Raw genomic sequence first — 144,179 nt, forward strand, 5'->3', positions numbered from 1 at the left:
GTGAGATGTCTGTGCGTTTGCCTTTATGCACATTACAAGAAGAAGCCTGTGCGTATGTGTATTTCTTCCTCATTATGGGGAGATTTTGTGATTGTGTGGTTTAATGTGCTCTGCCTCGCTCTCATCTCAGCATTTCATGTATCAAAAAATGTGCAAAAACACATTTACAAGTGTGTGTGTGCGTGTGTTGGGGTGTGTGTTTCCTTGAGGATGCTAACTAGTGGATGCTAAATAATGCAGCACTCTGCCGAATGCCTCTCCTCCCCAACAACATCCCCATTAGTGATTCGGGGTTTGAAAATGTTAATGCTTTTAACACAGTCAGTCCTCATTCACATCAAACTGGAGGAAAAGGACTGGAGTGGCTCGCACAGACAGTACACACAATCATGGACTGAGGTAAAACCAGAGAGACAGACTTGTACCAAGCACAGTACATGTATGGAGAGAGACTCAAACATGCAAAGACACTCAGTGAAACACAGACACTGACACATACATGCTTATATATATATATGAGACAGACGTACAGCAGGCCAAGGAAGGTCTTAAGGAGGTCGGCTTTTGACCTTTCTTCATTATTTAAAAGGCTTTACACTCTGTAAGACACTTTCCTGTCAAAGATGTCAGAAGAGCTGTGCATTAAATCTGAAATGTCTACAAATTGAGGCTCCAGCAGCAGGTTGTCCGTTTCCTTAAGCGTTATCACTCCACTGTTGGCCAGTCCAGGAAGGAGACAAGCATGTGCTTCCTCTGATACAGCCGCCTCTCTTCACCTGCCACTGTCCAGGCATAATGTCCGACCTGCAGTAGGCCATAGAGGACTTACAAGGAAGTGACCCCTCACTGGTTTCCCACCCTCAGCTACTGCAAACAAATTAAAGTGGCGACGACACCAAAACAAGGAGAGGGGAATGTTCGTCTGGTGCAAATTGAGAGAAGAACATGGATGTAAAAATGGGAAAGTGTTTCAAACTTATCCGTCTCTTTTCAAGTTAAGCTGGAGATATACTCATGATGGCTGCCCCGCATCCCCTGTGTCTGTTTGGAGCGTTGGCTGTGCACATTCTCAAAAATGTACGCTATATGCACATGAACGGTAGGGGCAGTGTAGAGGCAGAGGGGATGTGACAGGGTCAACACAGCAGCAGGGGCGACAATGGCAGAAAGTTCTGAAGACGAGTTGATAGACCAAGTCCGCAATCATTCACATCTGGACGACGTGTCATTGCCACTGCACAGCGACAAACATGCCTGTCAAAACAGCTGGTTACAGATAAGTTCCACTTTAGAGGTCGACTAGGAAACTAAATGGAAACAAGTCCGGGGCCGTTACGTCCGTGCACGGAGGAAGACGTTGGAGAAACAGAGTGTGGACGGTGCAGACTGTGTGTTCTGTCCAACGAACACACAAAAGCTGTCACTTTTTCTTACGTTATCCAGGAATTAACAAAATAGTAACCTCCTCAAGTTTCGCCATGTCTCTTGTTTACATCCCGCACATGCAGTAGTTGCGTACGGCCTGAGCTCTCTGGTGTGCCCTCTAGAGGTATCCTCCAGTAACACGTAGTGCATACTGTTGTGTTGTGTAATCCGAGATTGGGCCAAGGCTGTGGCTCCTCGGCTGCAATGCATCCTGGTACATGTAGGCAATGCCTGCCTGGCTTCACGAGCAGGAGCACTCTGCTTTCTAGGCCAGTATAGTGCACACTGAGGAATTTATTGCTTACATTTCCACCATCGTTCAACAAACGTTGATTGAAAATTAGAGAGATAAATTTGTGTGTCAGAGTTTTTGTCCCAGTGGTCGACTATGGTACTGCAACATTCCTGTTGTCCTTCATCTGTTAAACTGTTAACAAGACACTTTGAATGACAAACAAGGAACTCAAAGAGTTCATCTTTGTCTAATGAAGGTGGTTTTATATGAGAGTCCTCTCATCATTAAGTCACTGGGCCGAGCAGGCAGGGTCAGCGACACTAATCCACACGTAAGGTCTGCTTTTGGCTTCATTTCCAGCAGGCCACACCTGTCAGAAGAAAGCTAGCAGGGGAAATTAGCTTTCTGGCAAACGCACTGTATGAGTAATATTCCCTGGAATGGAAGGTTGCCTCCTTAGATTTCAGTATCAACTCCCATAAATCATCCAGTGCCTTTTTATACGTTTTTCCAATTAAAATCTGTAACGTTAAACCAAAGGGTTTGAGCAATGCTGTCATACTTTCTGAAATCACAAGCACTAACAATGTGCTCCATATCGATCATCACCATTTGTTTACAGTGATTCCATCAATGTGTCGTTTAAATCCAATGTACAGATGTTTAAAAATTCTTGCAGCATGTTACAGCTGCAGCAGCAGCGAGCGGAGCGGCTCCACACTTTGTTTACAGGCAAAGGGAGTGATGCTCGACTTCTAAAATGAGGCAATAGAAAACCAACTCACATTGCAGCATGAAGCATTAAAATTCAGAGCCGTGAAACTGGCATGCGTTTTATTCCCCCTTGTTTGAATTTTTTGGGCAGCGTTCAGAAAACAAGGTGAAAAGAATGAGCTCCCCATTTTAAATTTTAAAGGAAAGTGACAGAGAAAGACTTTATCTTTTCAAATGACTGAATTCAAATGAACTCACAGCGCAACAGAAAATGTGTTCAGTTTAAAGTGCCTGAGGCAGAACGGGAGAAATAAACATGCTCTGCACGCTGCCTTTTGTTATTCCTCCTCTTTTGGTTGGAAAATGGAGCATCTTTAGAGGAATTCTTCATTCTGTGTGACATTTCACATTTATACAGAAAACAATACACTGATGGTGCCTTACATTGTTTCAAATATGGTGCTTTTATTAAACACCCACCCTATATTTTTGAGCATTATAATTCTCTCTTTAATCATGTGTCTACAGGCGCAAGGACGCTGCAGCTGCAGCCATCTAGGAACCTCTGTGTGCTTCCTGGATCACCTCTGGATAACAAAGGTAAAAATATAAATTACTTCACTTTCAAGGTCACCATACTGTAAGATTTTCTTTGACACAGAGTCATGCAGCTGTGATACAGAGAGCATCAAGGTTAAACTGTTTTGATGTTTTCAGTAGGTGATCTCCCTCTCTCCCTCTCTCTGATGATGCAACCTCTCCTCACTCCTTGCCAAATGGTGCTAACTAGTGCCCAGACTCCACGACCGTCTCCCGCGTGCCTTTTCTTGCTTTTTCTTCCCTTTTATTGGAGCTTTTTTTTCTCCCCCCCCTCCTCCCTGCATGCGTTTCCAATGCCTTCCATAGAGCGCCGAGCGGGCCAAAACAAATCTGACTGAGTTGTTTATCACAAGCGCTCGAATGTCAACTTGGCAAAACCTGCAGCTATAGCTGTTGTGTGGAGAGGAATGAGAGTAATTACACAGACTGACAGACATAAACACACACACAGAGCTTGCGAGAGATGCAACAGTGCAATCAGAGACGCAAACACACACACACACACACACACACACACACACACACACACACAATGTTTTTTCTATAATAAATAGACTGAGGCGATGCTTTCATGTTGTCTCTTAGTTTACTGTATGATGAAGCCATTAATTGTCTTCCTCTCTCCACCTTTCTCTCTCTTTGATTCATCTTTCTTTCTCATCTATCTCTCCATCTTCCCACCTATTCCTCCTCTTCCACCCGTCTCCCTTCCCCCCCCTGTTTCCCCCTCTTTTTCTCACTCTCTGCTTCAATGATTGGAGACTTCAAATTGCCACTGAATTTCATCATAAAACCCCACTCTGCTCTTACTGCCCTTGTTGCCTCCTGACAAACACACAACGCTATGCAAGCGCACACACGCAACGCTCATGCTAACATGCCACCAGAACCTATTATTCAGGCTAACCATCAACAAATCCATGTCAAAAGCAATTAGAGAAAAAGGGGGCCTCGGAAAGAAAAAGCAACAGAAAGAAAATTGGAAGTTTCTTGTTTGCAAAGAGGGGGGAAATATTTATTGAAGCGTCTGATGCACACAAATCAACAGAAGCACACAGAGCAGAGGAGGGAGATAAGAATGGCTGGAACATAACATGCAAATAGGCAGGCAATGTGTTTGGAGCTCAGCGCTCTCCCCGCGGCAGCAACTAACCACTTTTCACATAAATATGCATATACAAAACCAAATTGACATGCAGGTACAGTCGCTAAATGCTCTAATTTCACAATAGTATTGCAAAATATCAGACCCAGCGGTTCCTACTCTACCAGCCTGATACAAAAATGCATGTTATTTTAACACGGATCTGTATTTGCCTAATTCTAACTGAACTTTGGTTCATCCATTTGCCAGATCTGATCAACTGGAAGGTCTTTCTAGGGAAAATAAAACCTCTAGGACACAGGAAGTGATGAGTGCTATGCCTTTAAATGTAGGCTGTAGATGATCTGGGTTACATGAGCAGTAAATCTGCTTCAAGTTTCTGTTCAAAAACGACTGAAATAATCTGAATGTCTGACAAATCATAGTTGGGGATAACAGGGGACAGTGTGAACCCTGCAGCATGAATATTTGATAACTCAAAGGATGAAATGCAGAAAGAGAGAGACTATTGTTTATCCTTCCATAATATGCACTGCAAGCCTTTCTCGAATACTGCACAGTGACTATAATTCAATTGTTTAGTTTTAGAAAGAAGTAGTAAATATGTACATTATTATTGGGGGCAATTTTAGAAGATGATTAAGAAGATTATATCAGATAAAACTTTACTCAAATAACAGTGGCTGAATTGTGTGTAGCAATTTTTATGGCAATTTACACTTCCTCCTAAGATGCTCATTCAAGTATGTTTTGACCAGAACAGGAAGCTAAGTCCAAAATGTAAAGGTGTCATCCTCCAGGGCAGTGCTTCTCAACTGGTGGGTCAGGACCCAAAAGTGGGTCGCGGAGTTGTTTTCATAGGGTCGCGGATGTGTGCTTGAAAACAAAAATGGTGGCAAAAAGTCTGTGCTGCGCTTTTATTTTGAAGGACAAGGGTTTCCTTTGATGTGTATAGAAGCAGCGTAGTTTATTCACACTCCATGTGTCCACTGATTGGGTAATCCCCGCTGCAGGCACATTTATATCTTGAAACTTGATGAGCCCAACAATAGTTGCATTTATACACATACACAGGTGTTTTTCAAAACGTAGCTTTTTCTCTGTGTTTTGGCCTTTTGTCCACACAAACAATGAGGAACAAAGGTGTTGGAATAGATTTTTTCAGACATTTGATTGGCTGCTATTCTTCTTTGCATGACCGGGTTATATCAGCGTTTCTGTTGTGTTTTTGCGTTTTTATTTGGACAGGGATTTTTTATAACCATGCTCGTGTGGCCGTTTTTTTTTTGGTAACGAAGGAGTTTTCAATAATACCCATGTATGTGTAGACATGGCCTCATACTGTTATTTTTTGTGATGTTGACATACTTTGATGTTTTGTCCATCTCAGGTCCAAACTGCACCATTTTTCAGTAAATACATTTGAGAATTTGAAAATGTTCTGATATTTGGATCGTGATTTGTCATTAAGGAGGTGGTGGGTGCTGAGGTGAGACCAGTTGAGAACCACTGCTCTAGGGAGCGTAAATATGCTCTGTAGTTTCAAGCCAATCTTACCCTTAAGTCATATTTTTGGGTAAAACATGTGAAGTCAAATAATGTTCAAAAATGCGTCCTGATTGGACGGTTTAGCTTGCTCTGATTGGATGGTCAGTGGTCAACGTGGAGCAAGCTGACTGGCAGGTTAGCTGAGGCGTCAAGAAACGGTCAGAATGTGTGCTTGTAGCTCGTAGCTTGCGACGTCAGGTTCACACATGCAGGTAGGACATTTGAGTGTCTAACTCAGTTTGTGAAATCTCAAAGTTGAAAATTTTGTGCGACAGAAACTTTGTACACATTTGCAAATCTTATCTATGTGCACAAAATGGGTGAGGACAACTTAGTTTCACGCATTCAGAAATTTAGATCCTTGCATGCACATTTCTTGCACATGCACACGAAACGTGAAATATGACTGCTGGCTGTGAAATTATTTGTGACCATTATCTTGCGTGCAACATGGTCAGTTTGGGAACCTGGATGCAAGAGCATATCTTCTTTAAAACATCTGGAGCGATCCTGTGGGAACTCTGAATAGCCACAACAGATTTCATGAAATGTGGTCACACTGACATCGACAGACCTGCATCTCCGTCCCTGCCGATAACTGACAAGAAATGACTCATCCGAACGCTTTGGTTGTTCAAATGCCGCTTTGATGTCACACGTGGGGTCACTTCATTGTTGCTCTGTGTAGAAGGGAAATTGGTCACAGCGCTGACGCAGACCTGAAGGCTTTGTAGTGTTGTAACGTCGTGGCGTTTACTGTCACACACTGGTCAGCTGGCCATGTGCTATCTTTAACACATGACGTTAGGTTTCCATTTAGGCGAACATTAAAAGTCAATTCCATAAAAGGATTTCCTGCCCGCTCACATCTGGAAAACCAGTGCGATAGAGTAGTGTGTGTGCGTGTGTGTGAGAGAGACAGAGAGAGCGAGAGCCAAGGGAAACAGAGAAGAGGACTTAATCTCATCTAGCCAATCCTTAATCAGTCCTCTCCAGTCCTTCCTCTGGTTTCTCCAGCAACAGCCCATCACTTCCTCCACAAGTATCCTCGAATCTGCCACTGCAGTGCAGACGTGCGTTTGTGTGCACGTGTTTGCATTGCCATTGTCAGTCTCTCAATTTTTATGTTTGTGTTGTGAAGTAAGGTCTTTAGTAGTTTTATTGCTGCAGAGCTTCCACAGTGAAGTTTGAATAACTGTCGCTCAGCTGTGGACCGGTCACAAGTTTCCATCAGCTCAACAGGAAGGCAGAGGTTACAAGGTTTCACAGCGCTCTGTGTTTGTGTGTCCGATACTGCTGCTACTGTTTCAATAGGAGGAAGTCAGCGTGACCCGGCACAGCAGACAAATTCCTCGGTCCACAGCTGCAAAAAAAAAAAAAAGAATTGTCTCTGGTGTCCATTTTTTTTCTCATTTCACCCTGCTTACGACACTTTGTTTACTTACGCCAACAGTGACCGACAGGACACTGAGGGTGATTCATGAGAGAAGAATGAGCGAGTGATTCATTCATTGGAAATGAAGCCACCTTTGATCACAAACCAGTCGAGCACAGGTATGAGTATACGGCCTATTCTTCCTCGGTCGGGTGAGTAAGCCGGTATGGAACTATTTGTTAAGCGACACATATTTACATTAATTCAGCGATGTCTAATGACCTTAGTATCTATAAAGGAAGACAAGGAGGAAGTCACTGGAGTATAATGTGCTTCAGGCACAACATGTGAGGGGATGATGGATTGATGGCTTTATCTTCCCCTCCAGTTCTGCTCTGGTTCTGCTAACACCTTTAGCTTACAGCACGCCTGACCCACAGTTAGAGTAGCCCAGGTAGGAACCTGAAGGATCTGCCCTGCTCATGTTTTATTTGCGTATAAGTCTAGCAAGTGTTGAAGCTAAAATGTGTTAGACCAAAAGTGTGTTAGACCAAAAGTGAAAGAGATATTTTAACTCATAAGTTTGGTCATGTGATCTCATTTCCTTCTTTTATAGTAACCTTGACATTCTGCATTTTAACCTAAACCACAACCTTTTTTCTAGCCAAGTAGTTTTGGTGCCAGAAACAGAGGCAAACTACAACATGCATATTACTGTTACCATGGTGATAAAGTAGAGGGAACACCCTACCTGTCAAAAGTTGATGATAATAGGCCTACTGGCAGGTGACGTTGGGGATGTCTAAAGCGTTGTACTTGTAGTGAAAAAGACTGATAACTTATCATTTAATGGCCTGATAACATCAAAAGTGTTTGCATACTTTTCATACACTGAGATTAATTGTCAATTATCTCATTGCTTGTCACACATTTGTCAGCTATGCCAACCACGTTGTCCCAGCTGACAGTGCAGGTGAAGCTTGTTTAGTAGCATTGCGGTGAATGACTGAAATATGTCAGTGATTGATGGATGTGTACAGTGTTTCAAGAGATAAACATCTGTGCTGTAAACAGCCCGTAAAGGCTGCTGCTAGTTTGCATTAGTGTGTGACTTGAATCTACAGTGTGATCCAGCAGTCTTATAATGAAAGATTAAACAAAATTTCCATAAAAGTTTGAGGGATAAAATGTAAGTTAAAAATGCTGCCTGAATAAAAAACGAATCTCTTATCTCTTTTTTTCTCGCTTGTCCTTCAATGCACTTTTGACATGCAGTACCCCTCCTGTTACTCTCTCTCTCTCGCTCTCTCCACATGCCGGTTTCCCATCGCTTGCAGTTTTTCTTCTTTGTTCTGTGAACTTGATGAATATAACCAGAAACGCTGAGTTTTGCCTTCCAGTCATTGAATTCCCACACGCAAATCACCTGATAAAACTGAACAAAAAAAGACTTGAGTTCAACAGAATACAATACATGGAGAAGACTTTAATGGATAAGACCAAAATCCATTAGTTAGATGGCATTTTTCTAATAAAATCTCCTCAATATCATTTGGTTATCCCTTAATGTGATTCAGTTTCTTGCATGAAAGCAAGAGGAGCAGAGACAGGATCCAGTCATGCACAGCTGACAGGTGGACCAACAGGATTACACAGACAGTAGAAGCTCCTTTCAGTTTCACTGCAAAATCTCTAGAGAACACCTCTAATCCGTCTGGTGTGAGATGCATATTTCTCTCTTAATCCCGGCTTTTTCTTTTCTTCTTTTGTTAAACTCTCCATCTAATGTTTATTTTTGGCTGCACGATCATGGGTCTGTTGTTCCTCGACCGCTGTGGTCCTGACTGAAGCCAGCTGTCAGGTTGATGCCTTTACATTTATAGTTTTCAGCAACTCAACTCAACTAGCCTATTGGAAGGGATGTCATGAAAGTTCCCCTCAGGAGGATAGTTCCATAGCTAGGTGATAGGCGGTCTTTGTGTAAACTTGTTGTGAAATGTGAGCATGCTAACTAAGATGAGAAACATGGTAAACATTACACTCGCTAGATATTTTTATGTTAGCATTGCTACTGTGGGCTTGTTAGCATGCAACTGTTTAACTCAAGCAAGCATTAAACTCAAAGCTCTGTGTGGCTAAGCGCTAAGCTAAGCTGTGTCTCAATTCAGGGGCTGCAGCCTTTCGAAGGAGGCGGTCTATGGAGGATGCGCTATCCATAGCCTGCGTAGACCGTTAAAGACGAACTGAAATGAGACCGTCTGGTCTGCAGAGGATTTCCTGTTTGCTTCACCAACTGTTCCCGGCCTTACCCTTGCGTCACCAAACGCCGCTCCTGTCATCTAGCAACAGGTAGCTAGCGGGCTAATTAGCTAGCATAACTAACGTCACGTAACTGAAACTATTATTTTAAAGATAATTTGCTTCAAGGACCCTTTTGTTTTGTTTTTAAACATGCAACGCTAGTTGAAAATTTTACATTTAAAAGTGTATTCCTCTGCCACTTAAGAGTCCGCCATCTCGTTTGAAGCAATGAATCTGACATGAATGGGATATGTTGGGCCGTGAAGGATGCACCCGATGGATCCTTTATGGCCGGGGAAAAGGACGACATCTGAAGGAGCCTTCAAAATGGGACAGCCTTCAAAGTGCCGCTGAGGCACATTCGGCCTTAAAATATATCCTTCGAAGGATGCAGCCAGTGTTGCCAGCTTGGGCGGGCTTCTTCTGATTACCTTGGGCTGGGGAAAATAGTGTTGGGCTGGTAGATTCATTTTGCTTCTGTCGACATTTGGCAGGTTTTGGAAGACCAAACAAGCTGTCATTTTATAGTCAAAAACAAAGATTTCGTGGTTTCCACTCACTCATTGTTTACAGATTTGGTTGACATAAGCTGTATTCAATCCTAGGAGGACCTACTGTATTTACTTTGATGTCATTATCATTGACAATGTGACTTTTTCTTTTTACATTTCTAAAATCAGAAATATCAGTTTAAGTCACATTTTATTACTAAGCAATGCCTAAATGATGCCTTATTGTTTTATTTTTTTTGGTGCATTTAATGTCATATTCATTTATTTATATATCTGATTTTGGCAGGTTCATTTCTCCATAATCCTATAGTTTTTAAATAGGTTGGCCACAATGCCAATTTGTCTAACTGCACTCTTTTTGGATTGCCATAGCATATTTATCTAACATTTTATCTTTGGTTATTTGATGCAGATATGAAGCTTTTTATGCTTATGATCTTTTTTCTATTGCATATGTAATGGTTCATTGGTTTGACACAGGTTTCTGGAAAGGTTATGATCCGGGCTGTTTTTTATTGAAGTGTAACATTGGGTAGAGCCCCTGAATTGGGACACAGCTATAGAGAGCTGCTAGCAAGGCCAAGACTTGCTCTGTTTCAATACATGATCATCTCTACAGTATTTCTTTACATTATATATAATTAATAATTTATTTGATGCATCGCTACTTTCAAAGTAAAAACACAAGCATTAGCAGACAATGACTTGTCAAACATGGCTAGCGAACACCTTTAGTGGCTCATTACATTTACTGGCTCACTGGCAAAGCTTCCTGGCACATTTAAATGGAACAGAATCAACATTAATGTTTTCAGTAACACCTGCGTTACACCATTTCCTGCCATGACAAAGAGAGGTGAACCATATTTTCCTGATTAATCCTTTTTGGAACACTTAATTTTCTATACACTGTTTCAGTGTTTGTGGTGAATAACTGCTTTTTAATTCCAACTCTTTTTCTATTCACACTCTTCCTTTTCCCTCTCACTTTCTTTATCTATTTGCTCAGCTCAAATAGCTGCAGGGGTATCAGTGAATCATTTTATTGCAAAAGTATCAAACTAATAAAGAAATAGCGGACACAGCCCACACACATATTCTGGGTGTGTTTGCGAGACTCCTCCGCTCTCTTTCCTCTCCTGATATTCAGCAGCGAGACTCTATTACTGAGAATTTCTGTCCCAGAACAGATTCTCTGACAGCTGAGGAGTGGTACAGCTTTCAAGCCTAACTTTTACATGCTGCAAATCCTCTTTCTCTCCCTCCCCATTTACACAAATCCTCACCTCCATCTCCTTTTTCTCTCTCCCGACAGTTAATGCTTTCTACTTTTTAAAGGCTTTTCTGTTATGCCATCATGACAATCCGCTGAGGAACAAAAACTATGTTAATATAAAACAAACAATCCAGAAAAGTAGAGACAGTAAAGCTGTCTGAGTATTTGCTGCGGTTGGGGTCAGTTCAGTTCACTTCTTGTGTTTTTCGTTAGATAAGTAGCTACAGGCAAGTGTTCAGGCTGTAATCTAAAGTGGTTCAAGAGTCTTGTGCAATGATAAAATACTCAACTGTCTCACTCTTGCACAACAGGGACCATTTGATTCTCAAAAATATCTTGTGAAATAGCTAGGTTGTACAAAGTTCAAAGGAAGTCAAAAAAGCTTCAGTGAGAGTGAGCAATCCTTCCTCCTCCTCCTCATAACATCTGTGTGTGTAAAAACAGCAGCACAGCCACCCGAGAGTCCAATCACCAACAGAAGAGGTCTGTTATGACGACTACGCACTCTGGCCGCGGCGCAGGCACGACTCAATCTGTGTCCAAAGGGTGGAGGTGTTACAGGTCAGAGGTCGTCCTGTGTTCATGTGTGCTTGTCATGATTTGCAGGATTCCAAAAGTTAAAAATGAAAAGCTTTGATTTCACGAAGGCATAAAATGCTGTCATTTCAATTATAATCTGAACATTATTTTTTTTACCCCTCCACACTCTAGTCATGATTCATCTAATTATATTATAATATAATTAAATGTTCCTTCTAACAAAAATGGCTTGGCGAAAGTAACATTGTGTATTATTGTATTTATTTCATTTCATTTTTTTTGATGTGTTTGAAAACATTTAAGAACATTTTATACTGCATTAATATAATTAATAAATGTTTTCATTGTATTTGTATAAAAGCTTCTTTTCTTACTTTCCTTCACCATTATTTTCATTCAAATATTTTCTCTTTCCTTTACGGGCTTGTTTTGACGTTGGGGAGCTTAGTGGGTCCCAGAGGGTATTTAGCAAGTGATTGGCACAGGTCAGAGGTCACCTCTGAACCACCCTACCCACTATAGTGTTTCACTTTCATAAAGCAAAAAGAAACATTGAGAGAACTAGCAGAGAATCAAATGTGTTGGCTAAGTAAAAGTTGATGTTTTAAACATAATCAAGAGAATTATTTTAGGTGATAAAGCTCGTCACTCTGTCCTTTTCCTACAAACTATATTTAAACACATCTAATTTGCTTTTTAAAATTTGATTTAGACAAAACATACTTGCTGTGTGGATGTCATCTGCACTTTGCAGACACCTTTAACATGGAATAGGCTTCATACATCTTTTCAGTTGAAATGTAATCTCGGCGGCATAACGTTGTTTTTGATGCTGAAAATTTGTGGTCACGTTTGTGGGTTAATGTGAAATGTTTAAACACCTTTTGGAAAACAAAAAAAGGAAATTTAGTTCAAGCCCCCTTCAGGATAAAGATAAGTAACTTTGGTGATCCCTTCACTGTTCAGTCATCACGTTAAAATTTAAATCTTTAGTGGTTTATGATAAAACACTCTTTATATTTAACACTAATAATCAAATGTTATAATGACAACATGATAAACTAAGATTGTTATAAAAAATTACACCTACTAAACATAACCACGTTAGCATTGTTGTGTAGCATGCTTAGCATTTTAAATACTTCCTCAGAAGAGCACAACGTTTACAACGTTAGAATTTCATTTAGCAGACGCTTCTGAGAGTTAATACAACACAAGCAACGATCAAGGCTGGAGGGAACAAAATCAGTAAGTGCCAACAAACAGCTTCAAGTGCGATCGGACACTGGTGCCAACAGGAAGTGCACAGGGCATTTCTTTTTTTTTATGCATGGCTGTAGACTTTTCAGTCTGTAATCAAACATCATCAAAGCTTTGTAGACATGTTCACATCTTATGCCGGTCTTTATGTTTAGTGCTAATTACTAAATATTGAAATGCTAACATGATGCAAATATTGTATGTTACCAAACATTAGATTTGCTAAATATAAACGTGTTTTTGTCGCTGTTTGCATGTTAGCAAGCTGATGCTACTTCTCACAAAGCTGCTAGCATGGCTGTAGACTTTGCTTCGGTTTAATGTCTATAGTTTTCCCACATCTTTCATATACTCCACTATTTGCTTTGGACAAAACTTAATTGCTGCCCTGGTGTCATACCCCTTCTACCCTTTGTAGACATGTTCACACTCTTTATGTTTAGTGCTAATTAACAATAACTGTAATGCTAAGATGATAAACTAAGACTGTAAAAACATAGTACTTTCAAAACACTGCCACATTAGCATTTTCATTGTGCGCATGTTAGCATTCTGATGTTAGCATTTACCTGATTAAGTACTCGCTCACAGAGCTGCTGGCACAGAGCATGGCAGACCTGTTTTTGTTTCATGTCATCACACTTCTTGGCCTTCAGGTGACTTAATACATCCCCTGAAGTCTCTAGCTGTTGTCATGCTTCCCAAAATGTGCTTAAAAGCCTGCTTTTGTTATCCATGTCCCTGCATTATCCTGTGCAGTGTCACTGTCCTCCCGTCACCACAGTCATGAAAAGGTCAGAAAAGGCCTGCAGGTAGCAGACGATGACGTCCAGTCATAAACAAAAGAGACGGTGGGGGGTCTGACATGGGCTTTACCCCAGGCGACAACAGCATCTGGAGTATGTGTGTGTGTGTGTGTGTGTGTGTGTGTTAATCTGAGTAGAGTGTGTGTTTAAAGCGCAGTGGGATGATCTGCACTCATATCCAACCAAACGGGGAGAGGAGGAGGAGGAGGAGGAGGGGTGTTAAGCTTGTTATTAGGAACACCAGCCAGATTCTGTGGAAAGGGATGGGAAATCCCTCCTGTCTCAGTGATTGTCTCTCTACATCTCCCTCTGGATTTGGAAGCCCCATCTATCTTCCTCCGTCCCCCAACAATTTGAGCATAAGCAGCGTTTCCCAGAAAGCAACAGAAAATTGATTGTGATAGGGTTAAGCCAGTGCTAATGTCCACGACATACCAAAAAAAAAAACCTCCCCATACGAAGGAATGGGATTATTATAAAGTGCTACACGGGCCTTAAGACCTGCTCTCTGTTTTTCATCATCTATAGACAAGGGATTCATAGATGAGTGAGTGGATTGTAAGGTTAAAGGACATCTATGGCTCTTATTTTTGTTTAAGCCTGCATAATGTATGGTAGGACGTCAAATGTGTTTCAGGTTGTTGAGCCATCAGAGGAACTAGACCTCCAGACTTTAGTTTTGTGCTTAGATTTTTAAAACTGGAAAAAGCTAATTGAACATTACTCTGTCAAGTGATTCGCAGCCATTTCTCATCCCAATTAGCTTTCCTGAAGTCTCTTTCTTGGCACTCATGGCTGTATTATTGAAACTTCCTAACTTAATAAGAACATTTATATTTTAAGATAAAAGGTTAAGATAAAAGTCACAAAGTTAAGTTAAACTGGGAAAAGTGTATTACACAAGCATCCAAACTTCCCAAAATGTAACCCACTTTATCTTTTATCACTCTCGTAAATATCAGTGTAAATTTACCCAAAAGAACATCTTTAGATGTTACCAACAATTAATCTATCTTGAACTTAAATGCTGTTCGTTATTTTTTTGTACATATCACAAAAAACAACAACAGCATCCTTTGCTAGCTAACAAACACTGATGAGATGTTGGATTTTTATCCCCTTTTTTTGGAGGCCTTTCTTGAAAGAGAGAGGACAGTGGATAGTGTCGGAAACATGGGGAAGAGAGGGTGGGGATTACACGCGGCAGGGGGCCAATGGTGGGGGTCGAACCTGGGGTCGCCACAGCAAGGACTGTAGCCTCTGTATGAGATAGGCAATTTAACCGCTGAGCTAAAATCGGCGCCCCAATTGCTTCTTTAAAACCCAATTTTAGAAAACTCCTAGACTTGTCTTATTATTATTTGAGGATTTTAACAAGGTAATTAGGGGCTGTAATATAGAAAACTTTCTATCTAATAATAATAATAATAATTTTTAATATCTATAATAAAAGTTAATTTGACACTGATAGATAACTTTTCTTTGAGAAGACAGGATTGCACCTAAATGTTTAACATTTCAGTTTCACCCGGGGACTTTTGTCTCATGTCATAAGTCTTCCCTCTTGGTTCCTGTCTGCCTGCCTGTCATCAAACAAACGACGCCTAACGCTGCCTGAGAGGATAAGAAAACATTAAAACAGACTTAAATAGAAAACACTTTGATTATTATATAACAGCCTCCCACTCAATCCCCTATAGGTAGACTGTAAACTGTTTTTTTGCTACTTTTCATCAAAAGTTTTTTTTACTGTTTTGACACAATAGAAGTTTACAGATACAAATTAAGGTCATTATTTAGCATCAGCAGCTCAACGGACACACATAGAAGGAAAGAGGATGCTGGTCTTGAATGAAACACAAAAGAGGGCCTGCGTGCTTCTCGGTCAAATACATAAAAGGTCAAATAAAAGCAGCAAATAAATCTAAGCTACCAGAGCGAGGAGAAGCACCCAGGCCAAAAGGCAATGAGGAGTTCACCTGGTTTCTATTTCTGTCGAAAGCGGCTCACATCGGAGGCGGAAGGATTGGATTTCAGCGCCGAGGCCGGGTGGCTCGGGGCTAGTGGCTCTAAAGCTAAAGGCTAATCGGACACGGGAGATGATCAGTCGGGCATGATGAGAAGGTAGAGAGAAAAAAAAAAACAGGAGCAGGAGTTAGGGAGCGCTAGCAGTAAAACATACACACACACAAACAGCCGCAGGGATAAGAGTTTAGTCAGTGGCCGGGGGCAGCAGTCACATTTGATGCGTGATTAACAAATTAATCTGCAGTCCTACTCAATATGGATTAATGAGCTATAAATAGTTCTCATTAATCTTCCATAGAAATAATGACATTAGCATCATTAAGAGGATCTGGATAGTTAGCATTAGAGACCACTACCCACTTTGCGTGTGTGTGCGTGCGCGTGTTAATGTGTGTTTATGAGTGAGAGAGAAGTTTGGCGGATTAAAAATAAAGCATTGGCAAGAAGAATAGTTGAGTGGTACAAGTCAATTAAAAGTAAAGAGTGTCAGGGTTGAGGGTTTGATTCAGGCAACGCTTAGATAGAGAGAAGCACTGTCAGTGTCATAAACTACAGTGTATGTATTATGCATCGAAATGATTGAAGTTCATCCTATATTTTTCAATTACAATTTTAAAGAGATTTGCATGCATCATTTCAAACCCAAATTAATCTTTTTAACGCCTTGTTTAAAATAAATTAACAATTTAAATTTGCTTTAACAAGATATTTCGAGAGAGTAATCAAAGGTCAACTACTGTTTGTGTTCTTTGTGAGGACTTACTGTATAAGACTTGTTTTCTACTTGGCACAAGAAGGACATAAACTCGACTAAAACTCGTTTCATAGACTCGCCTAAAAGGTTGTTTGGGGTTTAAGATTCAGTTATAAGTTTGACTTTAGAATTAGGTTCAGCTTAACGTTAGTGTAAGGGCCTGCCGAATGCATTATGTTGATAGAAATCCTCTTAAAATTGTGGTGTATGTGTGTGTAATCAAACTGGTTGACAAATCTCCATAAAGTCATGTGGCGACAGTTGGGATGGTGTGGACATTATCGCTCTTATCTGGCCCATATTGCCACATACGGACAAAATTGTAGGTGGCGAGAGTATTAATACAATATTTTGGGGTTTAGACCCCCCAGTAAAAGATTAAAAATACTTAGGTAGGGGCGCTGTAACGTAATGATCAAGGGGCGTGTCAGTCGTAGACACAGCGGCCCCAGACTTGACTCCAACCCTCGGCCTATTGCTGGAGGTCATCCCCACTCTCTCTTCCTACATATCCAACTCTATCCACTGTCCTATCAAATAAAGGCAAAAGGCCCCCCAAAAAAACATCTTTCTGAAGAAAAGAAAGATGTCGGGAAAAGTTATGACACAATGCCCATTTTTGCATCCTTTATGCTATTAACATGCCTGCCTACTCTAACATTTCCTGTCACTCCCTCACCATCTTGTCCGCAGTTCTTCCCATCAATTACCGGTCACTGGATCATCACCTTCATCTCATCCGTCATATTGTTTATTGTGCTTCTCACCCTTTACACCAGCCCTAGTTTTTCCCTGTCTGCCTGCTAATAACCCAGTCTTAATGCTGGTTTTGATGACCTGACTGCTTCATTATTAGACTTGTTGGCTTTAACTGAGTGCCTACCTGTTACCGTTACCTTGACTGTTCTGTCTCTGTGTGTCGTCCCTTAAGGACCTATACGACACCGACTAGATTTATTATAAGTTAAAGCGAGTTGTGAAGCATCTCTGTTTAGTTTCAGTTCAGGTTACCAACAAGTTCTCCTTATGATGTCTGTGTGAACGTCTGATGCCCAGCCCAGTGGGTGTAACCCGTGTCAAACAAGTATTTGCACATGAGTTATTCCAGACCTCGGGAGCGTGAGGCGATGGACGTCTGGCTATGTGGGATTCGTGACTGTCCAATGAAAACCGTAGATCTAAAGCCTGCTGGTTTTCTAACGAAAGATCCTTACATACCACCTTTTAGGAGATGAACACTGATCTTCCTTTCATACACATCGATGTATGACCACAGAATAAAAGCCTTCTTGAAGTCTTTACTCTCGACTGCATTTCTCTTCAGCATCTCATCAGTGACAAACGGCCGCTCTAGAAAAGGACTGTGCTCTTTGATGTTGCCTGAGTGACACTTACATCTGACATTTGTCACCTTTTTTTTTAGATGTCTGAATAAAGCAAACCATGAATCTCCAGCATAGCAGCACTGCATCTTTCTTACACATTTATCTGCGGGTTATATGTTGGGATAATAAATGCACGGCAACATAAATTGCAAAATGGAGCCAGTAATGCAAAGCACATCGCTGACTGCAGATGTGTTTTTGCATGAACAGTGAGATAGACGAGAGAGAGAGAGAACTAAGAAGTGAAACAGAGGAGCACTTAGACGCACACACGCAAACACACACGGATGTCAGTGTGCTGTACAATATATGGACATGACAAGTACATGAGAAACACATTCTTCCACAGCCAAGCACACACACATTCTGCCTCATGTTTCCAGTAAACATCTCGCTCACTCGCTCCCACACACACACACACACACACACACACACACTGTTGTTCCAGCTGTGCTGACACAACCAGTCGAACTATAACATAAGGAATAAACACACACAAACCATTGAAAAACAATGAAGGCAGAGAATCCCATTTACTCTACTCTGTAGGGCATTAACAGTATTATATGTGTGCTTGTGTGTTATCCAAAAATCAGCCCGCAAAAACAAGAGAAGACAGATAAAGTGTGTGATGTTATCCGGGTGTAAAACAAACACATCAGAACACATAAAACAGACAAATCTTCAAACGGCTTTTTTGAGATGCACAGCGGAGTACGTTTTAGTCGGCTTGTCCCTGAACTCTTCGCTGTGAACTTCCTGAACTTAATGCAGGATGTTTTGTGTGTGTGTGTCTCACAAATAGACAAGCAAACAAAATAACGCTTACAGAGAGTATAAGTGAATAAAAAGCTCTTACCTTTCTTTAAAACACTGCAACAACAGCAGAAGGAGTGTGTGTTCTGCCCTGTGCAGACTGGATCGAAGGTATGGCCCTCTGAGGTGTGTGTGTGTGTCTACATGCATGTGTGTTTAAGGCCTGATGTTAATAGGCCTCATTAGGAAGAACCTCTAATCAGTAAAAATAGCAATGTAGGTCAGTGTTTAGTCTGCACACACATGCATGTTGTATGACACACACACACGGTCTCGGTGTTTCACATGATCATTAAATTTCAAGCCATGTGTGTGTGTGATTACACGGTGCAGGGGTCTCTGAGGCCACCTAAGCCCCATGGTCATGGAGGGGCCTCCACACACACACGGAGTGAGGTCATTGTCGAGAGAGTGACAGCTTCAGGAAATGAAACACACCTCAGATTACGCTCAAACAACATTCACTAACATTTAAAACATGTGGCTTCGCACGACTCGCCGTTTCAATCACAGCCGCGTGTTTCTTGATTGAAACCTTTCCGCCTCCCATCGCTCGCTTTTAACACAAACACAGAAAGAGAGAGTGTGAAAATGTCACTCGGAGAACACCCAGGACTTTCTCTGAATTCGTTCGGCTCTATTTTCTTGTACTTTTCTCCCCCTCCTTCATCGTCTTCCTGTGGGTGTCTGCGCACACTCTGCATAGAAGCAGATATCAAGGCTTATTTTTTCCTCCCTTCATAAGAAGCCATCTGCTGCTGTTTAATATTAAAATGGAGTTTCAGAGTAAAGTAAACCATCACAGTAAACACACACATGCATCTCGTAGCTCTGTGCTCGCTGTCACTCAGCAGACATCACAGGAGCCGTTCTCCACCAGGAAATCATCTTTAAAAAATGTTGTGTTGCCTCGCAAACTTTACTGTTACATCCATGCTCTGCTTGAACTGAGAGATAAAAGAAGAGCTCGTTTGAAAGCAGCGACTGCAGCCTGTATGAGTGAGAGCGAATGACTTAAAGGTGGGACTGTGTTACAGTCAGTATCTCCTCATACACAAACATAAAGCTATGATATGTCTGATGTTGACTCCATCTTTTTCATTTCATTTCTATTTTCATGTATGCAGCATTAATCTCAATGTCTTAAAGCCTGACTGGAGAGAGTTAGGGGTGTATCAACACGCGTTTCTTTAAATGTTATTATCACTAAGCATTTGGAGAGCGCAAAGAAATGCTAACGAAATGTCTTCAAGCCTGACGGAAGAAAAGGTCAACTGTCATCGACTCCAAAAGTGATACATATACAACCATTGGACTCTACCAGCAAGAGGTGTACTAAACCAAGGCCTCCAAGGTTGCAAGATAGCTCTCCTCAAAGCCACCAGACTCCATTAACAAAACAATCATTTTACCTCGCAGAACACGGGACTTGCTGGTCTACCGCTGCCTCATTTCATGTCATAACACACGTTAGTTTGGAACCAAACTAACCCTTTAAAACACCACACAATAACACTAATTTGATGGCAGCGGTAGACCAACAGCTACTCCTGTGTTCTGCGAGGTAAAATTACTGTTTTTGTCAATGAAGTCTGGTGGCTATGAAGAGGGCTTTACAACTGCTGTTTCTGGTTAAACAAAGGATTTTGACAAAAGGTCCATCTCTTGTCATTTTGACACCAAACACATGTAAACGTAGGGCCCAAGTTTGAAAATAACAAAAGCTGTGTCCCAATCCAGGGGCTGAAGGCTGGATTTGAAGGCCGATTGCGTCAGTGCCGGTCGAAGGCTGTCCCAATTCGAAGACTCCTTCAGATGTCCTCCGTTTTCCCGGCTGCGAAGGATCCATCGGGTGCATCCTTCGCGGCCCACTGTATCCCGAGATGTATTGCGTGCCAATTCAAACCGCTGAGGAACACACTTTAAAATGTAAAAGTTTTTGGTTTCAACTTAATCAAATGACAAGTGTGACACATGTTTAAGAAAACGAACGGGGCCCTTGAAACACATTATCCTTAAAATATTAGGTTAACTTACTCAACGTTTTGTGACGCGGTAGACCAGACCGTCTCCTTTCAGTTCGGCTTTAACAATCCACGCAGGCTATGGAGCATCCTCCGTGGACCACCTCCTTCGAAGGCTGCAGCCCCTGGATTGAGACACAGCTAAAGTTTCATTTCATTTCATTTGCATAGAATGCATGTGGTATAAAAAAAATCAGTGGGATGGGAAATTAACTAAGTACCTTTTAGTTTGAGTACTTTTTTAAGTGAGCTACTTTTTACTTTTACTTGAGTACAATTTCAGTGAAGTAACAGGACTTCTACTTGAGTAGAATAATTCAGCACTCTTTACACCTCTGACCAAATGACAGGTAAGCAAAACAGGGAACTCACACTGTAGCGTCGTAGCCAGGGAACACCAAGCAGCCAGGGGGAAGAGGCACACAGGAACCAGGAACGCTGAGGTGATTTCCTGCATTACGACAAGGCTGGCAGGTCAGAGGCAAACAGGGTCGGCAACGGGGAATCAGGCCGAGTGTGAGTGCTGGAAAGTCTTGCATGGAAAGTGAAGAACAATCCGGCAATGAGTGTGAGCGCAGGAGAGGCTTATATACTGGCTTGATTACTGATGAGGAGCAGCTGTGTGCACAGGTGAGCTGATTGAACTAACGAGGTGGGCGTGGCCGGCAGACATGAGGAACAGAGGTGAGGTGAGTGGAAAAATACAGAGAGAGTAGAGCGTCTACAGAGGACTGGTTCGATAAAAAAACGTTTCAAAATGATTTGGCCAAACTCTCAAACTGGTCCAAAATTGTTCACTCTCCAACATCCAGTTTTTTTCTGCAGCAGTTATTCAGCTTTATAAAGTCACACATTACTCCATCTGAAGAGCTGGGACAGAAGCAGCATCTGCTTTCCTCCTTTCTGCACTCATAAGGAAGAAACGTGGGTCTGATAGAATAACAACATACTTTACAATCAGCAGTGAATTAAATAAACGGTACATAGATTTGACAGCATGAAAGAGAGTGTGAGTGCTTTTCCATTGAAATGTTATTCTTCTATAAATAGGTCTTTTTAGTACGAAACATGCGACCTCTGTAGTGCTGACAGACGCCTTTAAAGTGGGCAGTTTGCTCATTGGCTGAAACTTGACGCTCAGGTTTAGTTGACAGCGGTTACAATAGATTCCAATGGTGGCATTCATTCCTGTATCAAATCACTCACGCAGCATAATCTCCTCCAAACATGTCATATTTTTAGCAGGTTTTCTCCAAACGCACCACTTCCATCTCGGGTTACGTGCCGACCCTGCAGCACCATCCCTGATTGCGCTGTAAACCAGACGGATGTAAATGGGCCATACTGTCTCCAAGTGACACCAAGATTCCTCTTTGAAACACGGAAAAGAATCGCTGTCTCGACCACAAACCCCATCATAAATCACTGCATGGCATTTCTGACTGACTCACAAAACAGCAACGTTATAGTGTTTTAAACACTGGCACAAAATCATCAGATAACAGCTTACTTACAAATTGGATTTAAAGGATTTTGGAGCGAAGCCCCACAAGCTTCGGTGGAAGATTTCCAACACAGAGTCTGGGCTCCAATCCAACATCTTTGTATTTTTTTGTCCCTAATTTGTAGACGGACATTCATGCTCGGGTAAGTGAGAGCTGGCACGTGCCGCACAGATCGGATTACTCTCATATTATTTTGAAATGAACACTTTCACATGTAGCTCCCCGATCTCAGATATCAATGTAAACCCTTCCTACACTTGGCTGTATAGCACTGAGGTGCATTATCTTCCTTTAAAGCCACTTGCAGGCCAACAGAGAACATTTAGTATTTATTCTACACCAGGATTAAATAAAGCACAGGGGGATGTGTATGTAAAACTGTGAATTATTATAAGCAAAGAAGGAGAGTATGAGAGTCTGACTCTGAAAACGTTTAAGCTTTCAGAGTCAAAAACAACCTTCCCCGAGACGAATCACACTTGTGTTTTTTCAACATGTAAATTCTGACTTTAAAGCAAGTTTATCGGCGTAAACTGTGAAGGAGCACGGTCAATTAGAGAAGACACAAAATCATGAAGGAGGGAAGGAGTAAAATGTTAAAGATTTTGTGTATTTGTGTGTGTGTGTGTGTGTGTGTGTGTGTGTGTGTGTGTGTGTGAGCATTAAGAGGACGGCCTGTGAGAAGAGAAGAGGATTATCGACACACAGCTAATCTCTTTATTCCACTCAAATCTACATCGCCTCTAAAGAAAAACACTTCCTAACACACTTAGAGCGACGACACACGCAAACAAGTATGTATGATCGACCTGATGATGGTGGAGATGCATATTTATAGGTTTAGACTTACACACACATGCAGACCACACAGGAAAAAACGCACATACATGACGATAATCTGCAAACTTCGGCTGCGGGTTTCACATAACCAACAATATATAATATAAGAGCCGAAAAGGCTTTTTGTGCGTTGTACGCTGCTTTGTTACATCGTGCAAAATTTGTCTGCATGACGAGAAACAGACAGAATTAGTCGACTGTCTTGACTCGATTGACTCCCAAGACAAAGTACGTGGCACGTTCAAGGCCAAAAGAAGTCCAAGCTAACAATGCATAAAGATGGGGGTCGTAATAAGCTGCAAGCATGGAGGAACGTGCAGGCAAACTTTTGGGAGGTACGTCTGGTTTTGTTGACCCGACCAAAAAGTGCATTCAAGTTGAAGGTGAAGCGAAGTCTTGCATGTGTAACTGCAGATTTATTAGCTGCCGACGGCTTCTATCAGCGTACATGCCTAAGCCTCAGCTTGAGCCCCCCAAGAGTAAACACTCGTCTAATCGCTGCTATTGATTGACATAATATGTTTTTGTAAAGGATTCAGTGTCGCACTTTCAACAAGTGGGGGGACTTAAAAGAGGTGAAAAGAGACATGGTGACTTCACTGGTCTTGCAGAGTGTTGTTAACTTTGCGGGCGCGTTCCCAGAAAGTTTGCAAGTTCTGAAAGCAGTCCAAAAAACTCCCCAGCTCCACGAGCGCACTTCCTGCTGATTTCCTGAGAGTCTGCTTGAGGTGCAGACTTCACTGATTTGACCTCTCAAAATGCACTGCAATATGGTGTGACGTTGTTTTCAAATGAATAACTGACTAATTTATTACGAATATGGATGGCACAAATTAAGAACCCTGAACCCAGATGCACACTGGCAACGGGTAAGGTGTCAAAAGAGTGTTTTATACAGAAAAGCTGGTGGGGGCTGGTGAAGGGGTAGCTGGTCCCGGGCCAGAAGGAAGTTGGCAAAATGGAGGACCTGGAGACGAGTAAAGGCGGCAGGCGGCAAAGAACCATGTAAGAAATACGGGCAGGTAAAAAGGCTTAACTTGAGCTGGACTTGCAGCACATAAACAAACCATGTATGGTGCAACAATCCAGCAGGGACTGACTGGTGATTGCTTGATGGCAGGCAGGTGTGCTGATTTGAGATCGAGGGCAGGTGTGCAGAAAGGGAAGGAGACAGGGGAGCAAAGGGGGAGGGGATAACAAAAACACTCCAAGCACTCCTTACTCACACTAAAAACTCTGGCACTATAATTTCCTTCAGAATTAATAAAGTTCTATCTCATGTTATCTTATCATATTATTGTATAGTCTTTAGGCGTCTCTATCAGAGGCCTGTACAGCCATGCAGGCTCACGCCTCACATATTGGATGTGATGACATCACCTATCAGTACATGCAAGCTTAGTTGGTGAGTCCAGAGGGTCCGCCCTCATTTGGTTCAGCCTTTTAGTGCCTATTGTGGGTCAGGATTTGTTATAATGGAGATGGAAAGCATTTCATTTCCTGATGAGGTCAGCAAGTTTTATCAGAAAGCTCCCTCCACACCCAAAGTACACGTTTTTCCTCAGATGTAAAATCAGTGGTGTGAACTCATTAGCTTTACATGAGACCACTGCAAAAATATGTTTTCTCTGGTTCTACTATTCATAGATTTGTGTTTGTGTAAAATTAAATTTTGTTTCGATGTAAACAACATTTCTCCCGACTTCCAAATACAATATTCTCATTGGGGTCTTTTATTTGCAGAAAATAACAACTGGTTAAGAGAACAAAAATAGGCAAAAAAGATGTTTTTCAGAGCTCGAATAATTTAAAGTTCATGTTCATTTTTCAATAACAAAAAAATGTTAAAACTTAGGAAGAGTTCAGAAAATAACATTACGTGGAATAACCTGGTTTTTAATTACAGCTCTCATGCATCTTGGCACCAGCCTTTCACATTGGGTGACATTTTACAACTCTTGGTGCAAAAAGTCGAGCAGCTCGGCCTTACTCGATGGCTTGTAAACATCCATCTTCCTCTTGATCACATTCAGGAGGTTTTTAACGGGGTTCAGATCTGGATTGGGTCATGACATGTAGAGAGAGATGCTGATTTCAGGAACATTTGGAGTGGTCTCCTCATTTTTTCCGGAGCTGTATAAATAGAAAATACAAATTTGCTTTGTGTTCAGTCTGAACACAACTTAAGAGGATTTACAGCCATCATGCTAATTGTGGCGTTGCTAATAATGCAAGCCAGTAATTACCTTTATTGAACAAACCGCTAATGCAACCATTGTTTCACTGAGGACATCATTGTAATTAATTTGGTTTTACTTTGACAAAATAATAAACGTGTGTCATCTTTTAATAACTGCTTAAGTTGTTTTCATTTTTGATCCCTTTGTCTTCTCCTAGCTGAGTGAAGGAAGCATTCAAAACCCTTCAGTGAGATCACTCATGTGGCTTTGTTTAATCAAAAGAGCTGTTTGCAGATTGTTTTTCTTCTGGCTTCGAGTGTGTAATGTGAAGTGGAGAAGGGCAGGGTTTCCTGCAGCGTCGGGCCTTGGCAGGGCGGTGGCAAATCACGGTGGATGTGAGGGATTGTGTCATGTCGTATTTTGCAAAATCAGACGCGTAAACCTTCATTAAATTACTTTTACATTGGAGTGATTTAGTTCTGTAAAAAAGTTTGTTTATACACACACACTCACACATACAGGCCCTCAGCTCAGTCTCCTCCTTCCTGGGGTCTGTAACACGTGAGGAATCATCCTGCTCCTGTTTATGTGAATGAGATTGGAGATAAACAGGGTCACCTGAAACGACATCTTGCATTGGTTTTTATTAAATTTAAACATACACACCATACGCACAGACGCACTGTAAATACACCCACACTCCCTCTGTCACTCAGAGAGTCCAGATTATGTTTCATGACTCACTCTGATAATCAAGCTGTGTAATTATCAGCCTCCAGCCTTTTTGTTTAACCCCACACTTTACAGCACAGCTCATGTAATGTATGTACGCACATTAAAAACTCTTCTCTATGCATTTGAACCACCTTCTCTTTCACTCTCTCAGACCAGTACTGAACCAAAGCTCTCCCAGAATTCACAGCTGGACGTGTGATGTAATACTGAAGAATTGATTGTTGCACAAATCATGTTCTTACAACACATTTAATTTCACTTTATTGCAACATTTGGATGTTATCTCTTTGTTCCAACACCAGTAATGCTCATGATTAATGATCACTTTTGTTATATTCGCTACAATTTTAAAGGCTGAACTCTTAAATGCATCTGTTATCAAGCGATTGGAGAAGCTAATTTTAAGCCTGTGTCTTCTGCTGTGTGTTACATGTCACCACACAACATGCACAACAGAAGAAGTGAAATAATTATCCTCTGTGTATTCAGACTCTAAAGCTCCATCCCTCCAGTTTCCTCAAGTTATTTGTGTTTTGCTTGTTGTGCTCAGTTTTATTTTTTGCATTTTGTTGCATCATAGCCCAACATGTAGCAAGAAACAGGAGGATAACCAGTGAAACCAGCAGGGCTACATACTGGTGCACAGTGGTGGAATGGAAACAGAAACAAATATAACACACACCACCTCTCAGTGAAATGTTTCCTGTCACAGTTTCTGTATACATTCTGTCTGATTAATTTTACCCCAAACTGTAAAGCAAATAAAAAGAAGCAAATGTTATGAATGCACATGTTGTTTTGCTTCTTTTTTCAGTTTGTGAAACGTATCCTTTTACAGCTCTGCCAAAAACCAGCAGGCCACTGTACCGCTGAGCAGCAGCTGCAGAATCATTTCTGTGGTAATGCTGCCCCCTCCTGGAGAAGTCTGTCATTGCATCTGTGGGTCTAACGGTCACAGTGAGTCGGTCCTCAGTGCAGTGTTTCAGAAACAAAGGTTATTTAGGCAGTGGGAGATTCTCTTCATATTTCTCACACATGAATCCTCTTTGTGTACTTATTAGTTAGTTATAAGTTTGTAGCCCTCATTGCATGTAAAAATAATAGTGTTAACTAAGTCCTTTAAAATAGAAGACAGGGTCTTATTATTTATTAATGCTGAACTCTATCACTACTGTATCCTTCAGTTATGGTATTAAGAAAGGAATTTGCAATTGGTTGGTAATTTTACTGTAACAAAAATAGGTCTACAGGGAGAATATTTATTAATGTATCGCACCTTTAAGTACAACTTTGCCCTGTATTTTGCATTTTTTGCTACTTGTACTCCACTAGTTTTATGTGATATTTCTGCAGATTCAGATAATTATGTTAACGTCATAAAGCTAGTGGTGCGTCAGACGCAGAGGCCCAGTGCTCTTCTATCTATCTATCTATCTATCTATCTATCCATCATAAGAACATGATCATAAGAATGCCAGCAGATAAAATAGAGGAAATAAGCTCCACCTTTACCAGCCACAACATTAAAGTGATGCTTTGACATGAATACATATAAAATCATAACCCAGAGATGTGACATACATTATTCTGAAATGGCCATTTTACATACTGAGTACTTTTAGCTCTTTGACAATATTACTACGATCATGCTTTTTTTTTTTTTTTTACGTTTAAGAAAATAATTGATTGCTGGACCTTTACTTGTAACACAGTATTTCTACAAAGTGGTTTTGCTACTTAAACTTAAATAAATGATCTGCTTACCACTGAAAGCAGATGATGTGGTAGTTACATTATAAAGATAACAGAGAGGTTAAAGAACAAACAGACTGAACTGAGTAGCTTTCCGTGTACAGGCTTCCCCACTGCCTACAGTCTCTCACTATTCTTGTAAATGACTTTTCACTTCATTGTGGCAAAAATTATAGAATTTATAATTGAAATCATACGTATTTTTTCTTGTCATGAGCTGGGTTATAAGGGTTTTCTCTATCACAGGAGAGCATGTGTGAGTCTCTGCTCTGATGTTTTTCTCCTTTAGGATTGTTCCTTTAGAACATCTGAGGAAAGTGAACCTCGAGAACCTCTTTAAGGTTGTGAGGAACTAACACCAACACAAATGTGATGATAACTAAAGGAAAAACAAAAAATATACCTGAAGTGTGATGGTAGTTGCTTAAGCTGGTTACCAGTGAGTGTTTAAGGGCGTATTTTATTATTTGCGTTCCTATAGATCATGTGGTCTGAAAATCCACATGTATGTTCTTCTTCAGTCAGATGTACGTCTCTGTCGTTTTGTTTGTTTGTCTGTGTGTCCGCCTGCTGTCTGACCTCCAACTGTGCTGTGTTCGGGCCATTGCAGGTCATCACTCATGATGTCACAGCTCCAGGAAGTTCAAAGATCACACTCTGACCTCACAGGAAACCTGGAAGACAGACACTCGCTACGTCTGACACTCACACACACACAGCTCAAATGGAGTGCAATCAGAGGTGATCAGACATTATCAATGAGTTCGTCTGAGACCTGGAGGCACAAACACATGGCTGCCTGTGAACTCAACTACCCATCAGGCCTAAAAATAGATTTCAAGAGGTCTTCTCGAAGACTGAAGCTGTGCTGGTGTTTCCTGGAGATTGTTGCCTTTAATTTTGGAACATTTACAATGAAAATATTTCAAATGGTGAGAATGTTTCTGCAACATCTCATTCATGAATTGTAAAATCACTACAGCTCCAGAGTTATGAATTAAGTTATTCACAAGAGTAATCTGTCCCTTTGAAATTAGTGTGAAAATGTGTATTTGAACCCATTAACATTAAAGTAATAATGTTGAAGATTTTCATTTAAATAAATGTCTGTTAAGTCACTATCTAATGCCGAATGAGGTAACACAATGGTGATTGAGCCGATGGCCCACTGATGAAAGCCTTAGCACTTGCAGTATTACAGACTGGGTGTCTGTGGTGACTTTCACAGAAAAAATTACAAGCGGCGCCCAGTTAGTGACGTGTTTTCCATCAGCCAGCAGTGGTTGGTCTGCCAGAGAGGGTAGGCGGAGCTAAGCGGCTGCTTTTCCAGTCTCTGCAAGTGTTGCGAGTAAACAGTAATCTACTATGGCTGAACAAACAAAGAAAAGATCGATGACTACAGATACAACTTCAAAAATAAGTGAAAATCCAAAGAAAAAGAAACAAATTGGACGCTCAGATGAAGGCAAACAGTCTAAAAAGGAAAGCGACCGTCAGCGAGGAAAATCAAGTTACAACCGGAGCCAACCGTGGACGTCACACATGAGACACTGTTTGGATATCTGGGAAGCGGGCTCCCGCAATAACCACTTATCGCCATAGGTGCCGTCAAAGGGAATGAAACTAAGATCTTTGAGATTAGCACTTTGAGCTGTGATAAATAATATTTAGTAATCAACTTAAAAGCTCAAAGTTAAGCTTTATATTTGGGAGGCAAAAATAAAACACCAATTAAACACTACTTTGAATTTGATGACTTTTATTTTGTAGGCACTTTTAATTCACACAAAGAAAAAAACGGTGGAAAAGCTAAGGAAAAAGTCACATCCTTTTCATTATCATTATGTTCATGTGTTTGTGGTTTCTGTACAGAAGAAAAGCACTACTGCAGATTTCTTACAAGCCTGTGGAGTTCCTGAAGCGAGCCATTTCAATTCAAACCCAGTTCAAGTGCAGTCCTGCCTTCTGAAAGGCAGCCATGTCTCACAGTTAAATCCATACCCTACGTCTCTGAGAGTCTGTGGGTTTTAGAAAATGCACCATGATGCAAGTCGGAGTAAACAGTATTCCTGTGTAACAGATTGCAAACAGCAGAAAAATAAGAGCATGTAAAAAAGCCTAAGCCTTCTGTTCTGGGAAGCATCCACCCTGCTGAGGTGCCCTTGAATCTGATCATCCGAGAAGGGCTGCAATAATATCACCTACGCTTTTAAATAATTCCCATAATGCTGGAAAGGTAAAGGCTCCATGGTCTGTTGAAAACTCATATGATGGCTGCCAGCTCAGTAAAAACCCTTCTGCAGATCAGACAAGCACATTTGGTGTGTGTTCTTGTAAAACTCATTCAGTGTTTCACCTGTACACGCTTTTCTCAATACTCTTAATAATGATCTTTACTGTGAATTTAGGACTATCTGATGCTAGAAATGCCTGGAATTATACTACAGAATGTCTGCCCTAGTATATTTATTTATGTGCACTGGACACATCTTAATCTTTAAAAAGAACAGGCCCTATTTGACTCCTATCAGCAGCATGCAACATCGACAAGTACGAGCAAGAAGGGGGAGAAGGAAGGACAGCAAGAATCACAAAGGGACAGGCGTGGGAATTTAAGCTGTTCTTAGCTTCTCAGTGCTACAGTGAGGGAATGAGAGAATGAAGGGCAGAATGTACAGGACGAGATTATACAGACGGGGACAGAGAGGTTATTGTTTTTCAGTCCTTCACGAGCTCTTGTCTTCAAAGTAGGTCTGTTCGATGCGTCTGCAGAAAGACAGCAGGTTGCTGTAGCTCTTGATCCTCTCGGCCAGCTCACTGCTGGTGAGCCTGGTGGTCAGTATAGTGAAGAGGTGACCGAACACCAACGCGTCCAGTTCTGTAGGTCTGTAACACACACACACACACACACACACACACACACACACACACACACACACTTTGTTACTGCTGGAATCTGCTGGTAAAGTTTGTTTCGTTTTAAAAACTGTATATTTTAATTCAATTATTTTACAGAGCCTCTCCTTCCTCCTGAAATGAACAAGCCGTTTTGCCATTCAAAGGTCAGACCTAAGCCACGATTGGCTGACAGTATTTGGAGTGACTGCATAGCCCCTCCCCCAGGCGTCCAATCCCACGTGGGGGAGCGGCCGCACTGCACTGTCACTCCGGTTATTCAGCCTTATATGTACGAGCCAGAATGGGACCCTGATTGGGATGGGGGATACACCGGAGCAAGTGCAGCAACCCAGGAGTTCTCAGGAGGTATCGGACTGGTAAGTTGGCAGCCTGAGGTGAATGACGCTAAATGACAATTGGTCGATTTCAGCGAAAGCAAGGTTCTCAGTAGAAACCCGCAGCTGTTCTGAACGGCCCATTTCAGAGGCGACCTTTTTAAAAATGTCATCCTGGAAAAACATGGAATTATGTGGTTTTCACTTTTTCACTGTGAACAATAAACACCCGAAAATGTGAAACCCGAAAAATATGAGAATATCCATTCAAAAGATATGGCCCCTTTGAGATGTATTGAATACAGTCAAAACCTGCACACATCTGTGCTTATATTTAGAAGTGTCCTTTCTGCCAATCATATTATAAACTTATTTCACTTAACTTTAAATAAGTCAGAACTGAAAGGTTAAAAGAAGCCGAGAAATTAACATGCAATTCATTTCAAACATTGGCCCTTTCTCCTTACTATATGATCTAAACCACTCTTGGACTCAAAGGAGGTCATTACATTGTTAGACCACTAGGTGGTGCTGAAGAAAAAGCTGGACGTGCGACCGAACACTTCTTTCTCTTTCCACTTCAAACACTACAAGGTCAGCTTTAGAGCAAAATCTGCAGTGACTCAGCATATTGCTAAAGTGCAGCAATGTTTCACCTGATGATGCCAGACTAATGCTGTTCTGTTATTCAGCTGCTATGACTGACATACAGTCAGATGCACATACAGATACTTACTGTTTATTAAAGAAGTATGGTTGTGTTCCCAGCCTCTGAGAGAGAGCCTGGCAGCACTGACTCACATCCTCATAAACCTGAAACACATCCGAGGACAAAAAACGTTTTTGTGAATTTATGTCAACACTTTGTGAGATTAAAGAATCATAAACAGTATCTAGGATACCATGACATTGTTTATAAGGCACGCAAAACTTTATTGCCAGGTGGTCACTAACCTGCTCCAGGGTTTTCCCTCCCCAGCCGATGGCGTTCATCTTCCTGCGAACCTCCCACTGCTTCTGATAGGAGAGGATGTTACAGAGGGGCCACGAGTACGGACTGCTGTACCTGGGACGCGAGATCTACACAGAACACATTCATGTGTTTAAAAGACAATGAATACACACTGCAAGATCTTTTTATTTTATTAATGGAAAGACAATTAGACACACCTCAGCAGCTGTAGCGTCATCACACCACTGGACGTACAACTGAAGAGAAAAGAAGAGGACACATGGACGAGAAGCGTTCAGGTTAACCGAACAAAATGTTGCTTCAGCCATTTGTGTTTTATCATCTGTCAGGGAGCGTGTGTGTGAATGTGTTTGTGTGTACCTCAGCAGTAAGCAGCATGTTGTTAACCAGCTCCATGTACGCCTTCATTTCAGCTCTCTGAACATCATCCAAGCCATCGCTCAGAGAATGACCCTGAGAAACCAAACGCACACACAGATTTTCATTCATGTAAAATAAATGCTGTATTTAAACTTATGTATATAATAAGAACGTACAAGTGATTTCCTATTATGTGTCTCTGAGCATCAAGAAAGCTGAGATCAAAACGTGTAAAAACTTGGATATGCGTGTTACACACCTTAGCTTTTGTGAATTGTACTATCGGCCCCAGTTCTGACACCACCTGATTCCCTACGTGGATGAAAGGAATCTTACCTACAGAGAGACAAAAACACACAGGGGAGGGAGAACATTATGAATCAGTACTGTAACTCTTAAAAGGAGCAACCCCAGCACCTAAAACCACAAAAGTTCAGTAGTGAGAGGGACCTTCTGCTGCACTGTGTTTTCACCTGCATCTAGGCACAATCTGTATACAAAACATTAAAACAGAGCAGGCTACAAAGAGTGAGAGGTATATACAAGTCACAAATAACACTGAATTTGCAATAAAGGATTGCTGGCCTACTCATAGCACAATACCCAATGGCAGAGTAAATCTACCTATGCAGCAGAATGTATACTAACCAGAAGGTGACATGTATTCAGCATTTGCTTTGCAAACCACCAGCACCGGTAGACCGCACATCCTGAGGTAAGCCTATAAGAAATACAGGACAGGGTCCGTTTGAGCTGAAGATATGGAATCAGATATGGAAAAACATACACACACAACATTGAAAAAACTCATCTATTGAATAATGTACTCATTCAAGGAGGGATATCATGCATGCAAAAATAAGTCCGCACAGAAAAATGCAGATGCTAAGACTGCACAATTAATCTAAATGTAATTTAATACACAATTGAATTGAATCAAATCGCAATTGTGTCATCCTTCAAAACGCACACAAACAAAACCTTACCTGAACAGCAAGAGATGAGGCACAGTCTGACAGCAGAATCTGATCCTCTGTAAAATAAACAAGTAATGTAAACAAACACATTAATAGCCATATCTCAACAGTAAAAATTCATATTGTTTCTCCATTTCAGACAAGCTCTCACTTACCCTTCAGCGGTTGGTACAAGGTTGCAGTTTCAGGCCAAGGCTCAGCAGCTGTCAAAGACAAATACAAATACGACACACAAACAGACACACAGACATAAAAATTATAAATTGTCGTATCTAAATGTTATGTTGCTTGAGAATATACCATTAAACAGTCTTATATTTAATTGTGCAATACATTGATAGTTAGATTAATGCTTGCGTAATAAAAGCTAACTTTATACTAACAGACACGCCCCCATACAGGCACAAACACTATACTGCATAGAGTAATGTCTGAAATGCAAACCCATTTCAGACATTACTCAAACACGCTAATTGGACGAATGATGAAAATACAAACCCTATAAAAAGACAAGTAACTTATAAGCAACATTTCAGCAGGTTTTACATTCATGCCAGCTGTGTTTAAAGTCATAAAAACACGATGCTCCTTTTTGGAGTGTAGGTACATTCCGTTCAACTCCACACAACCCGTGTAAAAATCCAAAATGACAGATTATTTCATCTCTTCCAAAATGTAGTTCTGCTCAGTGACACTGTGCTCACCACTGTCCCTGGTGGCTTCATGTTGTATTACAACAACCCATAGCTCTGCGTTATTATTGCTGTAACATAGCTTCCAGCCACCAGTGGCAGCACTGAGCAGAACAGTGCCGAGAAACAGTCCGTGTTCAGCGAGGAAGATGTTTTCCGCCATCTTGGCTCCTGCATGGACGGTTGAATTTCATTTAACACAGATGTACTCCATGGGAGTAAGTCGTGTTTTTGGAACTCAACACAAAGCTGACATCGCCTTGAATCCGCTTGAACTATTCCCACTTGAATTTGCTGTCGTCCCCTTGGTGTGTATCATCAAAATCATCCGAGCAAACGACATGATTGGCAATTTATTCCTGCACTTGGAGCAAGACTGGTGTAGCCGTCTAGGACACGAAGTCAGTGTACCAGTCCTGTGTAAGAACTTGTCCAGACAATCTATTCTTTACTAAATAAATAGAAAGGGTAAACAAGGACAGCAATATATCCAGTTATTATGAGCAGCGCTGCTGCGCTTAATGGCACTTAACGGCAATCAACGAACGTTCAGGGAAAGCAGCTTGACTGGAAACGTTAGCTTGCTAAAGCTAGCTTAACATTCAATAACAGCAGCCGTGGGGTTAAATCTACACGTTACCTGCCATCTGCGACACGAACGCCTCTGCCGCAAGAGACATTGTTGTGTTGTAAATTCCCAATCGCTAAATAATACTTTTTTGAGAGATGAGGCCAATTCCACTGTATGCAAGTTTAAGGACAAGCGCTTGTTCTACAGTCACCGAGACCGTCCGTCCCCGATAAACGTCCGCCGAGGAGCAAATGTAACTCCGAATTTTTTGTTCCGCTTTACAACAGTCCGCTGTGAAGGTGTTTTGAACATCCAAAACCTTTCATTATATACAAGCCTGTCTATTGGTGCAGTGGTATAACGTGTACATTTCACAACAGTCTGTAGTGCGTTAACAATGTAAACAAGCGGACACGGTTGAGAAAATGGGGGAAATACTCATAATAGTACAATGTAAATGCTAAAACACTTTATCATAATAGTTAATTTGCTGTAAGTCTATTAGGGTTAATCAATCGTATTACTCGTTGTCTTAACAAATGAGACGTTTAACTTATCACAAAGAGCATATTACCATTTAATATGTTTCCCCTATGTAAGAAAAACTCTGAACTAAATCCTAATCTATTTCTCTCACAGGCTGCAGTACCCAGCAACACCAGACGGGGGTGTCCCTGCTTCACCACAGTGCTACTACAGTGATAAGGCAGGTTGGTGTGATGTAAAGTGGCCTGCATTCATAACGTCCACCAAGCACAAACCCACCTCGGACATTATATTATATGATTAAAAAATACAAAGAGTACAATGCACATTATACAATTAATGGGGCAATATATCCTATTTAGTTTCCACTAGCCTATATTATGAAGAAGCAAAACCTGTAGCAGTATGCCTGTAGCATAATGATATGTGATTAAAACGTCCATATTGTCAGTGAGCATATTCACAAATGTTTTTAATAGTTCTATAAACATTTTTATATAGACTTGATAGTAAACTTAGTATATGCACAACCTGAGATGCTAGTGATAAATTTGAGCTTTTTTGTTTGTTTTGATTTACTTAATATCCATATCAAAAGTAAAATATCCCTCAGTTTTTGAAAGTTGTCTCGAATTGCAGACCTCTGGAAGCTCTTCATTTGTCACTGAATATTTGGGTTTTGTTGGCTTGACTGCTCCGCTCTGTGGTGGATCTCCAGCATGTGATAGATATTCCGTGTCAGCCCCTTTCCTGCACATTTAACCGCGTCTCGACCGGAAGCCACCGATTATTGCCTCTCATTTCCCTTACATCCCACCGCACACACAAATACAGACACACTCAAACACAAGAAGACAGTGAAAGATGATGTCGTTCACCTTAAATAGCCCATGCAGTCCCTGCGCTGTGCGTAAACAGCGCGTAAAAAGCGCATAGAAGTAATACAATTCTCAAAGTGGCTAAGACCATTTTGGCGTTTATAGACAATATTTTATTAAAAGCCAATTTATTTGTGCAATCACAGTCATGTCACAGTCATGGCGTTTTACAATTCAGTAATTATATAAAACACACATAGTACCTTCTTTATAGAAATAACGCACCTTTTGTGCAGAATATTTTGCCACCAACACATGGTGTTCTTTGACTATCCGATATCTTGGCTAAAGACAAAAAGCTGTCTCTCTAATGATTGAACGTTAAGGATCACAGTTTATCCGGCGAATAATTCGGAGCACATTTTAAATGCCCCTCAGGGGGAAAAATCCTCACATGAACAAGCTTCGCTGTTGAGACATCACGGACTAGTTATTTGTCTTGGCTCACCTGAAGCAGGCTTACGCTGCGTTAAATTATGACTGTAACAAAGATCGTAAATGGTACTGAGAATTTAATCATATTTTCCAGGATATATGTGTGTAATTAAAGTGGGGAGATTTTTTTTTTTTAAGCATAAAAAAATATATATTATGAATTGCTATTTCTTTCATAAATCATGTTTGGAGTGTGTCTACGTCACTTCCGTTCATCCCCTCTCACCATCTCGTCACCCTCCGACTAAAACCAATCTATCCTCAGTTTAAGCACGCTCACACATATACAGATGCTGTGTGTGTGTGTGTGTGTGTGTGTGTGTGTGTGTGTGTGTGTGTGTGTGCGTGCGTGCGTGACAGCCCATGACAGAGAAACATCGCATTTTTCAACATTTTTTAATTTTTATCAAGTATCAAAACATTTCCACATATAAAAATCTTACACGAAGAGTTTTTTTTCCTTTTTCAATTATGAACACATACAAAAAAAAGAAAGGAGATGACGGTGCTACAGAGAATAAAATATGCTTCTAAATAATACAAATAGAAATAAGTACTGACGTATAGGCTATAACAGAACTCAATAGCATATTAAACTGGAATCAAAGAGAACACATTCTTTGAAAAAGCAACACTATGAAGTTTCAGAGAGGATCAAACAATAAACGTTTCAAAAAGTTCTGTATGTTAAAACCCTGTAACCCTGAGAAAATGTTGGATTTACAGTCAGCGTCGTGCATTAAAAAACTGTACCTCCAATTTGGCTGTTTTTTTATTACTTATTCCCACAATTGTACAAATGTGTGACTTTCTCTCTAAATTATTTTGTAAAAAGTTCCTTTGGAGATAAAAATTCTGCACGGTATGGCTACGTATCCTAGTAAATATGCATTGTTTTGGATGCTCGTAAAGGTACAAAATAAATGCTAGAACATTATTTATACAAGTCGGCCGCAGAGCAATTTGGTTTATTGTTTTTGCCCCTTTTTAAGCGCCAGTATGTGGAAACAACGTTTTGGTAATGTGCATATTCATAAGTTAGGCTATTTTATCTAGCTATAATAAAACCCTGTGTTATGTTTACCCTGTAGAAATAAAAACCCTGTTTTCTCCAAAAGACATAATTTCTTCTCCCTCACGGTAGATGCAACTAACCGGCATCTTTAATGTCGGCACTCAAAAAAATGAAACGCCCAAATTTCCCCGGAATGATGTCAGACCGTCTACAAGCAGGAAGTGAACGTAAATGTAAGACCCAAAGACATTCATTAGGCTAATACATTAAATATCAGTCTAAACTGAATGCACCCTCTTTAACAGAAGGGTTTAAATGAAAAATAACGTAAAATACATTAATGAATTTATAAAGCCATATGTAGGCCTGTAGACGGGTAGCCTGTAGTTTTAAAGCAGTTTAGAAGTGTTTCAGTTCACTGCAGTCACCCTGGTTCTGTTAATCAGTTTTGGAGAGTGAAGGTGCAAACATGGCGGCCAAACTCAGCTCCCACCACCCTGTGTTCACACGGTTATCACCGCCTTCACGTTCGTGTCGCTGCCGCTGCCGCTGCTGCTGCTGCTGCTGTTGTTTTTGTTGTTGTCCGTGGTTTTCTTGTTTTTGCTCCGTCCTTTGGTGTTCGGCAGCTTGTTGTCTTTCTTCCAGCGCATGCGCCGGTTCTGAAACCAAACCTTCACCTGCCGCTCGGACAGGCAGAGCGTGTGGGCCACCTCGACGCGGCGGCGGCGCGTGAGGTAGCGGCTGAAATGGAACTCCTTCTCGAGCTCCAGAACCTGCTGGCGCGTGTAGGCCGTCCGTAGCCGCTTTGGTTCCGGCCCCACGTGGTTCGGATTTACTGTAAGAAATAAAAGAGAGAGGGAGAATTAAAGCGAGGTTATTTGGTATTTTAATTTACATTTAATTTTAGCCTACCCTATGTTATGTTATTTATCATCATTATTATATTAAACATTAAAATGCTTTTATTGTTATCAGGAAATTAAGCTTAACAAAATTGAATTAGGCTGAAAGACTTATTTGAAATCTGATTTTAATCTTAATGAAAAAGTACTGCAGTTATGATCATTAAACAATTTAAATTGCTGTCCATTTGTGGCTGACTGGGAAGACGTCCAAGAAACAACTTTTACTTTTAACCTGCAGCTTTTTGTTCAGCCGCAGCGTCGGACACACCAGAGACACACAATTTCACGCGCGGACACACACGCACACACGCACACACACACACACACACACACACACACACACACACACACGCACACACACACACACACACACACACACACACACACACACACACACGCACGCTGTGGCAGGGCCATAAAACTTTATAGGGGTTGTAATTCTCCCTGACTCTCACTGAGATCATAAATAACTCGACAACAAAAAACGGTGCTCGCAAATGGACAAAACACTAGAAAGAAAGAAAGAAAGAAAGAAAGAAAGAGAAAGAAAGAAAGAAAGAAGCAAGCAAGCAAGCAGAGATGGAAAGAGAGACAGAAGACAGTGTTTGCCTGGCAGACGAGAAACGTAAACATTGAAATCAGGCAGATTTAAAATGATGGAGAGACATTGCATTAAAGATAGAAAGATTTAAATCTTCAGGCTGTCTCACCATGCGCGATGTGCACCTTCTTCATCCACGGGTAGACAACAATAGGCGGCTTCTCCTTCCCCTGGCAGGCCGTCTTCCTCTGCACCTGAGCGGGCTTTGCGCAGGTCATCCAGGCCTGGCACTGCAGGTCACCCACGGGGTACCTCTCCTTACCGGGTGCGTCTGTCTCCCTGTATCCGGGGAATGGCGCACCTTGGTGCTGCGCGTGCTCCTCTCCATCCTCTCGGTGGTGCCCCTGCAAAGAGTGTTGATAGCCGGTTTGTTGTGCTGTGTACGGAGGAGGCGGAGGGGGCTGCACGGGCTGGTATCCCCCTCCATAAGTACCACTGTCCTGAGGGTTGTTGTAATACCCCCCTTGGTCACTAAAATTACTGTAATCTTCTTCACAAGGCGGGAACTGCGGCTCAGCATATTTACAGCTCACCACGTAGGACTCCATGATTGATTTATAGCGAGGCTGGTAGGAGAATACTAATTTTTCTTTCTCTCCCCTCTCTCTGTCTCTTTTTCCCCCTCTGGCATCAAGCCATCCTGCGGCTGTCAAATAGACGGACGGCCGCGCGGGTCACGTGACCCTGCGGCTAGCCAATGAGAGGCAGCACTCTGGGTTGTTTATGTCCGACGTAATGGGATAATTTGGAGGAAAAAAATGTTCATTATGGGGCTAATGAAGTTTCGCTGGCGTGGAAAAATGGTTAAGAATAAGTGATTGTAGACTTTAGAATAACGTTTAAAATCCTCTCTGCATTTTACAAGTCTAATTATCCCTTTTATTTATTTATTTATTTATTTATTTATTTATTCATTTATTTATTTGACAGAAAATATCCTATATATCTTTCTATCTATCTATCCATCTATCTATCTATCTATCTATCTATCTAATCTTGTCTCTTCATCCCCCCTCCTCGCCCCTCCCACACAGCACCCATTGAAAACGCACCGTGGACTGTAGATTTATGACTTTTGCCTGAATGACTTTTACCCCCACACAGATGGCCGGAGCTGAAAAATTAATCTGGCCCATATTGAGCGATGGCCCGGCCATATTTGGCCTTGTGTGGCGGGTCAAAAGGATGGACAACAAAACATGGCCGGTCAGAAAGGGCCTCCAATAAAAAGAATAGGCATAAAAGGTTCCCAGACAGTGACTAGTAGTTGGCTTTGTTTGGCCCTGGGGTCAGCTCGAGGTGTCCCGTTCACCCACCATCATCAACTCGTCTTTTTAAAGGAGGAGAGAGAGAGAGAGAAATGCATCGCTTGGCTTAAAAAATGATGCTGAATTAGAGAAAGATGCGACAGGGCTGAGAAATGAAAGCGAATTATACGGAAATCGTGAAAGAGATAAGTGAGAATATGCTAAATTTGAGCCCTCACACGAAGACGTATAACTAGGGTGCTTTTATTTTGAAAGCAGCGCATGCGTGTTCTTTAAACTCGTTCTGGTCCATAATACTAAATCACAAACGCCAGAGTGGTGTGATATTTATCCTCAAGGATTTCATAAGGATTTCTTCTTTGGCTGCAGCTTCTCTCTGAGGATGCTGAAGGTCTGATGCTCAGCCAGACCTCTTTAGCAGACCCTGCGATGTTACCTCTGCCTACGCAGTGTAATAATACTCTAATAAAGGGGTAAAGAAGGTGGGGGGCTGTTTTTGCCTGGCTGCCTGCAGCGTTAAAGGACCTCATGCAGAAGGTGTGATGGGTTTGAAGATTTTTGCATGGTTAAGTTTGGATTATATGGGCTCAATCTATCTGATCTAATGAGTCATTTGTGCAGAATGGCTCGTAATAGATGACTGATAAGCTGCCAGATAGGTCATAAAGTGTCTAAATCTCACTTTTTTATGACACTTTGAACGATTTCTTCCCCCTTTGTTTCACAGGCAGTGGATGACTAGTGCCATCACAGGCGTTTAACATGACATATGGGTGGTGAGCGAGCCCCCTTCTGCAACAAATCCCACTAAGATGGCATTGAGTGAAGTGTTACTTACACAGTATTTTGCAAAGGGAATATTTGGTGGTTATATTTGTGGGAAAAGGGGGATTTTAAGCCATCTTAAATAATTTAAAGATTAAATTTCAGACCAGATAAAAAGCAACACATTTATAGGAATTGCTATGAAAAATACTCCAACCCTTGTCGAGGCAGCCACATAATTTCAGTCAAACCCTTTTGATGAAAACCCAGATCAACCTATTGTGTTGTTGTGTTTACGTTCCCTTTGTGTTTAAGCTTTGTGCTGCAACCGCATTGCTGCTTTTGATTTCTTAATCAAGCCTCAACCCAGCAGATCTTATTGCTAGCAGGAAATTAGATCCAGCGGAGTAATCACATCGAATAACTCGGCTTGTGCAAACCATCCAGCTACAATTTCAATGCAAGAAACAGATCTATATAGCAGCTGCTCGGTGCATATTAACATGAAGGTGAGATAAAGAGCAGGACGGCAGAGCAAAAGCATCAGTTTTTCCTCCTCTTGTGTTGGCTTTTTGATGGATGGTTAGTCGTCGCCCATAGACTCCCCTAGAACCCAATCTGTGACTGAGGCAGCTCCACACACATTCGGTTCTACAGGGTATGTACGGGCGAAGGTTCACTTCACGGCCGGCTGCTGATGACTTCTTCTTCTTGCTGACAGTGATTTACACTCACACTGTTGTATTTATGACTCCACCTTTAGAATAATTACAGCACAACACCTTTCAACCCATCCCTTCATATTCTTTTTTTTGACACATGCATGTTTCCCTCATTCAGCATGTCATGTATCTGTGTCACCGTGTAATTTATTGAAAGCATTAATAGTGCTGTAGCTTTGTGACATCAATAACTCATTAAGTTACACCACATTAATACTGATACATAAGTGTGATTACTGGCAGGCTTAAAAGTGCACTGTAGACAATCAGCATGAAATCTGTCTTTAGCTAAAGAGCAGGATCTCTCACTGGAGAGGGAGCGGAAAGTTTCTGATAGTGGCGCAGGGTGCAATAAAAGTAACACCAGTAAAAGTATGTATGATAAACAGCAGCATAAAAAAAACATCGCTCGATACACTTATTAAACAGAGTCGACCTCTCTTAGCCCCAGCCGCGCCCGGTGTCAGAAATCATTTGAAATCATGTATTGATTTTAAACACTCTCCATCATAAAACATCAAACGCAGCACTGCAAGAGAATTTCTAATCAGTGAGTGTGACCTTGGGAGTAAGTGAGCATCCATAGCTTCTTCAGGGAGTGCAAAGCTCATCTCTGACTTCTATATTGTTCAGAAAAAAAGTATAAATATAAAGTAATCTGTGAATTTGGTGATTTGATCCCATAGAAAATAAACCTAAATACGGTTAAAAAGTTTGATACTGAAAGCCTCATTTGGTGTAAAAAAGCTTTATACATTTTGTCACGTACACTTAGGAAGCAATCTGTTTAAAAGCAGTTGGTAAACAAGCGTCCAGCTTTTTGGACTAGCCACCATCCGCAGTGCAAACGTGCCCCGCATTGATATGGTGGCTAACGGCGATATTCGACCTCCATATTAGACTAAATTAAACACTGAATTGGTCTCTTTAAGATCCTGCCGCAACACATTCACGATGGCCCCTGTACATGTTTATAATAAAACATCTGCGAGGCACCAAAGGCTACAGACGTTTGGGTGTAAATTATAATCAGGCAATCTGCAATGACAGGCCGTTTCGGCGTCATGACTGATAGCACAGAGCTGTTGATGTTGCTGTCTCTTTGTGCACTGTTTTTGCTCGGGTACATGTTAAATAAAAGGTAAAATATATTGATTTTAATCCCACTCTATTCATCAATGTCCATGCTCCAATGAAGGCAACGTTATCCTCTTTTTCCATCCCCACACATCACGTCTTTATTCACGCGCAGTAATCTATTATGACATTTAATTGTAACATCCGCGCACATGATATAGGAGGTGTTGTGTATTTACTGTAAGCTCTGGCTGGAGGGATTTTCAGTTTCCACTTCTTGCCTCGAGGCGATTTTTTTTGCGTTCTGGCAGGGTCTCATTTGTGTTGTTTACGTTTCCCAAATTCCCATGGCCTGCCTGAATTAGGGGCTGGTGAAAATGTAGCTCTGAATCATTTGTTGCTGAAGCGAGAGAAAAAAGAAGCTCGGTTTGCACGGATGGAGGGAGAAGAACAGCAAAACTTTATGTAAAGGAAGATTGGTTTCGTATTAAACAGTGGGAAAGGTAAATACAAAGGGGTTTAAAAGCTGCAAGAAATTCAAAGGGGTTTGGTTGAGTAATGAAACGTTAAGGCATCCATGTGCAGATGTACAAATGATGAAAAATCTATTCACTTTAGGACTATTAATCCGTGCCTTAGCTAAAGAAAAAGGACTTTGACCTAAAACTTTCATTTTTCACAATTATTCCAGGCTAAACTCTCGTGCTGAATAGAAGGTTTGAAGACTGGAATCATTAGCTTACACCTCCTGAATGGGGTTCCCCAGCTCTGAACTTTGGTGGACTCTTTTTAGAGGCAACAACAACAACAGAGTGATGCTTCGCCTTTTTGAAAGAGCATTCTTCTTTAAGAATGTAGCCTAGCTGCCGTCAGGTCGCGCGAGGGTCAATCAGAATCGTTGACCGCTGGTTCACCGTTTCATTAGTCCTCGCGCTGGACAGGGCCACGCAGGGGCTCGCTCGAGCCGGGGACCATGCAGAGTTCACGCGGCCTGCGGGAGTCGCGAGCCCATTGTTTCGCGGGGTTTCTCCCTCTCTCTGCAGAGTCATTATTGTTGTGTGAAATGCGGTTTTCAAAATAAAGGCTTTAATAGCGAAAAAATGATATTTAAGCTTATTTTATTTTAATTATTTGATAGGATTCACGGTTATGAAATTGATTTTTTTTCTGCTACATTCTTCATTTAATATTCCTCTAGCTGCCGTTTAATCATCCCTCATACATCAATTTTCAGTTATTGGAAGTGCATTGATTAACGTCAGCTCTTAGTCGCCGGATATTCCTCTACTACTGTCCTTTTTTGTAGACATTCTTGAACCAAATAAGCTAAACATCTAAATATCTAAGCTGTATTTCATTTTAATTCGTAGTTTATCGTCGAATTTGTTATTTTGCATCAAGAAATCCCTTTAACTCAGCTCATAAAACAACAAGAAGCTAGCTAACACTAGCTAGCAGCTTCTCCTTTAATGCCTTTTCGACAGACTGTTGTATAAATTCGCTCTCTCTGTCATATAAAGCCATTCAGATGTGGCTTTTCTTTCGGGGGTCGTTTCACTTTTTCATCTTAGACAGGCTGACCGCCGGCTCACCCCTCCGCCCCCGGCCCTCTGCCGGGTCAAAGCCGAGCTGAGAGCAGCTTTAACCCGGTTTAGACATTAACTGCGACCTCCAGCCCTTACATGGGAACCCGCGTGCACCGTCTCGGACAGACCAGCGCGAGCGAGTAGAAGCCGAGATATTGAGACTGTAAATTAGGAATATGAGCGCTGTTTAGTGACATCAAATGCAGCACAGATACTTAGAGAAGAGTGCAGGCTTTTAACGTGTTATTAACTAAAACGGCTACAAATATTCGGTATGAATTATAGTCGTATTTGTTTACAGACGTGAGCGAACTGTGGTACAATTTGATGGCTCCGAAACTAAAAAGGAATGAGCCAAATCAAAACCCCAAATTATGGTATTTATTACGGAAACAAAGTCTTTTTTTTACGAATTAAAATAATAATCTTTGGAAAATTGAAAGCAGAGATAGAAATTGATAGGCTATGCTTATTTTTTAAATGATGCAATTTAGTTTCCATCATATTGTGAACAACAAGCTACACGTGATACACATTTAAATAGTTATATTAACATACAACAAGACTATTTTATCGGTGTTAAGTAACTTTAATGAGTATGTAGTATATTTCTATACAATATTTTACGGGTTTTTCTTAATAGAGGCTAGTAATATAATACAATTAAATTGTATTTTAATTCTAATTCTGATTTACCAAAGATTTTTTCCCCTCTCCATCACTCCGCAGGACCTTCAACTACACTTGTCAAAATGTAGACAATCTGAACAAAAATAGTCCCAAAACCTCAACATGATTTGATTAAGGTAGTTTGAAGGATTAATGTCACATATGTCGTGTATTTCCGCTCGTTACACGCGTATGGATCAGAGTCTCCAGCTGTGACTGTTATCCAAATTCCCTCCTCGTCATAAACTCGCTTCTGTTTACAGCCTGCAGAAGAGGGAGGCTCGGTGCTGGCACCAGAGATACTCGTTAAATTTAATATCATAAGAAAGTGCCATAACTCCTGATAACAGAGTTTACATGTAAACACACAACCCATCCAACCATGTACGAGCAGGACAGGAAATCATTCTGATGCGCTAAAAACACTGCAGCACTTCATCTGACGACAGCTCATTTTGGTAGCCTAAAGTTTTCCTCAAACTGAAAAAATAATATTACCTTCAGCAATTCTTAACAATTTCAGATATATTTTTGAATTATTTAGGTTGTTCTTATTTTGACCCTGCCGTCTGTAAATGGGACATTTGGATATAAGCCATCCTTAATCTGAAAATCCTCAACATACTTCAGAAATTACACGATGTATAATGTATACCCACTTGGGAACACACATTCGGCGGAAATAGTGCACACATACACACACAGACAAGCACACACAAGTACACACGTATGTTAAGGATTTCATATAACTTTAAAACACACACACACGTAGCCGGTTCCGAAAGGCCTTGAAAATCCTGGAACATTGAAAAAAAGATACTAAGGGTTTAAAAGTAGCACAAATAAATCTTTAAATATCCTTCTTTCCTGGGGAAATGTATATACATGTTTTGTTTTGTTATAGCAACAGCTTCGGACATTATAATCTGACTGTAAAGGCTCAAGATAAAATAGAAACAAAAGTAAAAACATCAGCAAAATAAACAAGTTGAACTAACGTCAAATGTCTCTGAAACAAGCCTTTAATTTCACTAAACGAGGCTTTGAAAGTTATTGAATTTAATCTCCTAATATCCAAAAGGCTTAGAGTGCCCTTTCAGCCAAAGCGCTACCCTCTGGAGAGATTTAATTAGATTATATGTTGGGGTACAGGTGGATCTCTGGGTTCCCTTTGTATAAGGGGCCCTTCGGTGCTCCCCGGACCACAGCTTTGATTCGGGGAACACCCCCCCACCACTAGCACCAGTTACCCCCCTGCCCCTTACAGTCATAACTTCATATCCGTGCCAAATATGAAATCAAGACACACTTACTTGTTCTGCTCTGATCTCGCGTTAAAACGCGCACGTTCGTTACAGTAAAATCCCGTCGGAGCGGATCGAAGCTGATTATCGGAACCTCTGTCTCTCTCTGTTTCTCTGCGCCACACAAAGAGCATTCTGTTGATTTCGGACAAATATCGGCTACCAATCCCATCTGGCCGCCTGTCGGCTATTCTCTCTGAGTTATATTTTGGGGCTTGTCAAACCGCCGGCAATAAAACACACTTTATTACCGTCACGTGCTCCGTTTTTTTTCTACTGCTCCCACGCGGGTTCATAAATTATTAGACCCAGCACCGAGAGCCACTTTATTCGATAATGGCGCCAAAGGGAAAAAAAGCCTTTAATCTTTTGGGTTTTTTGTGCTTTTGTAGTTTTAAAAGATATGTGTTAGTGGTCACTTTATTTACGTGGTGTTTGGAGGGGTTACAATGTTTTTATTTCCTCTTTTCGATTTTATTTGTAGTCTATTTTTTTCAAAAAAGAATTTTCTTTGTTTAAGATACTAAATAAAACCTTTTTGTGCGTTTTTTTTGGCTGCTGCAATAATCTAGGGAAACACATTCCTATCAGAGATTGTGTCAAACCCGTGCGTAAAAACAACATTTCTCGTGCGTAAAACCAAGTCTGCATGTTGTCTCCTTTTCTCAGACCCCCGTGTGGGTCTCACTGCAGTCCTTTCCTTCCACAACAAGCGTTTTGCATTTTTCCGGATGTTTCTGGAATGCTGTTTGGAGCATTTGTTTCCTGCTTTGATTTCCGTAAATGGGGAGCAATAAAACCATAAAGTGGCTCTGTGAAAACAAACCACGCGCCTGTGTGTGGCTGAGAGTCAGCGCTGCGGCTGCTGAGGGCGTCTAGGTGTCAAAACAAGACACTCAACCAAAAGTTATATTTTGAAAGTCTTTTTAAGGTCTTATGCTTGAAATTACATAATGATATAATAATTAAAGGCACAGTCATGTAAATAATTACGCAAAAACATTTGGAATCTTTTTGCTGCTAGTTTATAGCTGTAATGTATTTATAAATGTCACAAAAGGTTCAGCAACCCCATTAAATGTATGATTATGTACAGGATAGCCTGAGTGTCACCAGTAATCGTGTATATCTTGTGTATCGTGTATATGTTCAAGAAGTGCAGTGCAAAAAGTATCCGTTCTTCTCTTCACTTTGCTTTAATTAACAAAGTGTCAGCGCGGGTTTTAAACCCACTTGAATCCGTGATTTATAGCGCCTCTGCCTGGCCTCCTGCCTAATAACGCCTCCCAGCTGCTGTTACATAAAAACACATTCAGACCAAACAGAAATGTCGCGGGACAACGGCTGCAGTCGCCCTGTTCGAGGTGCATTCAAGGTAACTGGGAGAAAAGAACTCTTATGACCTCCTGGCTGAATAAGCAGGAGGGCGAGAGGAAGATGGTGTTGATGAAAGCACGTAGAGCTGGAATCTGTTTCGACTCTATTTAAGAGAATAGTTGAATCTGTGGCGCCATCTAGTGTTTGAAAAATGCACAACAGCTCTGTATCTGACCTGAGAGGAACAATGGAGAACGCAGCAGCACGTCGACACTAACGTAGCCTCATCTAAATATGTTTTTATCTTGTTTTGGTTTTAGTAATGGATAGAAGGATTCAGATTGATGGTAGCCTATTGAAACAAATGTATTCATTTTTTCTCACCCTCAGCGGCATATGCAGTTTTTATTACGTATCTGTGTCCATAACACAGGTGGTAACCTTTAAAATCTGTATTTTCGAATTATTGTTATTGAAATCCTAAAATTTGAAACCGTGTTGCTTTCATGGAGGTGTTTGCTTTTCGAGTTCTTTCTGCAATATACCCTGTAACAATTATTTCCTGGCTGTTAGCGCCCCCTGGTGGCTCATAAGAGCAATGACATACTGGTTCAGATACACTTACCTGAACGTCAACAAAATCTAATGTATAATTAGTTAATATATGTGAAATAGACAAGTCAGAGAAACAATCATCAAATTAAATCGTTTTAAATTTTGTTGATAAGAAATTAATTAATATTAAATGAATGATTAATTCATGGCTTTTTTTTGTTACCTGCATCCGGTGATCTGCTTCACTTCAAACAGCTCGAGCTAGTTCTGAAAAAGAAGCAAATAAAAGAAAACATTATCAATGAATGATTGAGCTTCCTGTAGCTCTGCAGCTAAAAATTATATTCATTCTAGATTTTAAAAAATTCTCACCATAATCGATTGATTGTTTTGTCTATAAAATGTAACAAAAAAATGCTCATAAGAATTTCCAAGAGCAAAGCAGATAAATCAATTAATTGTTGCAGCTTTCCTAAAATGTGGAAGTCTGTGCATAAAATCAACACAAGCTCTGATAGAAAGGCTCTTTAGCGGTTGTGGATTCGGTTTGTTCTTAGGACGAACCTGCAGCTTGTTTTGTTCTTTGTGCGTCTGAGTCCTCTGCAGCATCCTGCAGAGAGAGAGGCAGACGTGCATGCTTGTGATATACTGAGAGGGGACACAAACGCATCTCAAGCTGCAGCTTTCTGTCTTTGTCTTTCCGTCTCTCTCTCAGGCTACTTTTCTGTCTGTCTCAAGCTTTAATTTAATGTCTCATTCTCTGCGTCACTGTCTTCCCTATCGCCTTTTGTCTCTTTGTTTCTCCCCCTCACACACTGACACATAAACGCACACACACACACACACACTCTGAGAGAGTCCCTGCTGCATTGCAGTAGGTTGTAAATACTGAGTGCCAGCTGAGCCTGAGTGAGCAGCAGCAGTGAAATACTGTCTTTGTTTCTCTCTATCTCTCACACCCCTCCCTCTGCCCTCCTGACAAAAAAAAAAGGAATATAAAATTCAAAAAAAGGGAGTAAAATAGTGTCTCTTTGTTTCTCTGACACTCAGGCTGCCCTCCATATAAAACGTCAAGGAAAACAAAAACACGGAGGAAAGGATTCCTTCTGTCTACCTCTGTCCATCTGTCCTCGTGGGTTTTATGGAGGAGGAAGGAGAAATTCAGCTGCTTTTACTGAGTCGTCTAAAGATTTCATATAACAGCAGTATGAAGAACAAAGAGAGAGCGAAATTTAAATTGACACATCTTTTGATGTATTCTGTAGACTCATTTTCCACTGAGGGAGGAAACTAGTTCTTCCATTTGTTTGTATTTTGTCTGCATTGAAAGAGCCACAACTTAGTTTATCAACTACTTTGTGTTATAAACAATACACCTACATCTCTATGCACAAAGCCTAAGTCACATGCATGGCCTTTAGTTTGCACACAATATAATTAGGAGTTTTCCATATCAGGCCCTCTTATTGTAACCAAATGCAATGTATACCAGATGTATCCTAGAGGATGGTGCTGTTCCCTCTCCTCACCTAAAGACTTGATGGAGCATAAACATGAACACTTAAACAGGAATCCTCTTAAGATTATTTCCACTACTTGTTCCTTTTATCTCCATTTATGCAATCTAGTCTTCCTCTAGTACTCTAGGCTTCCTCTCACTTCCTGTAACACAAGGCTGAAAGACAGTCCTTACAAATTACATCACACAGAATGAAAAAATAGCATGCAACAAAACCTAAAGATAATGTAAACTATTGCACAACACTTGTCTGATATAAGTGTAATATATGTAGGCATTATAATATGAGTACCACAGTTTGACTGCATGAGTTAGTGCTGAACAAATGCCATTAAAAGTACAGCATGGACCACCACAGCCTCCCAGGCTCACGTGCATCTAATAGTGGTAAATGAGCTGCTGTAACAGACACGTCAGGCTGCTGCAGGTGTGCAGACAACGTAGAGGCTAATATATTATCATTATGTAGTACTCAGGGATTCTGTAATGTTCTGCGACCCTAAAAGCCTTTTTAATCAGTTAAACTTATCTATTATGCAACACACAGTTTAAGCCTATTGATCAGTGGACATTGATGCCATCACTCACAGCAAAACAGAATCACTGCATTAAATATACACACATAAATATATGTAGTGCAATATTTGGGGGATATTTCTTTGTTTTTATGCCATCAAGAGTGTTAAGATCGAGTTCAGAAGTCAAAGCTGAGTGTCTGTACCTGATGTGTGCTGTCTGCTGGACTCCATTTTCTTCCGCAGCATCCTGACATGAACGAGACAAGAGGAAAAACAAAGTGAAACACTTCGCAGATTAAACACGAAATTTCAGTCAGAAATCAGAAGGAAAAACGTTTTCGTAGAGAGTTTGTAAGAGGAGGCGGAAACAGCAGAGAAAGCAAACGTACCTTTTTCGCCTTTGGCGTTTTTTTTTCACTGCCTGTCGGTAATAAAAGCTTTTTATGTCTGATGTGTTCGAACAGGAAATATCTGCACGGCACTTTTTACCTCTAAAATTAAACATGTAACGAATAAATTGGACGAATCTAGTTTTTTTAACGGATAAAGGCAGCAGAATAAATGCATAAAATATAGGGAGAGACCGTCTACGGAGGCGCGCGGGTGCCAGGGAATCAGTTCTGCGCCACCGAGAGCGCGCGAGGTAAGAGGCTGATCCGCGAGGGTACGCACTGCACGCGCACTCATGACCGTCAGCGGCCAATGGCGGCCCGTGTCGGCTCGTAAAACCGTTTTTATGACCTGTGTGAGCGTGTGTGTAAATCATGCGGGGAGAAAACGGAATCTGTGGCAGCTGCGCTCAAGAGAAAGCTGCATCAACAAACAGACACACACATGGACACTTTCACATACAGAAAACAACACCGTCTACACACAGTGTTTCAGGCAGGGATTTTTATTTTGACAAAACGATGAGGACCACTGATTAGGCAATCTGGGAAAGCATTTAAAACGTACAAAATTAAATGCCATGCTGGTTAAAGACATGAAAACTGGAGCTTTCAACAAAAAATAGGCGAACACATTAAGTTAAAAGCGATTTAATCTAACCACAAACCTTTCCAAAATGTGACAAATAAAGGGGGGACACACGAAAAAAATACAGAGACAACTATTTAAAAAAAACGGAAACGGAACTAGGAACTCAAACAAACAAATTCACCTTAAGATCACATTTAATTATTTATAATAAACAACAAACTCTTCATAGTGTCTGACTCCAATAATTCTGAGCTCTGTTTGCACTTTGTCAGTAAATTCAAACATGTACGCTGCTTTTTTTCTTTGTATATTTTCAGCTCCATGACTCTGCCACACAATAAACACACACGAACAAAAAGTAAGTGGTTTTTTTTGAGTATATACGTGAATAAAGTATGGCCAGTCTTTAAGAAATAACCTGGTGAAATTGTTTAAATAAAGTAGTCTGCATCATGAACTCAGTCAGTCTCAGCTCTGTTGCCCTCTGGAAGGAGATATCGGTCTATCAAGACCCGCACCTCCAGATTTTTTGGGACTGTCCAATACTGTCTAAGATAAGAGCAATAACAAATGACTATGCAGATTTACATAGGGACAGTAAAATATCAGCTATTTTTCATTTGGTATTTTATTAGTCTACATCTCTGCTGTACAGAATGATGCTGCTTTACATCTTATAAAACCACTGAGGAGAAGCACCTTATCTCATTGTGCAGCTGTACAATGACAATAAAGGCATTCTGACTCTGAACAAGTGTAAAAAAATAATTGCTTTAAATTTGATTAAGAGCTCCTATTTTCTAAAATATTATATAATAATAATATATAATATCCTCATTCTTAAAAAAAGGCAGTATCCCTCCTTAGCCATTAAAACCTGCAATATCTGATTTGGCCAGTTGGGGGCAGCAGAAACACGTTGTGCACGTCGTCATATCATCACATTTTAAGGTGATGGAGCAAACCTGCTGGCAAACAAAATGACACCTATGGATCCAGGAAGGAAATTTACATTCACTTGATGTCCTGTCCCCGCCTCGAGATGAATTTTTTTAGTCTTTTTTCCCCTTTCAGACCTGAAGGAGCTATCACGGCTCTTAAGTTGCTAAAGGCTCCACTGTGAGCTAGTCTGCTGTGTGATACAGATAAAGTCTTGTAGCTGTACGGTGGCTTTTTAGTGGTTTCTCAGTGACAGTAGCTGCCTGTTGTGGCCAAAGAAACAGAATAAAGTGTGAGAATGAATACTAAATGTTGCCCTGACAGACGGGCCTATCAAAGCTCTGCAAAGCTGAGGAAGGCTGCAGACTGAGTAACAGTTCTCTGCAGGATCGACCCCTGCTTATTGATCAGGTTTTAACTGACTTGTTCTGAAGGGTGAGCTCTGACTTTCACACTTCCTATTCAGAGTGAAAGATGTTAACATACACATCTTCACTTCTTCTTCTTCCTTGATGAAGATGGCTGCCATAGCAACAGGTGCTGTCAACAGAATAGGTCTTTCCCATTTTATTTGCTAACTGAACTCTAATTGAAATCTGTGTTTCAAGTGCAAACAAATCCAGAAGCTTAAACAAACTCGTTTTTCAGTCATCAGAGTTTAGAAAATCATATTTATTTAATTCAGCCTCTTGAATATTTCATAATAATGCTGTTCAAATAATCATTAAGGGACTTCTCGGTGTGTTTTGGTTCTTTATTCCAGCCTCACTCTGCACTAAGTGCTGCTATAAGTCCAATTTCCAAATGCTCTCTCCGACTGTTTCTTCCTTCTGCAAATGAAAGTAGCTGCAATAAAACTCCCATCCTCACTCATTTACATTTTAATGACTGTAGCAGCCATTTTATTCTTTCTGTTGAATACCAAAATCCACCTGTGCATGTCTACCATTTTAGTGTGAGGGACTCTAAGCAAAGAAGGGATGAAGTGAATGCTGCATATATGAGATAAAAAAAAACTTGTGATTAATTCACGCAGCCGGTAATAAATCGTCCATTTTTTTGTTTTGGCCGTGAGATTTACGCTTTGTCTCTTTATAGCGACGCAGCTCTGTGAGAACACGAGCAGAAATATGAGTTGACAACATTTTAATGTCTGCTTTTATTTAGAAGTCTGCTGATTTATGTCGTAGTTAATCAGCGGTGAAAGAGAGTGGGCTTTTTAAATGACAAGATAGATTTTAATCATGTCGCTGTTTTATAATTGGAGCCATTGCTTTCATGCTTTTTTTAATTATCTTATTAGATCTTTGTTTTTTCTGTTCCTATTATGTTTCCAATTCTGTTGGTTTTGTCACTGTGCTGTTTAATATCAGGTTGGAAAGACTCGACTTGTCTTAATGGCTTCCTTTACGGCCTGTCTCTATTTTCCAATGCTCTTTTGATAGGCTAACACTTAAACATGTGCACTCTGTCACTGAGCAGGAACATGGCCGTACATTCAAATCTACGGTCTCAGAGTTAAAGCTTTTAACATGACAACAGCTGTATATTTTATATGTGTAATCTTCATCTGTAAGTAGAGCCATCACACAGGCTGAATCTCAGGAAGTATAATTGCAGTAACTGATTAAATCCTGTGGGAACGTTCAGAACTATTGCACTGAAGATTATTGACGCCTGTATCATCAGTGGGAGAATGTAGTACATTTAGGCTACTCGGCTACCATCCTTATTTACTTTTTGTATTTTCTATTCATGTTAGTTTACACTTAGACACCACGGCAAATGTCACCAGTGTATGATATTTTGACCTCTTTAGTCGTTGAGTTGAAATTACAATGTTTACATTTAAAACACATGAAGAGCTTATAAAATGTTATACCAAGATACGATTAAATTACAGCTAAAGCTATAAGTCCAGTTTTACATTGTACATGAGAAATAATAAATTAATGATACAATATTTCACAGTAGAATAATCACATGGAACATATGTCTGCGTACTGTACATCTTCCTGATACTATAACATTTTCAGTGCAGGTTTGTAACAGTACTACGATTGTGTGGTTTAACTTAATATTACTTATTATTAAAAATAATGTACTGAGATGTAAACTCCGATGTAGAGCCCACAGTGCTCAAAATTAAAGCTTACAGCCGCTGTATGTTCAATCCCAGCTCAACAAATCCAACACTGCCACCCAGCGGACAGAGCCGGTAACTACACCTACAAGCAACAGCGCTTCTGTCTTTGTTATTAGTTTTTTTTTTTTTAAATGTTATTTCAAGTTTTTACAACCACTTCACATCTTCACATTAAAAAAAAAGTATTTAAGACAACATAATTTACAGGATCAGTTTAGTAACAAAATAAGCATTCATTCCTTTATTTCAACGCTGTAGGTTCCACGTTGATTCTGCTCAGAAACGAGGCCTTAAATAATAGATACTAAGATAGTGCGCTAAAAAGATTACAGCTCAAGGCTGCTACTTGGCTTGTACTTGCTCCTAAGAATACTTCACATTCATACAGTGTATGTGGGCTCCTAATGCTGCAGGACTCATTGTCTGAATAATCATTTAGCACGCGCTCACCTCAGTAATTATAATCTAATACTGTGTTACTGTACCATTGTGAATACGTGTAATGTGATTGCAGTCATTGCGTTTAATCTGAGGCGATAATTTGAACATAACATCCGTCCTGTTTAATTTCTGCAGCGCTTTAATGATTCCCTTTGTTGTAGTTGTGTGTTAGTGCGGTTTAGTCCTTCCTCTTTGTTTAATGGCACCTTCTAGTTAAATCTGCTGCATTTAATCAGAATTTCTAATCTTGTTTTCTCGTTTTTAAACATTAGTTTGTTTGTTTTTAAGTCATTTCTCATTTGCCTTTGCGCGCAATCTTTTTGTTATACAGGCCTATTGCAGTGTGCTTTTTCCCCTCATGATGGGATGTTTAAAGGAGTGTATATTTAAAACGTCTTAATTTATTTATTTATCTTTTTATCTCGTTTTAATACCGCGTAAAGCTGTATAATCAGCGCCCAGTCATTATTAGGAAATGGCTCACACACCGCGCGCAATAATTAAGGGCTGACATTTTAATTTAGACCATGAGATGAGATTCTTCTACCTCGTCTTATTACAGCAAGAAATCCGATTGGAATTCATTAGACGGCTACATTAGAGAGTTAAATTATCTAAAATGATGGCGGTAATCTGCATGTTTTTTAAATTGCAGAGCTATATAAGAGCGTGTACATTTTTGGGGGGCGCAAATATCCACCAAATCCAACCTTAAACGCTACTAAAGCGTCATTTCTTTTGTTTTAATTCCACGAGTAGTGAGATTTCCTGTGTTTTGTGCTCTCGTGGAGTGCAGAGCTGTGATTGAGGCTGTCTGGTCTCATCTGCAGACAATGACTTTAACATTAAGAAAGACAGTTGACGCTCCAAGGCAGGAAAGGGTGTCCAATAAAACCATATACTGTCTGGGCTAAATGACTTTATGGTACCTGTCTTTCTCTCTGTGTGTGTCTCTCTCTCGCTCTCTGTGTAGAGTGTGGGGAAAGTCACGTTTATTCTCCAAATGCATGCTGTTGCTTTATGACCCTGCAGTAGGATGAGCGCTGGCTGGATTATATGGCGGCTGTAAATGAGGGAAGCTACGAGGCGCTGCACTGACTTTGACAAAACAAGCAGGCAGAAATGTCTCTCTGTGGACTCAGACTCACACTGCATACCTGACGGCAGTCAAACACCGTGACGTTTCAATAATACAATCATCATAAGAAGCAGAATAAATCCCATTATAGGTGTAGAATCAGTGATACGTCATACATGAGATATTGCTTATGTTATGTCTGGGATCATGTCACAGTGATAGAGGGTTATAACATGAGGACAATGTTATTAATAATAAGAAGTAACGTTGGTGCAGCTGTGTGCGCTTCTCTGTTTCATAATAAATAGAAATATGTTTAGCAGAAAAAAACTAGCTAAAGATACAACAATTCAGTGTCAATATGATTATTCAAATTAACCGTTTGATACGATAATCACTACTATCGTCATTATCTTTGTTATGATTATTTATTTTATTACATTTTAGAAGTAGTAGTAGCAGAAGTAGGAACATTTCTTTTTTTCATTTATTATATTATACATAAATACTTATTTTATTTTTTATTAATATTAGCCTAGTAATATTATGATTATCATCATTATTATTTTTATTATTACTATTATGGTCGTTGTTGTTGTTGTTGTTGTTGTTATTTTTGTTGTTATTATTATTATTTAGTAGTAGTAGTAGTGGTAACGGTGGTGGTACTATAAGTATTATGCTGCTATTATTATAATGTGTTATTATAATGTCAACAATAGTATACAGTTATTATTCTTATTATTATTTGTAGTAATAGTTGTCGATTAAGTAGCAGTAATTGTACAACTAGTGGATGTAACATAATATCAACAATATTATGGTTAAATATGTCATAATATAGTAGTAGTAATTTTAGTGGTAGGCTTTACTTCAGTTTATTGTTGTCTGACTATTTAGAGTTTCATAAGAGCAAATAATTGATTTCTGATAGGCAGGTTTTCAGATATGAAATATGCTCAATGATGTGACTTAATGAATGTAAAACTACTGTAACATCTGGTGGTAACATAAACCTGTGCTGTAAATATTGTATCTATGTTTGACCAATATTTATTGTCATACTTATGGGTATGATGGTCTATCATTGGGTGACATACTTATGCACGTTTGTATGTTATCATCATTATAAAGGCAGTAGCTACAACATGCACAGGATGACATTGGATATGAGATTAAATGCTATGATGATAATGGAAAAAAGTATGTAAAATATTATTTTTTTTTAGGGTAGGCTTATTAGTTATAGTATAGCAGCAATTGCAGGCCTTATAGAAAAAGTAAAAACTATTACTGTGTCATGATAATGTTATAAAACTCAACAAATGCAGCTACAACAACAACACCACTAATATCAGTGGAAATAACCAATACAATTCTATACAACAAATGTGACCCACAAGACCTGTCTCATAAAATCCCAAAATAAAAACACCAGTGAAAGCACAAAATTAACAATGATGATCTTTTATTTAATAAAAAAAAAAAGTCCCCACGAGCAGCATATGGAGCCTAAATGAGAAGATGAAAGCATCACTTCATCACATCTTGACCCCGGTGACGTCACAGCACAGGCCTGCAGCTGGAGGCTAACATAGCCTGTTTGTGTTTCCTTTTCTCCCAGAGAGAATGTGTTGTCTTTGAGTCCATCTCATCCTCGTGAAAAGAAAAAAAACACTAAAATATCCCTCTAAAGTTCCTATAATATCTTAAGGTGATGTAATCATACATTCCTAGTGAAAATGTGTTGTGCGTTTTCTCTGTATGAAGTCCTCGTACGGTTTATTCTTACATGAGGTAACAGTGAAACAGGAAAATAAAAATCAGAGTGATGTCACACCGTAGCTTAGCAATGACTGGTGTGTGTGTGTGTACAGGCATGACCATATCTGCATTTTAGACCCACAGTAACAACAGACTACATAGCAACAATGACAACAACAGTAATAACAACAATAACAACAAATATGCCCGTTAGGCTACATGCACAGTTTATAAAAACAAAACAAGGACGCTTCTTCTGTTTCTGAGGATCAAAACGATGAGAGTCCATTCTGGGTGTCACAGTAGGGGAGACTGGGGTCGGTTGTAACACAGGGGATTGCCCCATTTAGAAGCAAGTGATTGATGTGTAGGCCTCTCTGACTGCTTTCTCATGTGGACACACCTGAAATTCTTTGTGAATCATTTTTATATGAAGTTTGTTAAACAATTTACTTGTTTATTTTTTATTATTATTTTGTTTTAAAATGCAGCACGCTTTAACCTACTTCCTGTTCCAAAATAAGTCTCCAAATTTAAAGTTATAATTGCTAACTGTGTTAATTATCTGCATCCTCTTTTTTGGTGTGTAAATTGAAAACAATGCAAGAAATTATTTAACGTTTTAACTGATAAACTTTTTGTCTTATTTTGTTGTATTTTTTTTTAAACATGCACTTTTTTCTAAATTTGACGCCTGCAAATTTTCTTAACATTTTACACAGCGTCCCAACTTTTATGGAATCAGATTGTGTGAGATAGTGGATGGACATAAAACATATTTAAGCATGTTAAAACTACGCTCACAACTGTAAAGACTGCTTTCTGTATTATTAGACCTGAACGAGAGGAAGGACACTTTATCACAGGGTGGTTGCAAGAGCTAATTTAAAGGCAGTATTGGAAACAGCAGGGCATCTAGAGCTACTTTTGTAGCATCTTGCCTTTGTTGTAGTTGTGTGCGTACTCTGCTGTCTATTGTAAATTAAGTAGATATTTTTAACGTCTTATTGCTTAAGTGGTTAATCCTAACAGTAAAGTGGTCCCATGTTTAGTATTTCTGTTTGAAATGAAGTGCTTGGCGCTCCCAAACTTCCCCCTCTACAAAGCAGCACATCTGACTTTCTAACTTTAGAAACATATTGCCTTACAAGTCATATTTTAAAAGCTTCACATTTCGCACATGTGGTTGCAGAACTTTAAAATGTTAAAGCAACAAATCTATGTGAAACCTTGATATGACATTGGTGCACATTTTTGAAAGGGTTATGTTAACAGGAAGCAACGGGACTGAATAGCAGCATATTGATGGTAAGTGCAGCCAACGTAAATGTGCTTTACGCCTTTAGTTCCAATTACACTCAGTCATGCAAATAACTCCATGTTACAGTACTTTAAATCAAGAATAATAACATTTTCCCCTTACCAACAAAAGGGTCAGTAAATCAGTTGCTAATATTCCCTTTTTCCATCAGTTGCCACTGAAACTCTCCACTTATTCTGCCGGCTTGTTCCTGTTTCTTCCCCTCCTTTGGGCAGCGACTTTATTATAGGTGTCAGGCTTCTGTTTGTTTAAGTTTGTGTTGCAGAGGAGTTTTATTTTAATGTCAAATAAACACTCAGCAACTGTTTTTCAGGCCGTAACAGACAGGTGTTTGGTCATAAACTCGCTCATGGGATTTATCTTTGATAGTTGCCTTGCAGTTCGGTCTCCTCTGGCAGAGTGAAAGCAGGTTTTATGAGGAGGATAGTTTTAACACTAAATCATAAAACAAGAATCGCATTTTGGCAGAAAGCACAAGACAATTTATGTGAAGTCAAGTGTGTGTCAAGTAGTTTCACTTTCTGGACATGTGAGATGTATGGCTTTATAGGAAACAGATGTGTTTGAGAATGAGCAAAGTCTTTGATATCAACTGGAGTGTTTTGTTTTTCTCATTCAATTTATGGATCTCGCTGTGATTCGGAGCTTTATTTACAACTACCCCAGGTTACAGGTGACTGTCTTTACTTTGTAACATGCAGATGGAAGAATTCTACACCGGAGTTCAGATGATTGAGCATGAAAAGGCCAAAAAGACCATAGGAATACTTTTTCAAAAAAGAGTGTTACAACTTCCTGGTCTCCCCTGCAGAGTTTCGCCTCTGCAGTTTTTCAAGGCGGCCATGTTGGCTCTGCAATCCCCTGCTTGGTAGGTTAAAGATTTAACCTCTTCGCCTGGAAATCCTGGAAAAACAACAACCCTTCGCCTCTTTTCCAAACCTCAGTCATTCATACTCCTCCTCTCCCGGGTCATCAGCTTCTTCATCTTCATCCGCCTGTTCTGGAACCAGATTTTGACCTGCCTCTCTGTCAAATTTAAGAGTCCTGCCACCTCCAGGCGCCGGTCCCTGGTCAGGTACATGTTGTACAGAAACTCCTTCTCCAGCTCCAGCGTCTGGTGTTTGGTGTACGGACACCTCTTCTTCCGGGTGGACTTGGCGTGGATCCAACTAGCTGATGGATTTTCTGCAGAAGAGGAGACAGGGTGGCATGGATTTTTACTTTAACAGCACACCATGTGTATTTACATCCAGCTGTGTGTGTGTGTGTGTGTGTGTGTGTGTGTGTGTGTGTGTGTGTGTGTGTGTGTGTGTGTGTGTGTGTGTGTGTGTGTGTGTGTGTGTGTGTGTGTGCGCGCGCTTAGATCAAAGACTGACATAAAAATCTAAGAAAATATCCTCAGGAACAAGTTTTATGAGCCTGCAACTTTTGGCTCATTAGAAAAAGAAACAATAGCACACACTCAAAAACACAACTATAAATAATAGATAAATACGTTCCATTATTATTCGTTTTAAACCACATAGTTAAGACTTTAATTAGCACTAAGCTTGTTAATGCCCTCATTTCAACCGTCTTTTATTTCAATCATTGAACGCAACTTCATGTCAAATGACGTTGCGGTTTCTGACGTTGCAACAGACTTTTTAATATGGAAATATTTTGGGGATGACAGCAAGCAGCAATAAATACAGCAGAGTGAGCCTAATAAAGCTGCAGCCTAAATCTGTGTGTGCAGGCAGCACTGATGCACAGCCAAATTACTTTCAGAATTATTAAATTGCAGTTCAAAAGGTGATATTTGAACTTTTGACTGGTAAATAAAATGTTTTATTGGCCACTTTAAAAAAAGAGTGAAGAGAATAAAAAATATATAGTTAGAAAGCAACAAGTGTTTTGGCTACAGGCAAACAACACTCAGTTATTAATTCATACATGATTTGGACTTCAGGTTGGTTAAGATCTCCTGAAACGCTCTATTTAACAATATTAAGAACCCCTACATGAGTCATAGCTATTAGAGTTTCTTACACGAAAAGTATATGTTCATAATGTTTTATTCTGACGCGTATGTTTTCATTTACAGAACGTGCCAATAATGTGAGGAAAACGTCTCGTAATAGACACTTAAATGTTACATGTATGATCCTTATTATTATTATTATTAATATTAGCACAGACATATTGTTTTGCTTCACCTTATATAGGCCTATCTTTATTTTGTGTTTTGACTTACTTAAACAAAACTACTTTAACGGTTGACGTTAATACTACTAGGTACAAGTACCTTTTGCATGCTGCAGTATTAAATTACTTCTGTGCAGCAGCAACAGGCCTATACATTATGCATGGTATTTTGGGATATACATTTTTTTACACGACATGGCACAAAAGTTATTTAGTTGAAATAAGCTTTGAGCATTAAAAACAAGCCAAAAAAAGCTCCTGCACAATCCGATCACATAAATACAGCGCGAGCCTACCTGCGATTTCCCTCTCGTGACAAATAGTGAAATAAAAGTAATAGCAGCTTAATTATTTTAATGGACAATAAAGTTTTATATTTTACCGTTTACAAGACATTTATAGGGCTATAAAAGTCACACACGCTTACTTACTTAGGCCGCGTTCTCCCTCTCTGCACACACACACACACACACACACACACACACACACACACACACACACTCTCTCTCTCTTTCTCACACACAAACACGCGCACACACACCTGTGTATGCACATGCTAATAAACATTCCTGAGTTTGGTTTATCTATCTTTACCCGGGTCAATCTGTGGCTGTGGTTTTCTCTCCTCATCCTCTTTTTTGGGCTCCGGCTTCCTCCCAATCTCCTCCACGGTCCCAAGCCGCTCGAGGACCACCTCAGCCGGGCTGCCGAAGCTGGAATCCTCGGGGCTATCCTCTTGTGGCGGAGGTGAGCTCTCGGGTTTTACCGCCTCATACCTCGGACTCGGATTGGAGAGGTCACCCTGAGCTGGGAGACACCCGGGAAAACCGGACGAAGCATGCGACAGAGAGGTCTCCGATGCGGGAGTCGCCCCCTCCCAACAGCGGACGAACCTGCTCTCGGTAGCCGCCGAAGGTGCGAGGTGCTCGGCGTGGGTCTGCGTCTGCGGGCCGTAGTACGGATGGTGGTGGTGGCTCAGGAGGTGATGTGGATGGAAGAGGCCGGGGATGGAGGCACCGGGGGTGGACTGCAACTGCGGGGAAGATGACGAAGAGGAGGTAGAAGTGTTTGTCCATGGAGAAAAGCCGTTTAAGCTGGTTTGTTTGTTGGAAAAATGTGAAAAATCCGGAATGTGTGAGGCGGGGGTCCCCTCCTCCTCCGCTCCCCGGGCTGGCTTTGCGCAGCCGGCCGTCGAACCCTGCAAGCCTCCCGGGATGAAATGTGCACCGTACGGCTCCTCGGTCTGGAGCCCCATCATGGAATAATAATTCGTTAGCGACATGTTTATTTTATTATTTCAATAAAAAGACACTTAAGTGCGACTGTAAAACGTTAGATGGGCTAGTATAGTGCCTTACATCCTCCCCTAAAATGGTAGTAATTTTTTTTTCCTGCCCTTACCTTCTCCTCGGCTGCCCATTGGTTAGACCGTGGATCACATGGTTGGACTGTATTTACCCAGTATAGGAAATAAATCTAATCATTCTTTTGTGCTCAGAATTGTGACAGTAGGCCTGTTAGCCGGCTGCCAGCTGGGCCTGAATGTAGCACAGAGCTTTTTCAAACTCTGTACTTGAAACACCGTTTTACAGGCGGAATAAAATGTAGCAAGGAGCCGTTTACAAGCCTGTTTGAAGTGTGTGTGTGTGTGTGTGTGTGTGTGTGTGTGTGTGTGTAAAGTGTAACGGGGTTGGCTTTACTTTGTCTGGACAAGTGATTCCCTTGGTCTTGGATCTTGAGCTCACACTGAAAATATTTCTTAGAAATTAAAATGACATTTTTCCCTTTTGAAGTTCACTCTTTCAGTTTTCTGATTTTTATAGCATTTTTACGCACCGACGTAGCCTTCTTATTCTTCCATTGACAAATGAATGAAATTATAGCCTTTTATTTGATCATATTATTTTATCCATGTTTGTGAAAGTGAAATTCCATTGTCTGCACGAGGTGATGACAAGCAGGCTGTGGGCGTGGCTTAAAGACACAAACGAACTGTGTCCTATTTGGAAGAAATTCTAACAACCTTTTTTTTTTTTAACATAGACCTTGATCGATCGCTCTCGTGCACTCTTAGCGCCATCTGCTGGCTGGATGATTTTAAAAAGGAGGGATTCCCAAACTTTACCATGAGAATAAGGCAAAAAGAAATATGTCTACATGAGAGACTACTTTTAATGTTGTATAAATTTAATCCAACTCCATATGTGTAAGATAGTTAATTAGAGCATGGCAGGCCAAAACAGAGCCAACGTTTAATATATTACTACATTAACTTCATATAAGTGACATAATAGTAAAATAAAATATTGCAGACACCCTGACAGACTTCCGGAAACCACATGCCTCCAAAAGCCTCAAGTTTATCTTTGTTTATCATTCTTTAACAATATTAAACTCAGCCTATAAAAATAAAAGTTTAATACCCTGAAGGTCACTGGTGTATGTCAGCACACAGGGACTTTACTGCATCACTTTTATTTAGCACATTATCAAGTTAGTATAATCTCTGCCAACCGGCCTTAATAATAAAAATGAAGACACATAAATCAGCGCATTGTTTAGTTCATCACGCTTGAGGATTCAGACCAGATGGGTGTCATTGCAGTTACGGCCTCTAGGTGGCATTGTGAACATGAGTACCGGTTTTCTCGTGGTTTAGTGAACACTGAAATGACTATGTAAATATTCTATTTTCTTTTATAGCTTTGACTCTTTTTTAAATCTATATTTATTTATATTTTAATTTTATACTTTTTAAAATGTTATTTATTTTGCCTCTTACTCATCTTTTTTTTCACCTTTCTGCTTTTACATCCTTTGTCCTCTTGGTTTAACTTTATACTGACTGCACCTTTATATTTCATGCTGTGTCACAACTCTTGTTTTTATGTTGCTAAATAAAAAGAATGTATTATTAATATTATTAATAATACAATTGTATTTACCCTATATTTTTTCACCTTGGTAATACTTCAATAGCTCTATAATTTTGATAGTTAACCCTTCTTTGCACTCAACAACAAACGCTGTATAATGGGTTTGTAACACTTTATAATCTAAAGTCTAAATAATATATAAAGCTTAGTAGTAAAATATAAGCAAGATGTTTTTTAATCTGTAAAATGATTAAAACCTTTCCTATAAAAAATATTTATTCATAATAACAGTTTTTATTTGTTATTATTTGTTGTTCATGCACGAAAATTATTTTAATAAACACAACTTACGCACCATGTTACAGTATGTTATTAACAATCTAGTAGGTTTTATCACCTGCTTTTAAGTGCTGATGGAGTTTATTATATTATTATTCTTATTATTATTATATATTATAGGAGCAAATTAATGCCCATTTACTGTTTTATCCAGTTCCAATACAGCAATACAAAACTGTTACTGAGACTTAATGTTAATTAATGCTGCCTACACTAACATTACAACTGCTACAAACCTTAATGCAACTACTACCAAGACTGCAATATACTACAGCTACCATTACCCCTTAATAATACGCCTCTATTATATTTGTTCTATTTGCACTGAAGTAGCTACACATCTGCTACTGTTACTGCTTCTATTTAAATTACTATTGTTACTGCTACATTATCCAGTTCCTCATTACTGCAAAAAAAAAGAATGTTTTTGCATTAAAAATATATTAAACTCTTTAAAACATGTGTGTGTCGGAGGAAAAAGAGTCTCAGCCGGCTTGTGGTCGGGTTTATTGTGGGCCATTAGGTTGAGTGCCTTTAGTTCCAACCAGACACACAATCTCTCCTTTCATCCCCCTTCATTCTTTTTACGTCACACACAAATACACACACATACACACAGACAGTGAGTGTGTGAGACAAAAGACAGAGGGAGACAGCAGACTGTCTGTATTGCCCCAATAAAAGTCTTTAGGTTGAGGAAATGCTTGTGACGGGGGGCTGTGTTGTGGATGTTGTTTTGCGGTTCAAGGTTCACTTCCAGCCTTGGACTCGCTGTGTGTTTCTGTTGTCTTCTCCCGAGTTGTTCAAAGTCTGGGTCAGAACTCCAGAGTGGAGAGAAGAGATGGAGCTATTATCCGCGTATACTAATTTTATTTAATAGATTAACACTTCTACTTTTCACCTATGGAACTTACATTTTATGTAAGTGGCCTTCTTAATAACCTGCTTCTTTGTCTGTTGGTATGGTATAGTATCATCCAACTAAAATCTGACGGCATCAGGGCTTCAACTCTGATTTTTTATTCATCCTGTGTTTGTATTTAATATTAATGGATTCGTCGTTTGAGCTTTAATTTTAGGGTTTTTTTTAAAAATGGTGAAAAATGTAGAGCAGTGTTTCCCAAGGCCCAAAATGACATCAACACACATTCTTGCAACCAATCTTAACCATTGCACCTCTATAAGCTTTATTTTGTTTTTACAGAGGTATTAACATTAACCTTTATTTACTTAGTGTAGTATGACACTTAAAAAATCCTGCATCAAAACAACCACTGTGTTGGCTGGTATAGGACCCATACTAATTAAAATTAGCACCATGCTCAAAACATATACAGTGGGCCAGTGCTTCTACCAAGGGATTTGGGGTAAAACATTGCGACATCATGCAAATAGCATCTGACAACACTGTAATCAATTTGCACTTGTAAAAAGCAACATTTGTGTAGTTCATTAAAAAATGTTTTTTTATTAGAAATTGTAGTTTAAAACACAAATTGGTTCAACGTCAAGGTTTTTTCATCAAATTGAATATTAGACACCCACGTCCTTTTAACAAAAACAACCGAGTTCTATTGTCAGAGAAATTGTATCAAACACTTGAATACATTTTCTTCAAGTGTACACAAAGTTTAATATAATACATAAATATACTGAAATCCAAATGTGGTAATGTGGCAACAAATGCAAGGGCGCGTTCTTGACACAAAAGGCAAAACTCATTGATGCGGTATGCCATTTAAAGCTCCAGTGAGGAACTCTCTGTTTGTGTTGATTTTGGCGCCCCCTGTGGACAAAGCCGTACCTCTTATTTCTTTGCGGATTTTGTCCTGTTCATGCAAATCTCCTGCTGCTTTCTTTAACAGTCGCATGTATCACTCACTTTACATTTTCGTCCTGGAAAATGTAAACAAAGGCAGCGTGCAGTTTATCACTTTGTCTGACATCTACCCCCCCCGCCAGCAGTTTCAGGCATTAAAAATAACTATATAGAAATAATCGATCTTGTTGCTGATGGTTTGCTTTGCTTTTGTAGCTCATATAGAGTAACCAGAATTAATTTCAGTCTGTTTTACAGCCAGCAAAAAAGTCCTCACAGGAGCTTTAATAAATCATGTAAAGTTTTTAATACATAGTACATCAAAGTAAACCTAATAATATCATGAGGCTCATATGTATTTGATGCAGTCAGTCTTTACAGTATAAAAACACAGAAATGGAAACGACATCAAACAAACATCAAATGTCATCAAATACTCATAAATAATTGTTGTAGATTGTCTTTGCTTACTTAAGATAATTAGATATCAATGCTAAAGAGAGATTAAATTTGATAATCATCATAAGTTTTTAACACTAAAAATTATTTACACACCATTAGATTGTCAGCAGTGCAAGTCAACATCCTTCTGTGTTTGATGTTTCTCCACAAAAATTTTTTAATTTTTTATGAAAAGATAAGCACAGGCCCGAGGCAGTGAGACGGTGAATTTCTTCACAGTAACCACATGACTCTAGAGGACAGTCTGGTTGAAATGAGTCAAAGGGAGAATTCTGAATGTTTTCTTGATGAAAACCCCCAAAAATCAGAAGCAAGAAAATAATTTCATGGAGAAATTGGTGTTTTTGACAGAAACACTGAAGAAAGTCATGGGGCTTAGACCTGAGCCTTGGGGTTCTCCGTTTACAGGCTGGGATTTATTCCTTCTTCTTTGCGTCTTTTTACCTGCCTGCCTGATTAGAAATATTCAGTGCTGTGACCAGGTTTTGCTGAGGTGTTACACACAGTTAGCTCACCACATTGAGAGAAGGACTGTTTTTACTTCATTGTCCCTCATCCGTCCATCAGAACAGGCTGTATCCTGTGTAGCACTGCAGCCTCTCTGTTTTCAGTTTCTTCTCTTTCATTCGTCTGTTCTGGAACCAGATTTTCACCTGTCTGGATCAGCAAAGAAAAGAAAAGATATGTTGAAAGAGTTTATTTTAATATAAAAACAATTAGAAACACAGCAAATTTCAAAACACAATGCTTATGAAACATTGTCAACAACGTAGGCTACATTTTTGATTAGTTATGCATGAAGCAAGTGCCAAACAAATACTGTATAATAAGGGTTCAAAAAAAAAATATTATAAAAACATCCTCAGTTCTCCATAACTGCAATTGTTTAAATTTGTAAAGCCCATCTTGTTCCCTGAGCGTGGAATATTAATAAAGGGAACTTTGTGTGACCCGGAAATTGGGGGAAAATGTATTACCCAAGGTCATATCTGCATGTGTCCAAAACTCAAAGATATTCAGTATACTGAAGTGTAAGTGCGGACAAATATTTGACCATGCAAGCTCTACCCTAAATCCATCTGAAGTGAAATATATTTAAAGAAATGTTGCAGCTCGCACGCACCGTTCTGTGAGGCGCAGGAGGCGGGCCAGCTGCACGCGCCTGTCCTTGTTGATGTAGATGCTGAACAGAAAGGCTCTCTCCAGCTCTCTGATCTGCTGCTTGGAGTAAGGACAACGCTTCTTCCTCTTCAAGTGGGGCTCTGCTTAAGAGGGAAAGCATTAAGTAATAATAAACAGTCTTTATTTGTTTGTAAATAGATGGATTTAACTTTTAATTTAGGATGAATGTCAAGGTCAAAACAATGAGTTCAAGAATTTTACAACACGTTTGTGCCGTGAAGCCTAGTCTAATTAATAGTGTCATTACAAAGTGTAAACAATATTTGTATTCATTTAGATAATTGCAGTTTGTTTATCGTTATGGGCGAACCATGCTTAGTTAGGCCCACGTGCAAAGTTCAGTCGCGCGTACAACTAAAATTGGACCATTGCTGACATTATTGTGTAAATGTATAGGCTAAATAATCACATTCACCAGTTTTACAAGCTCATAGGACAATTGTTCAACCTTTATGGGAGGTATAATTACATGTATAAACTTTAGCTTCTATATTAAATTTGAGACGGATGATATTTTGAGGCTATTCTGGGACCATCAAATATATTCCCTTAGTTTCACACGTGTACTCAAACAGCACCATATAGGCCTGTATGCTTTGTTTTGACGAACTTGTCTCCTCCACAAAGAGAAACAGGCTAGAAAAAAAAAACAACAGTATGGTATTTAGCCTACTCTATTTTTAACCTGAACAAATGTCTCTAAATGACTATTCTTGAGTGCCCATTTGGGCCTGTTCTGGCTCCTGAGAGCATTATACGAGCCAAAATATTCAGTGTGTGTGAGCCAGTCTGCACAAAAGACCCAAACTATTGTAGGGGTTTTAAAACGTGTCCACGTGGTCTAATTAAGGTATTCAGCTATTTAACAATTTAGCTGTAATATGTAACTATTATGTAACTTTGACTTACTCGGTACATGGCCGTCCTCTCCTCCACTCCCGCTGGATAACGGCGCATCTTCCTCGTCCTCCTTCTCCTGCTGCGGTGACTCTGAGCCCGCCTTCAGCACGCTGCTCTCCCCGCTCTCATAGCTGGTCCACTCGGCTCGACTCGTTTCCATCTCATGTTGAAATTGATCCGCTTTTTGATCCACTCCATCTTTTGTATACTCAAAAAAACGGTCGAAAACCGGCGGTAGGATGCTGCTCCGTGCTGCCGGGAAAACGAGCTGTGAGTCCGGGTTGAAAGCGGTGAATCTGCCGGGGAAACTCAGCGGGTCTCCGGGAAACGCCTGCGGGGAGTAACGGGGACCAGATGCGCCGTAGAGAAGGTAGTCCTTACCGGGCTTGAATATGGACTCCGTTGGGGATTGTAAACCCTCGTGATAAACAGCTTCTCTCGGTAAAGTCAAGGTGGATGTCTGCGGGCAAGTAATGGGACGGTTCGCCTGGTAGAGGGTCCATTTCCACGGAGGGAGAGGAGGAGGATATCGCGGCTCATGGTAGCAGTTCCCCGGGTACTCTGACAGTCTCCTCGCTGGAGCGGGGCTGTAGTCCGGGATGGGTGTGCCGTTCTCCGTTAGGAACGGCGAAGAGATGGAGCAATAGTCCAAAGAGTTTGACGAATAGGTGCAGCTTGATAAATACATGGACAATTGAAATACTTTGAAATTTTACAGTTAGAAAACTTTGTAGGCTTAAAAAATACTATATTTTAACAGGCTGTGGTTTTGCCAGTGACCCATAAAAACCTAGAAATGGACATAAACAGGTCATCAGTTTCTCTATTTCTTTCCCTAAATGTGGAAATCATAATCAATTTAAACCTGATAAAAACCTAGCCCTGCATCGTGACCTATAAAACCTAAAAGTTAAAAACAGGAAACATAAATATGAAGCAAATAAGAAGCTTATATCCTCAGATCTTCATCACCCCCAGGACCACAGTTTCACCAGGAAAGAGAGAAAACATATCTTTGACCTTGAGCCTGCCCAAACTGGGTCTGCTGAGTATAATTATCTAAACATACAGGGATGGGCTCCACGTTTTTCTACAGAGGCCAGCCCCAAACACACACACACACACACACACACACGCACACACACACACACACACACACACACACACACACACACCCTTTATGGCGTTCTGTATAAAGCATAAATTATTGTGAGGAAATGACATACATGTAACCCTAACATGCACGGTTATGTCTTGTGCATGTATATAATAAAATAACTCTTTTCCAAGCGTAAAAGAAACCCATTCCCTTTGTACTCATGTCGATCCTCTAGCATGTGTGCAGGTCATAAGACCGCTTGGATTTGGGACTTTTCGAACCACAACAGATGTTTAAATCAAATCTCTGAGAATTGAATCGGAAAAGGGCGAAGCACACAAACAAATCTTGCAGGACTTCAAAGCGCAGTGTAGACATTTACAAGAGTTTTATCTTCCCTGAATGTCCATGTTTTTGTTTGTGCCCATGTAGGCCATTTATACACTTCTGGCTCTTATATTTAAATCACTATTAGATCCTCATTTCTCAGGACTTTTTTAATCTTATTTCTTCATTTATTACACTCCAGGTCATTTATTCTATAACAATGTATGCACATGTACATATTTACTTCTTATAGGCTACTGGATACTTGTTCATATTGCTTACATTTTATTCCAATCTCTTCCTATTTCCCTGTATATTGTGTGGTGCTCCCGTATTGCATACAATTCAAATTACTTCTACAGTTTTTTCCTCCTGCTCCTTGTTTGCATGAGAGCGACTTTAACGTCCCAGGGATGAATAAAGTAGTTCTGATTCTGATACAGTCCTACTGAAGTTTAGAATTGTGACAGATACTAAGTAAAAAAAGCTGCTTGTGCTCTGTTTTGCATCCACTTTTTTTTTTTTCCAACCTGTACCGTGTATGTTGTGGCTCTGTTATTGACTTAAAGTAAATACTGATTTGCAGACAAGAGTCATGTATTCTCTATTACTTAGTTTACAGTTCAAAGGACAATACATGTTGTCAAAGTTATTATAACATGATCTATGCTGTAATATTAAATATAAATTATGATACACTCACTGATTTATATGGTTTAATCTCTAATTCTTATCTAATTCTTATAATATCTTTAGTTGTGTATATTTCTATACCAAAAACAAGCAGCTTTCGCCTCTGAGCTTCAAAAACTAAATACTTAGTGAAACTGAAACTTTATGTGGACCTAAAAGTGATTCTTATTTCTCTTAACTTAGAACTTTATCCTGAACTAATTACTGGATTCTTTTGCATTATAATTATAACCAACCATATTTTACAGGCTAGCTCCTTGTCATTTTACACTGGTTTAATATTTACTGTGTGGAATACATTGTTAACCTTCTGCCCTCAGACTGTAGTGCCGCATAGTTCTGATAAATAAAACTTAGAGAACACAAAATGTTTCAATATTATTATGACTATAAATACTAACCTGCTGTAACAGTGGGAGACAGCACATACAGCAGCAGTAGTCAGATGTTTAACAGCTAATAATAAGTATTTAGTAGGAGTCGTACCAACAGCACACAGTGTAAACAATGACAATAATAGCTGTGAAGAAGTTCTCAGGTTACCTGTGGTCATGTCCATGATGGGATTTTCCTTTTTGCTGCTCAGTTAATACTGTATGTATCTGATCAGAAGGAATCATCTATTTCATGCACTCATGAGGACACGTCACTGTAACACATCAGCGTGTTTAAAAGAGGGGCCGTTGAGAGTTATGTTTTTGATGCTCTTGAAGTAGACTAAATAATGTGTTCACTCTGACACATCCTTTGATTAGCATGTAGAAGGCTTTTAACACACACTCACATAGGATAAAAAAAGACCACTCTTGTGCAAGTTAACATTTTAGAAATAAAGTTTATGAAATTAAAATATTAACTTTAACAAAGGGCTTGTGTAACCTTCTCTTCTCTCCTCCTTGTTTGGCCTGCAGAAAGCTCAGGTTCATTACTCCATCAGGGAGAGAGGAGACATGAGAACAAAGACAACAGACAGCAGGGGGGGGACGGCTCACTGGCTGACTATCCCTCGCGGCCTGTAGTGTCCTTTTCTTGTAAGGACAGAACAACACCACTGCTATGAACAATTTCTCAGAGAACAAATAACTCGTGATTTTCTTTCCTTTTTTTTAGACCCTTCAAAATAAGGAAAGCACAGGTGTCAATAATAAAATGGCGGCTGCTTCAGTCCTGCTGTTGTCGTGGCTTACTGGGACTTTAGGGTGGAGCCACTGCCTGTTTTTCGAAGGTACCAAAACTACATGTTTGTTAAACCAGTGCCAATCTATTGTTTTTACATATTACATTTTAGGATTGACTGTGGAACAAAAGAGTGCATCAGTCTGACATTATTATACTTAGCTTAATGTCAACCAGCCAGATAGGGCGCTTGTTGTCCTGCCTACCATTGGCTAATTCACTAGTCTTTGAATCATCTTAGCAGTTGAGTGACTGCATCATGGAAGATTACATGGTGGCTTTAGCTATGTTTAATGTTGTATTACTCTTTAACAACTATTAAATGCAATAATCTGATGTGTCCGTCATAGGCCTAGTATCAATGCTAATACCAAGTTATTGACCTTTTAATGTTTATTTATTTTTATTGATGCATTTTATTTATGGTTTTTCAGCCATGGCTTCCTGTCATTCTGCAAAAGTGACACCCAAGCAAAGTTTTCCTGTCCTGCACCGTCTTTAGGAGGAGCCTGGTGGGCTGCAGCACCACTTCAGGTAGCCTATTGTGTGTTTTGGTTTTGCTCATAAATGTGGCCTGTCGGACTGACAACTCACCACTTTTATTTGAAACATTTATTTATAGCTAAACCTAAGTCAGTGAACAAAGCAGCTGTGGTCCTAAAATGTGCACTAAGGTTAGATTTCGGTCCTCTCATATCACAAGCAGATGGACGACCTTAGATGATCTGCAACAGATCTCACAGATCTACAGTTATATAAAAACTTTAGTACTGCGGGGCGCTTTTCCATTTTATTGCATAATAAATATGTGTGCCTAATTAAAAGACTTTGGCTGTTTTTATGTTTCAGCTGGAAGATGCCTGAATGAAACAAATCAGGACTTTGTCCTAACTCAAAGGTCACCACTTTCAACCTGTTTTCAACATTTCCTCTGGTTTTTAATTTGATACAGAGCATACATGGTGAGTCACAGGAGCACATCACTCCTGTGCCAGGGATGGCCTTCAGTAAACAGGCTGTGTTGTAGCTGCAGAACTCCCTCTGCGTTTGTGTGTGCTGTCAGGTTGGATGTTAAACCCATTTAGGAGCAAAATAAAATAAATGCGATTAATAAGAGCAACAAATAATATTAATAAAAACAGTATGCAAACCAATGATTCCCTCGTTTGCTTTGTGCTTCATTATTCGGAGACACAGGGTCATAGAATTTATGAATGACGCCAATAGTTTAAAGCAAAGCCGCGTGCGATCTCGCATTATTTCTGCATTTTATCGAATCTTAAATGACGATCAAATTACAGTTGGAGCAAAACACGATGTGCACGTGGCCCTCATTTAGGAAAAAAAACGAAACGAAGACAAGAAAGATGCACGTGTTTTAATCATCCGAACTACACACCGTCCAAACTCAGTTAATGAAATCAAATCAGATATTGAAATACAGAAATTGAAACTCTGAACTCCGAGTCGGAAGCAATGTTTAATAATTAAAACACATTTTACGTGCATTTTTTGTGGGGGGAAACCCCCTAATAGGTAGACCTTTATTATTGTGAAGTCCGGAATTGGATCGATTTACCGATTCAGGTGTTTAAATCTGATCAATTATTTAACGTGCACCTCTATTACCGCTATAACGACCCTGGAATTGAAAGTGAAAACTTTTTAAATTGTAAACACATCGAATTTTTTTTCTTTGAGACCTGTTAATGATTTAAATTTAAATGATCGAATAGCCTATTCAGTTTTAATTTCCTTTTTGCTTGTTTTATTTTCATTCTAAGTAAACATATGAAAATGTTTGAGGGTTATTAGTAATTTTGTTAATTTAGATAGAATGCATTGACTTAAATTAATCGAAAATGCAGCAAAAATATTTAATTAAATAGAGCATCATGACGCATTTTAAAGGGGAAGTTTAGGGCACAAACTACAGAGTGCAAGTGAAAAAATATATATATATAATAATAAAAATGATATTTATACAATTTGTGAAAAAGTTAAATAAGTTTAAACTGAGCAGCGGAACAGCGGAGGCTTACCTGGTGCGTAAAAAGGCCGCGCAGCAGCAAATCCAGACAAACTTCACGGGCTGTGCGTCTGCGTGGACATCTGTCCCGAAGCAGGTGTCTGCACTATTCCGACAGACAAACCCTGACTGCCAAGTCCAATAAACTGTCTAACCACCCATACTAAAGTGTCTTTGAACCATGTGCCGTCCACTGAAATTGTTCAGTCAACAAAAGAGACGCAGGCAGCAAATGGTGGCGAGCAGGAGGCCTCTCATCCGAACTGTAAACACCTTTGAGCACTTTGGCCGGGAAACCACACCACTGTTATATGATATCACGAGTAGACTATTTGCCCATTTAACACAAACACACAACTAGCGGATAAATCATAACACAAGAACTAGAGCAAAGTTTTCACGGATTTTCCTCTTTTTCCATTTCATCATTAATTCCTTAGATTCTCTGAAAGCACTGATAGATAAACTTATATATTATACTTTCAATTCAGCCACCCTGCAGAAAAGTATTTATCTAATTAAGGCTCACCAAGAAAGATTAAATAACTAGAACTAAATCTATTACCAGTGTAAGAGAAGAAGAGAACAAATTCCCACTCCCTTTTTCCTTCACTACTTTAATTGACAAAATAAGACACTCACAGAAGCTACATATTGAGTCAGGCTACATTTACATGATATGATTACTGTTTGGTGTTCTTTGGCTTGTCAACATCCATTTGTCCCATTACTGTGCGGTGTGTCCCTGTGTGTGCTTTGCGTAAGTGGGGTGCTGGTAAATTGTCAAAAGTCGTCCCCTCTGTTCACTTTTATTCACAGTGTTTAATTTATTAAGGGTTAATGAAACGGAAATAACTTCTGCATCAGGATAACTCATCAGCTATAATATACATCAACACACATCCCCTTGTGTGTAAGTGTGTGTGTGTGAGGGAGAGAGAGGGAAGAGGGAGAAGATGAGGGGGGAAAAGAGAGAGAGTTTTATTAGGCCCATAACTCTTCAGTCTCCAGAGGAAGCTGTAAGCATTAAAGCTGAAGGCCAAATCTCTGCACACTGCAGCCTAATCTGAAACAGCCCAGAGGGGAGAAAGAGCTGCAGAATATTGGAGAGATTCCAGATTCACTACGTTTTCTATGATGTGGCAATGGAAACATGAATGTGCTGTATTTGTGTGTGTGTGCACACGCGTGCATGAGGAGCTGAACTGCCCCCCCAATTTGTTTTTGTTTCAATGCAATTTTTTTTGCTGCATAAGTCACTTTCACTCATAGAAAAACGCATTCATCTATGTGAGGTTCTGCTCCCTGCACCATGTGAAGGTATTAAGCGGTCTAAAAAGCTGCACCAGCTGTTAATCCACAGAGAGGAAGAGAAGGCTTTGTCAGAACATGGCCTACTACAGCTGTGAATGAGTTGCTGTTGGCTGCAGAATTATTGCATATATTTCAGAATTAAATATCTTAAAATAAAAGAACAAAGGGACATAGATACTATCAATTGTTTCATTAAAACTTTTGTCTCACCAAAGCTTAGTTACAACCTAATAAAAATGTATTATTCCCTGTCCAATTGATCAGCTCATGCTGAATGCTGCAGTAAAAAATGAAAGCCCTCGTGAAATAATAAAATTGCGACATCTAGTGACGACAATTAGACTTACACCTTGCCCACACTTTCCAAGTCTTCCATGGATTTAACTTTTCTTATTTGGTGACTGCTATTATTTTGGCCGACCTTTCATTATTTGACTTGTCTTAATGTAGTGTTTGTTTTTTAAATAGCCGTATGCAAAGTGTATTTCTTAAATGATCTTTGGCTTTTATTTATAGGATATTCACTTTTTGTTTGCCTTTACATAAATGCTATGTGAGTACTTATTATTTAATTTGCATATTTAGTGATTAATGTTTTCACCAATAATTTTAACAGCTTAAGTTATTATCAATAGATGTGATGATTAATAGCTGGATGCTGTCATGATTTCACGCTCCATTTAAAAGTCCATTAGATTACAACTATGCAGCATTATGTTTTGTGTAGCTCCGGTGTTAAGGACGATAGAACTACCCCAATTAACTAATGAATATCTTATTTTTATTATTAATACCATAAGTATTTGGTTTATAATTATAAACTCCCAACAAAGACAAAACCCTGTCATTTGGCCAAAGAGCCAGAAAAAACTACAACGCAAAGGTCTCTGGGAAAGATTAAACTTCTGCTTCCGGATTACGTCATTCAAAATAAACGTTTGTTACGTCTCCACGCCGCGCCAACTCTCGCTTGGCAGTTGGAGATGACAGTTGAGGTGGCAACAAAAGTCTGTTGTTTGCTTGTTTCTGCGCTAACTTGACCTAATGAGTGGTTAACAGAAACGCCGAACAGCACCCCATGTAAGTACTAATTTAGATTAGCGGCCGATGGAATGTTAGAAAGCTTACCGACAGCAGAAGACATCCATATTAGTCTGTTATTGTTCATGCATTAGCCTGCTAAGTACAGCAGTTAATTTAGCATATACTTTGTGTCTGGTTCTGTTTATTAAACACCAAATGCACATTTAAAGCTAAAGCTAAGTTGACCGATGGCTCCTCTGTCTGGTTTTACAACATTTATGTTGCCTGCTAGCAACTGTGAGTGTATTTAGTGACGTGATGAAGCTGCTAACATGTAGCTAGCTAACCTAGCTAACGTTATAACTCTACAACTATGTTGCTTTTTATTTGTCTAATGCGAGAGGACAATGCTATAAAGGGAATTAACTTATTACCCCTGACAACAACAATTGGTTTGCTGTAAGAGGGTGCTCTTAGAGCAGGATAATGCTATAGAGTAGTAACATTTTTCTGATGACCCCCCTGGGACTATAACCTGTTTTACCACTTGTAGTGGGGGTGCACCTCTATTCCTCAAGGAATGTGCTGGAAACGTTGTTGCCACAATTGCACAGTATTCAGTCTCTTTCTCTATCTATTTATGTGTGTTGGCAAACTCATGATAAAAACTTCAGCACATTTATTGCTAGTTTCCCATTGTCTTTTCAGCAAACTGCTGGACTGGCAGCCAAGACCTCTCAACAGCAGCCATAAGTGGACTGCGTGCAGTGTGTAAAACATGCTGAGTCATATTTTGATTGGTTGTATGTGGTCAGAAGACAGACCACTCTTTGATGTCATCATAACCTTTGAGTAGACGTTGCCCTTTATGCAGAGAGCTGAAACAAGAGCTGTTTGTTATGATCTTTTACTTGCCATGTAGAAGGAACAGCTTTCAGTGTTGAATATATGACGTAATATGTTGTTTGATCTGAAGTCTGCCAAAGAGACTTTTTCCTATGTTGTATTCTTTGAGTAAGTATGTAAGATGCGACAAGCAAAGATCTCCCTAGTAAATCCACAATAGAACAACAGCCACCTTTGTGTCCAGTTGTTCTATCGGCAGCTTGCCAAATCCTATGATGATGTAAGAGTTATGTAAATGTCACTGTGGAGCTTAAAAGTGATGTTGTGGTGATCAGCAGCATAAATCCTCTAACTGTGCATGCAAGAGAAGTATGCTGTTTAACAAAGACTTTCTATTCCACAGTGAACCAAAGGAAATCACAGAGGGGACTGCAGTAATCTACAGCCATGGGGGCTCTGATTTCCAGATGGAAAGTAAGTGGATGAGAGAAAATCAAAAGCACATGCAGCAGAATAATACACTTCATACTTGTGAGACAAAACTTTTGAAGGTTTCATCAAATCTTAATATCTCAATGAATGTCAATTTAAAGGTGATGTTTCGCAGATAAAATAGGTTTTATCGGCTGAGGCTAATCAGGCAGAGAGCTCAGTCTGACTTTTAAAAGGTCAATTAAAAAGTGAATACGTCTGACTTCAACTTAAAAGCCAAAAAGTTATTTCTGAACACAGTTTTATAGCAGATTTTCTTGTGTTCTACTCAGGGGGTGACTCTGTTTGAGACAATTTGGGTGTGTGAGCCGTCAGCAGACTGAACCCTGTGCCCGAGCTAGATGAGATTCATATACTATTTTTAGACATACTGGGGGAGTCAAAGAGAGAGAGAGAGAGAGAGAGAGACACGGCAAGAAAGAGTGAGCAATAGGAAGTGAAAGCCTTGGTTTTAGGGGGGATACACAAAGGTACAGATGTAGAGAAATGTGAAATGGTAAATCACATTTACATTTATTTATATGTAGCTTAGGGATGCATGATATTATCGGCACGTTATTGGTATCGGCCGATATTGGCTTAAAAATGAACGGCCAACACGCTGATATCAGCCGATATAATTAACTGATAAAATAATGGGCTGCTGCATACTTGATTAAATGCCCGACCTCGGCGCAATGTCCCCGGCGCGAAGATGACCTGCGCGGCGCGGCGCGGCGCAGCGTGATGGCGTCACGTGTGTCTACCTGCAGCATGAGAGAGTTAGAAGCCAAAGTGTCCGTGGTGTGGAAGTTTTTCAAAGTGTCCGAAATAGATAGCAACACTGCTATTTGCAATGACTGCTCAGCTTCGGTGATGCGAGGAGGAGCCAAGGCAAAGTCTTTCAACACTACAAACTTGATTAACCATCTCAAGACCCGTCACCTCGACCGTTGTAACAAATGTGATAAGAGTATCACCATTATACTGTACGCTAATTCCAATACAGAAGAGAGTTGATGATCTCTGCAATAAGGTGTGCGGGAAAAAAATATCGGTATCAGTAATCGGCTAAATGAGTTGTAAAATATCGGCATATCGGATATCGGCAAAAAATCCAATTAGGTGCATCCCTAATGTAGCTGATATTTGATAAGTTACAAGTGGGTTTGTATTTACAGGAACAGGATGGATGTTTCCTGACAGATCAACCTGTCCTGTTAATTGTTCTGATAAACCTGATGATGATGATTTTCTGATCTTTATCCTAAATCCAGACAAAGCCAACTACAGTTGAGCAGCTGGAGAACCTTGACAAGGTACTTACTCAACATTGTATCAGATTTTATGTACTCTTGTAATGATTTTAGCACATAAAATCAATCCCATGACTTTCACACTTTTAATTTGAGTTTTCAGAATAAGTATTTAAATAACCTTTAACCTCCACTTTCAGGATATCAAAGACCTGGAGGAGTTTAGAGCCAAAAACCAACGTCTGCAAAAGGTAAAGCCTGCAAAACATCCAAGATGTGCAGCGTTTGTACTGTTCTAGTTTCTTTTTCCTCATCGATGTGTTTGTGTATGCTTCTGTCTGCAGCTGTGGGTCGGCCGGTTGCTTCTCTACTCGTCGGTCCTTTACCTGTTGATCTCTCTGACCGTGTACTGTCTCTACCTGCCTGAACAATGGCTGCAGAGACTAGCAATGGCCCTGCCTTTCTTCCTATACCCAGTGCTGTGAGTGCTCACATTGTTTTACAGTGCCCTTTAAAACCTTCTGCAAAGTTCACACCTGGGAACACAGCAATGTAAATGTCATCTTACAACTTTTTTAAAATCGGTTTCTTCTTGTGTGCTCTGTCTTCAATATTGTATTATTTTCCATGAATTCACCTTTTCTCTCTCTTCATCAGGGTTTGGTTAATCAGGAAGCTGTTGGTCTTTCTCTTTTCCAAACGCACTGAGAGGAACAGTGAGTTGTCTCTAAGTCACTCTTTTGCACATAGCTTGATAATATGTCAAATATAAACCACTTTTGATCTTGTTTGACTATGTTCTCACTCAAGATAAGTGAAATCCCTGTAAGTAATCAGTGTTTCTTTTTTAGATGATAAACTGGAAGATTTAAAGACTGCCAAAAAAAAGATTGTAAGTGACTAAGTCTTCACTGTTTACATTTCATTCTTGCATTGTTTCGGACTTGTTCTGAGGTAGTTTGACGGTTATTACCCTTTTGTTCTCTTCCTTAACCTCACACTCAAAATGCAAAATGTTGCATGACTCGTCAGACAAGAACTGCTGCTCATTTGTCGCTGGTTTCTTATGCTAATGGATCATTTCAACATGCTTAGAATACTGCAACTTTCGCTTCTCAAAGTTTAGGTTAGGATATTTCAAGATAAATCATCTTGGCTGAATTTATCCCCAGCGACTCGCTGTTTTCAAACCAAGAGACAACAATTAAGTCTGCATGTAAAAATAGAAAGTTTCCCTGTTTTATCTTTGCAGCTGGAGGAAGTGATGGAAACAGAGACATACAAAAACGCTAAACTCATCCTGGAACGCTTTGATCCCGAAGCTAAGAGGAAAGCAGTGAGTGCTTTTTCATTGATTTATCTAAGGTTTCCGTACTTTTACCTGAGATTGTGTCTGTTTTGCTAAACTACAGCTGCTTTTGTCTGTTTGGTTTAGGAGCTGGAGTCGACTCCAGTGCGTCCGCAGATGACTCCCAGGCCAGGACAAGGTACAAAACACATCAATACACAACAGAAAGATAAAGCTTCAGATTTAAAGTCTGTTAAGTGGTGTTTGATGAAACTCGGGCCCAGAATGACCAGAAACAAGAGCTACAAGAACGGATTAATTGCCACCAGAACACAATCATTAAAGGACAGAGAATACATTTTGTGATGAATTCCTCTTCTCTTTGCAGAGATTCGACAAAGAGGGGTGCCAATGAGACCCATGCCAATGGGCACCCCAGCTGCAATGGCAATGACTCCACAGGGTGCAAGGCCCACATTGGGACCAGGAGGTACACCTGTGGGTAAGGGGGCAAGCAGAGATACTTAATGTTAAGTATGATGAAGTGTCACAGTTTGTAAGTGCATCAACTTTGATGCTGGGTCCACACAGCCGCGAGAGCTTCTAAGTTATATTCTTCCATCAAATAAAAATTACGAGTCAATCTGTCTTTGCAGATTCTCACGCATCCCGGTCATGGACAAAGTCAAAGTTAACTGGAAGAACAGCAAGTCCAGTTGACTTTGACTTGGTCCTTTTTAGACATGTGTCAGTGCTGTTATCCCGTGTTGATCTCCCTACAGAACCTGTTCCTCTCTCAGCTCCAGGAGGACCACCGGAGAGATCTGCTCTGTCTGCCTCCGTGCTCCAGGGGGCAATACCCAGGACCCCCTGCTCCCCTATACCAGGTGTAGGTAGGTTCAAAAGCCTTTGACTCCATCTGTGTATAAATGCTTTTAGGTGTGCATGAAAATAAGCATCTACTGTAGCAGGACATTCTGTTTGTTGGTTTTGTGAACTTAATTTCTAAGGTTAAAGTCTGCATTGTATTGAGGCTGGCAGAGCTGAGAATGGCTGAACACAGCAAAAGTCTTTGAACTGAATTGAACCTCGTATCTAAATATAACACACTGTATAATTTTGGAATCTAAAAGAGTAACTCACGTGTGTGTGTGTGTGTGTGTGTGTGCGTGTTTTGCAGGCATGCATCCACCAGGTCCTCCATTAGCAAGACCCATCCTGCCCAAAGACAGGGGAGCAGTGGACCGAGTCATTGAGTACCTGGTAGGAGATGGACCACAGAACAGGTGAAGACCTTTTGTGACTTCAAACCTTGATCTAACTTGGAACCCTTGATCACAAACATGTACTAGCTTGTTTACTAGCTTCAGTTTACCTTTGATTGATAAACACAGTATATGCTCTGAGGTACGTGTGTCCTGGGGTTATCAAAAGTCCTATAGGAAACAGGCTGATGGAGATGAGGCAGGTCAATGGAAATACACTTTTAGCAAATAGCTCCTGAAATGCACCGAACATCACAATGTTATTATATATCCCTCTTACCCCCTGTCCTTTCTTCCTATAGATACGCTCTGATCTGCCAACAGTGTTTCTCTCATAACGGCATGGCCCTCAAAGAAGAGTTTGAATATCTTGGTAAGAACAGAACGCATGACTGCATTTAATGAGACGATGCATCTCAGTTATGAGAGAACGTGGTGTAACTTTAGTTTTAATGGTGTCAGAAAGTTATTATAAGGCTAAGTTTTTATACAGCCTCTCCTTTTAAGTCTTTGATTCATTATCATGTTTTCTATCTCCTACCCCCCAGCTTTTCGATGTGCGTATTGCTACTTCCTGAATCCTGCCAGGAAGACGCGCCCTCAGGCTCCAAGGCTTCCAGAGTTCAGCTACGAGAGAAGGCTGCGAGCAGAATCACGCTCCCCTGCACCAACACGCCGTTCTGGAGCAGACTCAGAGGAGAGCCCGCCCCCCTCTGGAGGTACTGTTACACACAAATACACTGAAGAGCAGCAAGAAAGACCAACTAAGACCGGCTCTCCTCAGGCCTTAAATGAAATTAAATAGAGCAGTGCTGAAGGAAGCGATGCAAAGCTCTGGACAAATACAATATCTGTGCTGCTTCTCCCACGCTGGGAGAACAGTCGGACATTGTCTGATCTAAGATTTTTATTCGGTACAACAAAATGGTCTGATCATAAGACAAGAAGGGAATTAAAAGAACCCTCGAGAGAGACCTACAAACACACTCACTGTCATACTCACACCATTCTGTGCATCTGTGTTACTTATCCAGTTTCCTAACCGCCCTGTGTTAAATGCTTCTTAGTTCAGTGCTCCAGTTGACCTTCATCATTTGTTTGTGTTTGATTATTTTCTTAACTTTAATGATGTCAACTTTCATCCCGTTTTTAGTTGTTAATGAGCAATGAGCCAGAACAAGGTGCGACACAACCACAAGCTCTTTGTCACTTTGTCACACATAAAACTAGCATCTTTTTTTATCTGATGAAATCAGTTGAAAATAATAAATCCTTGCAAATTTTTTTGGGTGAAGACAACTGCCTTTTTGACACAGTCCAACTAGTAACCAAACCAGTTGCAGGAAAATTTGTCCACACATTTTTTTGCTTGCTGTATGGCATAGCAGGTGAATAGCAATGAGGCAAGTAAAACAGTGAGCAAAAGTCTCCTAAATTACAGATAGGTACAACGAATGCTCGCTGCAGAGTAAAAGCAGTGACAATAAGATTGTGTTGCATCCATCAAAGTCTACGTTCATTGAAGTTTCTCAGCACTTTTCCTTTGTCAGACCTGTGAGCACTCTAACAGTGTAACATAACAGTAATACATTATAACATCAGTGGGTTTAACAGTGTGATCTTGCCTCTAGCCAAGGCTCCGGCATCGTGGAATTCGGTCCACAGTTTCCGGATCCAGCAGAGTCCAAAGAAACCTCAGAGCCGACCTCTGCAGAGTCCAGGTTCCCCTCCTCTCCCTGCATTGATTTGTCTGATCTGGCTTAATTTAAGCTAATTTGATAGATTTGATTATCCCAGAATGGGGTCCATTTTCTTGTCTGTAGAATCCATAACATTGTAGAGCTCAGCCTATCCCCAATCTCTAATCACTATTACCTCTAATCAAACTAAAACGGCAATGGGTGGTAGCAATCAGTGGTCGTCTACACCAGATCTGGGTTAAATAGTGTTTAAAAATCAATTTGGTCCCATTTAGAGATTTAAAACTCATCCTTCCAAATTAAGAGTATCACTAAAAGTTGTGTGCTTTGACTGACAGCTGATACAGTATTGTCTGAATTATCCTGATGAATCAATCCTGCACATTTTGGTTTCTATAATTGTAACACTATTAAAAAAAATACACTTCTTTGACTTGGATCTGGTCTCCGCTGTGTGTACAAAATATTTTATATAATATTTTTTTTAATAAGTTGTAATTGTATGATTTTCTCTCCAATCTATACTGTTAATGTCTCTAAATAAGTAAATCCCGTAACTTTTGTGCATATTTGTGCATACAGTGTCATTTTGCATCTATTTATTTAACCCCCATTCATACAGATGCATTGTTAGGGTAGCTTGGTTGATTTTAATATCATAGCTCTGATTAGGGCTTTTAATCTGAGCCTCTGCAATCTCACCCAGTCCCAGTATTAATCAGCATGTGCAACATCTCTTTTCTTTTGCATGCATGTGTTCATCCCGTAAAATTATGTCACATCTGTACAGGCACATTGAATTCAATTGGTATTGTTAAGTAAGTGATTCTCGTGCAGAATTACCTTTTATTATTTTTATTATTTTTATTTTTGTTTACATTTTATTACAAACAACCTCTTGTAATTAGTCAGTGTGGTCCACAACAACATGTTAAGTAACCTAAGAGCAGGGCAGCTGATGTAACACCCATCAACTCATGGAATATTAATAGTTTCTAAATGGGGCTCCAATCCTTCATTTACCACGGTCTTGACTTGTGATTGTTATTAATGTAATCAAATTAATCTAAAATTCTGCAAAGAATGGTGCATTTAAAGTGCTAATCTCAGATTTCAGATTCGCTCTCTTTGGCGGCCCCTATGGCAAAAATACAGGAATTATGGGAGCACACTTCCCAGATATCCAGACAGTGTCACATGTGTGACGTCCACGGTTGGCTCTGGTTGTAACTCTTGATTTTCCTCGCTGACGGTCGCTTTCCTTTTTGGACGGTTTGCCTTCATCTGAGCGTCGAATTTGTTTATTTTTCTTTGGAATTTAGCTTATTTTTGAAGTTGTATCTGTAGTCATCGACCTTTTTTTTGGTTTGTTCAGCCATAGTAGATTACTGTTTACTCGCAACACTTGCAGAGACCGGAAAAGCAGCCGCTTAGCTCCGCCTACCCTCTCTGGCAGACCAACCACTGCTGGGTGATGGAAAACGCGTCACTAACTGGGCGCCGCAAGTCGCACCAAACACCCAGTCCATAATAATACTATAAAACTGCAAATGCAAAGGCTTTTATCAGTGGGCCATAGGCTCAGTCAACATTGTGTTACCTCATTTGGCGATAGATAGTGACTGAACAGACATTTATTTAAATGAAAATCTTCGAGATTATTACTTTTTAATGTATGAATATTGTTTTATTTCAGATCTACACTGAAACATAAAAGCAGTGATTCTATCTAATGTTTGTAACATGTGCCTGTTACACCACAGATGATTGATTAAGGTTGTTTGTGTTGAAGAGACATTTTCTAGTTTGAATAATCTCTCGAAGCTCTTGTGTTTTACCTGTTTTTAAACCTACGTTAACCCTAACAAAGGGAATGGTGACATTTTTCTTTGATTTCCTTCTGATTTTTAACTCCCAACAATCAAATCATTTGTTGAATTACAAATTCTCTTAGGTGCTCGCCTTTTCTGTCAGTCGCTCCGTCTCTTGTTCTGACTGTTTTATATACATGTCTTACACACACATCTTCTCCTCAGATGAGAAAGAGATGGGAGAAGACAAACAGCCCACTACAGAGGTAGAGAGTGAGAGCCAATCCGAGGAGCAGCCTCTGCAGCAGCAGCAGCAGCAGCAGCAGCAGGAGGAAGAGGAGGCGGAGGGTGAAGAAGAAGCGGTTCAGGAGGAGGAAGAAGTGATGGAAACCGAGCAGAGTCACAGCGCCCCCTGTGAGACAGAGCCTCAGTCGTCGTAGTGTCAGAGGGTCCAGGAGAGGACCAGAGACGTCTGATCATTCTGTTGGAACAAAAGGTGTCGGTTTGGGCCATGATAGACAGGTGGCATTTTAAAGCAATATAGGTGGACGAGTACTTTAATGAACAAGAAGTTAATGATATCTTTAATTGCAATCAAAAACTGAATCTCCTCTTTGTCTTTGTCTATGTATATTTCAAATATTCACTAAGACGGAGCACACAGACTATGTAGATGATATTCTTGGTAAATGGTGTGTTTTCCTGTTGAAGAACACGGTACAGTACAAAGAAAATCATATTTAAAGGTAGAAATTTTGATCCACACTGCCTAAAATGTTGCCAACATATCATGGCCTTAACAGTTTGATTGGTTGTTTGGAAGGTGTTGGAGTGATGATTGTAGTTTTAATCTTAAGGCTGTTTCTGGATAGACTAGTGGGCTGCTGGTACTGTTCTTTACGTGGTAACTGACCGGGTTTATTTATCAGTATTCTTGGATTTATTTTAAGCTATAAGGTTCTTTAAGGTTTTAGAAAGCAGGCTGCTGTATGATTTGTTGAGAAAAGGTTAAGAATTTTAGATAAAACTTCTGGTTCATAAATTGTTGGTCCTCGACACCACACTGTGGGCTATCTGTGTTTAATGCTTATAGTTAAATATGATGCAAATTCAACATTTGGGATTCATCGTTTTATTGGATAGTTTAAACAAGGACTTTCATCAAGCAAAGTACATCTCTGTTAAGACAAACCTTATATCACGAATCATGTTTACAGTATATTCAGACAAGTTTGCCACCAAGGGTGCTGCTTTTGCTTTTTCATTGCCTGTTTTTAATCCTCCATACAAACTGTTAGCCTAAAGTTTTGGATACATTTGTTATACTCACATTTTATCAAGCCCAAATGCATGTAGACATTTTATCCTGCTGAAATTTTAAACTGGACTTGTGGTATTTACCATTAGAGTTCCCCCAGAAAACGCCAGTGTAGGATTTCCTACAGGCTTGGAAGAGGAGGGTTAAGTGGTGCAGTTATCAGCTGGTTGCAATCTGCAACCTCCCCACTAGATGCTGCTATAACTTAATCACTGCTTCTTTAGATGTCCAACTCATTACTGCAGTTACCAGGAACACTGTTTGCAGCACCTTATGATTTATCTCACCTCCATCACCAGCTGGTATGTTTTTAAGTAGGCTATTTTAAATGTGTGGAACAAACAGACCCTTTCTTATTTTGATTAATAGTTTTTCCTCAACAAGTGTTTTTACAAATATATATATATTATTTCTGTTAGCGTAAGCTAACTTTTTAGCTTGAGGATGGATTTTTTGTGAAGGAGTGATGCTACCACTGAAGCCGTCTCTGAACAAACTGAACCTTTAAACATCGGGCAGGTGAAAGAAAAGAACAGACTGCAGCTAAAACAATAAATCCTTTATTTTGGTTGCCAATTATAGTTCTACATAAAATTATCATTTGCCAAATGCACTGTTGTTTTATCTGTATTTACTGACTCCATTTGCACTGAATTTCTCTTTGTATTTATTTGGCCATGTTGTGTTTTAATCTGTTCAGGTATTGCTGCACTGTTTGGTTTTAGAGGCGAGATGAGTGAGTGCCATGTTACTGTCACGACGACTTAAAAGACGAGGTCTGGTTTGGGTTGTGTAGCCTTCAGGTTGCTGCAGATTAGTTTGTTTTAAAGTGTTTTTTTCCTTTATTAATTTGTGTGGTCTCACAGAGGAACCTTGTGCCATCACAATGTGTGCTACTGTTAGCCTAACTTCAAATTATATAATGTAATCTGCCCTGTGTCCAGCTGCTGTGGTAACAAAAATGCAGGAGGTTTAAGGTAAATTAGTGCAGACATTTAGTGTTTTGGACAAGAATCTGTTCTGATAAAGTGAACCAGAAGAATAGTCAGTGTCTATGCAAACCTCAATATGTTGTAGCACCGGTGTTGTACTTAAAATGTGTTTAGTTTTGGATATAACAATATTTCTGTGTGTTTTGTGTGTTTAGTTTTTGACCTCAAAACCATGCAACTACCACGAAACAGAAGTTATTTGTAGAGGTTAGAGCCAGCATTCTGACTCTTTACACGGCAGAAAAAGTGCTTTTGGACCGACAAACCTTTGTTGAATGTTGAGGACAGACCATGTAATGCATTTAATGTTGCCTGACTCCACAGCTTGAAATTGTGATTTTTTTTCCTGCTATTTCCCTCCACCAGGCAGCTGTGTTTACAAAAGCAAAGTGATGCATCATGGTACCTGTGCCTGCTTATTGTCTTGCGTTAACAAACTTTTCACTCCCCTTTACACCTGCTGGTGAAGAAATTGTTAAAAATTTAAAGAAACTGTAGCTGTCTTTTGATATTTAAAAACTTCATCAAATTGTCTCTAACACTGACACATGAATTCTGTGTTTGTGTATTTGTAGTTCTGTTTTTCTCTGCTTGATTTATCACCTGTTTTTGGCAATGCTGGTTTTCATTAAGTGTGCGCATGGCACGCCTGATAAAGTTTTTTAAAAGCAAAATGGATGTAATAGTTTTTGTGTGTTGGCTCTTGTATTCTGTTCATGTTCACTTCTCAGATTAATTTAGTTTTGGCTGTTTAAAAAAATATTTGTTTATTGTTAATTGGATGATTATTTTAATTGCTTATTCATCCATCCCTGTGTACTAATCAGGGGCCACAAAACTACATACTAGAAATAAGTGGTTTGTCAAAGAAATGACCCACAAAGTGCACAATCACAACTAGGTTAAAGGCCAGCTAAATAGAATTAAAGAGCCATTTCGCCTATTTTCAACCTCAGTCCTATCATGCTATTATGGGGAGCTAATGCCATTATGGTAGAAAAGAAAAATGCAATTTGGTTCTGTGCCTTTAGAGGACACTACCTGCTTCTCCAATGAGCCCTGGAAAACCAGGAGCCAGGCAGCTTGCTAAACTACACTTTCTCAATCTAGGACGCCCACCTCTGATGTCATGTCTCGTTCAGATCATCAGGTTTGAAATGTAGACGTCAGACATGAAGATTTTTTAGACGATCCACCGGTATATTCTTGTCGCATTTCGGATTCTGTACCGCTCTGAGCCATTGCCTGCAGCCAAAACGGTATTTCACTCCAGTGTCTCTTGCTTGGCTGTTCCTTTCAGAGGGAGGGGTGCAATGCATGCTGGGGCTTTTAGGAATGTAGAATGGGCGAAACCACAAGCTGTTTGTACAACTTTCTCCACAGCTATGGCGCCAATTCGAAATATTATTGCGTCTATTGATTACAGAAAACACCAGCTTTGACTGACAGTGGCTTTTTCCAGGGGTGAACTGCTCCTTTAATGATAAAAAAAAAGTGATTCAATTACTCCGATAAATTCTGTCAGTGGAATCTGAGCTGTATTTAACAATGTAACTTTAATAACAAAGATTACATGACGTAAAATTAACACTTTTTTATTTGTCACTCTATTCCAAAGATGCATAATGGCAGATATAAAAAACACAATAAATAGTGATGACAGCAGAACTTTAATGTATTAATACACCCAACTACATATAGGTTTCTGTCATAAGGAATCACAGCTGCAAAATAAATCAAGTTGCCTTCATCTGGTTGCTGTAAACACAGGTAGCAACACTGCAGCTGTGATGTTTCACCTTTACATTTTCATGGAATTATTCACATCTATTAACAATCTTACTTTGCTTTGTCACTGTTGTTTTTATAAGTAATTATACTTACAGCTATCAAAAACTGTACAACTCATTCTCACCCGCGGTCCTTCAATGTGTCTGGAAAAACAACATTCAAAAGTAACAAGTTCCCATGATACTGTACAAAGAGTTAAGGAGAACTTACATGCCTCGGTGACAAAGCAAACTTGCCACTAGCCCATGAATATTTACACAATTCACTACCCTAACTCATAAATGTAAAGTGTATAAGTTAAAAGAGTGTCAGGCAAAAAGAAACAATAAACCTTCCAGCCAGGAAAATATCTTGCCTGCACTCAGGGACAAAGACAGTCATCCACCAGATTCAGGTTTCTGGACTGAAAAACAGTGAGTAGCTCTGTTTAGAACAACCTAAACTAGACACTTAAAACTTCTGTCAACTCAAAATGTACAGCATCCATTCTCAGTCCATAAACAGTGGACATTTAAGTTTTTATTGAATATAAATGTCATCCTCCTAATAAACACTTTAAAACAAGCTGCCAAAAAATGATAACACTGTTGTTATGGCTTATACATGAGAATAATAAAAATACACTCACAGAGCCCTTCAGACTAAATTGCAGCAACAAAAGAGTAGAAAAACTAAAACAAAAAAATGTTATTAGCAAAAAAACTTCAAGTATGACCCATCGAGATCACAAGACTCATGCCTTAAAGACGCCTGGATTTCCCTCAGTCTCAGTCAGTGAGAGCTCTTTGCAACTCAACCCGAGCTGTGTCTGTTTGAGAGAACAAACACAACATGAAAAAGTCCACGATGAACAGGTGACTAATGCATCTCCATGTGTGACATCTATCCTTATAAAAAACACATACATCCCTTCATAGGTCAGGCCTCTACAGCGTGTTGAGCTCGATGAGTCTCCCCGCAAAGACGGCAAGCGTCCCGATGATGCACACAGCCATGAACACACAGAGCAGGATGTGGTCCAAAACCATGGCCACGAACTTCCACTCCTCTGCAGCCTGGAACGACATGAAGAAGTGAGAAAGTGAGAAACTTACACCTGTGTATCTGAATGTTTTTAACTTATACAGGTGAATGCACTTGTATCCATTATTCATGCAGGCATTGTCTTACATTGTTAGATTCCTCGTCGGATTTCATGGTCTCAGCGATGTACTTCACCCCTTCAATGGCACTGCGGACATCAGGGTTTTTAGCGATGGGAGACTGATAGGTGACACTGGTAGGGGTGGGGTTACCTGGAGAGGAGAAAGCAGGGATAGGTTAAAGTTTTGTCGATACATATAAAGATTAAAGGGGACAAATTTAGCCATGCAATGAATTTTCTATAATTGCTAATGTGTTTTTGAATCATGTTGGTAAAGTTTGTTTCAAAAATTGTATACATATTTTAATAAAATTATTTTTCAGAGCCTCTCTTTCCTCCTGAAACAAACAAGCCGTTTTGTCATTCAAAGATCAGACCTTAGCCACGATTGACTAACAGTATTTGGAGTGACTGCATAGCCCCTCCTCCACGTGTGTGGTCCCACGTGGGGGAGCTGCCACACTGCACTGTCACTCCAAAGTTGTAGGAAACATGGCTGCTCTAGGATCGATTATTCGGCCTTATATGTACGAGCTGAAATCGCCAGGAGGTGTCAGAATGGTACGTTAAAATCTTGACAACTTGACTACAAGCTAATGCAAAGAGGCAGCCTCAGGTGAATGACGGTGAATGACGATTGGTCGATTTCAGCAAAAGCAAGGTTCTACTTAGAAACCTGCAGCTGTTCTGAACGGCCCATTTCAGAGGCAACCTTTTTAAAAATGTCATTCTGGAAAAACACGGAATTATGCAGTTTTCACTTTTTCACTGTGAACAATAAACACCCAAAAATGTGAAACCCATGCACAATATGAGAATAACCATTCAAAAGATGTGGCCCCTTTAATGACCATTTTTACTGACAGTTTTAAGTAGTGTTCCTTCAAATCTAGAGTCAGTAAGTAAAACTTTTCCATTGACAGTAACACCCTCATGTTAAACAAATCAAGCATCACTTGTCCTGTGTTATCATGTTTGTAGTATTGGTTATTTAGTTGTAGCCTTGCCTGAGATGTCCGAGATGTCCATGTCAGTAGGGAACAACCTCTTCTGCCGGATCTCCTGGCTGGGACGCTTCATTGTTGAGAAGAACATCATGTTGGGAATGGTTTCAATAAAGACCTGAGAGACAGATGGATTATTTTTTCATTCAGGTACACAAACATGGCATTCCTTTCAAGTATCACAGGTAGCTGAAGATGAACCTTGCGGATCCAGGCTGGCATGGTGTGTGTGCTGGGCGAGCGGTGATGTGTGTTGATAACGATGACGGTGATGATGATGGAGGCGATGACAAACACCATTGTGAAGAGCATGTATTTCCCTATGAGAGGTACAGCGCTGGAGGTGGAGGGGATCAGCTCCACGATAACCAGCAGGAAGACAGTCAGAGACAGCAGGACAGAGATGGACAGGGTCATCTTTTCACCTGGAGACAGAGCGATGGACACACAAAGACAGACATTATGGTGATGTTAACATCACATGTCATAAGCTTCACATTTCAAGTTTCTATGCGCTCCTAATCCCAGCAGGATGTATTTACCGGAGTCAGTTGGAAGGTAAAAGACCAGTCCAGTGAGAAAAGAGAACAGCATGCAGGGAATGATGACGTTGACAATGAAGTAGAGAGGCAGTCGCAGCATCAGGAAATGGTAAGTGATGTCAAGGTACGGTGTGTCGGGACAACAGGTGTAGTAAACCCAGTGTTTCCAGTTCCTGGAGTCCTTTAACACCCATTCACCTGACTCCATGAAGTTACTGAGGTCAGGCCGATCACTGTCCTATTAAACAGAAGGTAGAGAATAATGTACTGCAACAGACACCTCTCTTTATCACTATCCATAAAACTAATCTGTCATCATAACTGTAATTATTCACACTCACTGGGTTGATGACGACCAGCAGTCCATCGTATGTCCAGGTGCCCAGTTTCATGCTACAGTTCTGCAGGTCAAAGGGGAAATGGAGGACAATAATTTCACAGTAACTCTTAAAGATGGCTGGAGGGTTCCATGTTATCAACCCCGTGTGCTCCAGCAGGACTTTTGTCTCATGGATGATGGCAAAGTCACCGTCAGCACTGCAGAGGAGGAAGACAGAGGGGAGGAAGGGCGTGAGACGTTTAGTGCTCAATGTAGGTGTGTGCTTGAGTACACAACAAAGAGATAGAGAATATGCGTTTACTTGTTGTATAGCACCAGGTCAGGTTTCCATATGTCAGTTGAAGGGGCTCTGATTTTTCTGATGCCTCCATAATTATCCGGGTTCCACTTCAGATTCACATCGAGCCATTGCTGAGGTAAAAATGTAAAAACTTTAGACCATATAGTACAGCACTATATACAGGTAAGTACATTAAAAAAATGCACTTATTCAATTCCTATTCACTTCGTACATTGGGAAAATACAAGTTGTAACAGAGCAAACACAAAATTATGTTGCCACCATGAGTGTCCTGGATCCTCCCTAATTTATATGTCAGATCTAATTTAGATGAAACCACTCTGTACAAAAAATCATGGTGGAAGTAGCATTTGTATATCAAACGAAATTATCAAAAACCCATTTGCATCATTGTTATCAGGTTAAGTATATTTACCTGTCTGAGACGGACATTACTTGTCACAATCTGGTTAACTTCATCCTTTGAAATGCAGGAAAAGAGTCAGAAGTAAGTACATTTTTGGAGAGATGACAAAACAAAATGCAGATTGTATGCTTGTAAACATTTCCTCAAAATATTTTACAGCGTCTCTATGTAATTTAATGATTAGAAGAGTAAAAAGATAACCGCATACATTTTAAGGTCCAAAGAAAATCAGAGGCAAACATTTTCCTACATTTCTTAGGTTGGATAGAAGTCTAGAAATGACGACGCCTTGAACGCCTCGCGCTCTTGGATTCCTCATTGACCGTGCGTATTCACCGTCGAACAAACGGACATGTTTGGAAAAAGTTAGCTTCAAAGTCTCTTTTCAAGTCAAATAAAGCTTTATGGACTTGCACTCCGACGCCTTACCGTTTAAACATGCCAGTAACGTCAAATGTATGTAAACGGTTGCAACGGACTACAGGCTAACTCTTAGTTAGCCGACTTGTGTGGACGAACAACTGGTTTGCGATTTTAGGCTTAAGCTAGCAAACGTTTACTCTGCTTCACTGTTGACAACTTGTGGGAGCTTGTTGATGTTTGCTGCCCGTCAGAGAGGAGAAGAGGGCATTTTGAGCTTTAAAAAAGCAGTAGGCTAATAAGTACCACATAAGAAATATTGTCCAACACACAAGTATGCAAACATGAAAACATTAAGAGAAGGCGCTGTCTCGTCTGAGGAATCGAACCCAGGATGTTCGCAGCTACAGTGCCAACCAACGAGCCAGTGTGCGACTTGCAGACCGGTGAGCTAGCTAAAGACACACATCGAGATCTACGGACAGTAAGAGTTGCTTATTTTTATAAGCATTGGGCTTGTGTTTTGTGGCTATCGTGCCATCACGCTGTCAATTTAATTGCGGGCAGCATTAACTACAAAGATGTGGCCGCCGAGCCTATTGAATTGGGACGTAAACTTTAAACGGTGTTCTATCGAGTAGTGCTACCTATCGAGATGCGCTCCTAAGCGGGGGCTGTTGCAAAAACGCAGAATTCAGGACGACTGGAAAAGCGATGCTTGACCGCGTCGTATCAGTGCATCCTGGCTTAATTCGTTGCAGGTCCGCCAAGCCAGTATGAGGAGGAGCGACAATGTCAAACCAGGTGTAATTCGGATGTCACATTATCAAGATGTAATTCGGATAAGTGCGCGTAAGTATACAACTGTTAATTTTCACAATTTAACAGTGGTACACTTCGGCTTATCTAGGTTTTGTGCAATATCCCTCTGCTCTGCGCTTATTTTTCAATCATGGCGTTAGACCCTTTTAATAACATCAAATTACTAATCAAAACTTAACTTTTTAGAGAAATAAACACTTGCAGCCAGTCACCAGGGAGCTGTCATGTCGTCTGTCTTTTATACAATCTAATATATTTTGCATGCTTATTGAGAAAGCATGGCTTGTTTGCATAAAATAATTTTCCTTTTCAATGCAATGAATTCCGACCTTTGCAATGTGTTTATTGCAAATGCTTATTTTGCTATTACTATGAACTGTATTGTGCAGCTTTGGTGGAGAGCCATTTTTCCGTCCCTTCATATAATTTGGCTATTGTTGGGTTCACTGGATACCCTGTTTAATTTTTAGTTAGTTAGTAGAAGGTGCTGTTTTGGCCCGGAATTGAATTCAGTATCCATCTTGGTTACAGTGCCAGCCACCAAGCCATCCCTGTTGTCATCTGAGGACTCATCAGGAGTGGATTTCAACTGTGGTCATCATCTTTGTAGACCGGACAAGCTAGCTAAAGACGCAGAAGGAGAGCTACGAACAGTAGGAGCATTCATCTTTTATTTGTTTTGTGGCCGCCGTGCCATCACCGTTAACAGGCTTGGTGTTACCTTGGTTTTATAGTATGGGTGGCAGACCCCACAAACATATGGCCGCCAAGCCTATAAAGTAAGAGTATAACCTCTAGGTGACAGTCTATTTTGCTCAGGTTTCTGTCAGCTTGTCATTGTTACTATATTTATGTGAGTTTGTGGTCTATGCGGTTTGTGTGCCCAAATGTGTCTGTTGTGCATTATTTTGGCTGCCTTGCTATTGCATTGTGGAAAAGCTTGTTAATGTTAATGTTAATTGTTAAATGGCATCCTTTCTGTATTGGCAGCAGCTGTATTTCAGCACCAAGGAGAGTGGCATATGATATGGTATAGCTCTACTTTTTGTGATCCATAGTTTTGACTAAATAAATGAGAATGTTTTCATCTATTTTTTAATGTTTTGATTTGATAAATCCCCTATTTAACCTTAGGCAAAACAGCAGCATTGTTCCCTTTTATGGTTGTTGTGATCGAATGATGCTGTTACTTGCTCTTCAAAATATGGCATAGAGGACCATTTTTACAACCCTTCAAATCGCTTGTCTACTGTTGAATGAACTTACCCAATTAGGGTTGTGTGATGCAATTAGATGTTTTTAAATGTTATAATTGTGTTCTTTTCCTAATAAGCTGTATTTTAAAATGTGTGCACTGCACATGCCCCAAGGATTGACAGTTTCTTACAAAGTGTTTTATTGAGGCAGGTACATTTACTTGACATAGTTGAGTACAAGTAAATACTAGAAATAAAAATGATTTCTTCCATACACGAGTATGCAAACATGAAACCTCCAAACAAGAGCTGCTGTTTAGGCTGGGAATCAAACCTGGGATCCATCCTTGCAGACCGGTGGAGCTAGCTGAAGACGCAGAAGGAGAGCTTCGAACAGTAAGAGCTATTCATTTTAATTTGCATTGTGCTTGTGTTTTGTGGCCGCCGTGCCATCGCTGAGTTCACTTGTTGTTATACTGGTTTTATAGTATGGGTGCCATACTGCACGAATGTATGGCCGCTGCGCCTATGAAGTTATGGTGTTACCTGAAGAGGACTTACTTTTGTGGTCAGGTCACTGTAACCTTGTTGCATTGTTGATGACTGTGTGAGTAGTAGCCTTGGTCTGTACAGTACACAGCCCTAATTTATGTTGGTTGTGCGATGTTTTGGCTGCCTTGCCCTCGCATGATGTAAAAGCTTGTGATCTTCTTTCTGAATCTGACAGATTCACTAAACTGCATCTTGTTTCTTGAGTTTTTTACAGAGCAGTTGCATAAAATGAAATACAAGATGTTGTTGAATATGTTTTGTTGTATTTCACTTTGCCAGTAAATAAGACCATCCTCTCTGTAGTGACTGATAAGGTTTCAGTTTCCTTGTGTATTTGACCATGCAAACATGAAAACTGCAAACAGAAGGCACTGTCTTGTCCAGGAATCGAACCCAGGATCCTAGATGTTCGTGGTTACAGTCCCAGCCACCGAGCCAGCACTGGTTATCATCTGAGGACTCGTACGGAGCGAATTTCAGCCGTGTTTGTCATCCTTGCAGACCAGTAGAGTTAGCTAAAGGCGCAGAAGGAGAGCTACGAAAAGTAAGAGCTATTCTTTTTTGTCTTTTTTTCGTTAATTGTGCTTGTGTTTTGTGGCCGCCGTGCCATCGGTGAACCCATGCTTGTTTGTACTGTGGTTGTTTGGGTAGCAGACCCCATAATAAGGCCGCCGAGCCTATGAAAGGGCGTAACTTAAAGGTGGCAGTCTTTTGTGGTTAGGTTTCTTTCAGCTTGTCATTATTACTGGATTTATGTGAATAGAGAAGTCTTGGTCTGTGCAGTTTGCCTCCACTGCCCAAATTTCTGTTCAATATTTTGGTAGCCTCGCCATCACATTGTGTAAAAGCTTGTGACCTTCTGTCTATATTTGGCCACTTTAAAGAACTGCACTTTGTTTCTTGAATGCGCCGCTGATGAGACGAGGTTACAAAGAAATGGAAGATGTTTTGTGGAAAAAGTTCTTTATTTACTTTTTTACATTACTGGGTCGATACCTCCTTCTTGAATTGACTGACAGGGTTTTTAAAAATGCAGTCAAAGAGTTGCTAAATTACCGCAAAGACAATTCCTTTCTCTGTGTAAATGCTGACATAGAGTCACAGATGGTCTTCACAATGACACATTAGTATTTTGAGGAAGCCTCAAGTGAAAAGAGATATCTGGAAGTACTTTGACAAAAAAGACGACGATAACGTTCTGCGAAGATATGTGGTGTTAAACTTATATCATAAAAATACTAGTTTGATGCTTAACCACACGCGCTTAACGCACAAGGAGAAGCCAGCGGAGACACACAACAGGCAGTCTCGCATCACATCATTTGCTAGCCCTGTTGGCACACGCCGTTGTGATAATACCAGAACAGAGAACATTAGCCTGCTAGTAATGGACATGGTGACTGGAGATATGCTCCCATTAAGTGTTGTGGAAGGAGAAGGCTTCCGTGAGCTGATGACGTTTGTTGAACCAGACTACAAGCCACCATCACGCTGGACAGCAGCTACGAGAGTGGAAAAAATGTGAGTTACGTGTGAAGCAGCTCAGAACAGAAGTCCATACAGTCCGCTACCACTGTGACGTTTGACAGCGGAATGTAACAACGTTAATTGAAGGGTCTGATAAAGTTCTTCAGTGAAATCGCACTTGCTCTCTATTGTTGGCAATTAATTTATATTAATGTGAAAGTGTTAGATAGTGATGTTCTCTTACAGGCATGTAGCCTACTATTTCCGGGCCGGGAGGTCCGTATCCGACGTGTTTTTTTTTTTTTAAAGATACATTTTTTGGCCTTTGGCTTTATTTATTGGACACCTGAAGAAAGACAGGAAATGTTTGGAGTAGAGAGTGGGGGATGACATGCACCAAATGATTGGCAGACCGGGAGTAGAACCTGCGATCAGTGCGAAGAGGACTGTAGCCTCTATACATCGGGCGCCTGCTCTACCAACTGAGCTAAACAGCTCCCGCGACATGTTTTTTTTTTACGTTAAAAAAATATTTGCGAGTACTCGATTACTTGTTCATGAGGTAATTAGATTACTCGAATATTGAGATTACTGGAAATGCCCATCCCTAGTTTTGAGCATACTGCCAGGCAAATGTAACTAAGTAATTGATTTTAAAAAAATGTTTTTCTGCTTTTGCCAATACTGACTCTTCTCTCTTCCTTACCACACTGATGAGTTGGATCAGCTGCAGTCCCACAGTGACCACTACGGCTTCACTGAAGTGGTTAACAGGACGAACCACCTTGTTGTAACTGGTAAACAGGTCATGCACCAGACGAGTCTCATCTTCAGAGCAGAGTACTCGACCTAGGACACACACAGGCATACACAACAAATTTGTCAGGGAGTCAGGAGATTTTTTTGTAGTAAAGAGTGTGTAGCAAAACACAGTCTGACAGGTTAGGGATCAGTTACAACATGTGATTTATGCTGTACACAAACTCCGCTTCACACATTCAGAACACATTTTTATTTTCGGCTCCCTTTGCTGCGGCACACAGTGAGTGTTGCCATACCCACCTGACACCTTCGTCCCCAGCAGTGTGTTCACACCAGAACTGAAATCACAGCTGAAGCAAGAGGGTAGGCAGCACATTGTGTTTTACTGTGATTCACACACCAAACATTTCCCTGGCTTACTACCAGCAGCCTAAAACCTTTTTAATGTTACTCAGAGAGAGGAGTTATCAGACGAGAGCGAGGCAGAAGCGGCACATGCAGACAGATCTACAGTAACAGCAGTCAAGTGACTTGCATTCCATATTGGTGAAAAGCCTTGGCACTGCATGTCCCAAGAGCTGTGTAAGCGCTGCGATCAACTGTTTCTGTATAAGTCTTTGGAGCGAACCTAATCTGAGTGCTAAGAGGGTGTTTGGGAAAACCAGCTGCGGACAATCCACTCGACATTAAGTCTGGACCAGTTAGAGTTCAGAACAGTTAACCTGCTTTTAACACCTCTTTATTCAAAGGTGATTCAAGCTAGCAGACTTTTAGCCCATAAATTATGCTATGCCTTTGGGATATGCTCCACAAACAAGCAGTACAGATCCCTATAGCCTTTATCTGCTTGTTAGTTTCTGATGAACTAGAGACAGAATCATCAATTTATTCATTATTTTGTAACTCATAGTCAGCCTGTCTGCTCCCAACGGGGTGTTAGGAAGCACTGCATTGAGTGTGTCTGTAGGTACAGCTGACCTGTGTAGGAAGCTGTTATTAAAAGTTGTGGATGGCTATTGCAATAGAGACTAGGGCTGTCACTCAAATCAAGTGCGCTTCTGAGGTGCGTTCTTGTTGTCGGGATGTCATACTACAAGTGTAGCTCTGTTTTGGGAAGAGCCAAGTGTGCGAGAGTGGGGTGGTAGAGCGAGTGAGAGAGAACGTAAGTGTGTGTGCACAAGTTACGTGAAGTGTCGGGGACCGGAAGAGCAGAGAAATGAGTGATTGGTAACTGTATGAACAACAGAACTAATGTACAGTTTAGGAATGCTGCTGGCCTATTAAAGTGTTAGGCCTGAAGCTAGCTACAGCTTTGGCCCTGGAGCAGAACATATTTCACCAGGTTCAAACGATACATCGAATTTCGGTTGAGAAGTGACAGCCCTAGAGACGGAGTGCGTTTAAGTCCTGCCCACACCAGAGGGTAAAATAATTCAAGGCTCTCTATTGACTTTTTTTGTGTGTGAATGTGCCAACTTGCCACTTTCTTCTGCGAGCAAATGCCATAAAAGTGCCCAAAAGTTTCTGTGTGGTTGGATGCACTTCTAACATGGAAAAGGACTTCAAACCTCAAGCTAATTCCTCAGTATACATATCTATACTTTCACAGCATCCAGTGTGTTGGCAAACTACCTAAACACAAAACTTGACTGTCTTTATCTCCCCATCATCATATGCTATATACTAGGTACTTCAAGTGGACGATTGCATCACCTTTGTTTATGTAATCACAGAAAACAGGTCACATAATTTGGTTACAATATGACCCAGCAGATAAGCATAGTGCTGCTCGCCAGGTTTTTTGCCGAGTTACATCCTTTGCATGTTATTCCTGGTATGTGCTGGCGATCCGCACTCAGCCTGAACTGAGCAGGCGAGGATCTTGTTTCATTTAGCCAGCAAGAGCAGATGACACACACACACGCACACACAGAGCAAAAACACATAGGCACTGGCTGGCAGTTTGGTTCCCTTTCAGGGCTTTTTCAGGATCTTTTACAAACATGGTGAATGAGGAGTGAAGTGTTTTTGTGTACAGTGCTGATGGTTGCTTCACTGGCTTTCTGCCATCGTCTTGATCTGTCGCTGGCTGCCTGCTCCTTGTCTGTTGTCCATCCTGCTAGCTTTGATCTGTCCACATACAAAAATAGATTGGAGGCGGGACAGAGCAGCCACTTGGAGCTGTCAATCATTGCCCATTCTCAATTTCCGCATGATACTGAACTACCACTGCAAAATAATACAGCAAAGGCTCTTTCCGTTTTCTGCCACGACTGAGCTGAAAAGTAACAGAAGTGTGGATCTGGAGATTATTTTGACAGTCCATGATGCTTTTGTGAGCATGAAGCAAGTTTCTTTAGTCACATGATATGCTGGGAAAATGCTGTTGAGGAATGTGAATTATGCCCACTGTTACATTGACTAGATTTGGGCAGGTCTGAATCAGCAGGAATTGTTGCATTCACTAAAACATGAATGACAAATAAGACATTCTTGCATATACACATAAAAGCATTCAAAACAAATGCAAGTTTGGTTTTAAAAGAATATTGTGTCCGATCAAGTCTAAGACGAGTAAACAGACTTTATCTTTCGCTGTATAAAGAACTGAATGCTGTCTCACCAGACTTTACGAAATTATGTGAAACAAGCACAGCCAAATCTGACATCTTTTAACATGCTTTGAGTTGTTTCTTTCCAAAGACCACAGGACAAGTATTGTAAAATTGGCAAAGAAACATTCTTGTGAATTCAGCTATGACATATTCTTGATCTTTTCTGAGCAGTAAGGGCCTGTGTCCACTAACAGCGTTTTTTTCGCTGGCAGCACCTATTTTCTATACAAAACCAGTGCAGTTCAGCGTTTACGGCGCGCAGCGTCCTCAGTGCAAAAATGCCTTCGGTGTCAGCTGTTTTTTTGTTGCTGCACTCATCAATATCACTTCTTCCTCACTGACTAATCAAAATCAAGAAGGGGCGGGACTTCAGATAGCATGGCGGAGGAGGAGCGTAAAGTTTAGTTTTTTCAAGGGTCGAGTTTCCAGGTGTAGAGCTGCTGCCAAAGCCAAGTAACTATTCATTTCCATCGTTTTTATGTTTTCTTTGTTAAATTTAATTGAATTAAAGCAAATATTAAGCATACAAAGCAATTTTAAAACACACTTTACGATGGTGAGTAGTGCTCTGAAATTGAGGTCATGGGCACTGCCAGAGCAAAAAATGCCGTTAATGGACACAGGCCCTTAATTATTCTTTCTTGTATATGAATCACTTTAAACTGCATTAGTTGTACGGCAGTCTGATTTTATTCATTATTCATACAGTACATAAAATAATAATAATAATGACTCTAGAGAGATGTTTTCTCTTCAAACATAAGCTGACCTGACCTTGTCACTATGAATTGAATAAACTACTCAAGATGTTAAATCTAAAAATAAGATACCACAGCTTTACTAAAAATGGCACTTGCTCTTACAAAGAGTGGTATGAAAGGTCACAGTGTGATGTAGTTATACAGTTATTTTATCTGAAGATCTTCATTTATCTATCCTGAGACAAAACAATCATGTTTGAGGCTGGGATGAGTTGTTTGATTTACTGACATACAACCTCCAGCTTGTTTGTAACATCCAGGAATACATACAGGAATACATTCAACTGGTGGCTTACAGGCTGCATCCTTTCATCCTGACATGCTACCTCTATCTGGCATTCATATCAATTTGTCACCAGTGTGTTTCATAAAATATGTCAGTACCCAAATCACTGACTTGGAAGGGAAATAAATGAAAAGACTGATAATCTCTCTGCAGACACTGAATGCTTTATATAGAAAGAAATCAAAGATTAACACTGAACATCGTATCAAATATCAGGTAGGCTTAATATAAGGAAGGCTCCAATGATGAACACACCAATTGCATAAAATAGATTTGCAATTAAATGAAAACGTGTAGTTATAATTACAATTATCTACCAGCCATTTTATGTTAGCCTCTTTGATACTGTTCTATGTTCCATGTACTGCAATAATTAGCCTCCTAAAACTGAAAATCTGAAAGGCTTTGATCCTCTCAACCATAGCTGGGAGACTGGTTTCTGATTCAGGTGGCTTTAGCCTTGCTCAGCGTCGTAGCTGTGAACTAGCTAACTAATAAACAAGTGAAAAAGACAGGCGCCACACCTTATCTTGACTTTCTGCTCACTATTGTCACTTTACAACACATGGAAAGCATGGGCTTCTCTGTATGTCTGTCTGTGTTGTACTTTAACTCTGACACACAAGATGGAATTACAACCAACAAGAAACCTGCCAGGCTGGGTAACATGCATGCATTATCCACAAGGCCAACTTCCTTGAGGAGAAAGCCTCACAGACAACCATAACAACAGGGCACACAAGCCGAATGGTGTTCGAGGGTTTTCTTTAAAATAAGTAACAAATGAGACGCTGGTTTCTTGCTTCTCTGTGTCTCATTTTATTTTCAGCTCATCTGAAATCATATGTTCTTCAAGTGGATCATGTTATATGATAAGTAGATGTTTTTAGTCACTTAGTCATGATTGGTTTATTTGCTTCATGCTGCTTATCAGATAAAGTCACATTATGTTAAAATGACTGTCTTCTATTCAAAGTACACTGTACATACATGAGCATGTAATTAATGTGTACTTTATTTATGTAGTGGGATCAGTGGATGATAAGTAGACCATGTACTTTATGGGAAAAAACTAAGTACAAATCTGTGTTGCAGGTTTTTGGAAGCAGGGGCCTGGTTGTTAAGACTGTCCAGTGTTTGAAAGGTCACAAGTTTAACACCCCCCAAGAGACAGCATGTGCATCTACAAGTATGTGTCCTGTCCAAGTGTCCTTGAACAAAGACAGTTAACTCATACCTACTTACCGATACATATAAATCACTCAGCTACAGTAAATGCCTTAAATATGAATGCAGCAGGCAATGCTAACAATGCTGAGCTGCCGTTTTTCTGAAGGACAAATGCTAACATACTGTAAATTTCTTTCTGTGCAGAGCACCTGTAGGAATAACAAAGATACAGTTGTTGACTGCTCAGATGTTGCTTCACATATATGTAGGGGGGCCAATATGAAAATACACTTCAATTCAGAGGTGTATAAGAATAATACTTCTTACTTGAGTTGATTTTTGCCCCCTTGCTAATTCTGTTTAGACTTTGGTTTGCTATCTGTTTTATACTGTATTTCTGGTTATGTTAGACCATTGTGGGTAATGTTGCATTCAAATGAGAAGGTATGCTTTATGGCTGGATTGGATGATTTTTGTGTCACCGTAAATCTTTGATTCATCAGCTGTTTAAATTACTGCATAAACTAAATCTAGGTAAATGTCTAACTGTTTTCCCCCCACAAAAGTACCATACAGTATATATTAGGGGTGGGAATCGCAGGGTAACTCACAACACTAATAATCAATAACAATATTTTGTATTTTTTATGTAAGTTTACGAATTTTCTTTCTCTCTCAAGTGCACTAAAACTTTAGTTTTCATTCATTTAATTTTTTTTTACACGGCTCAACAAGTTTACAAGTTCAGTTTTTTGATTACCAGTGGACATTTATTAAGTACATATATTTTTACCTGCAGATAATGCAGAAAACAGCGTTAAATAAATGTTCATTCAAGTTTAGCAATTTTGTGTGTAATTTGTTATTATCATTAAATTATTGTATTTTATCAAATGCGAAAAACAGCAACAGCATGATATCAGCCTCATATCGGCCATCGACCACCCTGCTCTCTAAATATCGTCATCAGCCATTGCAAAACCCATATCGGTCGACCACTCATTGCGATATCGATATTTGGTCCCACCTCGAGTATATACTATTGTAACATAGAACTCCATGATAGAGGATTTTATTCATAAACTACCCCCCAAGAGTGAAGTGTCTCTATTTTGTTGTTCTCGGGCCATGTGTCAGGAAGCTGTCTCCTGTTTCAGAGCACAACCACTCAACATACTAATACTGTCTCTGGAGAGATACTAACCACAGAGAAGTTGAATTTAGCAACAAGCAACGCACTTCTCTCAAATATGTATGACACACTTCCTTTGTTGAAAATATAACTTATGATAATGGCTTTCATAAAAATATTTTTTTCTAAAAGCTTAAGTTGGTGAGATTTAATTAGTACCTGTGGAAACAACAGGCTAATCCCTCTGATGGCGTAGTAACACATGTTTTAGTTTGTTCTCAGGAAATTTGAACAGATTTACCTCTGAATTGAGAAGTTTTCTGGACCCAGGGAAGGCTGAAGAACACCAAATACACACGTACACACAGCACAGGGAGACTTACCAGAGAAGGCACTGAGAATCCATACCAGGAAGATCTGCACCTTGGAGAGGTTCATATCTTCAGCAGATGTTTATGAGAACAGCCCTGAAATCTACAGCATCCGTTCAACAATGTGTTGTTAAAAAGTTAGCAGGGGGCAAGCTAACCTACTAACTGACTTTACATGAAAGACATGCTGTATGTACTAAAGCTGTAGCCGTCTCACTGCATGTGCTGAAGCTGAAGCCGTCACTGTGGAGTCGAAGTGAGTGGTGGGAAGGTGAATTGGCCAGTAAGTGAACTCTGAGCTCTGGTTTCTCCGTTCCACCTCCCCCACCCAACATCATCCCCCACCTCTCAGCACACTTCAAGGCACAGGAGACAGCTGGGAGTGTTATGTGTGCGTGTGTGTGTTGAATATACACAAATCAACGCTGTCATCATTTCTCAGACACGTGGAAGTGTTTCTTAGGGTAATGGCTAAAGTATAGTGTCTTATATCAGGAGGATAAACAAGCAGAAGGTAGTGAGAGACAGACAGACAGATAAGGGGAAAGGAGGAAAGGCAAACAGATGGACAGCTTAGGGAACGGAGACAGGAACAGAGACGGGGACGTGGAGGCAGACAGGAAGACAGCTGAGAGCTGTCACTGCTGGAATGAGAGGCATGTCCACACATGCTACTGTCCCGTAACACACAAACACACACTGTACCCGCAACCATGCCAGCATGCATGCCATGACGGGAAACTGACCAGTTTGTGTGTGTCAGAGAACAACTGGCCACTAAGACAACGAAGGTTTAAGGTTTCACTGCGTCGTCATGTGCCATTTATGTAGTTACTTTTTCCTTGTTATACTCATTCAAAGTGAATAATTGTTGGAAGAATGTAAAGCTTGCAAGTTTTGATGGTGGTTTTTGCACTTATAGCTTGTGATTACCGTACTTCAGGGGTCCACCGGAACCTTAGGACCTGGGACCTGAACCATGTTGCTATCAACTGGTTCCGGGTCTGTTCAACATTATGTCTAATACCCGAGTGGATCCTGGAAGACCCAGCCGTGATTGGAAAGCGCTTTTCATGATAAAAGAGTGCAAGCAAAGTGCAGCTTCGGCCACAGGGTGGCACCAATGACTTCGCCGAGCGAGTGCTCCGGCTGCTATTGCTCAGGAGGTGAAGGGTCTGATCACAGGTCAGATTTGGACAACATGGATGATGGAGAACTAGTAATGCTAATGTTAGCAGCCGTGGCAAAGAGTAATCTTTATCATGGTGCAAAAGGACAAATAGTCAAAGTTATCTTTATTATGCTAGATGCAACAAAATGGCAATGCTGCTTCTAAACGAGCCACGCATTTGTCAGCAAGGGAACTTTTATTCTGAAATAACTAGTGGATTAGGATTAGTGTTTTTATAAACACAACATGGATAACAGAAAACCTGGAAGCGTTTTATAAACTTTCTTGGCAAGGATGATGGATTATAAGCACGGCCAGACACAGGGGAGAAGGCTACGTCACAGTAGGTAGGACAAAATTAACTTTCCTGGTCCTGGTTCCTGGTCGTACATTTTCGGGTCTCTTTGGGTTCCAGCACAACATTTTGGACCTATGAAGACCTCTACTTGTGATACATGTGACCATTCCAAAAGGAAAGTGAAAGAATAAAAAGTGTATATTTTCCAGCAGTAGAGAAAGCTTAGCTCAGATCAAAAGCTTAAAGGATCAAACCAGGAACAAATATAATGACATAAATGGCCATGTCTACATGAAGCTCATCCTTGTTATCAGTCTAGACATTTGCAGCTCTTAATGTGTCACTTGGTCTTTATGAGGGTTTGCCTTGTGCTCACAAGAATCAAAAATTACAGGTCACTTAAGTGTGACTTGGTTATTCACTCAGTGCACAACATTTTTGAATAAAATGAACACGAATCTGAATTAACTTGTGTCTCCACTAGATGGCAGTACAAGACTGGGAAACCACAGCACAAGGCACAGGGCTTGATGACATTATGTCCTACTCTAGGATGGATATGTGTGTGTGTGATTCAGCGTTTGCCTTTTTCTCCGTCTGTCTGGCACTCAAAGGTATGCCTCTCTCTCTGCCAGTCTGTACTTGTGCCACCAACTGTTTTCTCTACCTGTCTGTCTGTCTGTCTCACTGTTCTCATCTGCCTCTGCTTGTTTTAACTTCCTCACGCTCTGTTTCTGTTCCGTTTGTGCCTCATACCTGCAGTGAAAGTTGAGACTGATTTTTGAAGGGAATAAGAGAGCACTTAGATGAGGTATGTAAACCACCTGTGTCTAGTACATAAGCCTAATTTAAGAAGTAATAGCATGTAGATAATCAGTTATTCTTCCAATTCTGGCCTAAAATCATTAACAAAAGTTGATCTTTGTATCTTTAATCTAATTTGCAGATAATCCAGAGCACAGAGGTGCTGTCAATCAACACCTTGCATTACTAGAAAGTCTTTAAAAAATCTATTCTTTGATTTTACAGTGTCTTCTCCTTGAACTGGCAGATTTCTCCTTTTAGAGTGAATCTTCATCTATTTGCAGTGAAAAGGTTATTCAGTCCGAGAGGGGAGCTTTCTGCAGGGAACTGTCAACACACCAGTAACAATAATTAATGCATTCAGATATTGTGTTTTATTATATCCTGGAGGGACAGGTCTGTTCGGTCTATTCTTAACTACTTATTCTACAGGCAAATGAACAGCCATGATTAAAAACATGACTGGATGCTTTTGGGAACATATTGATTTGGAGAATCAGACGAGGACGTGGTGCTGATCTGCAAAGTTAAAAGAGTAAGTTGGGAGGAGAAGTTGCAAAGAAGTTGGTCTGTTTATCACGAGGGATTAATTTACATTTGCTGTTAGAGGAAGTTGTTATGTTGGAATATATGTTTGTCAGGGTCAGAGCAAACTGTTCCTTGAGGATAAGATGTATATTTAAAAGCAGTTTAAAAAAAAACGACCTGATATGAGCTGGTGCCGTGACTTAAGGGAGAAATGACAAGGAACATTTGTTGAAGTACCTTTTTGATTGTTTGGTTGTTGCAGTGTGCTCGACTCAAATCTGCCACATATGTATTCTTTAAAAATCTTTCAGGTTAAAAGCATGCTGTTTGTCTTGTTTACATTGTTGATTTGGATGCAACCACAGTGATGATGAAGGCAGCCCTTCAGAGAGAGGAAAATAAGCCTCCTCTAGTCTGAACTGACATTTATCCTTTATAAATGCAGCTAACTGTCACAGAAAAAGGAAAGCCAAATTAAATGAAGGATATTAATCAGGCTGCACACAATTCCTGTTTATATGTTGCACACAAGAGTCAAACTGTTAAATTGTAACAAAAAATGAAATGTCTCAAATCTGACTATTGCTGTCAGTGTACTCGTTAAAGACCAGCTCCAGTCATGTAAGACATATAAAATGCTCTGCTTGATTTTTGCAAAATGTTTAATTACCTTGTAAAAATCCTCCCTAGGCATCTCTTCCTTCTACCTCATTAAAAACGTCTAAATCAGAAAAGTCCCGCCCACTATGCAAATAAGCTTGCAACAACTGAAAGCAGAACTGAGGGCTGTACTACGAAGCAAAATAACTTTAGTCGCCTATTTGTCCAATTAATTAAATTTAATTGATTTAATCTGTGATGAATACCTATAGACTAATTAATTTTATTAGCATTTTAGCTGCAAAACCAGCAGTTTAAAACGGACTTGGCAGGAAATTAGGATATTATATTCATCACTAACTGAATGCATAGGCTCCGTGGTGTGATGCTGTACCTGCACGGTTTCGTTCTGTGTCTTAACATGCGTAATGTTACGTTCCAGAAGTTTACATTTACATATAACCTCAGATAAGGATCTATATTACCCGCGGAGAACGGGGATAACTGAACTGATGATGACATTTTCATTATTTAAAGTTTCGCTATGCTTCACACTTGACACATTGACACGTGAAGGAAAACAATATCCTCTGGTCCCCACCAGTTAATGCTACTTTGTTGTTTCCATAATATTGTTTTTTCTTATTAAACAATATTAACCAAATAAACCTAATAAAGACGCATTCTTACTGAAAATGTAGCGTACAATCGATACAGATATTGATTTTTAATTGAGACGTCCTTATAACTGGACAAAGCAGCGTGGACAAGGCAAAGAGCCTAGTTTCCGTGCCGGCACTCCGGCTGCTTTCTAAACACCGGGGCCATGCTGACCGGCATCCACTGTATGTAGTCTACTTACTATTGATAAGTATCTCATACAACCCCACTTAAACAAACCAAACTAACCCTTTAATATGAAAATGTAATACTTATTCCTCATCCTTTTTCCTGTTACCATCTGGTAATAAATTAGCTGGGTTCTGCTGCATAGCGTCCATGTGTTGGAGCGTGCTGATGATGACGTCTTCATTATTTTCCTGCACATGTTGATAAAATTGGCATGGTGACCAGTTCACACTGGAATCTGATATTGTCCTCACGAAAAGACATGTCAAGAGCTAAACAATAAATCTGAATTTGGCACTAAGACTTGCACTGTTTGGCTAGGTACTTTATTTACACTAGAAGCTATAATTCAGGCCCATTACAGGACTGGAAAGAGTCCAAGCACTAACATTAAACTCCTGATTTTTACATTGTTTGTTGTTTTTGTAGAACAATCTTTTTTAAACGTATATTTTATTTCCCACGTTGTTGAATGAACTCTGTAGGGGAGGTTGGAGTAATATTTCACTTGGTCCAGGATGCTTTGTGATAAACTCTGAATGCTTTCAGATGAAAAGGAGCAGGACTCTCCAGCTGGCTGAAAGATGTCTGGGGAAGAGCTCACACACCAGTGTTTGGAAAAAGACCAGACAGAGAAATGTTTAGCATATGTTGAATGAAAATGCTCACAGTTTGAGGCATTTGATGATAATATAAAGTGATGTATAGGAGGCATTAAGGTTCATGTGAAGTAAATGATTATCACATGAATATTAATAACAGACAAAGTAACGAGAGAGAGAAAGACATGCACAGACAGATTGTGGATTGTAAACCAGAGGCTTTCAGAATGAAATGTATTTAAGGGGTTTTGTAGGAGGCCTTTGTTCTGAGATACCATCAGGAGAATTTAATGTCCTTACTAGGCACAAAAAAGTTTTTTTAAATGAAGCTTTATGTAACAAATAACTCACACGAACACACTAACTGTGTGCTGCGATAAAAGAAAATATGTGGAGGACTTCATGAGCATTGAAAGATTGAGGGTCACAAACATGGTAGTTATGTAATTTTTTTTTACATCATCAAAGATGACACAGGTCATGTCCCATGTTTAAACCCACATGGAGGGTTTTATAGTGTCAGCATCAGAAGTATCTATGAATCCAGGGAAGATCTAAGGGAAACAGTTCCTTGCTGAAGGACACTTGAGGAAGGTGGAGTCGTGCTGTCAGGAGGAAATCATGGGCAGCGGGGAATGAAATGCGCAGAGAGACTCCTGATGAAGGGGAGATCATTACTATTGAAATAGTATAGGTGTTTCTTTTTTGGATCTCCAACTTCTTTGTAATGTTAATAGTTTACTTACCCTGATCATGTCATTATTACATACACTCAATTATGATATCTAGAGCCTGTCTAGAAATGATTTCCTCAGATCAAATACCTGGCATGAAGTAACTCTTGTTTTTGTCCTAAGGCGTTAATGCTTACAAATGTGTCTGAAATCTCTGCAGATGTTTCCTGCCTGGTTTATTGGGTCAGGCACATACTGTATGTTCCAGGCTCTGAGTTTTCCAGGCCACTCATGTCATCTGCTCACATCATTCTTAATGATGGTAATTGAAAGATGCGACTTGCTTTGTGCCAAACCCTGGACCTTCTAGCACTCTTGACTATTGAGTCCTGCAGATCCACTATTATCACATTAAACTTAATAACATAGTTTATTTTTGGCTGGTAGCTATCTATAAAATTATATGCTTGCGCTCTACAAACAAATAATCAACTTCCCCTTTTCTTTCTTTCTTGGCGTATAAAAACGGTACACATTACAGGAAATCTTTTCAACATTCTATCCTTGACTTCACGTCTTCGTTCATTCGTTTTCATTATTTTGCCATGTGAAATTTAATAAGAGAATGTCATGTTCATTTAAACAAGACGAGCAGAATATATGGTTAAGAGAGATGATACAAATATCTGTGCTGTCCACTCTTTATTATCCAAGGAAAAAACAGTGTCACTTGTTAACCAAGTGTTACATAGTTATTTTAAGTGTGCAATGTGTTTTCATAGTCTCTTATAATGACCATGTGTGATAAACATTGCAACGACTGCCTGGAAAGCACTAAATAACAAATCATTGTATTTACGTATAACATGCGTTTACCAGTGTCAATTTGGTGGCGTCTGTGAGGTTAGCCTTTACACAATAAGTTGTCTGCACTCGGGATGCATCGACTGAACATCAGAATCGTCCGTGTTGACAGACATCGGCCAATCAGCATATAAGGCGCCATGCGGCGATGGCAGTAGCCGATGTTTTTATCCTTTAACTGCTTTAATTGTGCAGTAAATTTAATTGTAACATAAAAGTATTTATGTTTTCAGAAAGATTTGTTCGGCTAAAAGGCTGAACATTTTTTGTACTATGATCTGGTGATTGCAAAACAGGCTGAAGAGGCTTTTCAGGCAGTTATTTTTTGGAAAAGATTATTTTTATGTGAAAGAAATTAAAATATAGAGATGTATTGGGAATTTGAAGGATTGAATTCATGCTTTCTCAAACAGTGTGATGAAGGCCTGAATAAATTTATTTTTTATAATTAAAGTTAATTTTGTCCTTGATCCAGAGGAGGGCATTAATAATTACAAAAATTACAGTGACTGAAAAAAAACATCGGTATCAGCCATCGGCAAAATTGTACGGGAAACATTGTCAGCGGCTGAGGTTGGATCCATTAAGAAGTGTTTGTGTTTGTTTGGATTCCAGGTGAGACGGTGTACAAAATGGACTTTGTTAAAAACATGTTTCAGCTCTCTGACTCCACAGCATGAGGTATTGACTGCGGCACAGTTTGAAAGTAGGAGACAAAAGGATGGACAGGAGTAGAAATTTAATTTGTTGCTGTTTCAGGGCATCCACCGTCCTCCTTCTCTTCCCCTTTGTGAGTTATGGTGATTCTCTGAAGGAGCAAAAAGTCGAACCCGCTCTTCTGGTTTATGGAAAAGTGTTTGAGGGAAGGGAATTGAAAAGACAAATGTCGCCTTGAACAGGCCCCAGGTGAGAGACAATTACTAAGTACAAGTCCCCAAATGATCAGAGCCCTAGTATATTTTTAATTAGCCTGGTTTCTTGGTTGAGATACTATATTTACTCGCATTAAGTCCTTGTAAGTGAGAGCGCTGATGTGTTTTTAATTTACCTACATTTACTAAGTTTGGTCCCTGATGGATAAGAGGTAATGGGGCTGTCACTTTTTTCCTCCAACAATTCGACATCACCTGCAATTCATGAGAATAATGCAACACACAATCAATGTCTTTGACAACATTTTATTTTTTAATAACTTTACATTACACATTCAATGCATTTTCTAGCAGTTTTATTAAGTAAAATAAACAGTATAAACCTTACTACCTCATTGGTGATGACATTTTTTAAAGGCTACTGCCGAAGAGTCTGCTGAAGCCGAGATTGCCGACTAGAAAGCAGTCAGATGAGGTTAAACACTTCTGGTCTGTGGTGCCTCCTCTGACTCTGATTGGTTGGCAAGCTAGCAGTGAGTCTGCAGATTTGTTGTCTCTATAAACTACGTTGCTGCTTTGTACAAATTTGTCTAACGGCCTTATTGCTCTCTGTAGAACCCTGAATACTTCTATACACTGCTATCAGCGGCTTAGGTGATGTAATTCTCCTCTCAGGACAGTTTTGCTCAAGACTGTCTCCAATTTTGTTTTATAGTTTCCTGATTGGTCAACTGGGCATGCAAGAGGACAAGCTGACATTATGTTTTTTCAGTAATGGCACCCTCTGCTGGAGTATAATGTACTTGTAGTTGAAGGCTTTCAAATTTTGAATAAAAATTGATGGCCCAAAAAAAGTAGCAACATTACAGAATACAGTGCTTCCACTGCCACAGCATTATTGCCACTGCTGCTTCAGATTTCTGTAACATGTCCTGAAGTTGCGGAGAGTTATGCTCCAAATGAACGATCATTTGCCCTCACTCCTTGTTGAGGAGACAGGACGTCATCACTCACGAAGTCTTGGCCAAATAAACAACAGCAGCACCAGTTTACTTCTAACGGCAAAAGAGGGTCCACTCCGCATCGCTGACATCGGACGCCCTGTGTCCACACAGAATCATATCTATTGTGCGATGTAAATATACGCGATGCCTTTATCAGCTGTGCGCTCAATATCAAACTTTCAGCTCCCTGGCAATGTCCCTGCAGCCAGCTCCAACAGTCAAATGAAGAGCTTATTGTGTATCTAACTCCGTACGTCCCTACTCAAAAATGTATTGATTGTCGCTGTTTATTAAGCTTATAAAAGGTGATGTCATTTGGTAACGATCGATTGTTTTGATCGCTACATCATTAATAAGGTCCCTCATGCACACCTAGCTTAGTGCTGTGAGAACTGAATTGCCAGAGAAAATATTTAACTTTTGTGACTTAAACAGACGACACAGCAGAGAGACAGACAGAAAGAGAGGGCGGGGCCAGCAGAGGTGCAGGTGTTTGGGGGACTGAAGCAAAGCAAAGTGATCAAATTAAAGCTGTGAATTAAAACTTAATACGGTCAAGAAAAGTGCAATTTAAGTGTGGAAGCAAGAGAACCATCTAGAAAAAGGGGAATCCCGACCAAGTCTACATGTGATGTGTTTCTCGCAGAAATCATTGATATATGCGATTAATTGCGACCAATAAATCATTTTTCATTTTTTAAAATCACGTGACAGCAATAGTTGTTCCTGGGTGGTACAACAAAACCCTCTACCCCCGCTGCTAAAAGAAATCCTAGAGGAAACACTGAAATAACAGCATGAAGTTTGAACAAAAGTCGGTAACGGGGACCGACTTGAAACTTGGGGCAAGTGCACCCTAGACCCTAAAATAAGCTTCTATTTTTATCTTAACATTGGATCAGATCACTTATAGTAACGAGGGCTGGGCAATATGGCCAAAATCCTATATCACGATATAGCATGTTTTCTGGTAATTTAACAAATAACTAGTCTACATGAAATAACCACATGGTTAAGCCTATTTTTGGATAATCCTGTGAGAATTAAATACTTGACAAATAAAAGTACTGCGTTTCTGTTTTCACTTGAGCCTGAATCCTTTTCTGCACAGTGTGTTCGCCCTCTCCATGTTAATAAACAGCACCTCCCTCTATGTTGTTTAGATTCACTCCTACATACAAGGCTGAGAACGTCGAGCATTGTCAAAATGAAGTAAGCATTGCTGTAAAGCAGTTCTGCCGCCGGTTTTGCGACATCACGACAGAGACGATATAGAAAAACGCATACGGTAGACATTTTCATATCGTTTTGACAATATAAATAGTCATTGTGCAGCCCTAATGGTAAAGTATAAAACAAAGTACCCTCCCTGCTGTTTCAAGCAGAAGCCAGCTGCTTTCAGCAGTCAGGCTCTGATAAACACTGTCCAGCTTTTAATGGCAAAATTGGTAAAGTTTGAGAAGTTTTTAAAGAAAGTCAAACTTTTAACAACTCTAAGTGCAGTATGAACGGAGACTCTACAGTTTGATATATGTGTAAAACTGTCCTGACTGTGCAGCATACCTCAGTGTGGACGTAAACTTTCAGATGGATTCCTCAAAGTGGCAGGATATTCTGGCATAAAACGGTTCATTAGTTCATCTAAAGCTGTTTGTCAGCCACTGTTCTCTTTACATTCCTCTTTGTGTTTCATTGTAGATAAAATAATTAAATATTAAACTTGTTGATTTACTTAAAATTGAAATAAATGGTATAAAACTCTCCCCCCCCTTTTTTCACATGAACACACACAAAACATGCAACACGTAAAGTACACAATCAGACCACACCAGGACTCGCGCTCCCATAAACCCTCACACTGGGGTCGGTGTGTGTGACCTGTGTATAATGGGGTCGTGATCCCTTCAGCTGCTGGGCTCTGATCTAAATACACCTGACAGTGCTGGCATTCTCACACTCACACACAGACACACACACACACACACACACACATGCACAGGACATGGCCCATGTTCCAGCAGTTCTTCCGAGATGAGGATGAGGTAGTAAGGAAAGACCATTCAGAAGCATCCCTTTCATTTCCTCCATAATCGTGTCCTCTCATTTAGTGCCATTTAATGAATAAATACTGCTTTATGTAACAGATGTTCCCTTTTTTTCTCTCCAGGTTGAATTTGAATGGCATTCATTTTTCATTGCCAAATTCAGCCTTATATTTCTCACAGTGAGTGAGTCTGTGGTATAAAACAGCTCAGCCTGAAGTAATTTAGAGTTTTGCTTGATTTTATATTAAAATCCCTTAACCTTTAAAATGTGTGCGCAGAAATCCGGACGGATCGCGACCTTATTGATTCAGGTATGAGCATCAAAACACACACAGGTCTGCGTCATATCTGCTCCTCTCCGAACGTCCGTCTCCTCCCCCGCGGCATGATAACTCTGATCAACTACGCGTGGATCACCTCCGGCTCATCTCAGTCACAGCGTGTGGAGACGTATTTTATGCTTTATAAAAGGTTTTCACGGAAATACGGGACAGATCGCGACCCTATTAAGTCAGGGGCAGAGCCTGAGAAACGCACACAGATCGGTGTCCTCACTGCGCTGCATGATTATAAACTGCTCACTGCTGGATCACATTATAAATTGGGATAAACTGCTAGGATCACACTATGGATCATCTGTCTCTAACCCGCGCCGCCCCTCTTGTTTTATACAAAACTTAGATGCAGTCTCCTCACTGAAAAAATACAGACACAATCTTTCTGTATTTCCGTGCGTGTGACCGTGATTTATGCGCCAGCAGAGCTGATTCCCAAGGATCGGGAAGAACACCTAGACCTTGCCTCAAGATATTGATTTGTTGCCAACCCCCTGCTCTAACCCACAGATGACATAAACACTTTCACAAATTAAAAACTAGTGTGACTTATGTGACTTACAAAGGAACGTGTTTGGAAAAAATCCCCTAAAACCAAAGGAAATGGAGGTTGTTGATATATACCATTGATAAATCAACTGCATCAGTTAAACTTCCGTGGGGATTGGTAAGCTTTTCAAGAAAAACCTTTACTTACAGAAAAGCACTTATCCGTCTCCTTCCGCCTCTGATAAATGTGGACAGATGTGACAGGATAAACAAAAAGTGACAGACAAGAAGTGGCGGCAGAAAGATTCGCAAAAGAATGAAGGAGAGAGAGGACAGGAAAGACAGAAGAGAGTTGTTGTAGAAAACCTCTTGATGTTTGATACGGATGGTTTGTGATGTTCCACATTGTAAAACCTCCTAGACACTACATGTCTCCAGGGCTTCACATCTCTGCTCTCCTATGTCAGTCTGTTGATCTATTTCTGTTCTTCTGCCTGTCTTCTTGTTTGTTTGTTTACCTTTCTGTCTGTCTGTCTGCATGTGTCTGGAAAGAGAGGCTTACAAATTCACGAATCCCAGCATGTGACGGGAGTATAACCTGATCAACAACCTCATCGTCATTATCTCCTTTAATGCTGTGAAAGTCTAACGCTGATAAAGCTCTGTTAGCACGACACTGATTTACTACCTCACATACTTATTATAGATAAAGATAGTGTTTAGATAATCATATTATATAAACACCTGCATGCTTTTGAATGTGTCCTCTGGGGCACACAACAAAAAACAAAGTAGTAAAGATTTGAATATGTAATTTGCAGCTTCTTCTAAAACCAGACACACACACACAAACAAGAGACGTGTAATAACTAAACCAGAGGCACAACAATGTGTTGTTTGAATGTGCCTCAGTTTAGGTCATGTTGTATAAAATAAAACCCCCTTTAAATGTTATAGTGGTGTAGATTGGTTAGCTGGGTGCCTGCCATTAAACTGTCATCTTGCATCCTTCATGAGACCTCTGCAGGCCAATGCAGACCAACAACTTTAATGTTTGCCCTCAGCCGGTCTCATGGCTAACACAGGCGCAAGACATGTGCATGTCAGCTCGTCAACACACGCCTCATCTTCTGTAAACAGCTGGAAGCTGTGGGGCTAAATACTGTGTAACCTTGAGGAGTTTGATGCCAGTGTTATGTATGTCTTCACCCCCGCAGTGAGCATAATTTAACCGATTCCCCCGGAGCACATTAGCAATGCGCGGCGGGTCAGTTCGTTTGACCCGAGCCGTCAGACGAACAGCATGTGGCAGAGAACCAGAGGAAAAACTTCCAGAGCGAAGACAACAAACGGTAGACGAGAGTGATCTTTTCATCTGAGTACGGGGGGGAAAAAAAATAACTGAACGAGCAAAGACGAGAACAGAGGCAGCACAAACAGACTTTACAGCAGGGGAAGGAAGGGAAAGACAGCAAAGGGACAACTCTGTGATGAGCAAGCAAACAAACAACAAATCCTCTCATCTCTGAAAAAAGGCAACAAGAAAAGAGTGACAGATGAGTACTGACAAAACCCACTGAGGAAGAGGAAAGAAAGTACAGTCGGACAGAGGCAGTGAAGACAAACAGACAAATATTATCTGTAGTTTCAAAAAGAGGAAAAGAGACGGACAGAAAACCCGAAGCTGCACAAAACAAACAGTAAAACGACATCATCTCTTTGTATTCTACATGAGAGGCTCCGATAGAAAAGACTGCAGATGAAGCGGTAAAAGAGGTAGAGAGAGGGAACATTATAAGCATAAAGAGCAGAATTCAGATACACGTTCCAAATACAGGATTATTTTCTGTGTCTTTGTTCCACCGGCGTTATGACGGCTGTTAAATTGGCAAAACAAATCCAGCTTAGCCAGAAGATGATGGTCAATCTGAGCACGATCGTGTTCATTTCTAAATTCCTCAAAAACCTATGTTTTGTGCGAGCGGGATTTCATCCGAAAGCAACAATTTTTGATTCCCTTGTAAGATGTCCCGCTGCTGATGGCTGTCATTTTCTTTTGTTGTAACCGTGATTGGGGGCTTGATTGCTTTCTTCCCCACAACAGACTTACCCCAGTCAACCCTTTTTAGTGTGACTTACTGTAATGCTTGTTCCATCTGTTGCCGTGGAAAGATGTCCCAGCAGTAATAGTGTTCAACCCTTTGAAGCTCACTGAAGCAATCACCAGAAAATCCCCATTTCTGTCATGGGCTGTTTGGTAAAAACCTCCCAGTCGTTGTGATATCATGAGAACTGAAATCCATCAACAACAAAAGCCAGTTGACATCATTATATTCTAACATAACAGTTTTTATTGATGGTGTGATTACCAGAAAGAAGGAAGAGCAGGAGAAAAGTGTTTCATTTTCTAACATGAGTTTATGCGCCATAAGGCTTGAACTTAGAGGACCAGTGAAAAACTGTTTATTGGAAAGGAGGATCCAAAATCACTTCCAACTAGTTATGGGATGATACAGGTATTGCCAATCACAGGTCCCGATTCGATATTGATTTTTGTTAAGGGTATTTCAGTTATAATATCAATACACCTCTAACCGGGTGCATTATCAACATTTTTAATGTTTACAATAAGAATTGACCCCAAAGAAGTTACATCCTGTACTTTTTATTTAACATGACCAGCACACAGCAGTCAACACAATATTAACAATTTTATGAGTTAGACAGCTTATGAGCTTTTTGTCCAGATTCAGATTTTCAGTCGGCACATCTGTCTCATGGTTTTGATTAAACCAACTGGCGTTCAACTTGCGCGAGATCTCATAGCGCGAAGAACAAAGCCACACGAGAGTTATGGGGAAAGGCATACTGTATAATAACATGCCGAAAATACACTCGCGGCCAAAGCTGACGCTAACGGAGAGTAACATAAACATCAGTGCAAAACTAACTTACATATTCATAGATATACACACGATAAAAAGAGTCTGTCTGCGATCACTGATGTCTCTGTAGTAGGTGCAGTGAACAAGTCCGGGCATGTCTCCCTCACTGCCATGTTTCAAGGGGATGCGCTGAGTCATGCTGCATTCAGGAGCGCTCAGAAACGTGAGTGATCAGACACGTTTCTACTCATTTTTTTAAGATCGATCTTGGGATTTATTAATCGATATACTTAACAGACATTTATTTACATGAAAATCTTTGAGATTATTACTTGAATATCCTCTCATGAGTGACATGAAAAAGCTGTCTAGTTCGCTAACACACAGTCCCCTGTTAATTTTTTATTTATTAATTATACACTATTTAATAATTGGAACCTTATGATTTAAGGTTGTGGCTCAGTGGTAGAGTGGGTGGTCTTTCAATCGGGAGGTTGGGGAGCTTGATCCCTGTCTGCTACAGTCGCATGTTGCAGTGTCCCTGGGTAAGAAGACACTGAACCCCAAATGGCTCCCTCGGGCATGAATGAGCATAGATCCTGATTGGAGATTGGCACTTAGGCCTTTGCCATCAGTGTGTGAATGTGACATGTAGTGTAAAAGCACTTTGAGTGGTCAGAAGACTAGCCAAGTGCCATATGTACAGGCTCTACCTACATTTTAAGACCCCTTACTGACATCTTATCCAACAGATAAGATATTCTACTACAACTGATAAAACTCCACCTTTGTTTTGTCATGGACAAAGCTTTTATAACATACTCTTTATTTTACTAACTGTTAGTCTTCCATCATGGTTATGTTTTAAGCCCCATCACTCTCTCCTGTGTATATCAGAATATATTATGCACTGCTTGAAGACATAGGAATAACATGTAGATTATTTAAAGCCAGGGTTGATCCCCTGGTATGATCTTTCCATGCGAAGGATTTGATGCTGTCAAATGGTGTCAGCGTGTTAATAGCTGTCACCTTCCGAGGCCGAGTAAAACCTTCATGAATGGCATTTAGCTTCTCGGAGACTGTCGGCGCAGAGCTTAAGAAGGAATAAACATGTTTGCTTAAAGCCTCTCGCAAAGGTGGAATGACTACGCGTTCTAAACAAGTGTCTCATTAGGGTGGAGTAAATATGAGCGACAGTGAAACTTCTTTTCAGAGCCTGTCTGGGAGAGGGAGTATTTATCTAGGTAAAACGTACCATGAATGTGGCAGAGGTGTTTACAATATTGAAAAGGTATCAACAATAAAAAAAAGATCATTAAATGAAATAAGATAGTTTAAAAGAACAAAGAAGCAACAGAAAACCGTAAACACGTGTTGTGTGTGTGGGTCTGTATCGTAGGTCTGCTGGTGCTGTCCTCCCTCTGTGTGTGTGCTCTAATCTAGCTGTCAGTCATCTTGTCATGGCGGTACCAAAGTCTCATTTCCCGGGCAGGAATATATTAGCAGAGGGCTGCTCTGCTATAACCTGCTGAATTACCAGGCTGTCCCTGACAATTAGTCAGGAGACAGGGGACGTCGGGCAGCAACGGTCATCCTGACACTCATTGCCACACATTGACACAGGGGACCAGGAAAACAGGGCTTTTCCAAGAGCAGGCATTACATCTCCATTTCACTAAGAAGGAAAGTCTGACATCTTGATGAAGAAAAGTGTCCTGTCTTAACCCAATGACTATTACATAGCATATCAAAATTCCAAAAAAGCAGCTGTAAGCTTTGTCACCATGTCAGCTTCCTTAACTTATCTGACCCTTTGGTTAAAGATACATTTTTACTAATTGAATTGCAGTGACAATTGTGTACTCCTCAGTCCTCCATGGAACATTCCCATTGATAAGGGTTAATGCAATTTTTGTAAGACGGTTATTTACCAGTGATAATTTAAAATGCACACAATGTAAAACTTTATTGGAACAAGTATTTTAAGAAAATATGTGCACGGAAATGTAATGCATCTCCGTTTAATTTCATAGAGCCTCACATTGTTAAAGTGATTTAAACCATTACCTAAGGGTTCGAACGCATTACGCACACTGTGGACTCTGGATCTTCATTGCTATTGTATTTGCATTAAATGCACTTCTGCATTAGTGTTTGTAAATCATAACACTCCGCACTAGATAGTTTAGATAAACTCAAGAGCCCTGCGTTTGTTTCCTAGACTTTACGACATCACATATTTTAACAAATCAATCCTTCCAAAGCAGAGCTCTCGTTTTATTTGAAATCAGATGTCTTGTAATCCTATTACATCTGTTGCTCCCCAATTGTTGATTTCCATTCTCTCCCAGTCTTATTCTGCCAACATTGGCAATAACCTTTGATATCAATTTTCTCTGAGCTATGTGTTGATTGCTTGTTTTCTCTGGGGTGAGTCGAGATGCTTTTATAAGCACTATAAGAGGTTTTCTTTTATGTCACCTGCACAAATTAGATTCCCAGTTGTTTTTTTTTCCTCTTTGTGTTTTGTCATTAAAGTCTGTTCTCATTGTTTTTTATCATGTTGCTTCCATGCAGATTTTCTTGTGCAAATCACCAGCAGAGCTACCTAAAGATAATGCTTCGGGGACTTTTGAATTGCTCTTGGTAGTGCTAGTAACCCATATGAAAGACAGTTCTGACTGTGTTAGTCTTTAATGGATGGATCCTTTCCAGCATCTCTGTATCTGTAGCTTGGGACGTAGCATTGCAAGGCTGGGCGATATGGAACAAAATTACAAAGTATTTTCTTATTTTATTAAGAACTTTTAGTGCAAACTTAAATTCAAGTCAATTTAAGGACGAACAACAAATAAAATATAGCCTAATCCTTCAATATGAAAATGTCATGTATTGATCTCTGACAGCAATATTAACATCTCTTCCTGTAGAGAATATCAAAGGCATGGAAAGTAACATTGCAAGTAACACTTTCTGTATGATATTTCAAAGTAAAAGCCTGATCTAGCGTTCTGACTCCACTCCTTTGTTCACAATGCTTTTATTTTGAAGTGTTTCCGGGGCAGCTGTTTAGTTTTTTATTTTATTTTATTATTTACATTTCTAGGAAGCTGTTTGGTAGATAAAGTCACTCACAAGGCTTCTTATTGCGATTCCTGCTTAATTTTCTTTGAAATAAAACGTAGTCACAAGTCTCACATAGGCCTTAACCTACATTATGTTTGTAAAACATGAATTAATAACAACATTGCGGCTGTAACTCTGGCGCGATCTCTCTCTCTCCGTCTCGGCTCATACGGTTGTTTTCGCTGTGTGTTAATTAAGGTCCCGTTTCTAATGTGAATAACATTGTTTACTGTTACGAACAACCCCCGAAACTACCCCTGGATATAGCAAACAGCCAGGTTAAGTGAACTGAGTGAAGAATCTATATATATTATTTACATTTATTAATTATTATTTACAGTTGAGGAGACGCCTCTTCATTCTTTCCTGTATAAAATAAATCTAAATGACTTTTATAAAACAGACATATTCAAATTGTTTATGGTCTTTAGTAAGATGAAACTCATGTAGGAAGACGGGGCTGGCTGAAACAGCCCAGCTGAATCTGCAGCAGGCACGCAGTCGACCTGCACCCAGCCGTCACGCTCCGCTGGGTTTGCGACATCACGATAGAGACCGAATAGAAATATCGTTTTGACGAGATATATCGTCATATCGCCCAGCCCTAATTCAGGCTAATGCTGTGTTTCATCCAAAGCAACTTAGGCCACAGGAGTGTTGAGGAGGAGTAGTAGACACCTCGAGCATACCATAAGGCCTCCCTGTATTTATAAGGACTATTTTTTTAGGACTATTTTAAGTTGTTGATGTAAATTCCTAGGTTTTTCACAGCAGCATTAATCTGTGCAGACTGAAATATCACAGGTTTGCAAAACAAACACAAATCACAATCTTACTGTTTTATATGCTATTGTTAGCATTACACTGTTCCCTGAATAAAAAGTCCTATCTTCACCCCAAAGAACAAGGAGGCATGGGTATGAAAGCTAGCTTTACATATACACTTTTACTTTCAGATTATAATACCCTGGACTCGTGGAAATGAGATCTGCAGATTGAGTTTCTCCATTCACAAGTGTGTGTTTGCATTGACTTACTGAAGAAGATGTTTTGCGGTGTTGCCGTCCTTTAATATCTGATTAACATTCTAACCCAGCCTTGTTCTGTCAACATGCGACTGTTTGAAGCTGGATCAGACAAAGAGAGCAGGCTGGACATCAGACCTTTGATCTGTGTGTGCATGAGTACGTGTGTGTGTGTGTGTGTGTAAAAGTGAGAGTATATGTGTGTTTTCCCACTCTAGCTATTCCACATTAAAGAGACACACTTGAGAGAGAAAAAGGACAGGTAGAAAGCAGCGTTTTGATCCTAACCTTGGATGAGGTGAGTTTGTCTGTGTGTGTGTGTGTAGGCTACTGTGTGAAGAGATCATCGAAACTGGAGCCTCGAGTCTTTTTAAGTGGCAGAAGTGCAAATGAGGAGAATAAAAGTTAGACTACAGTTTTAGAAAGAGAACCGACAGCTTGTGTTATTGCATCCTGAGGAAACAAATTTTCGAAATGGCACACCAGGTAAAAAACAATGGCCAAGTCAGCCTCCATGTATCGTGACTTCAACACTGTCAATTCCGGCTAGACAGTTGGTGCTACTGTCCATGGCGATAAGGACACACGATATCTGCAAACTTCTGTTTTTATTTCCAGCTTTATCTGTAATATTTAAATATATATGTAGTTTAACAGTATGCTTGAGAGTAAATAACATTAGCCTGCACAAGAAAACACATTTTCATCGTCATCCGTTCATGATCAACTGCGATAAACACATCGAAGAGACTGCTGGAAATGCACTGAAGATGGAAAAAACGCCATGCCATGCATCAACACTCAACATTTGACCTGTTCGATGAATTCCTGGGATACCCGACCCATGAATTCACACCATTTGGCAAATCAGATGAAGCCCAAGCTAGCCATCAGCCTCACACTGAATAACAGGTGTTACTTTTATGGATGGCGACTGCGTGGTCAGCTGGCATGATGGCTAAGGAAGGAGAGAAGACACAGCAAGAAACAGCATTTCAGGTATTTGGAGTGATTTTGGATCCAGGAGAGATTTGTTAAAGGGAACATAATTTAGCTATGCAATCAATTTTCTATTATTCTAATGTGTTTTTGTACTAGTTGGTAAAGTTTGTTTCCTTTTCAAAATTGTATACATATTTTAATAAAAAATGTTCTCAGCCTCTCCTTCCTCCTGAAACGAACAAGCCGTTTTGCCATTCAAAGGTCAGACCTTAGCCACGATTGGCTGACAGTATTTGGAGTGACCGCGTAGCCCCTCCTCCACGTGTGTAAGCAGCCGCTCTGCACTGTCACTCCAAATGTGTAGAAAACATGGCTGCTTTAGGATCGGTTATATGTACGAGCCAGAATCACCAGGAGATATCAGAATGGTACGTTAAAATCTTGACAACGACTTGACTACAAGCTAGTGCAAGAAGGCAGCCTGAGGTGAATGACGGTGAATGACGATTGGTCGATTTCAGCGAAAGCAACATGGAATTATGCAGTTTTCACTTTTTCACAGTGAACAATAAACACCCCAAAATGCCTTTAGTTATTGCTAATATGCACTTTTATTTAATATATTTTTCCCAATATTCCACAATGTATTCCACAGGTTTTCCTTAAATCCTGCAGGCCCATTGCTGTATAATTCCATACAAGCAGGGATAAAAACACACACACAGAAGGCCATAAATAAAATGCTGATTGCAATTTAAACAGCTCAATCGAAGCAGTTCGGTACCTTGCTTAGGGGCACTCGGACAATAGTGAGTGTTTCAATATATTTGTATAAAAGGCTGGAGATTCAAACCTGCAGCCTTAAATCACAGGCTTTCTTTGTTGAGATTTCAAACCAGAGAGGTAAAGGGGAAGTCTATTTTCGAAGGCACTGAATAGAGACAACCAGGGGCCAAAAAAATAAGACTGCTCAGAGAGAGCTGGAGCGGAGGTCATTTTCAGCCAGCCTTATCCAATTGGCACTCTCAGTCAGTCGGAATCCATTCCCTTAACATCAGCTTTGAAATACATCATACTGCAGCGTTACACACATACTGACTTCATTTCCACTGGAAACATTTTCTGTGTGTGTGTGTATGTGTGTGTGTGTGTGGGGTGGGGGGGGAGACACCATTTGTACAGGTTTTGTTGTCAGCAAGGGAAATAAGCATTTTCATCATGTTGTTGTCCCATTCCGTTTTTAAAATGATATCAGGACGTCATTAAGAGCCTACCCATTCTATTCTGTTCTATTGCATTCAATCCCCAGACATCAGAGAGATTGATATTACAAACATTCCCACCCGTCTCTCCCGAATCCAAATTACACTTCAGGTAAAGCAAAGGCAATGGGGTCAGCTTGTAATCTGCTAAAGCATAATCACTCTCATGCATAATAGAATGCTCCTGCGGTGTAATAATATGGCAGACATGGAGATAGCTAGTAGCTTGGGCAATCAGTTATTTGCTGCAGACATTTCCATTTGACATTTCAGGCGTTTAACTGATGCTTTTATCCGCAGCTACTTACAATAAGGACACAGGCCAAAAACAAATGGAAAAACAGCCTCCTTTTAGGCCAACACTAAGCCCCGTCAACTGATCAGTAACTTCTTCAGACTTTTATTTTCTTATTTCTACATTTATAGCAGCTGATTGCGGTTGTCTATGGAAATGAGTGAATCACTCAGCTCTTTGTGCGACAGCATTAGATGAGTCGTAGCTTCTTTAGAAATGAGAAAGCTGAAAGAGAGTCGCTGCTTCTCAGACATATTATTTTCACATTCCTGAAGATCTTTCTAAATAGAGCTCCTCCACCCTGTATTAGACTGACAGCTGGTCCCACCGGTGTTGCTGAACAGAGGTGAGAGGAAGTAAGCTCTTTTATGGTAAAACAAGCTTCGCTGAAAAGGGAGTCTCTGGTGATTGGGAACCCCATACTCTAGACTAGAGACGTAGAGGAAGAGCTTCTTGAACTTTGGACTTCTCATTTTGAGTATAGATTGCTTTATATCTAAGGGCGCGTTCACACCTAAAGTCTGTTTGTTTGATCGGAATCAAAGACCAAATTGTTCCAATGTTTCATTTTGCCTCGAGTTTGGTTTGTGTTCACACGGCAGCTTTTACCAGCGGACCAAAAGTTTTGATGCGCGAGGAAACTGCTTTCTGATTGGTCAGAATTTCCACGTGGGAAAACTCCCTGAAGTAAACTAAGAGGGAGAACAAACTCCATCACCATCAACTCAATCGCGACTTTAATGTTTTGTTTTGAGTTTTGAGTTTTAACCGACATTGTTCCACTGTCCGATCATATTACCTTGTCGCTCCCCCACGTCTGTCCTCTACTCATCTCGCTGCCTGGCTGTCTCTGCAAGTGTAAGCACCTGTTAACAACCCACCATGCACTGTATTTGGTTTGGATCGCTTTCTCACCTACAGCGAACCAAATTCTGGACCACTTGGAAACGAAGGAACCATTTTCAGGCGGACCAGAGTTCGTTTGGTTGGTTGTTGTTTGTTTTCTCACCACTCCGAACCGACTGGACAATCCGGCTAAACGCACCAGGGTTTGGTTCAAACGGACCAAACGGCTCAGGTGTGAAAGCACCCTATATACCTCTATATATGTTTTAGGACGGGCCACATGGGTTTAAAGTTGATTCATACCCGACCCCTCCTCCCCCCTGGTTTTGGACCTTCGTCTGCAGAGATATTCGGCCCAGATTATCTGGCAATGTAAGGTGTTTGCTCCAAGTGCTTGCAGACTCACCAGGGCCGTCATAATAATATCAGAATATTTGATACTTAAGATTTAAAATTCAGGATGATTTTCTCAGTGCTTTCCAAGCGTGTCCACAACGGACGAGAGAAAAGTCTACAAGGAATCTGAGCTGCTTACTGTGTTTTTCAAGCTGCGATAAACATTCTCGCCCTGAGGCTGCGTTAGCTAGCTACAGCTGACAGAAAGCTAACAGGTACTATCTTGCTGAAGAAAAGGCAACCTGTAGTGGCCGGGCTATTTTCTCCTCCAAAATGGTAAAGCCTTCTGCTTTTGTTTTTCCTCACAGCAGAGCATTGCTACACTGAGTTGTACATCTTCGTCCCGTAAGATTGTACAAGATCATGTTATGGTTCTCCTTGTGTGTGAGACACAGCCTGATTTTTAAACTCCTGAGTTTATATTCTGAACGTGGCTTAGGTAGTTATATATAGCAGTATAAAGTTGTGTAAATCTCCTTCACTGATGTAGAGCTGTCATTCTGTTTGACTTACACCACAGACAGACCAAGTGCAAACACGTGTCCCTGTTGTCGGTCAGCTAAGTTATTATGCCTCTTCCTGTGTGTTTGCCTGTGTGAGTGTGTATGTGTGTGTAAATATCAGCCAATGTGTGTTGTTCTGATGCCAGCAGTTCTGTTTGTGTATGTGACTATGTGCCAGTGTGTGTTTGTGCATGTGTGTGTGCAGCGTCTCTGGCGCACTTTCCCTCAGAGCCGGTTTCAGTGTGATAATTGCAACCCTCAGACTCAGACTGATTTCCACTTGTCTGCCCTGAATTTCAATAAAGCTGCTCTTTAACGTCAAGGTCCTCCATATGTCTAAGTGAAAGAGAGGGAGAGAAGGGCAAAAGGAAAGGTGAGCTAAAACTTAAGAGACTTTTCATCTTGATCGTGTGTCTGTCGACTCGCTGTCTCCGGCTCATCAGAAGAGACAGCAAGTTAAAGTTATCGGCGCTGGAAGAGGATTTTTAAAAGATTGATGATTTGACAGGATTTGAATCATGTTTAAAGCTAAATTGTTGGAGTATCATACCAGCATGAGGAGTTCATGTTCAAGTGTGTCTAACAAACCAGGTAAACCAAAGTCTTAATAAAAATTTGATGTTTCCTGTGAGTGGAAGACACGATTAGCATATTTCAAGAATTGCCCCAAAGAGAAAGAAAACAAGACGAGGTCAAAACCTAGTGTGTGGCTGACCGCATCAGGTCAGTGTGCGCTTTTGTGGGCAATGTGTTACAAGGACTGTCCTTATGAGGCCGATGACAACCTGTTTGAAAGCAGGTGTGCGCTGCGGAAGTAGGTGAGGACAGCAGACGAGCAGTTAAGGAGCAGCCCCGCCTACTCCCCGAACAAAGTATCCAGATCCATGTAGACAGAGAGTCGCGTCAGTGGAGGTCCAATATGCTCCATGATCCACCCTTGCAATGTCGCAACTCTCTCTCTCTTTGGCTCTGAAGGTACCGTCACTCACTCACTCGCTCAGTTAGTCAGTCAGTTACTCACATACAGACCCATGTGTAGGGCTGAACCCAGCGGTCAGCCAAAAATTATAAAGTTTGCTTACAGGAATATTCTTTTATTCACAGTCAGATATAACTTGTCAGTATAACTAGTACTAAAGATGCCTAAAAGAAAGCAATGCAATTCTATAGCCTAAGTGTTACATCTCCTCGAAACGCTAAACATGACAAGCATAGTATATTATTAGGTGAGTTTAACCGACCGTGCATCTTAGAAACGATGTTTGAATGAACATTTGTTTACCAAGCTGGGCGTACAAAGCACAAGACTGTCGCAGGGTTGCTGCCCACACTCTTGTCTGTAGTTAAATTTGGGCAACAAAAGCACTTTGGTTTAGGTTAGGGGAAGAACGTGGAAGTGTTGGATGTAAATACAAACATCTTAAGACTTGAATCGCTGCTGGTATGATTATTAAAATTATTTGCTTATTATGTTCATATCAAATATTGCCCTCAAAACTATTTGTTGTAAAGAAGTTGCATCTTAGACTTCATTTCTTGGTGACAGGATTGGTTGTGACGACTCCATAACCACTTTTTTACTATTAATAGATTTGTCACTGAGCATTGGTTTAAAGGTTTCCAAGGGACTTTCAGCTGTTAGTTTATCAGGCTCTCTACTGCCCAGTACTTTAAAGGCCCAGTTAGCTTTCCCAGCAGACCTCATGTCAGTTGGTCAACCTCTCCTCAGCCAGTCTGCTCATTAATCAGTGTGTCTTTACCTGTATCATTCACCTTCCCAGTCTCACTGACGTCTTCTGCTTTTCTGTTCTTTCGTTTTGAACCTTTTAGTTAAACTCTCGCCCACCAGCTTATTTGTTCCCTGTTCTCCTAACGGTCTAGTCCTTTAGTTTCCAAGCAGCCTAGCTCCCTGGACTTCAGAATTCCGGTACCTTGAAGTTCAGCATCCCCGCCTCTGCGTTATAGCCGGCCAATTTCTCTGCCAGACTCTTTTCTTAAGTCTGCAAGAGACATAAATAAGGAAATACATTTGATGTTTTTCATAGCTTTAAAAGATGAATCTGTTCAGCCTGTATTCTATCACTTAGTAAGCCTCCAGTATGTATCCTTGTAAAGAAAAAACTTATTTCCCAGAACAGTTAGCAGTCACTATTAAGATGCCTTATTAAAATGAAATTGACCCTTGAAGAGCAAAGAGTAATCACAGCACAGAGAGAAAAAAGCACCATGTTTCTGAAGCAAAAGATCATAAACAACCATCAAACAGCTGCTCATTCAGATTGGCCAAACTTTTTCTGTTTCCCTTCTTTGTTGAATGTTTATCGCATTCAAAGAAAGCCCAAATTTCCTGTTAGAAAATCGCCTCTGAACTGGTTTTCTTTCTTGTTTTTTTTTTTCTCCGCTGTTTCTTTTCATGCGGGTGTGAGAGGGAATCAAAGCTGAGTGCTCCGCTCCCAACGCAGTGATCAGTGTTTTCATGGAGACCCTCTTTGATGCTGTAATGAGCCCAGTGTGGTAGGTTATTATTATCCAGAGAGACAGCGGATGGAGAACGGATAGATGGAGAGACGGAGAGAGGGGGAAGACGGGAAAGCAAGTCCGTGGGTGGCATGTTGTGGAGCCATTTATCTGAACTCCGGAGCAGTTACTTTGACTCATTTTAGCGGATGAACAAAATGCACTTTAAACATGTAATCGTTGCACAGAGACTCGGTGAACGTGGTCCTATTTCAGCCAAGCAGCATAATGAAAATTGTATATGAAATGGGCACAAAGCCCACAAATATAATACCAAGTTCAAAAGCAGAATATATGAGTTCATTTTGTCGACAAGTCCTGGTTCTCTTTCCCTTTCAAAGTGTGAACAGCAATGTACACTTTATATAGCTCAGACAAAAGGAAACCGTGTCGGGGTGAGAATCTTTTAGCACCAGCGGAGCGTGATGATCCCAGTCAGCATTAAGAAGAGAAATAGAGGACACAAAAGAGAGAGAGAGTCAACACTCGGGAGAGATTGAAAGCAGAAGAGAGACAGATGTAGTGATTTAGAGAGAAACAGAGGGAGGGAAAGATGGAGGCTGCAACAACTGTGTCTCCAAATCAGTCCCCCCAGCAGCTCTGTGACAAATAGCTCTGCAGTCGCGAAGAACCGAGTGTGGTTCATGGAGCTGCAGTGTTCGTGCAGCAGTGGAGAACCATAACTGCCACCATTAATGCAAAATGCCTTTTAATTTTCACTGACTTAAAAGGGAATCCAGGCCAGAGGAACTGTGGCTTCACAAAAATGATTTAATATTTGCAGCTATTTGGGGTCACTACAAGCAGAAACCTCCAGTGTTGAAAAATGAAGCCAATGTGGAAGTGCAAAAAAAACAACAACAAATCACTTGATTGACAGGTGGTCACTGCTGGCTGTCTGCTAGACGTCAACACAGACACTTGAACTGAACTTCTCCTGTTCGTGTTGTTGGAGCCTTTTGGGGATTTTTTCATTCAAAATGTGGACTAATAATTTGGCTTTCTGTGTGATGAGAAGAGCGGTTATTCTCACTGGACGAGCGAGCGGCAAGTCCGCTACTTCTGTAGTCTGATTAATCAACACCTGCTGTCAGTCACCACCACAAACAGGATCTCCTCTGTGGGGAGCACGACGTTAAACTAACCCCTTCACGAGCTAATGGATCAGCCACAGACTGTTTAGCTTTGATAAATTGGCGTTTTTCAACCACTCGCTTTTCTGCAGCAGCACCCCCCATCCAAATTTGGTCACTCCAGGCTTCAGTAAACCAACATGGCGGCGGCCATATTTCAGCTTCCTTTTCGCAGTCAAGAAACAAATGCGTGACGTCTGTGGGTAACTACTGTGTCTTTGAAAACTTGGCGTGCGACACAAAACCTTGTAGCAGTTTGACAGACAAAAAAAAGACTTTTACAGGGATCAATCAAATCTAATAAAACATCTATTTTCAAAGCTATGTAAGAAATACAAGGTAAAAACCAGCTTTAATACTTTTGACTTCCTCCAACAAACGACTGAACTGCACAAAATTACACATTAAGAAATAAAGAAGAAACAGCTTTGCCTTCTTTTGTTATCGACTGACAAATCGATGCATACCAGCAAATAAGGATGGCGATTCATGCAGAAGACTGTTGTAAGTCAAGAGCTACTCAGTGTAAAAGTAGTCAAAGTAAGTAGTTTGCCCTTTTTCTCGCGCTGCAAGGTTGCCATAATTAGGGGTGTTTTTCACCAAAAAGCAGGCAGTGTTATTATTCCAATTGGAGTGTTGAGAAATCACCCGGTAGCACTTATAACGTTATGCAGAGTAGGAAAAGGACAGGGAGCGAGAGAGGGGCTTATCTGAATGAAAAGCTCTTATCATCTTGTTTCTGCCTCTCGAAGCCAACGTCGCGTCCCCAAGGTCAACAGCTAAATAAATGTCTTTACGGGGGATGTTTTCCAGTTTTATGCAGGAATCTTGGTCAATTATGCACTTTTTAACTCTGACAAGTGACATGCCACCCTCGTCCTACCTGCGTCACAGAGAGACACATTTATTTGTGCTTTTGAAACCTTAGTAAATGTATTTCGTGTTTTATATCCTTATGTTTAATTTCACAAATCATTTTTAAACACAGTGCTAGCTTCTTAATACTGCATCAAAACAACAAGGTCAGCAGTTCCATTAACTTTGATATATTCTTGGGTCACCATGCTGTTATTCCATCAGTAATGATAACATTTTAGGCTATGGAGACAGATTGCAATTAAGTCACACAAACACCATGGGGGGAAACAATCCATAGCTCTGCATTGACTTTGTTTTTGTATTTGGCTCTGCAAACAGAAAGATGCCCTGCCAACAGGGTAAAGAACACAGAACTAAGTTTCTATAATCATCGCAACCAAAAAACTGAGTCTTAAAGAGGACAAAAGTTGATACAGGCAATAAGATGAGCGGCATCCGTAGGATAATGGGAATCTGTCTGGCCATATGACACACACACTTTAGCGGTTGAAGCAAAGTATGCAAGACTGGTTTTAGTCTTTTTTTGGTTACAGGATGATCTTACCGATTGATATGCCTTTGTAAAGCACGTTGTAATTTTGAAAAGTGCTCTATAAATAAAGGTTATATTTGATATGATTAATTAGTTGCAAATGTAAAAGAATGTAAGCTCCGGGAATTAAGTGGGATCATTTGTTAGGGAAACAAAGTAAGGAGAAGGGAAACAATGAAGGAATTAAATTGACTTTGTTTTGTTTGATAACTTAAAGGGCCAGTTTGCCAATTTTCAACCTCAGTCCGATCATGCTATTACGGGGAACTAATGCGATTATAGTAAAAAAAAAACATGCAATTTAAATTCCTGAAATCTGCTTCTCCAGTGGGCCCTGGAAAATTGCGTAAAACGCATCATCTGGCAAAGGCCAGGGAGCTTCCTTAATCTAGGACGCCCGCCTCCGATGTCATGTCTCGTTCAAAATCGTCAGGTTTGAAATGTAGACTGCAGACCTGAAGATTTTTTAGACGATCCACCGGTATATTCTCGTCGTATTTCAGATTCTGTACCGCTCTGAGCCATTGTCTGCAGTGATCAATGTCCTTGACTGGAAAACAGTAGTATTTCACTCCAGCGTCTGTTGCTGGAGTGAAATGTTGTTCCATTCAGAGGGAGGGGCGCAATGCACGCTGGGTGTTGTAGGAATGTAGAATGGGCAAAACCACGAGCTGTTTGAAATTGGAGTAGTGGATATAGCTGTGGAGGAAGTTGTACAAATATTGCTTCTAAAGATTACAGAGAACGCCAGCTTATGACAGTGGCTTTTTCCAGGGGTGAATTGCTCCTTTAAGTGTTTAACCAATTAGAACGCCAGTCAGAAATGTATCTAAAGACGAAACATACGTCTTCATTTTTCTTTTGAGGCATTACATGCAGTGACAGCATGATACTATGAATCCCCGTTCCTCACTTCGTCTTTCTACATGGGATTTGTCGTCTCCATCCTCATCAATCCGTCCCTCACTCCTCCATCATGCTACAGATGTCTTCACAAACGGTTATCCACAAACACAAACATGAGCACGAACAAAACTACTTACACACAGCAAAGCCACATGGCTTTCTAAGCTTAGCTGAATCCTGCCTCCATTCCCTCAACAAAAAGACACAATAACACACATACCTACACACTCAGCCGTGCCTGGGTATAAACACACACACAATGTACACAACCTCTCCTCCTCCCGGTAATCTCTCCTTTTAGCGTCTCCTCTGTCCTATTATGTGGGGATTTTCCTTCTGATGGGAATTCCAGCGGCAGCCGCTCTGAGAGGCCAGCTAATTAGCCATAGATGGCCGACTTCCAATACAAGTAAATGAGCAAAGATCTGCCAGTGGACAAATCATTTTAACCCTGACAAGAAAGGGGACATCTCGTCGCACTAATCACAATCACAGGCAGGAGTTCCCCATAAGAGAAAACACATCTGCTGGAGGCTGCATTTGCATTTAGGGGAGGGGAAAAAAACATGTTTTTTTTTCTCTCTTTGTGGCTCTAATCTGGTCTTTTCATGGCTGTCCAAACGGGTTAGGAGGTCCAGGGAAGATTTATGCTGTTTTGAGTTTTTAAGTTGCCAACTAAAGCTGGTCGAACAACTAATCAATTGATTAATAAAACAGGCGACTTTTACAGCAGTGTCTCACTGCTGTTAATAGCCCTATCGAATAAGCTGATTGTGTCTGTGCTTGGAAAAATTGAACTGCTCACAGACCAGTAATCCTGATGCATGTTGTTGAAGCATAGATCGAAAGAACTGATTACATTACGTCTCACTGTAATTGTATTTTATATGATAGCATGCTAAATAAATTGAGGCCATCAGAGTTGAATTTTTGACCTAAAATAATTACAATTGAATTAGCTATGATGGTCAGAAAATAAATACAATTTCTGATTGAGTGAAAACATAACATGTAAGCTCCCTAATCCTCCTTGTAAAATAAATCCACACTTTAACAGGATTTATTTATAATTTTAGTGTTTACTGCTTGTTTAGTTGATGTTTAAAACATGTTGAAAATGCAATGAGTTCATTTCCACTTCAATTGATATCGGACAAATGCTGCTCTACCCCTCCCTAATCCATTCACATCTCTACCACTTGAATACTCTGCTTATGTTTCAGAAAAATTGGATATGCGTTGATCTTGTTTTGTAAAGTCCCGACACAATCCCTTGATGATCATTCGGTAATGGTCTCTGGGACCTAAGACCTGAGCCTGCATACTTGGTTCTGGCAGGAAACCAGCATTGCAGTTGGGTCACTCGCGCTTTCTTAGGTGATGAAAAGTTGAATTAAAGAAGAATTAGTAGACTGTGAGCCATCAGAGTGATCCTATAAGAGAACCAAAAGCCCTTAGTGGTCCTTTGGCCCCTATCCACTTCTCTAAAGCACTGTTTAATACCCCCCTCTCTCTACCTATATCCATCCATCTTTTCCTTTATTCCCCTTTCTCTCAGTCTGCTTTTACACCCCAGCTTGCTTTATGACTCCCTCTTTTCCTCTACTCATCCATGGCTTTATCCTCCATTCATCCGTCCTTTGACCCCTGTCCGTACTCCCGTCTATGCTTCCATGATGGAGTGTAGCCTCGAATCTTGGGGATTACCTCTTGTGATTTCCTCTTCCGTCCCTTACTCTATTTTTCTCCCTTCATGCCTTCTTTGCTCTCTATATCTCTTTTTAAAACTTTCCTCAGTGCCATTTCTCTCTGTCTCTCTCTTTCTACCGACGTCTCATTTTCTCTTTCCATCTCTCTGTCTCGCCGGCTATCCCTAGATGAAAAGTCCCTCAGTTCTAGGTAGTATTATTGGGCTTTTTGTTTACTCTTAGAGAGGTAATCTGTGCTGTGATGTGGAGAGGTTTTCTGTGGCTGAAACCATTGGACAGAAAGCTTACCGAGCTAAATAAATAGGCTATGTCATGGCAGAGGAAAAGGAAGATGGTGTGAGTAGCAAGAGCAGAAAGAAATTGTCAGTTTTGGGAATTCCAGAATACCAACAAGCCTCTCTCCTTACTTACATGACTGTAGTTTAGGTGGAAATAAATACATTATAATTTTACTGAACTAAAATGACTTTACGAACAAATAATTGTAAGATGTGAGTTCAGCACTGTGGTGCACTGGTTAGCGCATTTCCCTCACAGCTGGAAGGTTCCTTTGTTAGAACCCCGGCTCGGACGTAGTGGGCCTTTCTGTGTGGAGTTTGCAAGTTCTCCCCGTGCATGCTTGGGTTCCCTCCGGGTACTCCGGTTTTCCCACAGTCCAAAGACATGCTCGTTAGGTTCATTGGTGACTCTAAAATTGGTTGTCTGTCTCTGTGTGTCAGCCTTATGATTGACTGGCGATCAGTCCAGGGAGTACCCTTCCTCTCGCCCAATAACAGCTGGGATCAGCTCTAGCCCCCCTGCGACCCTGAACAGGATAACAATATAGATAATGGATAATAGCTGGATGGATGGATAGTCTGTCTCCTTTATGACAATCCTGTGTTTGACATCCAACCGCCCCGACCCACCAGTGTTGACCTTACCCCCTGTTGATTCTTTGTTGCTGAATATTTGATTATCTAAATCTAAATATAAACTTGGAGCAGAGCATCTAAAAATAATGCCATAGTGTTCATCTACAGGGTCATAGTTTAAACCATAGGTCCGCTGACCAAGCGGCAATATTTGAAAGGTAGTGAGTGACAACATGCGATGTCAATATACTGTCAATACAGTGTGTGACAGCCCTCTTGGCTTCCTGTGTGGGGCTGTCTTTTCCTTTGTTAGGAGAGAACCAGGAAGTGCAATCGGCTAATCATTGCACCTGTGTCTGCTGCTCCTCAGCTATATAAGCTGCTGGATTCAGCCAGTCTCGCTCTCTCTTTCTGGGCATATGGTTTGTTGTTTGGGTTAGACTGTTTCCTGATTTAGTTTCCTTGGTTTCTCACATTACATTCACACTCATTCCACACACTGGACATTATTGATATTACTGATAAACACGTTTAACATTGGTAGTGTTCGACTTATTTGGTTAAATAAATCTTTGGTTAAAAGTAATGTGTGGTCCTCTCCTTCTTGCTTGTGTGTCACCACATTGTTTATTGCCTTTATGGTCGTATTTAGCAAAGATGTACAGAGAAAAGTCAGTGCTTAAACTTAAGATTTAGTGTACTACAACAAACAGTAAAACACCCCTCTCACTACAAAAGAGGAATAAACAGACACTACATATCAATATGAGAAAGCAGTTAGACTCTCATTGCAGTAAGATGAAAAGTATTGTAACAATAGGAAGAAGCATGCGTTTCTCTAGAACTCAATTTAGGATTTTGATGGAAAACCATTTTGACTTTCATCTCTGCTCACATTCAGACCGTTTGTGCATCGAGCATTTGAGTGTAAACTTCCCGTTTATCTGCTTTGGCTTGTGGGCGTACATGAACAAAACCCATCCTGCCAGGCTTTCGGTCTCCCGGCTCTCAACATTAAATAAGTCTGGTGTTGTAGAAACCTATTAAATCGTGAAGTGTCTGAAATTTACCCAGGGAAATAAGAGAACCAGAACCTTGATGGATGTAAACTGAAGGTCTGTTCTTGCTACCGCATCTCTCATCTCAAATTCATTCAGAAGCTGACTCACAACAGCGGCCAGGATTTTCTGCTTTAAGAGTTAGAAACAAAGAAAACCAAGCATGTGGTGCTGTCATACTGCCACCATAAACTCTGCCCATACCTGAAGAAAACTTGTAATGTTTTTTTTTTTATATATTATAAAAATCTAACAGAAAACACAACCAGAAGAGCAAGGCTGCATAACAAACTGATGAGCAAACAATGTGATTGATTAGGAAACGTGGGGAGAATCTGTTAATGGATAAATGTTGCTTCTTCCTCCCTCACTTTTCACTGTCCTTAGCACAATCCTGAGCACAATCATTAAAGACGACACGCACACAAACAGCGGCAAGGGCAAACACACACTACACACACACACACACACACACACAGATTTCAGATGTTAATTTTGCATATGTTGGCTGTGATCGATGGATGTTAATGGTCCTAATGGTTATAAATGCATTAGCACCAAGAACCAATCAGCCAGACATGTGGACAAGCGCACACACACACTCTCTCTCTCCCCCCATCTAATGGTAATCTAGTTCAGAGAGGGGCGAGCGCCGCGTTCTTCCGATTCAATTTCCTGTTGAGTTTCATTTCATTACTAAGTCATGAGCCGCCATGTTTACAGACCCACGTGCCAGCACTCCATCACATATAGAATAAGGGCGGAATAATTTGTCAAAAGAAAAGCAGATTCTGCTCTTATTAAAATTAGTTTTGGGTTGTAATTTATCAACACAAATAGGAAATCCAGATACAAAAGACAATTAATACACTGTGAAATTAATCTACAGCCGTGTTTCCTCCTGTTATCAAGCATCCATAATGGTGTGTAGAGAGGGAAGTGATCTAACTGCTGACCTCGTCCTTTAATTGATCTAGAAGCAGCTCATGGTTTAATGTTTTCCTGCTTAGTTCTACATGGTTAACTTAACTCATGAGGAAAGCGGCAATAGTAAGATACATGTATGTAGCTGCTTACTTGCTGTAACACACAGTTAGTTTATTTTTTAAGAGTTGTGCCGGCCTTGAAAGGTCAACAGCTACTTATGAAACAGACTACCGCGTCAGTAAGGGCTTAGTGTAAGAGTTCTGTGTTCCGTATGATAGATAAACTAGTCTTGTAATGAGCATCATTATGTGATGGAAGATTGCAACCTCTACATTTGTCTTGATAAAATTCATCCACAAAGCAGTCGTCTACAAATAAAAGAATTTAAAAAAATGTAAGCACTGACTTTAAAGATTTCTTTGCCGAGTGGGCAGATCATCCTTCCTCTCGTGTCAACAATTCGGTGCGCGTTTGTAAAAGCAGGGAGGTTGCTCCTCAAAGGCAGTTTCCTCAGTTGTTCGGAAGTTGTTATATTATGCAGTTTCAGGACTTAATTTCCCTACAGTTTTCCACTGAAGAAGAAGGGTGGAACGACATAACAGATCAGGTAGTGTTTCACATTGCCAAAGAAACGGTGCCAGTAGGCAGTGGCGATGGCAGGAGTATATTTCATAGTGGTATTTTCAACACCACCACAGAACTCTGATATAGCATGCATTTTGCATACTTGAATGCTTCCCTTGTTTCAGCATGCTCAGCAAATAGTTAGCAGTATGGTATTTCTATTCCTACAACATACATGGCATGGTATTAAAGGAGAAGTTCAGTATTTTTTAAACCTGGGCCCTATATTTTTTTTTACAAATTTGGTTGTTGAAATGATAGGAACAAAAACTTTTGGAATCGGTCCAGTAGATGTCCTCCGCCGTAGCCGCGATATGGCTGCAACATAATCCCCAGGGGCAAATGCACCCGATCAATCACGTCCACTAAAAGTGCTTGTTTTTGCCGCTGACAGGCTCAGATTGTTACTCCAGGTGTCCGACAACATTACAGAAATGATCCCTACAGAGAAGGAAGAGTAAGATCCTTTTTGTGTAACCAGAAACAGAAGTCTCGCTCAAGGAGAAGAATCGCTCTGAAATCTCGCGGGTGGTGAGATGTTACCGGAACAGGACGGTGGAAACGTGAGTTAAAGTTGGAGAGAGGATTGGTTTACGTAGAGAACTGCCAGCAAGAATATATTTCAAAAGCCATGGCTGAATATTTACCTGATCGACGATGAAGCCATCCATCGTCCTGTTCAGATAACATGTCACCACCCGTGAGGTTTCAGAGCGAGGCTTCTCCTTGAACGAGACTTCTGTTTCTGGTTACACAAAAAGGATCTTACTCTTAAAAAAAAAAAGAACGATGTTTGTGGGGATCATTTCCTTAATGTTGTCGGTAACCTGGAGTAACGATCTGAGCCAAAAACTGCATGGGCAGTGTAGAAGAGTCAAGTCACAGCACCAGGGCATCAGTTCACAGATTATAAGCCATAAAACATAAGCGTTTACCCAAATATAAACCGAGCATTTTCAAATGTAAATCAACAGGGCCATGCTGGATATAAATACAGTGTTTCTCCTCCCCCTCCCCTTTGGCAGCAAAGCTGGATTTTTAATATCAGACTTTTGTTTGCATATGTAATGCCATCTAAGCTCATTGTGGAGAGTTCAGATTAATTTCTGAGGCTAAGATGAGGCTTGCATTAAAAGAGAGCAGAGGGAAGCAGAGAGAGATAGAGAGGGAAACAAAGAAGACGCAAACAAATAAGAAGACAGACATGCCACGGGACAGAGACGGGCATTATCAGCAGAGTATTACTGTACCTCAAAGGCTTACAGGCACACGGCGCTGACAGCTCTGGTTATTGATTGAACAACAAACTGAGCTCTATGCCAAAAGGAAAAGGTCACATTATACAAGTTATGGTTTAGAAGGCAAATATGTCGCCTCCAAAAGTACACTGAAAATGTCAGGATATCAGTCCCACTTTACAGATGCAGAAGCATTTGTTAGAGGATGCACTTTAGATGCATTGTTTTGCCTCAACAACAGGCAGAAACTGAGGAAAACAATAATTTTAACAAAACTGTCAAATTTGTATATTAACAGAAAACAAATCATTGTGGAAAAGACGTCATTGTGCCAGAAGAAAATGAGCATTTTTAGTGATGATATTATTCGCCAATTCAAAATTGAAGTAGTAATTTTGCTGATGAAGCTAAATCTTGTCTGAACAAACTTAAATTATGGCCAGTTGTTCTCCAAAGATTAGCTTAATCAACAACGCGTGTTGTAAGGAATTGTAATGAATTGAGAGAACTTCTCAGACAGCAGTCCTTCCAACAACAATTTAAATGAGAAATCGAAGGGGAAACAAGACGAGGTTAAAACCTAGTATGTGGCTGACCGCATCAGGTCACACATCTGTGCGCTTTTGTGGCCAATGTGTTACAAGGACTGTCCTTATGAGGCCGATGGCACGTGTGGACGAGCAGCGGAGGAGCAGCCCCGCCTACTCCCCGAAGAAAGTATCCAGAGCCATATAGACAGAGAGTCGCGTCAGTGGAGGTCCAGTATGCTCCACGATCCGACATTGCGATGTTGCAACTCTCTCTACAGCTGTGGAAGTACCGTCAGTCAGTCAGTTTCATTTGAACATTATCCAATCCAAATGTATGTATAAAGCACATTTAAAAAGTGCTGTACAATCAAACATAAAAGCCATACAAACAGAACAAACACTAATGGATGCTTGCTTTTTTACATGAATAACATGAAAAGCAAAATGAGGTGTAGAAAAGGAAACAAAATAAAAGTGCCAGTGCTCCCAAGATCTGCATCTTCCCATATCTCTATAGTTTTACAAGAAGTCACATAACCGGTATGAACTGATCCTGGATTCAGGCACCGTTTTATCAACACAGTATGATGTCAGCTGCCAGGTACACAGCTGAGCTTGTTGCAGTCTCGCTACAGAGTTCTGCTCTGCAATCATATGATTGATTGCATACAGTGTGCATATAAATGAGTGCTGGAGCGCTCTTTATGGAAGTAAATGAAAATGCAGTTGTGTGTCTGTGCACAACACTGATACATTGGGTGTGTTGTATATGTGTAAGAACGCAGTTCTAATATGTAACTGGTGGATAGATTGAATCCTGTACCAGAGGCATTAATCATGTTTATTATAAAGCATTAAACATTAATCATGTTTAGTATTACTCAAACGTGGAATCGGGTTCTCAGGATGCTATTTAGCAAAGTTAATTGCACTTCTCGAATCATAAACAAGCAAGACAAGAGTTGCATATTAGGTCTGTGAGGTGAAACTGCACTGAAATACTAAATCTGACTCTGAACCTTTGTTCAATCTTTTCTTGAGCCTAGATTTTTTTATTTATATGATTAATAATCAGCTACATGCAAAACAATGTGAACGATTTAGAAACTTGTTATGGCCTGTATGCAATACTTAGATTACCCGTGTAGCCCACTAAGTAAAGGCTCTACTTCAGAGTGCTTTTGCTTACGCACCATAGGACAAATTGGAAACAGGAAGATAAATTACCCCCTTAAAAGGTACACATATGGCTGTGTCTCCAAACATCAAATATAAACACAAAGACTTTGAGGTTAACTAAATGGAGTCATTTAAAAAGCTCCGATCTGGCTGCAAAGCTCTTCATCTCTTCATCCCGAGACAGCTCTTCTTAAAGTGATGAATGACTCTGCTGTTTTAGCTATAGATCTTCATGCAGCCTTTGACAATGTTGATCATCCCCTCCTACGCATCTCAAGCAAGCGTCAGATGTCTCAAACTCTGATTGAGCGTGTCAGATATTAACCTGGAATGACTTCCGCACAACTTTTACTTAACTGTTCTTCCACACTGCTGTAAGGGCATTAACATCTACAGACATTGGACAGGTATGAACACAGTATGAACAATTGTATGTCAACAGCAATGGATTTCTATTTGTTTCCAAAAGTGAAGCACCCTCTCGTCTGTCTCGAGCCAAACATCTTGAGCTTCTTCACAATAACCGATGATCCTGTCTCGTGTAACATGGCAACAATTCCCACCGAGTTGATTTAACACGCAGCTATACAGCCTTTACGCTGAACATAATGGTTAGAAAAACAATCATTGTTTGGTGTACAGAAGGCCTTAATCTTACAAAATTAATCTGCCTTATGGCTTACTGTACAGTGTTCATGCAGAAGCCCAGCAGAGATTGAAGACGTGGGGCTCCTCCAGTTTAGCATGCTGGCTTTATGGCGTTTTTTGTTGTTGTTAGATTTGCATTTAATTTCATGGTTGGTTTGAATAATTAACATTGATGAGTAATGCCAACATGTTTCTATGTGATGTCTTTTTTGATGTGGTCCTTAAGTTTTTCACGCTACCAGTTTAAAACCACCATCAGTCCCCAAGTAGTGACGGTGTTATACTCTTCATTTTCCTCTGCATTTTGAATTTTGAGTGAATTTTTGAGCCATAATAACAAAGTTATTGGGCTGTTAACGTTCTTAATAAAATGAAAACACATTGCTTTGAGGTTCATATAGGACTAATATACACAGAATGCAGCCTCACAAAGTAAGTGACCAGTTGAGGAGCGCAGGGTAACAGACAGCCAGATGAATGTTATAGGGCTAATTGGTTATGCTAACAGATTGCTTCATTGCCCGGCTGACTAGCTGGTACCTGAGTATGATATTGATATTGGTATCACAATAACTCACCTTCTCCAAAGGAAACCCCTCCTATTTTTTCTCTCTGTCTTTGAAATGAAAAAGTTAACTTTACAAGTAAAAGATCAAATATTCTTTAGAATTGAATCTCATTTGACCTTATTTCAACAAACATTAACCTGTTAGTATAGATTTTAAGTCTTCAGGGGTCCAACATTTTGTGCCGAAACCATAGAGACCCGGAGTGTGCGACCCGGAAACCAAACTGGACCCGTCTATTATTTGAAAGCTTGGACTGGGACCCATGCAGAACTGAAAAATACTGGACGTGACCTCGGGCGGGCGAAACAGACCTGATCCGCGCCGACTTCCCTGCTGATTGCTATTAACCAATGACTGTATATATAGATGGACAACGCGTCTCCATCTGCTCCCATTGTACGTAATTGATGCCAAAATAGCCCCTGCTATAGGCGCTGCCAGCGATGGTGACGTCATACGGAGCCAGAGACTGCGCAGTAGAGATCGGCGAGTGAAGCGGCCGTAGCCACTTCCGCTAACCCAAACACACACTTAACTTACCGAAAAAACAGCAAGGATCCCGCACACCGGCGTGTTTAACAGCAGAACAGCTTCTCTGTGTTGGTCTGAGGTTAACGTTCACAGGTATGGAAACTTCAATGACTGTAGTGATTGTTTTAGTTACGTTTCTACTCGCGGATCGTCCTCCGCTCTGCTCACCCGGAACTGATCGACTGCAGGAGCCTAATTTGTCAACAGAGCTGTCAATCATCATTTTGACAGCATCAAATAACTAATTAGAAATAAACTTGTCAGAAAAATGAACACTTGGACGTGAATCAGCATGATAATAACTAACTATAATGACAGAAACCATGTTTGAGAAACATTTATCGGGCGTGTATTTTGATTTTATAGTTTGACTCATGTCCCACCTGTTAACATGGAGGAGGCGGGCTTTATGACCTATACTGCAGCCAGTCAACAGGGGGCGCCCGAAATGTTTTGGCTTCACTTTTAGGGAGCTGTCATGTCGTCCATCTTTTTATACAGTCTATGCTATTAACAAGTTACTGTTAGTCAGTTGTCCAAACAACCTTACCTACTGTGATGTAGCCTTGAACCTTGTGCCTGGCCATGCATATAATCCATCCTCCACCAAGAAAGTTAATTATCCTTGTTGTGATGATAAAAACAGCAATGCTTATCCGCTAGTTATTTCAGATAACCCTTGACACTTCAAATCTGACAAGTGTCAAAAGCTAACTAACATGGGATCCTCAGCCTGCTAGTCAATCAATTACATAGATAATTTATTTTTGACATTCAGGGAAAATGTCAAGGAAAGGTGCAAGCCAAAAAAACAGAGATAAGAAAATCTGCTGCTCCTGAGTCAACAAGGTTGACTCCAGCCTTGGTTTGACAAGCTCAGCTGGCAAGAATCGAGAGATTGGTGAAGCCAAGTTCCCCGATGTTGGAAAGAATTTAACACACATGGAGGAGAATACAATTTATAAGTTAGCAGATATCATTGTTATGAACACCAGTACAAATGACAGACTTCAAAATGAAGGATCGCTGAACAAAGGATGCATAAATTTAGTTGTCATCAGCCTGGCTAACTGAGCAACCTTCCGTCCTAAGGAAGCTCCAGCTGTGTTTCGGCATAGAGTTCACGCTACGCTCTGAACAACACGGCCATGGAACGCTTGACACACTCCCATTCTCTCCCAGCAAGAATCCGACAGACGGCAGCTAGCAGGAGGTGGCCAAGTTCAGAATCAACCCAGTCACCAAGTAGAGGATTTTCATGCTGATATCATGACAAAAAGAGATATAAGGATAGATTTATCCTGCCATTCTTGTACATCACCAATCGGATGTGTTGCTTTGAAGAGAAGTCACATCAATTACTTTTTGATGTACCTCCATTTCTCTTCAGTTTGTGATTTCCTACATTTCTCAGAATGGCTTTGAGCAATCCCTGGTAATGGATGACTTCTTTTTCCATTCAGCTGTGAATTATATGTACTGGTGGGTAGAGAAATGGGATAACACAGTACGAGCAAGGGGGAGGAAGTTGGTTGACATTGGCTTCTCTGTGTGGGGAAAATTGGCCCAACATTATGTGGTAGACTATTCGTTGTACAGCCACCTTATGCATATAATAAGTTGCTGTTCAGTCGACTGTCAGAAAATAAATCCTTAGTAATTATGACGATCCATGACGCAACCATTCATCAGGTGTAAATTGTCAAAACTTAAGATGCAT

General features: G+C 40.3%; 6 protein-coding genes across 10 annotated transcripts; 1 reads left to right on the top strand and 5 right to left on the bottom strand.

Moving 5' to 3' along the window:
* Positions 1-29,480: 29,480 nt before the first annotated feature.
* mtx2 (metaxin 2) lies at positions 29,481-34,745 on the bottom strand. Its single transcript, XM_069658656.1, has 10 exons — positions 34,592-34,745; positions 33,415-33,462; positions 33,269-33,315; positions 32,931-33,003; positions 32,542-32,618; positions 32,283-32,375; positions 32,120-32,158; positions 31,904-32,029; positions 31,686-31,762; positions 29,481-30,602 (listed from the first exon to the last, which is right to left on the bottom strand). The coding sequence occupies exons 1-10, from the start codon at positions 34,629-34,631 to the stop codon at positions 30,443-30,445; spliced, it is 780 nt and encodes a 259-aa protein (XP_069514757.1). The 5' UTR covers positions 34,632-34,745; the 3' UTR covers positions 29,481-30,442.
* A 3,094-nt stretch (positions 34,746-37,839) lies between these two features.
* LOC138588907 (homeobox protein Hox-D4b-like) lies at positions 37,840-39,390 on the bottom strand. The gene is made up of 2 exons (XM_069659156.1): positions 38,952-39,390; positions 37,840-38,171 (listed from the first exon to the last, which is right to left on the bottom strand). The coding sequence occupies exons 1-2, from the start codon at positions 39,388-39,390 to the stop codon at positions 37,840-37,842; spliced, it is 771 nt and encodes a 256-aa protein (XP_069515257.1).
* Positions 39,391-59,752: 20,362 nt separating this feature from the next.
* Positions 59,753-62,281, bottom strand: LOC138588983 (homeobox protein Hox-D9b-like). The gene is made up of 2 exons (XM_069659242.1): positions 61,594-62,281; positions 59,753-59,997 (listed from the first exon to the last, which is right to left on the bottom strand). The coding sequence occupies exons 1-2, from the start codon at positions 62,279-62,281 to the stop codon at positions 59,753-59,755; spliced, it is 933 nt and encodes a 310-aa protein (XP_069515343.1).
* A 4,777-nt stretch (positions 62,282-67,058) lies between these two features.
* Positions 67,059-69,265, bottom strand: LOC138588165 (homeobox protein Hox-D11b-like). Its single transcript, XM_069658068.1, has 3 exons — positions 68,587-69,265; positions 67,613-67,757; positions 67,059-67,152 (listed from the first exon to the last, which is right to left on the bottom strand). Exons 1-3 carry the CDS (start codon positions 69,263-69,265, stop codon positions 67,059-67,061), a joined length of 918 nt encoding a protein of 305 aa, XP_069514169.1.
* Positions 69,266-76,197: 6,932 nt separating this feature from the next.
* On the top strand, positions 76,198-87,859 carry lnpk (lunapark, ER junction formation factor). 4 transcript variants are annotated; one of them, XM_069659121.1, is made up of 16 exons: positions 76,198-76,295; positions 77,488-77,558; positions 78,833-78,874; positions 79,012-79,062; positions 79,156-79,292; positions 79,469-79,527; positions 79,663-79,703; positions 80,064-80,147; positions 80,247-80,298; positions 80,488-80,601; positions 80,900-80,992; positions 81,280-81,385; positions 81,667-81,737; positions 81,913-82,083; positions 82,996-83,085; positions 85,101-87,859. In XM_069659121.1, the coding sequence occupies exons 2-16, from the start codon at positions 77,532-77,534 to the stop codon at positions 85,313-85,315; spliced, it is 1,353 nt and encodes a 450-aa protein (XP_069515222.1). In that variant the 5' UTR covers positions 76,198-76,295; positions 77,488-77,531; the 3' UTR covers positions 85,316-87,859. The 4 variants fall into 4 exon arrangements, with proteins under 4 accessions (XP_069515222.1, XP_069515223.1, XP_069515224.1 ...); XM_069659122.1 differs by having other exon boundaries at positions 80,488-80,589; XM_069659123.1 differs by lacking the exon at positions 82,996-83,085.
* Positions 87,860-88,872: 1,013 nt separating this feature from the next.
* On the bottom strand, positions 88,873-104,383 carry chrna1 (cholinergic receptor, nicotinic, alpha 1 (muscle)). Of its 2 annotated transcripts, XM_069658244.1 has the most exons (11): positions 104,220-104,383; positions 97,817-97,959; positions 92,723-92,767; positions 92,308-92,417; positions 92,008-92,203; positions 91,667-91,904; positions 91,326-91,549; positions 91,128-91,242; positions 90,147-90,271; positions 89,882-90,031; positions 88,873-89,784 (listed from the first exon to the last, which is right to left on the bottom strand). In XM_069658244.1, the coding sequence occupies exons 1-10, from the start codon at positions 104,272-104,274 to the stop codon at positions 89,903-89,905; spliced, it is 1,380 nt and encodes a 459-aa protein (XP_069514345.1). In that variant the 5' UTR covers positions 104,275-104,383; the 3' UTR covers positions 88,873-89,784; positions 89,882-89,902. The 2 variants fall into 2 exon arrangements, with proteins under 2 accessions (XP_069514345.1, XP_069514344.1); XM_069658243.1 differs by having other exon boundaries at positions 88,873-90,031.
* Between the last annotated feature and the right edge of the window lie 39,796 nt (positions 104,384-144,179).

The sequence above is a fragment of the Semicossyphus pulcher genome, unplaced genomic scaffold, assembly GCF_022749685.1.
Source record: "Semicossyphus pulcher isolate SPU_LCO1_2020_fin unplaced genomic scaffold, fSemPul1.0.p SCAF_12, whole genome shotgun sequence".
Classification (NCBI taxonomy): Eukaryota; Metazoa; Chordata; class Actinopteri; order Labriformes; family Labridae; genus Semicossyphus; species Semicossyphus pulcher.

Coding starts and splice junctions, on each gene's coding strand:
- mtx2 (XM_069658656.1), bottom strand. CDS start 34,631: ATGTCTCTTGCGGCAGAGGCGTTCGTGTCGCAGATGGCAG. Junction 33,463..34,591: donor GTTCGTGTCGCAGATGGCAG/GTAACGTGTAGA, acceptor TGTCTTTGACAG/CTGCTGAGCCTTGGCCTGAA. Junction 32,030..32,119: donor ATGACGCTACAGCTGCTGAG/GTGTGTCTAATT, acceptor TGTTCTGTGTAG/ATCTCGCGTCCCAGGTACAG.
- LOC138588907 (XM_069659156.1), bottom strand. CDS start 39,390: ATGGAGTCCTACGTGGTGAGCTGTAAATATGCTGAGCCGCAGTTCCCG. Junction 38,172..38,951: donor GAAGGTGCACATCGCGCATG/GTGAGACAGCCT, acceptor TATTTCTTACAG/TAAATCCGAACCACGTGGGG.
- LOC138588983 (XM_069659242.1), bottom strand. CDS start 62,281: ATGTCGCTAACGAATTATTATTCCATGATGGGGCTCCAGACCGAGGAG. Junction 59,998..61,593: donor ACAGCCACAGATTGACCCGG/GTAAAGATAGAT, acceptor CCTCTTCTGCAG/AAAATCCATCAGCTAGTTGG.
- LOC138588165 (XM_069658068.1), bottom strand. CDS start 69,265: ATGTATTTATCAAGCTGCACCTATTCGTCAAACTCTTTGGACTATTGC. Junction 67,758..68,586: donor AGAGGACGGCCATGTACCGA/GTAAGTCAAAGT, acceptor CCTCTTAAGCAG/AGCCCCACTTGAAGAGGAAG. Junction 67,153..67,612: donor CGCCTCACAGAACGGTGCGT/GCGAGCTGCAAC, acceptor TTGCTGATCCAG/ACAGGTGAAAATCTGGTTCC.
- lnpk (XM_069659121.1), top strand. CDS start 77,532: ATGGGGGCTCTGATTTCCAGATGGAAA. Junction 80,299..80,487: donor GACTCCCAGGCCAGGACAAG/GTACAAAACACA, acceptor TTCTCTTTGCAG/AGATTCGACAAAGAGGGGTG. Junction 80,993..81,279: donor CTCCCCTATACCAGGTGTAG/GTAGGTTCAAAA, acceptor CGTGTTTTGCAG/GCATGCATCCACCAGGTCCT.
- chrna1 (XM_069658244.1), bottom strand. CDS start 104,274: ATGAACCTCTCCAAGGTGCAGATCTTCCTGGTATGGATTCTCAGTGCC. Junction 92,204..92,307: donor GACCTGGTGCTATACAACAA/GTAAACGCATAT, acceptor CCTCCTCTGCAG/TGCTGACGGTGACTTTGCCA. Junction 91,243..91,325: donor TGCCAGCCTGGATCCGCAAG/GTTCATCTTCAG, acceptor TCTGTCTCTCAG/GTCTTTATTGAAACCATTCC.